General features: G+C 37.1%; 1 protein-coding gene across 2 annotated transcripts; it reads left to right on the forward strand.

The window, feature by feature from the left end:
- Positions 1-616: 616 nt before the first annotated feature.
- Positions 617-66,869, forward strand: CALCRL (calcitonin receptor like receptor). 2 transcript variants are annotated; one of them, XM_071562257.1, is made up of 13 exons: positions 617-843; positions 36,060-36,156; positions 37,132-37,276; positions 38,700-38,828; positions 39,764-39,876; positions 42,948-43,039; positions 48,535-48,661; positions 50,161-50,314; positions 51,519-51,579; positions 51,704-51,770; positions 56,487-56,705; positions 57,047-57,088; positions 63,086-66,869. In XM_071562257.1, the coding sequence occupies exons 2-13, from the start codon at positions 36,109-36,111 to the stop codon at positions 63,305-63,307; spliced, it is 1,419 nt and encodes a 472-aa protein (XP_071418358.1). In that variant the 5' UTR covers positions 617-843; positions 36,060-36,108; the 3' UTR covers positions 63,308-66,869. The 2 variants fall into 2 exon arrangements, with proteins under 2 accessions (XP_071418358.1, XP_071418359.1); XM_071562258.1 differs by having other exon boundaries at positions 38,718-38,828.
- Positions 66,870-144,179: the final 77,310 nt, after the last annotated feature.

The following is a 144,179-nucleotide window of genomic DNA, read 5'->3' on the forward strand; positions in this document are numbered from 1 at the left end:
GGACTTATTTATTTAAATATTTTTTTTCCTTGCCTGCAAAACAAAGGGGCACTTTAAATTATGTACTCGCTTGAACTTGGAAACTTTGATTCTGACCTTTGCCGCAGTTTTACATTGAGGAATAAAACTATTTCTCTGTAGAGCTTGTCAGCACTTACAGTATGGGATGTAATGGAGCCCCTGCAGTTGCTGGCAAAGGAGGATCATGTCAGTCATAGTGAAGAGGAATGTAGCTCTTGTTTATTGTCTTTCAATAAATGTCCAAACGAATTTATTTCTCTGGGTCTAGTTGGAGGAGGACGAATCTCACTGGCTCGATACGTGAAAGGACAGGTCCAGCGGTCTACTCTTTTCAACAAAGCAGCGAGCGAGTGTTTTGCGAGTGTTTTGCGAGTGGTTTCAGAGCACCAGCTTTCATTCGGGGTGCGGAGCTGCAGCCGCCCTGGGGCAAGGTGCGGGCAGAGCCGCCGCGGCGCTGTCAGGGAGCAGATGGCACGGGTCGGGCATCTCCCCGCTCCTGGACACGAATGCCAGAGGAGCCTGGCTTCCCCGGCACATGCCATTCGAAAAAGAAAAGTAACTTAACGCCGGCCGCAGGCGGGGTCGGGTGATGTAACAGGAAGCTCTGATGTTTCGCTGCTGCCGCCGCTCCGCTCTGCCAGCGGACACGCTCCCGGCGCTCCCGCGGCAGCGCTGCTCGCCGCTCCTGCGCTCCTCCGCCGCGGGCACTGGATTATACCCAGCGGCAGCACCAGCCTCCCGGCGCTCTCATTTGGCCGGCGAGGGAGTGAACGAGACATCTCACTGCTTTATCTGAAAGCATTCTCGTAAAACCTCAGAGTGGTGAGTACTGATCGAAATAGTTTCATTGTTTTACCCAGGAACAACAGTTTTGTGCCATCTGAATGCATTGATAGTTACGCGTGTGTGCAATGCTTTTACATTAACCTCGGCATGTGATACGGGATCTGCAGGGAGAGAAGGGTATGAGGAAAACCCTCGTTTATTTTTGTGAGCTAAGCATTGAGCTGATTTTATAACTGGTGTTGTTGTAGCTATCCTTCATAGGATATACAGGTAGAAAAGGAGATAAAATGCCCTAGTCAGCACTTGGACGATTCTGTCTCAAACCTCTAATATTAGCTAACCAAATTTCTGCCTTTGCATCTGGAGAGAATTAGAGACTCATTGGCTTGAAAAGGGTCCTTAAGACCAACTCAGTACAGCTGCAGCTCTTTCAAGAGAGGCTGAGGTGAGAAAGTGGTGTAGGTTTTCTTACTGATTATTTCCTTAATCTTATTGTGCCAGAAGAAGGTCATAATTCAGTTGTTTCATAATTAGGTTTTGTGTTGTAGTTACACAACTAAAAAAGGTAAAGCTTCTGTTTTGTTTGCACTTGCTGTTTGCTTGAGGAAAACTTAGGTTGGGTTTGAAGGCTGTACGCGTGCCAGGGTGTTATTGAGGTTTTTAACCGCAAACACTAAGCTGATTTATTGGCAGGTAATTGTCAGCTAGTTCCTTTTCTTGAGAAACTATTTAACAGTGGTAAGTGTGCGATTCTGTGCTTTCAAGTAACAGCTGATAGGCAGTAAAAAGTCTTGCCACTTCTTCAGCTTTCCAAAACAGATGAGATAGCCTCTGGTTTTACAAATACAGTTGCAATACTGAGATTGCTAATTCTAGTAATTTGCTCATGTGTGTAAGCAATGTATCTGTAGAATCAGAAAATACATCTTGTTAGGCTATAAATCACACTTGGTTTTGATCTACAGTGAATCATTTAGTTATCTATACAGTTTATAAGGGTCAAGAATGAAATAATAATTAAAAAAGAAAAAGAACAAATGCCAGATACCTTGGGGATGGACTTTGCTGCTCTTACAATTGCGCCAATGCAGAGTCTTTCCAGTCCTACTGTGCCTACTGGGGATCTTGTCATTCATTTGCAGTACTAATGCATATAACACTTTCAACCTGTTCAGATCAGTGATGTGCTTTGAATCTGAGGTCCTTTCAGTGGGTTGAAAGGAGATGCTCTAGATCTAGACAAGTATGAGTACGATCAGATCTGAATCTGCGTGTCTTCTTTCAAAGTGCACATGCTGTGGTACTATCTGCAATTCTCAATTAAAAATAATGATCCATATTTTCATAGTATTTTCTTCTGTGGTCTGTTCAAACTCTCAAACTGCTGCATATAGGAGCAATTCCAAAGCCTTTATCCAACTTTGAAAATCTTCCGCACAAAAGGCACTTGGTGATACTAAGTCTAAGAAGATGGTATTTCAGATAAAAGGTGTTCATGTTGTATAAATGATTAGTGCAGTAGGAACAACAGTCTTCAGAAGTATTTCAGCTAAATGATTTAGATTGTTATTTTTCATTCTTCCCAAGTAACTAGTGTAGGCTGTGGTGCCCACATAGGAAGTGCCAGGTGTACGCGTGTTTGCAGGTTTGACAGTGATGTAGAACAGTGTGGCTGCACTTTTTACAGGGCAAAACTAAGTACCTGAACATACAGCATTAACTGCAAGTTCAAGAATTGCATGATGAGTGTCCTGTCAACGTCAAGCATTACTGTACCCTAAATTTCTGATCAGTTGGTTTCTTTCTCTGTGTTAACAAATGTAGTGTTTGTCCCTTTGAGTAGACTTTTCTTAACACAACACTACTGTTGAAATCATGAGCCTCTGAGAGCCAGTGAGAATTTTTCCACTGACTGTCAAAGGGCAAGACATTCTGAAATGTGGGTATTTTTCTGTTGAAGGAATTATACATGTGTCACCCATCCAGGCACTTGTGTTCTGCAGTCAGTTGGCAGCTGCTTTTTGGTAACTCCTATAATTTTGGAGTGTTCTAGTTGAAAAGCACAGATCTGCATGTCTCATTCTGGATGAATAATGTAATACCTGGCTCAGTGAAGGGACCTACTCTGGGAGTGCAGGATTGCTCTGTGGGCTGTCTGGGTACTGCAGTTCAGATTTTAGACTAGGATAAAATTAAGAACAAAACCGAGGGAAGAAAGCACATTAATAAATTTCCTTTGCCACCAGTAGAATTACTAACTAGGTTCTCTATTCTGTACATTCGAGGTAATCAGCTGCTTCCAATAGTATTCCAGCACATAGAATTGGGTCCACAAGGCTCCACAAAGTCATGCAGCTGAAAGATTCAAACTGGACCACAGTTGTTTGGAAGAAACTATTGCTACTGATATGTTTTTAATAAAATTGTGTATACAGTGTATGCAGTGATACTTGAAAAGTGTATGTCTAGTCAATTCTGTGACAAATGCTGAACATAAGCTATTTATTAAAGAAGTTTAAGGAATTTCTCCAATGAGAAGTCCAAGTCTACAGTTAGGAAAACAAAGCGGATTTCTCCTTAAGAAGTTGTTCCCATCTGTTGCCAATGTGGTTATGGTGTTCTTGATTTGCTACCAAAATTCCTTCTAAGCTTCTGGTCAGCTGTCACTCCTGTGGAGCACACACACAATATTGGCGGTACCTCAGTGTCATGGTCACCTCTGTGCTGAAAGCTTGTGTAGCTCTGCCATTGAGTTTCATGTGCAGCACTTTCCTCAGTTAAGCTTTACACTTACTGAAAAGAGTCTCTTAGTTGCTTGTGTAGCTGTTCTGTTGCTGGGAAGTATTTTAAGTGTTTGGTGCAGCAAATGGTCCACACTCTGGAATTAGCTATATCCTTGATACTGCTGTGTCGAGCAGGAATCAATACTCCTATTACCAAAACTGTTGTGAGTTGACAAACAAATAACTTTTAGCTAGTAAAAGTAAGTGTGTTTATATATGTGCTTTTGTGTATTAGACCTATAAATATATATATATTATTTCTATGTACAATATTTGCAGGTTTGTATCATGCTGACATCTATTATTGCTAGTGTACAGAGAACATGTATGTTCCTAAAGAGACTTTCAAAGTAAATTAATCCTAAACCTCGTACTTTGTTTAGAAAACCATGAATATTAAGTGTTAATATTTTCAACTGAATACATTTGAATGTTGTTTCCTTTTAGTATTTAAAAAAAAATGGAGAAGGCTTTCTATTGGTGTGCACAACCCATTATTTTTATTTTTTTGTACTCATGGCAATTCTGATGTTTTGCTTGTGCAAAGAGACTCAGAAAATAGCCTATTTCTTGTCTGTTATATTAATGGAGACTTCTACAGTTATTGTGGTACAGTTGAAGATCTTATGAGGTTTAGTTCCATTAGAGCATTTCTTCTTAGCAATACTTTTTGTTCTATTTTAGAATCTGGGCAAAACTGAAAGGCTTAACTTACACATTTTCAAAGTTTTGTTTTCGCAGTCCTCTCTCATGCCTTAGTCTTCCAAGTTTGTTTATACTGTTTACATTTTCCCAGCAAAGTCATCCTTTGCCCTGGTTCTGTGCAAACACTTTCAATCATTTCTACAGTATACTGTGTCCAAAAGTGATTTCTTTTGAGTTGCTTTTCTTCAGAAAGATGCATTTAAAGTGCACTTAACTGACTGTAATGCATCAAAAAAAGACTTCCAAGAGAATGAAGAAACATCTAGAGAGAAGAAACATTCTCTCTTCAAGACAGAACAGATTCTCAGCTTGGGTAAATTTGCATGCGTCTCTGAAGCCGTCACCTTTTCTTTTTCTTCCCCCAATTACTTCAGAAGAGCTTGTACATGTACAGCTTTTTCTCTAGATAAGATCCCTCTTCTGAAAATAGCCTAGATGCCACTCAAGACTTTTCTGACAATTTTGGCCATTAATAAGCTAGCTGACCGTCAAGATACCAATTGAATTTTAGAAGATCAAACAGTGTTGTATTTCTCGGCTTATGAATGGGTCACACAGGCTTTATTTAAAAGGTATCCCCAAAAAAAATCAGTGATGGTTTTGGTTTAATGAAGCCCATACCATTGCCAGTAATACCATGGACAAGGAGTCAAACACGTCAATTAGTGATTTTTTTATCTTTATTTTTTATTACTATGTCCAAAGCACTTACCTCATATACTGTGATATACCATCAGTTGTGTTTAGGCTGAATATCTTTTTTGTTCCTAAAAACTGCACCATCTTTTCCACATATTCTTTGATAATTCCCAGCTTGAAAACTGTGTTACCTTGTTACATTTGTGGACATAAAGTCACTTCTTGAATTACCATTTAGTTTTCCCCCTCACTTTTTTTCTTCATCATTTCAGTGGTACAATCTTGCAAGTTAATTTTAATCAATTTTATATTGTTTTAATACTGATAATTCTGCTAGAGTTTCATTAAATTGAAATTTAAAAAAAATGTACTGAGAACATATTTGTTATACCAAAACTTGTGGGTTTTTAGGTTTTAAAAGTATTTTTTTCATATTAGTATTATCAGAAATTAATATAATTTGTCACCAAATGGTGTGTCTTTCCTAAATAGAAATATAAAAATATACTCTTCAGAAATCAGTAAAAGCTTTAGTTGATATACTTCTTCCTGTGTGGTTGCATCTATGTGTTTATTTACTGCCCTAAATGAAGGAAAAATATTATACTGTACAACCTTTTATTAAAATTGAACACTTTTGCAATTATTATCCTGATATATTCTGTATAATAGAAATATCTACTCTTTAGTTTCAGTTAGTGAAATCCAGCAGGTGTCACTCTGGGGATTAAATAAGGAATGTTATATAAAGAGAAAAACTTTTCTTGGGAGGATTTTGAATTATTTATTCTAGTACATTTCTCTGGGATTTTTTTTTCTTTTTGAGCATGCATACCCCTTTAACTCTGAAGTTTATTTTCTTTAGTTATATGCTCTAATGGGTGTATCCTTCTTTCTGTGTATCCCTTTGAACATGAAAAATGACAGAATCATTGGTACTGGATTTTGCGATCAGAAGTTTTACTCACAAGTAAATATAGGGTGCTGTGAATCAGTTGAATATTGCCTTTATGATATTAAAAACTGTTTTTGTCATCTTCTTCAGGGACCAAAATTATTCCTTTAGTCACTGGGCATTCTATTGCACAAGCAGCATGTTTCCAGATGTGATGAAGTTGAGGAGATTCTCTGTAGTAGGTTGCTGCAACTGATTTATTGCAACAATCTACCCATTGATGCTGTTTGACTTAGCTAAAATTGACATGTTAGGTGGCTAATCATCCAAAGGTTCCAAAGTCTGGAGAACAGAAACCTTTCCATGTTGCACCAAGTTTCTAGTAGAAATCAGTGATGCCTTTTTGGTGGGGACAAAAATAGTGTCTTGTTTATTACTCGGTGTTTCATTAGGGAATGGTATAATTATGTGTTTCTTATATTGGGGTGGATTTTTACATGAGTGTGTAACTCCATATTCTGAGAGTTCCCCATTGTGTTGAGTAGAAACATGGTTGTTAAAAATGTATGAGTTTCTAGAGGAGATTCTTGTGTATTTTCCACACCGTGTTAATGCCACATCAAACTGAAACAAACACCTCAGCAGGCAGCTTTGGGAGACAACCCAGAAATAAAAGTTCCTCTTCAAATAGAAAGAAGCTGGGGTTGGTAAATACTTGCATACATATATATATATTTTATATATGCATGCATGTGTATATATTTTTAAATGTATATTTATTTTATATATTTATTTAAAGAATAATCTCATTCTAGAACTTGTAACCTCAGTCTGCTTTAAACAATCCAGTTTCCTTTCTCGCACTTCTTTCTCCTGTTTAAGCCCCCATCCTGTTCCGTTTTTTGATTCTATTCAACTTCCTTTCCTGTGATGACTCTGAATGAGTCACTTTGCCAGGCATTAAGAATGTGGCTTGACAATATTTCCAAAAAGCTTATCCTATACTGGCTCATGCAGATGAAATTAACCTCTGCCTTATCCTTCCTCTCAAAGAAATGTCTGTCTTCACACGTCCAGATTCTTGGAAGGGGAAAGTAGGGGTGGGAACCCTTTCTATAAATGACTATATATTGAACTTCACAATCACCTTCCTTGAAGAGGAACAGCAGCTGTGTGTACTCTAACAAAGTAGGTAACCTGTACGAAGCTGATTTAGTATGTAGGAGAGGAAAAGTTAGTTTAAACAAGTTCAGGAAAGCTGAATTAAGGCTCTTTCCTGAGTGCTTATGCAAGTACTCTCTGCATGGCCACCATTCTTCATTCTTTATCCTTTATTAAATGTGCTGTTTATTGCATCATAATGCATTGAAGGCCACCAAGACTGTGCTGTTTCTGTGTGCAGCGAGCGGCACTTGGAGAAAAGCCCTCAGACACTAAACTGAATGGTAGCCTTTGGTGTGGTTATGGGGGTGCCAGCTTAGTGTGCAGCTTGGGGGGAGGGTTTGGTTTTCCTTTGTTTTGGTTTGGATTTTTTCTCTCAGTTTTGGAAGAAATGGAAAAATAGGGATTTTTGGTTTTTAATGCTTCTAATCTGTTAATTGTGTATTTGCACCAGGAAATGAAAGCCTTTCTGCTGAAAACAAACAGGGAAAATTATAGTCCTACAAAAGAATAACTTTAGAAACCAATGTAAATGAGAGTAAGAATTCCCATCAAATTAAACGGTGCTATTGCAGTGGCCTCCTTGCCTTAACAGAGCTGCGGAATCTCTTCCTCCATCAATTTTCACTGAGAGAGATCTGAAAGATTTTATCACTTCTATAATTTTCTGAGTGTTATGTCATAAGTGTAGTTAATATCGTCACAAATTACACACCAGCGAACAAAGTGGAAATAGGAATTTTTTTTATATCTGTTTGCTGTCACAATGTAGGTTTTGTCAAAACAAGAGTAGTGGTTGTGATTGGAACCTTAAACAGTTCTGTCTGGAGTACATCCATTTTATAAATTTAAAATTTGGTTTCTTTTCTCATTCTGGAAGTTCATAGTTTCTGACTAAAGGAGGTGATTTGATCAGTCTTCAACTCTTGACATTATCATCATTGAACTGATTGTGGAAGTCACAGCATGGTCTCACAGGAGCCTGTTGTACCCCCAGTCCTACATGCTGAATGCACTGTATCAGCATTTTGAGACTACTTAGGAAAATAGGTAGGAAAATATCATTCAGATATTTTTAACCTCTTAGCATGATCCACTGGGATAGCTGCTGGGCTTTGGTTTTCCACCCTACACACACACACACACCTACATCCCCACCCCACCCACCCCCACCCCCTGCCTGATTTCAGAGGAGCTTGTAAAAGTAGAACTTTTTCTCTAGATAAGATCTCTCTTCTGAAAACTGCACACACAATCCAGGGGAAGAAGTCAGCCAGTGTGGTTCATCTGGACACTTTTTATTTAGAGCCACAGAGATAAAATAGTCTGCTGACATGCTAAGCTTTTCCTAGAGTCACATTACAGACCAGTGAAGGACATGGCAGTAATTCAGGGTTTGCTGGAAGGATGGCAAAATACTTGTGCTGGCTCTGTGGGGGCACTGGGGCACCAGAGCATGGCAGTGTATCCTGCCATCTCTTAAGGTGTGCAGCCAGGGTGAAGTCAGCACCAAAAGAGTCCAGGTTCAAAGCAGACTTCAGGGACCAACAGCTTTCTAAGTCACATTAGGCAAGTGAAGAAAAGTTAATGCAGAAATACATCTTGTCCAACGAGGACAGACTGGCACGATAAACCTGGGATAACTCAGCTTCCTCAGGGAATGCACATTAGCCAAACCAAAGACATGTTCAAAAATAGAACTATACCATAAAGGAAAGTGGAAATTCTTAACCCAGAGGTTTGGTTTGATCTATTTAATTTTTGCAATTTGTTTACCCTTATGTTTCATAGAGTTCTGAGCTTTCATATTTTTAAACATTTACAGCTTTTAAACAGGACAGTTGTCCAACTTTTCCTTCCTTGAGCATTAATTAACAATAAAAAAAATGAAGCTTGGTAGCAAGGAAGACAAAGTGTTGGAAGGAATGACAAAAGCATAAAGGAAAAAATCTGAATCTTAAAGTATTGTTTGCATAGGAAAGTACTGTGAACAAACCAGTAAATAGAACAATGTTGCCTTTAGCATGATTTGTTGCAGAGGCAAAGCTGAATCAGGTGTTCTGTGGTCAGTCAAACTTTGATAGAGAGATTCCTTTAAATGGTGAGAAATCTGTGTTTGCAGTTATGTGCATGACATGAATTCACAGTACAGTTAGTAAATTCTTTGTCTACTCAGTATTTCAATTTGGCAACAAAAACAGGTGCTGGGTTTCAGTACATGATCTAGTTAAGGATGCTGGTAACCGTGGTGATGAGTTAACTCATCTTTTCCCATACAGAGAGAAGGTGAAACATACAGTTGCCACACATGGGAAATACTTATTGCCACATCTCCTCTTCAGCTATACAATGGAAGGATTCTTCCTATTTCTCTGCCATGTTAACTTCAAATGTATTAACTATAACACTCTGTGATCTCTCAGAATTTAAATCGATGATTTTCCTTTATTAATTCTTGTTCTTGTCATTTCCCCTTCATGGGTAAAATTATTCTGCTATCTTCTCGGTGTTTAAAAATGCCTATACTTACCTATATATGTCTCCAGGCATTAATAGGTAAATATTTTCATTTGTCTTATCAGAGTTATGCAAAGATGTGGGGTTGTTTTGTAAATCTCCATATCCACTCACGCCTCCCCTGTGTGCCAGGGTCATCTACTCATGTCCAGCATGGGGCAGGATTTGTGCACATGCAGTGCCATGTTGCGTGGGTTTCTTTGCTGCCATGCATCCGCTATTAAAAAAAAATTGCTGAATAACAGTAATAGAGAGGAACAATGGGCCATTACAGGATGTTCAGACAGGGTCATTACAGTATATTTTCTTGTGCAATCTTGTTATGAACAAGCTCCATATTTACCAGCTTGTTTCATTTGTCAGCACTCTATTATTAATTAGTGTTGTATGGCTATGAACTGCCTGTTTGCTAACAAAGGTCAATTGGATGAAATAAAAATCTTACCTAACAGCTCTGGGGAAAGCTGCTTTTCAATATTTATAATAAATTTATAGATTTTTGTAAGCACTCAGTATTTATTTATCATCATTGGAAATTTTTTTGCACTATCAAACTGCAAATTAGCTTTAGTTTACTTAGCAAAATGAAATCACAGAAACTTGGGATGGGCTGCTGTATTTGAAAGTTTAGATAGATCACTTAAAAGAAAACACATTTTGCTTTCGGATTTTGAAAAGAAAGCAGCTTATTCACAGTGTTGCGTTTTGACATGCAGGGTATTTTCTGTAATTTCCAACACTTGGCACCCAAACATTCAGTTTGATAAAAAAGGTGAAGATAAGAAATAGCACCTACTTGAAGGTCCTGTTTCTGTGATGTGTGATTAAATTAGCAATTCTGTAACTGAAGGACACCCACTAATGGGCACAGTTGCAAACATTTGAGAAGGTTTCCAGCTAATGTGAGAAAAGGAGTTGAAGCAAGCGAGTATTCAGTCAAATTTGGGAAGACATGAATTTGGGATTTGTATCCAGGGATTTGTAGAATAGGCTGGAAGCCAGTCGACAAGGATTTGGAATGCTGATGGAAAGTGCATTTGTTTTCAGCGTTGTATGAAAATGTCTCAATTTTTAGTAAAGACACATCATTTTCTTAGATGTGAAAACGGTCATCTTTGTGTTCTTGGAATAAACACAGCCCATTTTGGAATACTGGGCTATATTTGTGTAACAGAGCCTAGGGAATGGAAAACTGAGGGCACTGTGGGTCAGTATTGAGGTTAGCAGAGCTGCGAGGGGGAAGTCTGGCAGCCCAATATCCAGAGACTGCCTTGTTGCTGCTGTCCTTCGCATGCGAGTGCAGGACGGGTGGGAAGTTGCCACAGCAGGGCTATGCATGTGAGTGAGGTTCTTGCAGAGTATAAAACATATTAACTGACACGAAATGTCAGTGAGTGAGATCTGAACCAATGCTACTCATCGAAAGCTTTTCCAAGCTGTACAGCTTTTATCCAGTTTGACAAATGGCTCATTAGAGACATATCCTCAGCTCTCCGACTAATTTGGCTTTTGAGTCTTCAATCCTACAAACCCCTTGAAGTCACAAGTAGCACACTTACACAGTCTGCATACTTACACAGTCCGCATACAGAGTGAAATTCCACAGATGACATTCAGAGCACAAAATAAGGCCAAAGGTTTGCAAATCCAGCAACAATTTAAAGGGAGTTATAAATGAGGGGAAAAGAAATGTAGTGACCAGGAGGAAAATATTGAAGAGTACATATGTGTTGGAGGAAATGTCTTTTGTCCACTGTGTCCACACTACTACTCCTTTTGAAATGCGAGACATAGAGGGTGCTCAGTAGTTATTTGCCACACGTAATGTTATTTGTATCTTGTTAACAAAACCTATTCATGTATCATATGATACAGGATAGGCAGTGTGCACGGTTTGGTGTAAAAATAAAACACCTAATAAGTGCCAATCAACAATAACTATGTCATAATTAACTGCAGCACAATAGCTAAGGTGTTTCTCCTAAAATACCACATGATCTTATCTGGATGAATGCAAGCAGTTTTTTAAACTTAAAAAGCTCCAAGAAATATATGTGGATTTACAGAATCCATTTTTAACTTTTTTAAGCAAACACTTACATACTTAGAGCATTGAACATGACAAAAGGATTACATGTGATGATTTTTTACATCAGCTGTGTTTTCTTAGTGGGTGACCAGTGACCATTTGAAAGAGTACTAGTTTCTTGGGTGTATGTCATGCCAGCAAAGGAATCTCAAATCTGGATAAAAATAATTTTGGGGGAGTTTCCAAAGGGATAACCTTCAGCTGATTGCTGAAAGTCTTTCTCTTGATTAGAGAGATTGTAAGCATACTTCAGTAGAAAATAAATTAGTTCCAAACCTGTGGTGGGGAATGAACTCAGTTTGTCACAGACACATAGTTGTTTCCTGACACTGGGCACTTGGTTAATAGCTTCCAGTGTTTGAAGATGTCATGGGTCCTATGGATTCTGTGTGTTTGGGGCCCATTGGGCTTAACAGGAAGGTCTCCAAGTTATCAAGCAACTGCTGTCTGTTTGAAAGGATTCAACGACCTTTCCTGCCCCAGTCTTGCAGAACCTCAGCTTTCAAAGACAAAACACTTCTGCTTCTGAGAATTTCCCAGTATCTACCTTGTTTTCTAACTAAAGCTATTTTTAAAAAAAAAAAAAAGGAAGTGTAATTATTTTCATTCTCCTTTCCTTTGTGTTCCACCTGATCCTATCAACTCTCTTTTCACCTACCACAATCTCTGCATAGTAACTAAATATGTCTTCACTCCATTCCTTTTCTTGTGCTCTGTCTCTTGGACTACTGCCTTTCCAAAGTTGTCCATGTCTCAAAATCTTTCGGAGAAGGATTTCCACTTCTCTGCAACCCTCTGGAAGAACTTACTGTTCTCTCCCCATATAATGTAAAGGTATAAACTGTCATAGAACAAAGCATAGATGAATCCTTGCTCAGCAAACCTATATGGATAATACAAAGGGTGGTTGAGCCAAGAACCTTCTTCCCTCAGTAAACCTTTTAACGTACTTTATCTTGACTCATTGAGAGCATGGATATCAGAACACCTGTTTCTAAGCTGCATCATTGGCAAAGAAGTGCAAGATACACATGTGGAGATTCTAGCTGTATCTTCACTTGCAGGAACGTAACTGCCTCTATTTTGTAGCCAACATTAAGGAGTAACAGAAAATCAATTGTTGCATTGCTTTTTTTATCCCTTCCAAAATGTAGCAAGTATGCTATTATTGTTACTGATGGAAGATCCCTTTTCACAGTCTTCCAATTACTTAAGTATTTCCCTTGTTTTGTGTCAGGAAGGTAACCTTTGTAACATCCTGTTTTATTTACCAGCCATATCTGCAAGTTGCAGGAATCCTGTGCGCGAAGTCACAACACAGTGCTCAAGACAGACAGAAATCCTTGATCTTTATTAGAAAAGCATTTGGTAACAAACTGAATAAAGCTGCAAATCCTGTCAGGTGTTTGTTTTAAATAGCACTGATTAATACTTTTTTCAAAACTAGAAAAGGGTGAACTCATTCAAATTAAATCAGAATTCTCTTGTGTCTTCCCCAAAATTCAGGCTATAGTGAGGAATGAGGAAAGAGAGTTTTGTTGCTGATCCCTCTCTAAGTTCATACACCTCTACAATTTCTCTGGAATTGCTGGAACTGGAATCCAAATACAAAAATACTATGGAGAAAGGCTGCTCTTGCATTATGTCTGGCAGACTTAGAACCTGAGAGTAACTAAAATACGATCAGAAAGCCTGTTCTTGTGAGATTCCTGCCCAGATTTTCAATAAATCTAGAACATTATCCTAGGAAGTGTAGAAACTTATACAATCACTCAATTACAGCAGAGCTCATGATTGAGTTTTTTGATGTAGTGTGGTTTTGTTGTTTTGGTTGGGTTTGGTTTTTTTTTATTTTGGGGGTTTTTGTTGGGTTTTTTGTGTGTGTGCTTTGGGGTTGAAGGGGTTTTTTTTTGGTTGCTAGTCTTCCTTTGTCACTCTGTATAAAAAGAGTTTTGCACATTTTTAGCTTCTTTCTTTTTTCCCTTGCCTTGTTAATGTTTTTTCATTTGGTTGGTTTGGTTTGTTGGTTGTTTGTTTGTTTTAATTTGGATTGCTCATCCTCCATTCTCTTAGAAATAAGTGTCACTTTTTTATGAACAGAAGTCTGTTGAACTGAAGGGTGATGACAGTTTTACAGATTGAACTGTAAAACCAGTTCATACTAATTTTCTGATTATAGCTGGATCACTAATGAAGATTAAATCAAATCAGTGGGTGGATATTTTTTAACAAAAAGATTTTTATTTGTTTAGTTTTAAGAAGGTTCAGTACAGAGTTTCATGTTACTGCTATATCAAATTGTCTTTACCCTCAAAGCTTTGAGAGATGCAAGTGTTTCATAGCTTTAGAAGCAGTCCACTCCTTAGTTCTTAGTTCAAATACTACTCCACCAGTACAATACATACAGCAACAATTTGGGCAAAGCTCTGCATCAAAGCAGTGAGCACCAGGAGCAAACAGCTTGTCTGCTAGACTTTATAGGTGAAGCAATGTTCAGTGCTATTGCTGTGTTAGTATTCATCAGCAATTAACTCCATGGGCTGGACAAGAGCGCTCAGAGACCATGTTATCATTCTAGCAGCGTCCTGCCAAGCAGCTGCTGCTGGGTCTTGTTTTTTTCTCAGGGTAGTAGGATTGAGCTCACTGGAAATGTTTCTCATCTCTCACTGATAGAAATCAGTAAACATAATCATTCAAAGAAAAACATACATTACCTATATGGACCAATATATATATTCCAGTGGTCTCTTTTGTTTGTGGTTCCTTCTTTCTTTAATATGTAAACTAATAAAATATGTGTGGCTTAAGTTTTATTTATGACATTAGAATGCATATTTCCCTAAAACAAATTTTGATAATGAGATTAGTTTAAATTAATTAGCCGTTTAGGAGGAAAATCTCTTTATCTATGTAATGAATGTGAGGGGGAAAAAGCATTGGTCAGCACAACTCGGAACAGAATGTATTAGGGTGAGCTTTTAAAGTTTATTATTACTTAGTTACAGGTGTTTTCGTATGCTCCTTTAGCACCTATCTATAGCTACAGCTGCTCCAAGGAAATATTTGCATATAAAAATTATGTTCATAAGTTTGCTATAAATAGGTGAGAGACTCAAGAAAATATATTCCCTGAGGAGGAAAATCCAGCTCTTGGTAGACTGTTAATGTTTTTAGCACTGAGAAAACCTGTGATAATGTCTTTATTAACCTTAATTCAGCAAACATGGTAAGTTTAGTTTCAACACTACATCTAGTAGATAGATTATTGTGCTTCTGTACACTCTGTTATTAGTATGGAGCAACTTGCTTGTATGTGGAAGAACATTAAGAGGGCTACGTGACTTATCCAACTATGCAGCTACTTACTTGGTGAACTGAATTTGTTCATCAATTCCCAGTCTGGGCTGCAGCCTCAGCAACATCCCACCCCAACTACTATAAATTTGTACCTAATTTTTCTGTCCACTTAGTGTTCAGATCTGTGGGAGCAAAAACAGCATAATGGAAACCATGTGTCTCCAAAACAAATCAGGTCAGAGAGGACTTGCTACCAATAGTCCATTGAAGTCAAAAGTGGCTTGGTATGTACTTACATTTGCTGATAAACTGATTGTGTTTTCCTTTTCTCCTTTTCAACTTATGAGTTGGCTCCTGGCTATTGCATCTAACTGAGTAGCTTAGTTTTTACAAATTTTAAGTGGTTATCAAGTAGTTTTTGTAACACAAGGACCAGTTTGAAAATGCTGGTGGTATGTATATGATCATACTGTACGTTCATGCCATGTTCTATATATATTTGTACCTTGCAACTGTAGCTACAACTTGAGAATGTTGTAAAACTGACAAACATGCCAAGTCTCCAGCAAACTAAAGAAAATGGCCAAGTTTGTTTACACATCCTGGGACTGAGCTCTCTTTTTTCCCACTGTAACCTTCTCTTTCATCCTGATGTTTTGGTTTTTTCCTTAAGTTTTTAAAAGTTTGGCTTCACAACAAATGGGTCATAAGACAATTAATGTTGTGGAAACAGATGATTTTGATCTGTTAGCAGTGACATGTTGTTTTCAGAGATCAGAATATTTCAGGAATCAGGATATTATATTTTCAGTGTAATTCATGCTTTTGTTTTAAAGTACTTAAAATGGCTGTTTCAGGTGTAACTGAACTGGAAACTTTATACTCAATGTGGAGGATTTCCCATCTTGAATCAGATCTAGGCCAGTGAGCTTTAATATCCTCTTTCTGACTTCTGTATATACCCTGTGCATGGTGTTTCCAGAAATGAAAAGAAAAAAAAAAGTATGCATCACCTTAAGAAACTACTTTTTTTTTCCACTGATTTGCATAAAGACAAAAAAATCTCCTTGATTGCCTTGGGAATTCCTTAGTACTCTGAAACTCATAGAGCTTTATCTAACTACAAATTTAGCTAACAAAGATAGTATAATATTATCCAGACTTGAGAAAAAGCCAGTGACTGAAAGTAGTTGAATGAAAGATGTTTAGTGTTTATGCAAGCTATATGCTGTGCTATATAAAGTAACAGTGTTTTTATAATAATCAGCCATTAATTGTGTTGACTTCCTCCTTCTCCCAGAATTAGCACAGAAAGGAAGGCACGCTTGTGTTTTGTTTAAAGCCCTGATCAACAACAAAAACTCCTTAACTTTCTTTTTTACTTTACTAAAATTTACTTGCTCATAAGTGGTGTTTGTCATAGTGAGAAGTCATGTTTGTCAGCTAGGCATTATGCTTGCTAAAGGTACAGCTTCAGTTCTCCAGGAATGGCAGTGAAATGTGTACAGAGACCACCTGAATATCTCGATTATTGAGGGCAGGATTGGTCTTCACCAGCTACTCTAACCTGGCTCCTCCCTACATCAACATTACTAGATAATTGGGTTAATAATGTGAGCACTAGGTATTCTACATTTTAAGAATTTTTGATGCCCTCAACATGGGAGTTACATTTCAATGACTTTCCTCAGGATGGTGTAATGGCTATTGGAGCATGGAAACAAAAAGAAATACAGTCACAGTTCCTGTGATGAAGAAGCTTCTCAGGGAAGAGAAGTGATCACACTCAGACTTCTGGGCCGAGAGAGCTGACAAGCCACACAGCACTTAAAGGGACTGAGACTGCAGGAATGGCACTGAGCAGTTGATTCTCAATGAGTAATCAGGTTGTGAGAAATAGCACAGGGAGAATGATGACTGTGTGAAGACTTGCATTGTAGTTGCCTCAACAAGTCTGTCTCTGCAAGTAAATTGAAAGACCCCAATTCAAATTAACTGTTGAATGTACCAAAAAATGGGAGAACTTACAAACGGATATTCACAGTTATAGACAGTTCATACCTCTTTAACAGTTGCATGGGACTATGGGAATTGATTCACAATATCTAGAATGGAGAAAGGCCTGCCAGAAATGTATTTGTGAAGAAAATCAACAAGCCACTGATAATGCTTTAATGTTTTTAATGTTGTTTGAATGTACACAATGTCTGGTGAAATGTCTTTTTGCAAAGTCACTGCTTCTTCTTCCCAGAATACCCTGTTACCTCAGGGCTCTGGAGGAAGGTTGTGACATGCTGTCTCCTATTGAATGTAAATCCCCTTACTCCCATTGGCCCAGAGCCAAATCCCCTCTTGTTTCTTATTGGTCGATTTGAATCCCTCCAAAGTCCATATAAACCCCTGACCACGAATAAACTTCCTCTTTGTTCTTTTCCCTCTCCAGATGGTCTCTGTGTGTCCTTCTCAGGGGCTCCCAGGCACCATTGTGGTCAGGGAAGGCAGGGAACACATTTTCTCCTAGGTAATGGACTAAACTCCAGGAGCAGGAGATCCATCCATACCATTGCAGATTGCATCCCTACAACACACAGCACCAATGAGGCAGAAAGAACCCCCAAAAGGGACATGGGACATAAATTATCTTGAGTGTTAAGATTTGCCTTTACAAATTGTACATTTTTATAACAAGCAGTTCTGCTTTCTTACTTTCATGGGTTTTAGTATAAATGAGAAATACTGTTCAATAATAGTGAAAGTTATTGAAGCATTGCATCCTTTGGACATAAATACAGCTAATGTCATAAAAGCACAGCTCTGAAAAACAGAATTCTGGAATCCACAACTCAGATAATACCTTTCTGCAATAATTCCTATGTTATCCCTTTGAGGTGTAGGTACAGCTAGGACAAGGAATGCTAACAAACCTTAGGATGTAGCAGCAAGTATGTCATAACAACTTCTTACCAAGAAACTTCTCCAGTCCCACAGTGAACATCTCCATCTATGTCACAGTCCTGGAGGAGAGAAAGCATGTTGCTGAGAGAAATGCATTTCAGCCAATTTATGGTAGTGGAGAGAGAGATTTTCAATGAGAATTTAATATAAAGAAGGTGGGGATCTTTGTAATTTTGATTTGCTTTTGGATTTTTTTTTTTACCCTGAAGCCCTAGAACAGGTTATCATAAAGAAAATTTCAAATTACACTGGCCACATGTGAAATACAAATGCAAGTGAAGTTAGGAATATACTTTTCACAGCTCAATTTTTCCCCCCCAGGAAATGTATTAAAATTACACAGTGTACCTTTCAGAGCTCACTCCCTCAATATATTGAGAAATAAAATATAATTAAAAAGCATGGTTTGATTTTTATAAAGCAGGAACCTATTACTTAAAGAGTAGCATCTTTTATAAATAGAACGTTTTTCGTAGTTAAAATGCAATTATAAGGCGGCTCCATTAGGACACACACAGAGCAGTAATGAGTGATGTTCCTAACTCAATTCACACAGTTTTGGCTGTTGGAAGCTGCATTGTTAGGCTGCTGGCTGGGACGCAGGATATCCCTTACTGCTTTCAAAAAAATCTCTTGGGTCCTTAATTTCCAGCTGAACAGTCACCAAAGGTCTATGGAAGAGACCTTGAGCGAAACTTAGACCAGCACAGCAATGCGGATGCATTTTATTTTTATTTTTAGTGCTAGTTCTGTTTAGCCTTTTCAACTCTTACTGATGTGGTGAAAATACTTCATTTGAGAGAACTTACTAATTGTTCAAGGGACTATCTGGATTCACAGCCTAGTCTCATTTCAGTGAAGAATGATATTTCTCCTTGAAATATATAAATTTCTTCATGAAATATCATCTCTGCAAAAATATATTTCTTTTGAGCTCTTCCAGGAAGCAGAGAAAGGCACTTGTGGACTGCTTTTATAATATTGCACTTTCAGAGCTGCCATTTTTAGAACTGTTTGGCAAAGCTCAGCAGTGTCCATCACAACCACAGAAGCAAGAGTCTAAGCTCAACAGCTAATGATGTTTAAGTAAAAATGATCTTTGGTGTGAAAGAAGACACCCTTTCCTCCACTGCTCTCTGTACTACAAGAAGGCTTGAATCTTTTGGTCACTGATAGTCTGGGAGACACTGTTTCCTGCACAAAGATCTGTGCAAACAGGGCAATTGAGAGGCAGTCCCCAGTGCTCCTCTGCCCCAGTGACGATAAGAAGCTGTGGTTGCTGGAAAACTGCCTGAGTTGCCTTTGGAACGTTCCTCTAGCTGTCTTCTGGATGTGGCAACCATGCTGCAGTGAGGTTTCAGCTCTTTCATGGGATCTCACCCCACATTTTCATAATGTTCTTCTGGCTGCTGTTGGGGGTTCTCTGAAAATTTTTCTCTACCAAATTTTACTCTGAAATTTTACTCTAAATTTTACTCTGAAAATTTGCCCTCTCTTTGGGGTCCTTGGAAGTGGTCCAGTCTGTGACACCCTTTTCACATGACCTTTGTTTCTGAGTTGTTTGATTCTGCTCCGTGCATGTCATGACCTACTGACTTCAGTGAAACTGATAGGAAACCCAGAATACAAATGTGTTATTTTTTGTTCTTCATCAAATTTTGAATTTTTTTACATGTTATGTGGGTTTAGGTTTTGGGTTTGTTTTTTGTTTCTTTGTTCTTTTATTTGGCTTTGTTGTTTTTTTGGTTTTTTTTTTTTATTTTATTTTTTCCTGCTCCTGCTGCTCAGCTGTTTATAGGAAAGCCATTAATAGGGGAAGGATTTATACTGTTCATGTTTGGGGTGGAATGTGATTACCTATCACTCTGGGAAGTCCACTAGGCCTGGCTGTGTCCATGGAGGGCACCTCAGAGACATCAGGGCCAGGTTTGGGAAGTGACTTTTACCCCCTCAGGGCATCTCAAAGGGAGCCCATGAGAGGGCCAATGGGCTTGACCTTTGGTCTTGATCTCTCTCCTTACCTATGGAGGTGAGAAGAAGAATTGGCAAGATGCAGGATGTGCGTAGTAACAGCGGGTTGCAACCATGGTATGGACTGACTGTGCTACTAGCAGTTTGTAAAAAAACCAAAATGAGAGCCAGTGGTTGTAATTTCTGATGGTTTTGTACTTTCTGCAATATTCATATGTGTTGTTCACCTTTTGATACCGTAAAGGACGAATTAAAAATAAAAAGGATGATCATGAAATCATGATGAGCTAGGCAGGTCCATTTCCACTGCACAAGCACGCATTGTGGACATCCCCAGGGTATTTTTTGAAGAGTAAAATAGTTAATGGTGCTGGTACTTAAAAAGCTATAATTAATTTCTGAAGTTAACACCCTTTTAGTTCTATTGTTTTAAGTGCTGAGATTTGAGAATTCCTTGGTGTACTGCAACCACTATGAATAAATTTCCCCAACTAAAAGGACTGTAAAGTTGTTCAAAATCACTGCTAGTCTGAGCACTTCAAAATCCAAATGAAGGCTTGAATCTTATGTCTGCAGGTTTTTTAAACTAATGCTCAGTAATGATAGTTATCAGGTACTAGTTTTTGAATCCACTGTGTTGTAACGTGGAAATCTAGCTCTAACATAAATTATACAAGCTCTTTTAATGCAAGTCATATTCTATTTTACACTGTAATATTTTTCACATTTTAATCTAGGAATACATTGTTTGTCAAGCAACTGTCTCATGGTTCCTTTCCTTTCTTAACATTCTTGTCCTCTGGCACATGTTTAACAGGTCAGACTACTTATTTGCTGTAGTTCATTTGACACCCTGGTTGTGTAAATTATAATACTAATAATGAGACAATGATTTTGGCGGTTCTCACCAGGTAATCACCTTGGAAATCAAGAAGTATTCAAAACCTAATATATTTCAGATGCCTTTATTTTGTCTGGGGTGCAGTAGAGGTGCATTCAGGATTCTTATCTGTCATGATGGCTTGATTAAGAGCTGTGATTCCTTTATTGGGGAAATGAAGGAATCAGAAAACTCAATATGACTGATTGCCAGATTATTAAAATCAGATATTTCAGTCACCTCTGTTAACACCTGTCTATTTGAGGTGACTGTCACCTGATAGAATGTAGCACTGGTAATCTTCAGACATCAGTTAAAAACTGCAAATCGGACGCAATGTGAAGATGTATCTCTTTGGTTATTGGGGCATAGTGTGTAAGTCATTATTTGGATGGCTGATAAACTGCCATCCAGTGTTGCTGTAAGCAATTCAGTCTGTAGGGTGAGTGCTTGAAATGGGCAGCAAGAGATTAGAATGGGACAGAGCTGGATGCAGGTCACTGTAGGTAATGATTATACCTTCACTGCATGGAAGTGTCACAGGAAGAATCTACTTCATATTTCTTAGGTGCAAAGAGAATATTTGGGTAGATGACTCTTAACAGTGGGAATTTCTTCTGGGAGATGTTCCTTTAAACTCAGCATCTGAGGTGTCCCTAGTGAGGGACATTAATGGCCAAATCACAGGCTGAGAATGGATTTTTGTTCTGGGCCCATTTTACAGACAAGTGAGTACAATTACAAGTGAAAGACTGGTATAGATAATAAATGACTGATTTCTTATTAGCAGAAATATTTGTTTATGTTTTCCAGACTTTTAATTTGTTTGTCTTTTCTCCTACTTTACCCAAGATTTTTTACTCTCTGTTTGCAGTCCCTTTGATGACAATCCCTACAGAAATGGATCATAAATCCATTGCTATTTGCTGAATGGGTATTTAAACCTCAGTTGTGATGCAACGTGCAAAGTGGTGGTGGGCAAATCTCTTAAATTCCTTCATTTGGGATTTTTTTTTTCATCCAGCACATTAGGTGGTTGATTCTTTATGGCCTTCAAAATTTGTCTGCTAGTTTTTGTAGGTTTCTCAAACTGTAAAAGTCTAAGTAGATTGATTCTAAACCCTACATTTTTCATCAGTATTCTCTCCTACAGAGAAGGAAAATTTTATCTGTAGTAGGAATTGAAAGAAATTTAGATTCCAAGGACTGACTGCGAGACAGGAAGCTGGTTAAAATACCTCCCACAATAGATTTGTCTCTTAGAATTCTTTCACAAAATCCTTACTGAATATATCAACTGACTCTCAGCTCTTTGATTTGAGATTAGTATATTTAATTCTTTTACTCTCGTATTCCATTTCTATTCTTTTTTTTGGTGTTTCTCTGTGACCTTAGAGGAAAAACTACATCCAAGGGCTAATTTTCATTTGTTTCTTCATTGTAGAAATGAACCCATTTTCTTCATAGGGTATTGATTTTATATTTCATAGCATTATATGCTTTCAGTAGCTGACTTGGCTCACACATTTGGATTAGTCTGAATTTCCCATCAACTTGGTAGTCTGATTTTCAACAGATGCTTTAAGGTCATATTCCCTGTAATGTCTGACCCTCAGAGATCACCAGCCAAGTGTGGTTCAGAGTGCAATCTCTGGGTGATGGCCACTTCAGATTTAAAGTTCTCTTATTCTCAAAGACAATCATCAGATATTTGTTTCTTTTCTCCTAAGAGAATGTTGTAAAATGTTGTAAAAACCATCCTGAGGATCCATAATTACTTCAAAGTTAGAAGTTGTCTGATAGCAGTGACATGAGAGTGGATTTACTTTGATGGTTGAAAATTATGCTTACTGGTATCTCAACATCTTACTGAATCAATATTTAGGAAATTATTTCTTTTAGAGTCAGAAAACCAAATTACGTAAAGTTGTGAGTGTCCCTCTTGACCAGGGCCTGTACCTAGCCTGTTTTATGCTTTGCTTAGACAAAGGAAAAAGTACTTTGTTTCCTGGTCTATAAAACATTTATATTATATCTAGAATAATTAATGCCATCATTAAAATGCTACTAATTCTGGAATGATGTGCAACAACTGTTTGGCAGTACAGAGTCAGCGAAGACTTGGGATGTTGCAAAAGAAAGCGAAGAATAAAATACAATTTTCTGATTTTTGTACATTATACTCATCACTGAGCAGTAATAAAATATACTTGTGCAGTAGTTGTTTTCTAATACTCTCTTGAGAAAGGGAAATCTGTTTACTGGTTGGGAAGGAAACCAACCACGTTTTATTCCTGCAAGTTTTTGTTTCTTTTGGAAGCCTGGGGAAGTTAGGGCAATGAGAAGTTAGCTCTTGAAATGTCATCTCTTCTCTGCATGGTGTAGGCCTGTAGCAGTAGCCAAGCATTTTTATTTCTATAAAATTACTGACAGGGTCAGTAAGACATGTACCTGTTTATGGGATTTATCACCCAGCAAGGCTTGCATCCAGTTAAGATTTAGTACAGAAATTATTTTGTGTCTGTTCTTGGCCCAGTTATGTATGTTACCTTGATAGCTCCTGTGGAAAAAACAAATATAGTTGTTCTCACAGCTTCAGAAGAGAACAGAATTCTCTCTCCAGCATATATGCTGATTAATTCAGAATATCACATTCACTACCTGCTTATTTCAGCAAATATCCTGTTCTATCAACAGCAGGAGGAAGCCAATGTAGGAGAAACCTGGACTTCACCAAAGGAAGCTTGGCATAAGTTACCACGATAGAAATAAATGCAGATTTTTTTTTGTTTGTTTCTGAATGGTTCCCTCGCATGGAATCAGTTGGGTGATGTCGTTTCCGTTGGCTCCAGCAATGTCAAGGCCATTGATGATGAAAGTTTTGTACTGTTTTTCCCCATTGCTTGGAAAATTTTCTCTCCCCTCCTCCCTCCCCCCCTCAACCAAATCTCTGCCAAGCAAGCAGCTGTGAGCAAAATTTCCCAGCAAGATGAATTTGAATTTTCACATGCTCTGTGGAACAGAAGCATGCTTTGCCAGGGTAACACTTGAGGGCTGCAAGTACAGACTCTCTGAATAAAATGAAAAGGATGAGCCTTTTAAGGTGTCTTATTGAGTTAAAGGGTGCAGGAAAAAATGCAAAAATGCATGCAAAGGTGGGTGTTTTTTCATAGTGACTTTTAGTACCTCAGTCTGAGGTGATGGCTGGCAGTCTGATGTCCAGGCTGTGTCTCAAAGTCAGTCAGCCAAACTAATGAATGTGAGCACTGCACTTGTATCTGAGACACTGGCAGACCAGTGGCAGGATCTGGAGAATTATGAACGCAATTGAATGTGTTTTAACTTATTTTTTGTAGAAATCCTTATAAAAGCTTCCCATCAAATTCAATGCATTTTTTTTCAACCAAGGATTTTTTTTTTCTGGAGTGTGGAATCAGTGTGAGACTTCTGTGGGTTTTATTTTTCTCAAAGAAAATAAATGCGGGATATGAGTGTGCAGAAAATATGGGCACCTGTATTAAAGCCATCTAATATTTTCCATACCTCTGGTGGAATTTTTCACTTGCTTGCAATTTTGACAAACTTTAACTAAGGTTTTTCCATTACATTTTCTGCCTTTTTATTATTATTATTATTAGTAGTAGTAGTAGTAGTATTAGTATTAGTATTGTTGTTGTTATTGTTGTTGTTGTTGTTGTTTTGTTGTTGTAGTTGTTGTTATTATTATTATAATTATTATTATATTTGAAGGGGAGATAATCTGCTGAAATTTGTAAGTTACATGTAAATAAAATTTATATGTTTTTCATGAGCAGAAGAGCTGTGCTTGATGCTCATTCTCCTGCTCTTGGTATAATGTGTGTAATGCTTGACTACATTTGATATGTAATATCTTCTCTTCATGAAGTATTTTGTCCAAGTGAGACTTGAGTTTATCAAGGCAATGATTTTTGTGTCAAATTTATATAATACTTTAATGTTCATAGTATTTTGTTCTGGTTTTCATTCAGGTAAGGGAGGGTGAAATACTGCAAAAGGATATGGAAAAGTCTGTTTGTAATTAAAGGAACACTAATTGGACTTCAGGGACTGTGTGTAAGATACACTAGTCTTTCCCACGGCCACACCCTGAGCATATGATCTTCAACTGAATTCATGGAAACATTCACACTGCTTCCTACAGATTGCAGCTGGCACTGTCTATAAAATCTCTGCTTCACAAAGAGCAGAGGGGTTTATGTGATAATGTGCAATGCCACATTTCACTCTGCTGCAGTGTCACTGTCCAGCGATGTGAAGCAGATGGAATGTGTTGTAAAAAGACAGTACTATGCAGTGGAATGATGCAATAGTGCTGAGAGCCCGGCAGTGGCCTTGCAGTCCTGTCCCGAGGATGGGGAGTGGTGCAGTGCGTGACAGTGAGGTCTGTGTGTGGCTGGCAGACTGAATGCCGGCTGAATTGTCACATCACCCACCAACTGCTTCTGCTATTGCAAACTTTTCACATCTTTCCCTGGCAGCAGAAGCTCTGCAAGTAGAATTTTTCTGTGGTAAACAATCCCTGTTCTATTAAAAGCATCGAAATGGAATCAAATAGGATGTCAACTGAAACAGCTAGACCTGTGCTTGCCCAGCTCTCAGCAGTTGTTAGCCTATGGTGTTTCAGAAAAGAAATAAGACTTTACAAGAGACAAATGATGGACAGATTTGAAACTTAGCAAAGGGTTAGCTTCCTAATTTCCAGTAAGGACTGATGTATGCAATTTCAGGTGGAAAAAATTTTACCTAAGTGATATTTCAGAAAAGATACAGAAATTTACTGTTTCAGTTAGTACTAAAGATTTCTACTTTGATGTTCTTATTCAGACTAGAAGACTGCGCTTATGTAAAAGAGAAATTATTCTTTTGAAAATAAGTGCCCTTCGTCAAAGATACTTGATAAAGATCAGCACTCAGATTTGTTCTAGGTAGTTGAAAGCAGCTTTAGCTGTCCAAACTGTCATCAGTGCCTTTTGAGGGATTGTGTGTAACACGAGTTGAGACTGTCATGTTTATACCGCCAGCTGTTTTGTGTCCTCTATGTACACCTTCAGATCAGAATGAGAAATGCACAGGGCAAACGCTGTGAGAGGTCACAGTAATCACTGGGTAGCAGTTTGCTTCCGTTCAAAGGATCTCACTTCTCATTTTGCTAAGCTGGTTAGTTTATTGCTTTGATCATCTAATTAACTTTTAAACTGAGTACATCTTTAGCAAAACAAGTGTTTCTTTACTTCTGGATGCTTTAGTCTGTGTCACAGTTGTGCGTATGTCAATATTCCTGTGGGTGTGCAGGGTGTGGATGAAGCTGAAGGGAATCCCCTTTAGAAGACGTTGAAACACTGATGGATACTTTCCTCAATTTGTCAACACTGATGTTAACTGAGATTGACAGAAATATCATTTGCTATAGTCATATCTCAGTACATATCCTAATTACAAGGAAATACAGGTAGAGAACAGAAAAATCTTTTATCGCTCTGCCTACTTTGTGGCTGCCTTAGGATGATTTCTGCAGCTAGTCTGCTAGGAGAAGAACAGGAGAAATGTATAAAAAGGAAAGCTCTGGTTATAGGTGTAAAGACAGAAGCTTTGGAATTTTTGTGTTCTTAATTTGTCCTTTGAGTAAATGTATCCATTCTTTCACAAGCCTTTGCCCTTCTTCACTCTCCTAAGTGTAAGCCTGTGGCAGCCTTGGAAGTCAAGACCTGTGTCTGTGTGAGTCCCAAGATGATGTTCATATACCAGTATGCTGTTATAGACTTTGGAAATGTATGGAAGGTAATTTCTTCCCATAGTGTTGAGCTTAACTCCCTCTGGTTTCACTTTCCTGAGCCTCCCAAACTCCTTTATGCCTAGCATACTCTGTGTGAGTCCAGCTTAAACAATTTGCTATTTAAATGCCATTTTAGGAATACAACAGATGAAAAAACATGGGAAAGCTGGGAAATATCTGTAGCTAATTAAAGCAAAGGAGGCAAGCTGCTGATCACTAGAATTCAAAAGGTTGTTTTTGGCTGCTGCTTGGTTTTGGCTTCTTTACAGGATGGATTAGTAATTTTGATAATTTTGCACAGTTGAACATTTATTGTCTAATATTCAAAGAGTGAAATATTCCAGAGCTTGCACTTTTGACTTCTGGCATGTGAAATTCTAAATTTGAGAGGAAATGTTCTGAACTGTGGTGACTTGGGTTGGCCTGGCAAAGGCTTTGAAGTAGCTGGTGGTTTATTTTGTTTTGAGTAAGTATATCAAGCTGAATATTTCTAAAGCTGCCTTAAATTTACCTGAACATTTTTGGAATAGTAAATGCATCAGAAATATCCCAGGAGAGAAAAAGTTAACATGAGCTTCCCATCAGAAATTTCACCTTAGCCAGACGAAAGCTGTTGCCAAAGAATACTGCTTTGGGGATATTTGAGTTCTCTGTATTATGTTCTAGGTTTTTGTTGGGGTTGGTTTGTTTGTTCATTTGTTGATGGGGTTTTGTTTGTTTGTTTGTTTTTAAGTAAAAGAAGAAATACAACAGAAAATCAGGACACCATAGTGCTTCTGACATTTCCATGGAGAGTTTATATATATTTGATTCATCAGTTCAGTTCAAGTCATTGACCAATGGTGAACCCAAAGTTAGAACATTGATTCTGATGCAGTGGCTGCAGCAGCACTGTGTTTATGCTGGCATAAACAGTTGCCTTTCCTGGCCATCTGCTCCCTCCCCATCCTGCTCTGAGCTGCTGGTGAGGCATGATTCACCTAAAAAAAGTAGTAATTTCTTTTAAAAACCCCATATCTTAAAACTCTATTTATGACTGAATGAGAATATATTTATGTAATTTTTGTGCAAATATTTGCATATCTAAATGGGAATCTAGAGGAACCTGCTGTAAAACCTGTAAGATTCATAGACGCTTTGCTGCCAAACTGAGTAGGGGCCAGGGAGAAAAAGCCTGAGTGGTAACCTCTGAAAAAAACACAAAAGGCCTGGTATCCTTTGCTTATCCCATTCTCCCATTCCCATTGCCTTGTTTGGACCTTGAGAAAAGTCTTTGAACTGTTGGAAATACTGTTCTTGTAAAATTAGCATGTGTCAATGAAGAAATAACAAAAAACTTTTAAAACTCAGCCAGTTGAGAAAATGACTTCATGCCGTAAACATTTTCACAAAGAACCCTTTGGATCTCTTTTGGGTCCTTACTTGGTAAACAGCATCAGACAGAGTCATTCAAATAAAAAACACTGACCGAAAGGGGTACACAGAGCAACAGTTCACTCTACAGCTTGTAAACAGCAGTGTCTGGGAAAAAACCCTACTTCAGACATCTGAACAAGGGGTTTATACAATTGTTTGGGTCTATTTGTTGAATTCATAAATTCAAAGCAAATAATTTTGCTCGGAGGGAGAGAAGTTTTCTTTGGAAGAATATACTATACTTTTGACATATATCATACTATGTCTGAATTTGAAAGGGACTAAGGCTCATTGAATCCATCTCACTGCTCCATCCATATGCAACTGTATCTAACTATTAACTATGTATTATTTTTTTCTTAGGTTACATTTTTGTTATCACTATCAGCAGGTGCATGCAAGATGGAAAACATTTTTGTTCTCTCTAAATCAGGTCATGTGCTTAGTGGCTTCTCTTCTCCCTCTTAAAGACACAGCAAAGAAATCAATGTCCGCTCTCAGTCAAGGGCTGTTCTCACACCCTTCAGATGCCTGGAGGCCTCTCCTAAAATCTCTAAGATATCCACTAATCTTAATATGAATCTGGAATGAGATAATAGAATTTGGATTCAGGCAGGAAGATGCAGTAGTTCCAGTGGCATCCATGTGATGCTTTGCTGTGCTGTGTCATTGGGTTTGAAGTCACACCAGTAACGCATCCTAATGGATTTCAGGATTTAGCCCAAGAAGTTTTGCTCCATATGTCTGTGACTATCTTACTCCCATTTCAGTTACAGGGCATTTTTTTTGGTTGAACACATGCAGAATATAGAACGTGAGAGGTCTCCAATGTATTCATAGCATGAAATCCATGGAAAAGAATGAATGTCAAGAGCAATCCCCTGTTATTCAAAATAATGTTAATTGGAACATCCTTGTCACAGCATAGCAGTTGTTTTTCAGGAAGTAAAATTTAAAGAAAGGTTACTGAATTTGTTTTAACTAATTTTTTAAAAATTATTGTAGCCTGAAGTTAATACAGTTGAAATAAAGAAAAAAAATATAATTATCATCAGTAATCATCTTGATCCATCAGCTATTAGAATTTAATCATTCATTAGTTTGCCACCACCTTCATTTCTGTTACCATTGTTTTCTGGGATGTTTGATAGTGGCCATTGTAGCATTTTTACAGATAACTTTGTTTGGCAGGTCAGCCAGATCAGTTTCTTTGTGCTTGAATGACTGCTGTGGAATTTAAATGCCATTGAACTGAGTCTGGTCAGTTATGCCTAATAATATCAACTCTGTTGATGGATTTTAGACATCAAGATACAATTTAGGTTAGGGCTATGGGGTGAAAAGGTTTACGTTTGTAAAAGAAGTAACAGTGTGCTTACACAATGGTAGTCACATAGCACTCACTAAAAAATCTGGAGGCATTAATAACTATAAACTGTAAATTGGAAATCACAACTGAATCTCAGAGAAAAGCCCTGTCAGTCTGTTGGTAAAGATTTTACTTTGCCAGATTCTCCATTGCTTTCATTTAACAACTAGTTCCTCAAGAGGGATAAACACTTGCTTTGCTTTGATATTTTTAACATTCATATGATGCATTTATTTGGCATGGTTCGATATCCTGCCAACTTCTAACTACAACCCTAATTGAATCTTTGCTTATCTTCCACGTGCCATTGCAGCATTTGCTACTGCTTTCATACGTCCTTAAGGCAATTGAAAGTTCCCCACACTGGAGAAGGAGGGGAGGGGTAGAGTCTTCATAATTTATAGGAAGAGCATGGAAAGCAAAGAGGCCAAGAGAAGAGCTGTCTGTGTAAAAGCCAGGAGGACATAGTCTTGCCTTTTTTTGTCAGTGGAAATCTTGTTTTAAAGAGTGAAAATTGGTGTGATGAACAAAACCAGAGAAACATCTTAGCTCTGCAGTCTGCTGTGTGGAGATGAGTAATGTTGCCCAAGAGCAGAAATTGCAGAATATTCCATGAGAAGAACCTTGTGGACATTTCCTCCTCCAGACCCTCATTTGGAGAGTTTTGTGTGGTGGTTTTTTTTTTCTGTTGCTTTTTTTTTGTTGTTGTTGTTTGGTTTGGATTTTAGCTGGACCTCCATAGCCCATGTTTCTCCTCAGGGTAGTTTACAATGTCATCCAAACCCATGAACTGAACATAAGAAGAAAAGTGTTAGGAAATAGAGGGTTTCCTCTACCCAGAAATAAAACTAGCACCACCATCACTCTGTGATAGGTTCTTAGAATTTTAGTTATTATTGGAACTGGCTGTGAGTGTTGTCAATTGCTGCTAGTAATTTCTCTTGGATGCAGGTGACAAAACTTGTCTGAGTGGTAGCCAAAAGCTATTAATGGGAAGAGGTACACAGGAGTAATTTAATCTGTGTCATTTTATATGCAGAAGGTTCTGCAATATCTGCAAGGCCTCTGGCAAGCAACTAGAGTGATGCAAAAAAACAAAAGCAAAAAGCATGGTAATGGAGAGAATAAAAGACCTGAAACATTTTGGACTAGTCCTAATTTTCTACTTGCATAAGCACAGGCCTTGAGACCAGGGTAGCACCTGGCCCAAGAATTAAACAGTAAGCACTTTCTCCTGTTGAGCTAGACTACCACCTGCATGACAAAGTTGTTATAAAATAATTGAATGGTAAAATTGAGATATGCCACTCTGTTGATTCTTTATTTCAGTTAATCCTCAAGAATACAGTAAATGCTATTGTGTCACAACTGCTTCCTAGGAAAAACTCCTGGAAAGAAAGGTAGAAGGAGGGACTTTTCAGTGTAGCATTTTTATATCTCCACACATGTGAGCAATGCTCCGTGTTCAGAGGATGAGATGACTAAAGAAATTCGGTTCTTTTTTAAACTTGGCCTTTATTTCCTATGTTCTACTTATTTCCTACTTTTCATAGGGATTATATGAGTATTGCAAATTACTGATTCATTTATGGAGGTCTTCATATGCCCTGTAATATCTTTGTTCTGCAGTGCAAGAGGAGATGTCAGTTTTACCCTTTGTAAACCACTGCACTTCTGGGACAAGCTCTTCACAGCGTCCTGTACATACAGTGACCTACCACAGTATTTCTAAAGAGTCAGAAATAGTTAGGAGTATTTTTTATTCTTGTTCCATTTTTCCTGATTTGGAGAGATCACACAGCAGGGGGTTGAATGGATAATGGCTGCGAGGATGGGAATGCTTCTTAGAGCTGTTGCATAAGAATAGCAATTGTGTTGTATCAGCATTGTAAAGTACTATAGTAAGTTAAATTCTGTTTATTGTGAAATGCAAAAACATACACATCTGACATATTTGGGTAACATGCCAGTTTTTTTCAAGTGAAGGAGAATACCTTTGGAAAAACAAAATTTGACGCAAACAGAATGAAGTCATGAAATGTGTTGGAAGCTGTGAAGAGTTTATATTTCTGAAATGTAAAAATTGTCTCAGGGAAGATCAAAGTCTTTTTGATCTGTCTTACCTGTTTTAGGAGTCTGTAACAGCTGATGCCTGGGCCTTAATTCAGAGTGGTGGTGAGTAGGGAATTCTAGTGCCATGGAACTGTACTATGCAGAGGTCTTGAGATTTTTTCCTTAACTATTATTTTCTTAGCCCCATAATTATTTGGAGGATGGAGTAATTCCAACAAATAAAGTTGTGAGCTCTTGTGGAACACCATTAGAGCAGTTTGATCAAATGCTGGCAGAAGTGGTTCCCTCAGAAATAAAGGAATTTTACCAAATAGGAAGATTTCCAAACTGCCCTGCATTGTTCTTTAAGATGTGTTTAGATTTCATAGTCCACTTTTAGGACTCAGTGAATCAGGTGTGCCTTAATGTTTGACTGGTACTGTCTACTTGCAAAGCCTTTTAGTCAGAGAAGTATTTCCCAGAAAGTTTATGTGAGTGGAGATATAATTCCATTTGAGGCTAATGGGTTTGGTTTGGGTTTTGGGGTTTTTTTCTTTGTTTGTTTTTATGGTTTTTGTTTGTTTGTTGGGGTTTTTTTATAATACTGTACTAGAACAATTTCAAATTAGGCAAAAGCAGAGGGCATTTTCCAGCTTGCTGCTTTTGCCTTTATCTTGGGCAGAAACAACCAAACATTGCTTGGGGTTTTAAATACTTTGAGTTGTAAGTCCCTCTCTAAAAAGAATCAGAAGTAGCAAAGGAGCTTGTATAGTCAGGGACTGATAGAACAACAATAATGGGGTAGAGGTGGTCAAGAAAATATCCATTCTGGCCCCACTTTCAATCAGAGTGAAAGAATATACATCATTTATATCCAAACATGTTTAATTTTGGGGTTACAAGGTTGTAGCACACCACAAGCAAGGTATGTCATTTTTACTGAAAATGTTTTGTGTTTTTAGTGGTGTCGTTGGGATTACTTTTTTTTTGTGTGTTTGCCTTCTTTTTCCTGGGCAAATAAAAGATTCCCAATTAGTGAAAAACGTTTCTGTGTGTGTATGAAAGTACCTGCAAAGACACAAGTAGGGTCTCCCTCCTATCCCACTCCCACAGAGTTGCATTCTGACTTGTATTCAGACTTGAGGGCAAGGTAGAAGCTGTCTGTGGTTTTGATTTTGTACTAAATGTGGTTTTCAAGTTCAAAAAAGTGTTTTTCTTGCTGACTACTTTTTTTTAACCCTTTCACTGTATCATTGAAATGGGAAATGTCTGGAGCTCAGCAAGGATGCCCTTTATTCTTGGGAGGAAGGGGAAAGGTTAAAAGTAGAAACAGCTGATTAGGCAGGATGGCTCTGTAGAGAAAGCAGGAGGAAGAGAAATGTGAACATCTGTTAAAGCTGTACCAGTGACTGTTTGGCTAAGTTCAGCTTGCAGTTCCTTTTGAATTCCTCCTTCTTCAGTAGATGTCACTGCTATCAGTGACAAACACAATGTTGGCCTCTGGAGTATCATTAGTGTGGGTAACAGAGAACGTAATAAAGAAGAAAATCAGGAAGTTCCTTTTTTCTTTTTTTAAGTTATTCCAGTCTTCACTGTCTTATACTTTGAAGGTCGGGGTTACTATTGCAATTCCTCATTCTCTTTCCTCTGAAGATCCCTTTTACTGGGAAAATAAAGCCAGAGCACTGTTAGTAGATGTAGTGTTGTGTCTACACCACTTACAGTTTCGTTGAATACCTGTCATGTAAATCATGGTCCTGCTGGCTGTTGTGCAGGTTCCTGTTGTCACAGAGTGGAGTCCAGGGATTCTGTCTAAGCTTCCACTATCTTCTCCCTCAAGCTAACATTCAAGACACTCAGATTAATCTCAGTCCATACAGTTATCTTCTCTTCCCCGCAGTCAAATTGTCAGAACAGCAGAACAACTTGGGAAGCATTATTATTTAAAGAAACCTTATGTGACTAATCCCTCCCGGCTTTGAGAGGGAAAAAACTTTCTGAGAATTATGTTTGGTTTGTATCTCATCAGAAGAGATGATTAATAAAAGCAGCCTGACTTTTTCAGCAGTACTGGCTTGCTGCCTCAGTCAAGGGGCTATAATATTGCTGTACATCCCCCAGAAAGTTCTTAATCTTCCTTGCAAAGTTCTTGTCTAGACAAATTGGAATACTGAGTGAATGAATTCATGTAATGATGCAAGAAATGCTTTCCTGAAGTCCAAACAGGCATCTGAATGACTTTCATCCTGCATTTTGTAATTTACTTCATAAGCAGTGATGTTTGGAAAAAGGATTTTTGAAGTTAGCAACTAAGAGAAATGAGTGGAAAGCACAGAGTGAGTTATAGGCTTGACTTAACATTTTATCTCCTGGGAAGACTTAATAATTTAACAGTGGATACTGGAACAGTTGATAGGAAATGTCTACAAAACCACTAGATATTAAAAGATTTGGACCATTAAAGGAACTGACCTAAGGGATGACTTTCTGTATTGTGAAACAGAAATAAACTTGGACTGTGAAACAAAGCAGATGATTTCTGCCTTTGTATGATATTGCATCTTTTAGATCAATTGTATATCTTTTAAATAAAATAAAAAGCCTAGATAAGCAAGGGTGAAGGCAATATATGAATATGCATTTTAAATTTTCCATCCAACATTTGTTTTAGCATAAGAACTGCTGGAACTATTGTGGAGAAAATTGCTTTGAACTCTTGTGTACATGTATAGAAGAACATACACAAATTATGTTTGCTATTTTCTACTTGATTGATCTCTTGGCTTGTCCTGTGCACATCATTTGTGGATTTTAACCCTGCACAGATGTGCTTGATCATACTTTGGAGAGAAAAGATTATTGACTTACTTTACAGTTGAATTATTAATTCCAATTTTCTTAGAAGGTCAGTTTTCCCCCCTCCTATGAAAACAGCCACAGCTGTGCTGTAAATGAAGGAAACTTGTGATAGATTTTAATTAATCACCTTCACCCCCAGTTGTCATGCAGAATTGAAATAATATTGCCCTTTTGCTAACTTAGATATCTGATTTAGATATATAGATATGTAGATATTTGGGTTTGGTCAACCATTATATGTATATATTTAGACTTTAGTTAACAGATCAGAATCATTACAATTATCTATCTACTTTAGTTCTCATCAGATACGGATTTTCCAGATAAATATTTGCTCTAACTAAGGATATATTTCATGGATGCTAATTGGTCTTTCTGTACGTGTTTTAGAGCCTTCAGAACAGTGTGTTTAAATTGGAGTGTCTCACAGAATTACCTGTGCAATTTGCAGCAATCAGTGTTACAGGATTGTGTGTCGCTGGCAAAAATAGAATGCAGATTATGGATACAGTTTTAGTCTGGGAGAAACAGGCACAGCAGAAACTGTGCAATGTAAATGATTTTACAACACATTTCTTGTATCTGCATGAGGCTGTAGGTTAACAGCAGAATCTTATATGTTGTGGTTAGTATATCCTATGCATTTTGTGACTAAGACAGGGATTTTTAAAAAAGAATAAGCTTCTTGTACAATTACCTCTGTGTGCCACCCGTTGTTTGTCATCCATCAGTCTCTCATAGGACAGGAATTGCTGAATAGGAGACACTTCCAAAGACAACAGCGAGTGTGATCTGAGTTCAGGATGCAGGTTTGGGTGTACTCAGCACCCAACATCCCTCTTGATTTGGTGGCAGTGGGATCTTTGAGCTGGATGTATGAGGGACCTTTCGGGTATGCAAGGTTTGGGTCCTTAACCAGTGTAAGATTTCTTGTGAATTAATCTGTGCAAGGGAACTAAACTCAAACGTATGTTATCACCTTTGTTTTAGCTGAAAATAGCTTCATTAATGCTACTGCAGAGAGTTACTTAGATTTCTGACATGTAGTTTAATTGTAATGACTTGAACTAAATATGGAAAGGTCTTTTTCCTCAATGCAAGCAGAAGAAAAGCTCTTATCTCAGTTTCAGGCCCAGCTCTGTGATCTTTCCAGGATACTTCAGGACACAGTGAAATATTGCACTACAAATCTCTTAGACATATCCCTTCCTTTTGAGGCAGTTGTCACAGCAGGTTTACCCTGGATAGATGGTTTTGCATTTAATAAATAATTTTGTATATTTTATGCATTAGGTGCATTTCACACTTCAAGAATCAATTCCAAGAATAGTCTGCACTGTAGGGCAACCACAGATGGTTTGGATAGTTGTACTTTCTTCAAATGACAGATAAAGAAACTATCTTACAGCTACTGCAGACACAGAAGCTATTTTACAGCTCGCAATTAATTCTTGCATTGCTGTTATATGCCTTGCAAAGTTGTAACTTCAGGATAAAGTGGCTACTTACTACATCAGTTATTCCAAAAATAGCAAAACTAATATCAGCTAGTATGAAGAAAATGGGAAATAACTCTGTGTGTGTGTTTGTGAAAGTCTGAGGCTGCTTTAAGGACACTGAACTGCAATGTGCTGTGGCTGCCCAAGGGCAGTGATGTCAAGGAGTCCACTCATATCTTGGGGCTAATTGCTGTTAGAGTAGGTACCGTGTCCAAGGCTGAGACAAACCCTGGGAAGGTGTTGGTTGAGGCACTGGAGGCTGCAGTGCAGGAGAAAACAGAAAGAAAGTTTTTTATCATTTTGGCTTTCATTAATTGCTAAATTTCTTCCTATATTTTTTTCCACTGCAGTTTGAATTCATTCAACTACAGCATAAAATTCACTGCACTGGCTACAAAAATGAGAAAAAGCTGGATCACATTTTTGCTCTTCTTATCAGTTACTATGGTGAGTCTTATGAATTTTTTAAATTACTTCCAGTTTTAACCAGCATATACAGAATGACATAGGAATTGTTAAAAAAGAAATGCAGAAAAAATTAATCTTGTGTTCAAACATAGTTTCTGCACAACAGGATCTTTATCTACCTTCTGTTCTCCTTCATATTCCTGTGTTAAAGGAACAGAAATAGTATTTACCTCTGCTGAATCCTTTGCTGGCTGAGAACAGGAACAGTTGATAAGTGACATATTAGCAGTACTCTGCAAACCCCAGGAAGACTGGAGGAGACATCTGAGATTCTGACATTCTCAGAACTTTTAATTTAATCCCTTTTACGACAGTGGTACAGTGTTCAAATCTACAGCTTTGTTTTTTCATGAAATTAACTGGCTTCCAATAAAATATTTAATTACTATTAAAATGTACTTTAAAAGTTTATGTTTTGATCTAGAATCCTGATTTTTTTAAAAATTTTAATAACTATAAAAATGTATGTTTTGCCTTCTGAAAACCCTCTGGTATTATGAGAGTTGACTTTATGGTTCACCAGACCAGAGAAACCAAATAGCTCTGGACAAACCAAACGCTTCAGTGAATAAAATAGATGGAAACTCATTTTTCATAAAGGATCATTTTGGGCCAGATTGAAATGCCTTTTAGACTAAACTTTGATATATGTCTCTGGATTTTGCAAAGGCTGTTCATATACTTCTGACTCTCTCAGTGCTTTAAGCATGTTGCCGTTATTATTTACAAATCTTGCTAGTTACTCATCCAGGCTCATTCAGGAGATATTTGTCAAGATTCAGTAGTAAAAATTGATAAATTAACCAGAAAAACACAAAATCATACTGTCAGTAATAATATTTGAAGATCATTTTCCTTCAGTAAAATAATATTTAAAATATAAAAGGTAGACATTGAAGAAGTTTGTGTTGGAGCTTTTACATGATTTGCTAAAAGAAGTTTTTCTCTTCTTAGTTTTTTGCCACTGCTGTACCATCTGAAGGACATCAGAACATGACAGAGGAATTCATGCAACTGAGTGTCACACGGAATAAAATTATGACAGCACAGTATGAATGCTACCAGAAAATCATGCAAGATCCAATCCACAGAAAAGAAGGTAGAAATTATTTTTTATGAAGTCTTACTAAGGCAAATGGTCAACAGATATAATTTCACTAATTCAGGATCCCTTAGTCATATTAAATTCCTGTCTTGCTAGCAAGTGTTATTCAGGTTGTAACAATATTTGTACAGTTTTTTAGAAATATAACTTTGGGATGCATGAGGATAAAGTAATATGTGATATTACCTGCTTCTTATAGAACACAAAGCTTTTATTTCTGCTTAGAAAGAGTTGATTTAAATATATATATTTAAAAATTGGCTAATTCATCTTGCCACTTTATTTCATTTCATGTTCCTATGATGCCTCTGTCTGCCTGGTCATATCTGCCTTTAAAAATTGAAAGTGTCCCCACTCTGAGGGCTGTATTAGTGTCATTATTGCTTTTTCTGATAACTCAGAGATAACCTCAGTGACTCTGCCTCTCACTGTATTCGCTGATTCTGACTTGGTAATCTCTGGAAACATTGAATGGCTTTTGAGACAAGAAAAAGTAATTATGTTCTTATAGAAAGAGATTTTTTCCTTCTGAAATGATTCTTTGGAGGAACTGAATGCCTGGAGGTCAGAAATGAGTACAAGTCTGACAGTGTAATCTTATGCCCAACTTCAGAAAGCTCTGGACAAATTTGAAAATCTTCAGATGAGGAGAAATTACAAGATGTTTGAAAACTGCCTTTGAGGTGGGGGAATTATTAAGTCTTTAAAAGAAAACTGTAGCAAGGTGCTAAAAACATCTTCAAATTAGTAGCATTGGTCAGCCATTCTGTGTGCCTTTTGGGAAAGAATTTGTTTATAAAACTGCAGCTCATTCTCAAGGGAAGTTTATTTTAGATGTTGAAATTTCTGTGAGTGCAGTGAGGCATTGGAATGGGCTCTTGAGGGACACTGTGGATTCCCTGTTCCTGGAGCACTTAGAGAAGTTTCTGTCCAGGGATTGCTGCAGGCTCAGCTCGGCCTGAGGCAGAGGAGCTGTGGCTGCCTCCCAGCCAGTTTTCTCATGGCTTCTAGAATACCACTGTACCACTGTGTTTTCAGTGGGCTAGCAAACAAATGGATAGGCTTGGTATACACCCAAAATATATATAAATTTGATAAAATGGTCTTTGGAAACATAAGACTCTTTGCTAAGATGCGTCATTGACTATGAATTGATTTAGGGTTTTTGGCCCACTGTGGTCTGGGTCGGAAGTTTGTAAATTGCAGATGTAGAATGAGAATGAATTTCAAAATGTGTTTGAAGAAATATATGTACAAGGAACTATCTCTGTTAGGTGGAGTTTTAATCAATTATCTCTAAATCTTCGTTTTCTATTTCCTTTTGTTTTTCCTCATTGCTGCAAACTTACCTTACCCAGTCTTACATCTTACTTTTGGAAGTCTATTATGAAAAGAGGGGTCGTTATTTTATTGCCAGGTCTCTACATGTTTGCAGGTCCCTACTGTAACAGGACATGGGATGGCTGGTTGTGCTGGAGTGATGTTGCTGCCGGAACTGTGTCAGTGCAGCGTTGTCCTGACTACTTCCAGGATTTCAACCCATCGGGTAAGAGTGCATTAACTTCTACATCAGCCTATTTCTTAATGAAATGGGTGTTTGAGTGCTTGAAGTCTCTTGTTTGTCCCATTCAAGTCATTAGTGCTCCAGAATTTCAGAAACTTAAGACCATTATTAGCATTTTCCTTTTATCACACAGAAAACTGACAAGTTACTTATTTTCTTCTCTGATCTATGCCCTTGAGGGATTTCATAGGTTAGAGAGTAGGAACTGAAATTAGGTAATACTTTTTTCGTCTTGGATATGAGCTTTTTTCTCTTACAGACAAACAGAAATATGACTTTTACCTCAATTTTGCATTTGAAGTTGACAAAGATTTTCTCCCACTTTGAATCGTTTCCTCTTTCTGTGGGTTAACTCTGTGAGCATGTGAAAAATATAACAAACGTATAGTCATTCTCTTTCTGCTCACTTTGTATTTCCCAGGATCCTTTCATGCCTCTTTCCATTTGATGATAGAAATTGTTGTGGTTCCAGAAGCTTTCGGCTTTGGTTCTTGAGCAGTTTTTCTATTGCTATTTTCATGCCCGTCCAATCCTAATTTATAGTAGTAGGATGTCAAACTTCAGTTTAGATCTTGGATGCTAAACAAGCCATTTAAATGTACTTGCCACTTCATCTGGTAGTTTTCTAACAGTTTGTTCAATATATTTTGATACTTACTGCATTGGAGGAGGAAAATCTATTTGTTTTCTTAAGGAAAATCACATCATAGTCTGCTCTTGCCAAGCAAAAGCAACGACCTCTGGTTTCTCAGAATTCATAGTAACAAGCAAAGTCTCTCTAGTCATATTAATAAAGCTGTCATTTGTTTGCCAATCTTTATTAAATACTTGGCATCAGGAAATAGAACTTTAGTGCTGACTATTGTATTTTTCTTTCATTTTTCTTTTGTTTTTTGTTCCGTCAACTTTGATTGCAGAAAAAGTTACGAAGATCTGTGATCCAAATGGGAATTGGTTTAGACACCCCGAAAGCAACAGGACATGGACAAACTATACTCAGTGTAATAGCTACACACATGAAAAAGTAAAGGTAGGAAAGGAATGAGTGCGTGTTACCAGTGTCGAGAAACTGATCTGAAAGATTTCCCAGGTTTCAAAACTCAAACGGCTGCAGAGTTGATGCAGCTTCAAATAACAAAATGAAGAATGTTGAACAACAATGGCGAATTGTGCAAAACAGACTCAAAAAAAACCCCAAAGAACTCAAAACCTGATTTGTCTTTTACAGCTGATTTCAACTGCTTGAATAATATGATCCTTTTCTTTTGTTTATGAGTCTTGTAAATGTGTAGGTACTTGTACTTGTCTAGCTCATCCAGAGTCATCTACTGGTAAGCGAAGTGTATGTCTTGCAAGGGGAGACCTTTATGTTTTGCTCTGGAATCTTGAAGTGGGGTCCAAGTTCAGCAGAACTGCAGGAGGTTTTTCTGTCTCTGGAGGATGTGCTGAGTACATGGGTTTATCCAGTTAACTCACAGTGACAGATTCTCAGCAGGTCCATAGGCAGAGTTTTTCCTTGGGATTAACACATCTTCAAGGCAGCTTTCAGTAGAGTTTGGATGTTTGGGGGTTAGGTTTTTCTCCTCAGTGTGAAAAGCAGACCTAATCTGTCTTGTTACAAAAGTGTAGTCAAGGTGTAACTGAGTAGATTCACCACAGGATCTTTGGAGACCAAAGGGAACTAAATGAAGAGAACTGCTGGATAGTGTCTGTCTTAGCCTGTGATCCTTTTCCTTTGTTTATCTTGTGTCCTGACTCCCAAATGCCTCTTTCAGTTTCTGAGATATGAAGCTGCTCACATGAATAGAAAACCTATACTTTGAGTTGATTTATGTGAAACTTTGCAAGCATACCAAATATCTCAAAGTCAGGCAGCAAAATGCTTTATTTTCTGTATATCAAAAGTAGACTCTATGCACACACATACCCATGTGGGAATATGTAGAGACCTCAGCTGATCTTCAAGATGCCCATTGGTTGAAAAATTTAGACAAAATAAAAATCTAAATGACCTCTCTGAACTACTCTGTATATGTGATATGATGGGCAAATTTACTTATTTGCCTCCCCCAACTGTATTTTCACTATTATACTTTATGAAACAGTTGGTCATGGGAAGAAGCATTAAATTGAAAGTAATTTCAAGAACTAGGAATATAAAATGCAGATCAGGATAGGCTGAAAATTAATTTGGATCTCATGGAAAAGGGCTCAATAACAGCAGATTGTATCAAAAACTCTGATATGTAAAAGAGATGGCAACTTCTGACATCGTTGCCTTTGAATGCTTTAGGGTATTTTGCTGGAAATCACATTGAGCAAAAGGTGGTAACAGATGATAATGAGGCACTTTTTTATTGCTTTGCCTCAAATCATGAGACCCTGAGTTCATTAAAGGCAATTTAATTCTAGTAGCAGAATTGCTATATTCATTGATTCCTGCTAATATTTGGCTGAGAACTGAGGATATTATTCAGACACGAGCAGATCCATGAAGGTCCTTCTTTATGAATAATGAGGTAGTTTCCCTCAGGCTGTTTCGCCTGCATATTTCAACTCTGTCACACACCAGAAGCTGTTCCTGAAGTGCAGTAATAGGTCTGAAGAAAACCTTGCTGCTTTCTGCACTTCAATCAGTGTGGGTTTTTATTAAGCAGCATGATCCCCTCTCTCACTAGAAGATGAGTGAGATATTGCACAATAAATCTGACTGTTGTGCATTGTTCAAGTCTTGTTGTTCCCACCCTCAGTAGCAGTCCCTGCCTTTTGGGCCAGTTCTAAATTGTACAGAACTCTTATAAATCCTTAACATGCACATTTGCCTAAATGGGTCACTGAATGGCATAGTAATATGGGATATGAACCTGTCAGAAAAAGGCTGTTGTCATTTACACATCCCAAATGTTAGCATGTCAGGGTAACACATGTTTTTTTCTTTTCCAATTTTTTATGAATTTTTCACTAACACATTTTATATTGCTTTTTTTCTTTTTTTTATTAACAAAGCTATCTCATTTTTAAAAGTAATGATAATTTAAAAATTTCTAGCATATTTAAAGAGGTACCTTTTAGTCATCTTACAACCTACTTAAACCTTTACCCTGGAATCTTTTGTATTATTTCTAAAGTTAATATGTATATCAAGCTGCAGTTTATCTGTCTTAAATTGGAATAATAAATTCAGGAGATACATAGAGTTTGCTGTATCTGAACATTCTATGCATGCTCTAATTCTCTCTATGGAATCCAGATAGTTATGCTTACTGTAAGAGTGTAAAATTTAATATAAAAATCTTCATTTCCTTATGTGCTAAATGATAGTCTTAAATTTAATGCAAGAGAAATTTTGTGAGACAGATTTCATAACTGAAAGCAAAAAGGTTTTACTTTTTTAATATGTTATGAATTAAAATATTAATTAGCTCAATTTATATATTAAATAATTAATTGTAATATCAACATATTAATTTACCTTTTTTTTTTTACCTTTTGTATCTATCCAGATTTTCATAATTTTATAATTTGGCTGGAGACTTATTTAACAAGACTATTTAGTCTTCACTGTTCTTGAGTCATTAACTTTTTTCATGCCCTTCCTTAAATGTTGAATCATAACTGAATTTCCAGTATCATAGTCCCAGCTTGCTTTCAAGACAGTATCTGTAAATGATAAAGAAAAAGCCTTCTGTGAAGAAAAAATAAGTAAATTCCTGTAGGGAGCACGTTTTACTTAGGAATTGGGTTACTTGAAGAACCAAACCTCAGACAGCAGGGCACCCAGTACAGTAGCTCAAATAGACAGATTTATGTAAACATTCACAAAAAAGCCCATGGAAGAATATCTTAGAAGCCCTGATGTTTTAATTGGTAAGAGGTACATTCTAGTGATGATCTCAAATAATCTGTTTTGTTTCCTGCAAAGAGAGGTTTAAGTAAGATGTTGTTTTGCATGATCCTGGGTTTGTCTTATCATTATCTGAAATGTTTTTCTTTTGTTAGTATTGTTATAGTCATTTTATATGCAGGAGAGATGTATAAGTATGTGTTTCAACAATAGTTCTGTATGAGTCACAGGTGCTTGGCTTTGTTCTTGTATTGCAGACTGCTCTGAATTTGTATTACTTGGCCATCATCGGACACGGTCTTTCAATTGCATCACTTCTGATTTCTCTTGGCATATTCTTTTATTTTAAGTAAGTATATTTAAGATCCTTTATCAAATATCAGTGGCTGCCACAACCCTAGTTTCAGTGCTTTGAAATGCCAGCCATCCAAATGAAATTAGATTGAGCAAGAAGCTGAAGAAAGCCAGTATATTGATTTGGCATTGAACATTGTGTTGTAATAAATGTTTAGGATTATTTTCTCAGGAACCTAAAATCAAAAATCTGCAAGCCAAAGGCTGTAGAATACATTGAAAATGGGAAATGGGAGAATGTCTGATTTAGTTTTGTGATGTTTGGGTTATTTTAGTGATAAAATTACAGTATGGATTTTAGGAACTGGACTCAGTGATCCTTGTGGGTCCCTTCCAACTCATATTCTATGATTCTATGTTATGCCAAACATGAGCCAGACTCAAGAGCAAGTGGAGACCAAAATACTGATGACATATGATACGTACAGTAACATTCCAAAGTAGGTACTCACAAAACATGACAAGGCTAAGAGCTTCAGTAGAAATGTAAATAATAAAAACAATCCTTTTTCTATTCACTATATTATGTGCCTGACAGGCATGTCATCCTCTGACTAACAGTTATTATGTTACCTCCTTGAGAGAAACTTTGAGCAGTGTATCACCCTGTCACAACAGCTCATAATATAATGTCTTTTAAAATTAGTGTCATTACATCATATTTTATGAACTTTTATTCCCTGTGAAAGACTCCTGTTCTTTGTTTTTCCTTTATTCCCCCTACCAACTGCTGCACTGCACGGCATGGCCTTCCCTTGTTAACTGGCTCCAGTTTAATCATTTCTCCATCATTTCTCACTGGATAACACACATCTGCTCTTTGGACTTACCTATTTCTTACCACTATGCCCTGCTGTCTCACTCCATCTCTAATTTCTTCCTAATGTGAATATGAATAGTACATACAGTGGCCACTGATTCTGCTTTTCTCATGCTGTGGACTTTGACTAGGCGGGAGTAGCTGATATCTGATTAAAATAAAAGTTATCCTTTTTAGTCACATCTGGCTGAAAAAAAGTGTTTCGGGTTTAGCTACACATTATTTCCCCAGGTCTCCACAACATTTCCACAACCCCCCAACAAACTAGAATGTTTCAACTTCACAGAATCACGGAATATTCTGGGTTGGAAGGGACCCAAAAGGATTGTTGGGTCCAGCTCTCAAGCAAATGGCACATGTGGGATCAAACCCACATGGTTACTAGCACCATGCTCTAACCAGCTGAGCTAATCTCAGGGTCTTTGTAGCCTCTCTATGAAGTCCAGTATGCAAGATGATTCTTCAGCTTTTTCTGATCTCCTTTCATGAGGGAATCCTGAATATTTGGGTTTTAATGAATTCATTTGCATATGACCTGTTAGAACAATGCTTACCATTTCCAAATTCACTTTCCTTCTGCAAAATCAACATGTGAAATGACTGAGTCCATATAAGAAGCTTAATTTTGCATAAAAAAGGTCTATACTGTTGCAATAAGTGTCACACAAAGTTTAGCAGACTAAATATGTAATGTGGCAGGAAAAATACTTTGACAGATTTCTTAGTGGAAAGCAAAAAATTAGGGATAGTATATGATTTTATAATATTGGAGACAGCCAAGTATGATTTTTCTGTACTATATTATGAAGTCTGAGACAATTTCCTCTTGGTTTGTGGCACTTACTGCAAAAGCAGGTGATCTACTCTGCTACCATGCTATGACATGCTATGTCATATTTCTCTAACCATCTAGAGATCTTTTCTCCCTGTGGCAGAGGGATCATCTTCCTTCAGAGAACCAATGGAATTAATCCAGGCCCACAAACCACATTTTCTACACTGTGGTTATGTTTGGATATAAAAGGAAATTACAAAATTTAAAGGAAGCTAAAGAAAGTCTTCTACAAGCTGTTCTCCTGGGATGTACAGTTCCTCTAAAGTATTTTTAGTACCATAAGGGTATTTAAGGACCTAGATTAATACCAGGATGTATTATGTATCAGCTAAAGCTTGCATAATTATTCATAGCTTTAACAGGTGGGCTTTTTTTTTTTTTTGCTATTGGGGAGGATGCCTTTGAATTTGTCGTTTCCAAAAAATTTATTCTATTGGTGACTGACAGTTTCCACACAACCTTTGCTAGATTGATGACCATTAGAATATCTTTGGGCTTCACTAGAAATTTAGCACTTTTCTCCATAAGAATTTTTTTTTTTGCAAGTATCAATTATTTGTGTTTTGAATTATCTTCTTTAGGATTAAAATTTTTCTGCATTTTCTGCTTGCACTTGAAATTTTCATTTTTCTTTGGAAAATTGCCTCACTGGAAATATTTGTCCCGTGTGTAACTTGTGTCCTCCAAGTGCAATTTAATAGCATGAAATGGGCCATAAACTTGGAACTATAATCTTTTTCTCTACAAATTCACCTATGAGACAGAAAAGTAACTTCTTGCAGTGCCTGTGCTTTTTCAATTTATTGCATACTCTAGATCATACATGGGTTTGTAATAAATCTTCTGATAAAATAATTATATTGTTTTCTTAAAGAGAAACAAGACAAAAGAAACTTAAAGAAGCAGTGATTGAGGAGAAAGGGGAGCTATAATTTGAAAGATGCCCCCCTCACCAAGCCAAACAAAATCCAATGGAATAAAAAGACCCAAGTGTTATGTCAAATCCTGTGACAGCTCTCATAGAGGAAAGCAACACGGTGCTTAAAGATGGGCAAGCCACTGATAGACTGTTAGGGATAGAGGAGGTTCCTAACTCACTTTAGTTACATCTGAATGGTTCATTTCCCTCCACAGAATGTGTGTATCTCACTGGTTGAATCTTGCAGTATTTGAATACCTAAAAAACTTAGATCTCAAAAACTTTTGAAAATGTCACCGTTTTTCTTTTGGAAAAGTATTGGATAAATCAATTTTTTCCTAATGCCCTAGTTATGCAGGAGTCAAAACAGGAAGGGAAATAGGTAATTTAGCAGCAGGTCTGTTTCTATTTTACTACATATGGTTTAATCTAGGGGTTGGTCATTCAAATTTTCTTAGATCATAAATACAAGAATTAAGTGATTAAAGGGTATTACATCATTAACAAAAACAGTCAGAAAAAAGAATATAGGAAGGATAACAGAAGAGGGAGGGTGGGGAGGCTTAGGAAAAATCCTTTTATTACCAAAAACAGTCTTGGTTTTTAAATGTCATCAGTCTTGCTTTCTTGTTTCATGTCCGGTGATCCTTTCAATCCTTTTATGCATGGGTGGAGGTGGGTGTGGATGGGTGTGTTTGAATATTCAACAGGAACAGCTGCTGGATGACCCGAGAGATGGCCCCATTAGCTGTACGTGCTCTTCCTTGCCTGTGCCTTGAATCTTAACAATAAGCAGACAGAATTCCAGAGTTCTTCAGGGCTTGTTTACTTACACAAAGCCCTTTGCTAGAATCTAGCATTGTCTCTCTTCATACATAAACCATATAGGATAAAAATATGAAAACATGTTTGCAAAGAACATAAAATACTGCATGTTAGAATAGTCAAAGCTTATGCATCGATGGCATTAAAAGAATAAAATAAAATCTTAATAAGCCGAATGAAATACATTTTATCCCTTTATATTCGTGTGCAAATCTCTGTTCTGTATTTTGGACACTTTTGTATTTTCTTCAGCTAAATAACACGTGGCAAACAGAGTTCATGCAGTTCATGTGCTGGCAGCACTGCTTTCTAAGGGGGTCTCCTGTTCCTGTGTTTGGTGAGGTGGACTCAGCATGTCTCAGGGTTCCAGGGCCTGACTTGAAGAAGCTGCCTGATTTATGGTACTGCATCATGTTTCTGAACCTGCCAGCTTAGTCCATGGATCCGTGGGTGCTTCACGTGCTGCTCTTGGGAGAGTTGCACAGGATGCAGCCACCATGCTGACTCCTCTGAAGCCACTGTTCCTCTTCTCATTTGGGTCATCTTCGTTGTTTCATGTTTTCCTTTTACTCTTCCTGCCTTTGTGGCTATTCCATATCTGCATTTTTCTGTTGAATTAAAAATTCTACTCCCTCCTACTCTCCCAAATGAAGAATGAATCACCAATATCCTTACTTTATCTTTTCTTTCAGGCATGATATTAGAAAGGGTAGAAAACTTGATTTTTTTTCCCTTGTGTGACAGTTTAGACTTGTCCCCTGCTGGCAAGTCAATGTATTTCTGATTTTTCTAGCAGTGAGCAGCAGTGGCATGTGTAAGTGGTAGATGTTCCCCTCCAGTCAGTCATTTCAGTGTGCCAATCAGCTACACTCCATGTCTCTGTACTAAATGGAGGCAGGTAGGTGTGGCTGCAGAGCACACACTCTTCACAGCAGAGGCTTCAGTCGATGCTTTCTGTGGAGCAACCAAAGAGCATTTCCTGAGCATGACTCTGGCACTACAGTCTTCATCACTTCTCTGTGTGGGGTGGAGAGGTTTCTCTGACCATTTTACACTGTGACACTGCTCTGGGCTCTTGACTGCTGGTGCTGGTGTACTGATGTGTGACTCTGGTCGAGTTGCTTTGCTTGTATGTGCTGCACCCCCTCTTAAACATAAAGAGTTCATTTGTACCCAGATCTGTAGACTTACCATCTGCTTTCATAACATAAGGAATGTTATTTGCTCCTTTGGGGGTTGGGAGAATTAAAAGTTAAAGCTTTCTATCTTCTTTTGGGTTTGTCTGTAAAGCTGAATTTCATTTGAAAACCTTGTATGAGAAGCAGTCCTGTTTCTTGGAATAGCACAGAGTTAGACCTGCTTCCTCTATAAAGACAGACATACAGAAATTTGCTGCCACAATTTCTAGTACTGTTTAGTATTGCTGAACCTCTGTTTAAAAAAATAAAAGGGTCCTCCCAAAGATATTTTCTCTTTAATTTTACTGCAAGTTTAAAAGCAAATCTTGAAAATTAACACAATTAAGTGCAGTTATATAGTGATTTTTATAATTGTATCCTATATACTGTTTATAACTTAGTTATACACAAAAGTCAGGATGATGAGATTTGTGTTATTTTTCTTATTTGGATATTTCTCTAACTATAGGATTCAGGAAGCAAAAATGACAAGAATATGAGTAAAAGGGAATTATCCTCAAAAAATTAAATAGATAAATGGAAATGTAGGGTAAAACAGCTTCTTCATGTTCAGATGTGATAGTTAATTGGGAAATTCTTCAGGTACTAGCAGAAAAAAAAAGGTGTAAATCTGAAAATTGTGATAGTGTTCAATTCTTTTTTAGCTGGCCACTACAAAGCAGGTCCTTCACTGTAAACTTATGGAACTAAGTGTACTTACTTTCCTCTGATCAGTGTTTAAGGAAAGGTGGTACCTTTCACACAGTTGTATTAAATTTGGTCCAGACCTGAAGAAAGGCTTGATGTAATCCTTATTAATAAAGAGCTCCAGCATTTCAAAATGCCAGAGTTGTCCCCAAGCACACACAGTTGACATCTCATGTATTCAATTGCTCATGTTTCTCTTTTCTAGGAGCTTGAGTTGCCAAAGGATTACCCTGCACAAAAATCTGTTTTTCTCTTTTGTTTGCAACTCTGTTGTAACAATAATTTCACTGACAGCGGTTGCCAACAATCAGGAGTTGGTTGCAACTAATCCGGTAAGTATATTTGATGCCTTGTTTATTTATATGTGAATAATTTCAGCAGCACAGAAGAGATGAGACCTGAGCAGTTGCTCAAATGCTGTATGTGGTGAGCTGAAAACGTTCAGTAACTCTGTGTCCATGTGACGTGGTACAACAGATGTCTAACAGAGATTTGGGCATTTCATATGGAAGGTTGTGAAATAGTAAAAATGCTCTAAGAAGCTGAGCACACTGAGCTCCTTTTCCCAGCTCCCCAGAACTGCTTTTGCACTGAAACATCTGCAAGAAAGGAGCTTGTTCTAGATGATGTCAGTGAGGCTGACAATTGAAATCACCAAGGAAGGGCAGTAAAAATTGCTTTACAAGGTATTTTGGATCTGTCAGCTACCTTCCTATGAGTTTAATTTGGCCATCTTCAGTTGAAATGAGACCAATTAAAATGTTTTGGTGAAAGGAGTTAAAGATGACCCTTATATTCCAAAAGTAAAAAGCAAAATAAAAAAAATCCATCCATTTGGGTCTGATTTTTCTGACTCTCATTTCCCAACAATACTGGGGTGAGTGAATCAGTAGCCTCTCCCAAAAGGTTAGGAGCTATAGCAACAGGAGAGCCTGAAGATGAAATACAGAAACAAACAAATCCCTAGCTCTGGCTTTATTTTGGTTTAGAGCTGTAAGATAAATTTAAATTCTGTGAAAGTTAGGGCAAAACTCCAGAAGCTGTCATCAATGTGCTGGAAAACATACTTGAGATAGCTGCTAATCAAGTGAGTTAGGTAGCAGAAAATGGTAAAACAATATTGATTTTTGCTTTGTTTTAATCCAAGTGTCAGAAATAGAACAATCAAACAGGCAAGAATTTCAGAAGAAGGAAAAAAAGGGATCTACTGTGACCAAATCTGCAACTGTTGCTCCTTTTTCACAACCTCACATTTTAGACTTCACAATAAATTGTATTAAAGCATTTAAATTGTAGAATAAGTTTTAAAAGAAGATAAATACAAATAAATACCAGGTTATTCAGAACCTTCTATGCAAGTTCTCAAAAGGGTCTAAATACGGTTATGAGTAGGTTAAAATTGGAAGTATTATAAGCATCTTAAAACCATAAATTGCTCTCTGAAGTAGTTATTTGTTGTGATTTGTAAAACTGAGAGGGCATTACCCACATCAAAGTACATTTTCTTCTGTGGTTACCATCAGAAAATTTAAGGAGTTGGAATGTTCAAGTGTGGCAAGGTTTTCAATAAGGAAAAATATCATTGCAGTTTTCTGCTGTGCTTGAGGATCTCAAGGTCCTCATGTATGAATAATAAAAAAAACTGGCTCAGTTACTAAGTTTTCCTTCACCATAAAATATGGAATTTTAATTTCATAAAGTATCTATTTTAAAGAGTAAATAAACCTGTAATTGTAGTGGAAAACAGAATAAACAGCTTTTGACTCGACTGGTATTTTTTCCACTTTGCAAATGATGAGATTTTTTTACAATTTACAAATTTTTTCTGCAGGTTAGTTGCAAAGTGTCACAGTTCATCTATCTGTATCTGATGGGTTGCAACTACTTTTGGATGCTGTGTGAAGGCATTTACCTGCATACTCTTATTGTGGTAGCTGTTTTTGCTGAGAAGCAGCACTTGATGTGGTATTACCTTCTTGGCTGGGGTATGTAATTTCACCCTCTGTATTTTCAGGCCAATGCAGTGTCTTCCTCCTTTGAACATCTGTACCTTTTCTTCTCTGAGCTGGTGGCTTTGAATGATGATGACACACCCTCCTCTTTGTAATGTTTTAACAAGCTTAGAAATATTAACGTAGGAAGTTGAATGTACTTCTGTCTTTGCTGAAAGAGAGATTATACATTTCTGGAGTCAGGAAGTGACTCCTCCTTTTGTATAGAGGAAAAAGTCTCCTATTATAAAAAAGACATTAAGAAGTAATTATTCATTGTTCCTCATCTTGAAGATGTTTATTCAGGAATGAATGTTTGTTTTCAGAGAAGTCTCGCCATGTCTAGGGTGGAGGGTCAGAACTAAGTTAGAGATGGCCAAGGATTTATTTTTTCAGCAGTTCCATTTGACCTGTATTGTTCACTAAGCAAACACAGAATAGGTGTAGTCGAAGATCTCAATTGGTGTCGATACCAAAACTAACACGGCAAACCTGGTCATTTCAGATAGTGCACAACTGCTTATTCACAAAGTGCAAGGGAGGACTCTCTCCTCAGCCCCAGGGTATTGGCACCCTCGGCTATAACCTGGTACCTGGTCACTGCTGTCCCACTGAGGAACAGCTGAGATGTGGCTGAAAGGTCAGAGGTGCTCAGCAGCTCCTGAAGATTAGGTACCACCCCAGTGTTAAGGGCCCCAGATAAATAATTTGCTTATTCTTTTTAATTTTTCAATTCAGCCTGATTTCCTGAGTCAAATTTCAGATTTGTTTTCTGAACACCCAGCAAGGTGTGGGATCATGTGAGGACATGATGGACATTGTTAACCATGCTGTTAAAACTATGGCCTTATATACATTTAATATTACCCACCTATTTGGCATTATTGAAGGCTGCAGCCTGAAAAGTCTCTATGTTAATGAAGATCAATTGTTACATTCTAAGAAATTATAATTTGATTTGTGTTTTCTTTCTGTGTGTTGATGTGGATTTCCTGGCAAGTCAGTGTGAATAAAGTTTTGTACACCCCTCAGAAAGAAATCTGAGAAAAGCAAAATTAAATTGGTCCCTGTTAGTTTATTTGTTCTGCAGGTTTATAGTTTGGATCAGGTGAAAATACAGAAGATTCCTACAAGATACACAAGTTTATTTACTTAAAAGCCAAGTTTTCTTATGAAGAAAATGCTGTTTTCTTTACAGGCTTCCCATTGATCCCTGCCTGCATACATGCTGTTGCTAGAACTTTATATTATAATGACAAGTAAGTAGCATTTCAACTTCTTTTGCAAAACTTTTATATTTTCTTTAAGGGAGGGGGGGGAAAAAAGGAAGGAATACAAAGATAATAAGTGGCATTTTTTTCTTTTCCTGTTTGTTTTCTCTAGTTGTTGGATCAGCTCTGATACTCATCTGCTGTACATCATCCATGGCCCTATTTGTGCTGCTCTGTTGGTAAGCATTTTTCAGATAATACTTTGTTCTCCTTTTTTGTTTTTGGTTTTTTTTTTTAGCTGCTCTTGATGAACTTATAAAGTTGATAAAAGCCTGAGGCTAACATTTAGAGGTCACTGTCATTCTTGGGTCTCCCATTTAACCCAATAGGTGCCTTGAACAGAGAAGGTACAAGAAGTCTTGACCTTATTAAGGAGCTGTACCTCTGGTCCTTTGGGAAACTGAGGTTTTGCAACGTTTATTGTCATTCCACTTAAATGCTGGTGATAAGGAAGGACTAAATATTACCTGGAGTACAATAGAACACTTTCAATTTTTCCTTTAGCTGAGAATGTTTTCTGTGTGGGAAGCCAGAGGCAGTCCCCAAGACATTATTGAGATCTGTTGTCCTTGGGGTGAGAATTAATGCTGATAATCTCTTCTGTGAGTCAGGTCTGCCGTATATCTTAATGTAAGGACACTAAATAATCTGCTGTGCTCTTATCTGTAAACTTAAACCCAGTTCTAAATACTTCCTTTTTTTTTTTCTCCCTGTTTTACACAGAAGATGAAACCCTTTTTTCACAAAAAGGTATAGGGGGTTTTTGTGTGTTGTCACTTCTATTGTTCAGGTATCTCTTCACAGATATACTACTTAAGTAAACCTCTTTAAAGATGAACTATAATTTGTATTAGTCAGAACTTGCTTTATATAACAAGATAAAAAGTGGTGTAAAAGCTATACTTCCATGAAGTGACCTCATTTTAGGATGAAAGATACTTTTATCCTTCCAAGCAGTGGCCTCCACAAAATCACACGTAAGTGGCGAGGATCCTACAGGCTTCAAATGCACTGGATCTGTCCCAAATGATCAAGTCTTCTTTTCATTCAAGGCAACACTAGGAATGTTCTTTCATTTTACTGGAGGCATAATAATCATTTCCGTAGAGTTGGTTTGGGCAGAGCCTCTGTCCATTCTCTTTAGATTTTCCAACTATGAGCACCTTTGATATTTCTGTATTGCCATGAGCTAACTGAAGGTGTTTCTCTTGTATTCTTCTTGCCTCAGTACCATCAGTAAATTTATTTTAAAATCATGTAGGAATAACAGAGATTAAACACAACTGCGCATATTGTCCGTGATGCAAAAGTACTTTAAAGGAGTTGCTTTCCTTTATGGAAACAAAAAAAAAAGTTGTAATATGTCAATTCAGAAAAGACAAGCCAGGGATAAAGATGTTAGATTAAATGCATGTGTTTAGGCTTTGTGAACAGAACACTCATTTGCTTAAGCAGCTTGCTTGCCAGATACAATTTCCACACTTTACTAAGCATGACCTGCTTTAGTAGACACTTAAGCAACAATATTAAACTGCAAATTAGATAATGAGGGACAAGACACTGTTTCTATTTGCAGGAGCAAGATCTCAAAGAACATGAAAGGAACTGCCAAGTGGGTGCCAGGGAGAATTGGCAGAAGCCAATGGGAATTTAACTCTTGCACATCACTGAAAATCCTACAATTACATAAAGTTAACAACAACGCTGCTTTTATGGTCCCTGTTATTACATAACTGTGGTCAAATCCCTGCCAAAGAAACAGGAAATGGGAGCAGACATAGGTTGCACATTGATTGGAATTGTCTTCAGTTGACCATTAAATTACAACTGTTTGTTCAAGCAATCACAATTAAAGAAACAGCATGGGAATGAAACATTAGATGGTGATGCCAGTTTTCACACCAAAATTGAGGGCAGGAATGAAAAAGGAATGGGTTTGCATTGTAGCTCAAGTAATAGTGATTTCAGTGTAGACTTCAGATGTGCCAGTGCACTAGTGATTTCATTTGCATTGGTGCCACTGAAAGGGATTTGTAATCTGCTATGCCATTATTTATATAAATAATGATACAGGGATGTTTACTTCTCCCTAGAATAATGCTATGTATTGTTGTCTTAGTCTGACAGGCCTTTATAGGTGCAAGGTTTTTTAGCAAGTTCTGAGTGAACATGTGCTAGAAGGAAGTTCAGGAGGTTCTAGCTTTGTCTTTAATGTCCTTATATTTAATGACTCTAAGCTGGACTCAGTGCAAGGCTTAGGAATTTAGTAGTTGAATCCTCAGCACTCTTACCTGGCCTTGGGAATGTCCCCAGGCCAGCTGTAAGATGTGTCTTCCTGAACACATACAGCTGTTGCTCCCAAGCACATTAGCCTTGAGCAGAAGCAGCACAACTGTATTAAAGCCAAGCACTATCTAAAAACATCTGAGTGTCTTGAGCTGAGAATGATCTGTTTATATCATACTAGGGAGGAATTTAAACAGAATTTAAACCCCTCTGTGCTAATAAGGATTGTCATACTGCTTAGTGCAAACTCAACATGGAGAGAAGTAGAAATATCAGGAGCATATATGAGGAGAGTTCATTTCAAGAACTGCAGCACCTATTGACTTAGAAGCTCAACTAAGTTCACAGCCACTCTTAAGGAAGAACCTAAATGCTACTAAATTTCCAGCATAGGCACCAACATCTCTTTTTAGCTGGGATTGCCTTCTCTGCCTTTGTTTCCATTTTTGTTTGCTCACCCGGTTCAGTTTTCAGGTCACTGTGGAGCTATCGCTGTGTTGCTCTGAGCTCGTGCTGCAGCCAACACAACAGGGCTCCTTTGGGATTTCCCAAACCAGCACAGGCAATTTGATGATGACATGCTTGTGAGTAGCTACACTGGCCTACTTTTGCTTAAGGGTAAAAATCTCCTCACTACCTTGCTAGAATCAGGACCTGTTTTCATCACTTTTAATTAAGAATTCAGTTCATCCCAATCTCACTCTATTTTGTGACAGAAGAGATATTCATCAACAGTACTGGGGCTTCATACTTCTACTGACACTTAACGCTGTTCTTCTCAGCTCTGTTCTCTGCTTTGCCTCATCCAGCCTTCTGTTTGCCCTGTTAGCTATTTGCAAACTTTGCATGCTTAATTTTGTGCTTTTTCGGTTTGAGGGGTAAGTGAAACAAATAGAAAAATTCTGTGCATGATGTAAAAGAAACAGCTTGTTGTGTGGTATTTCATGCCTGGTTGCTGCAACTTTCATCTTCAGTTAGCATTCAAAGACAGTGTTAGAGGAACTGGACATGCTTCCAAAACACGAGAGAGCTGAAAATTCAGTGTTTGAGTCACATCGATGTTGAACAAGTAGATTTGAAAAGGATTAAATTTAGAAATGGAGGAAGAACTTATTGTCTATGTGTACTATAGGAAGTTAAATGGGGATGATGAGAACATAAAATCTAAATAAATCCATTGAGAAAGAGTCAGAAGACCTTGGTTGTGTAAACAAAGCTTAAAGGTAGCTGGAGGCTTCCAGAAGAAATTCATGCAGTAGTTTCCCATGTAAAACAATTTCCTTTGAAATTATTTAAATAGCATGTAAGTAGAATATAAATAACATCCCAAATCTGTCACAGACCATGTTGCTATAACAATAGACAGCTGTTTATTCTGAAAACCTGAACTGACACAAAGAATTCTGCTGGGACTGTGGAAGCATCATGACACACATGGTCGGAAATGGCTTCCCTGCTTGCACTTGTCCTACAACAAGACAGAGGCCAGGAATCCCAAAGCTTTTTAGAAAGGAGTTGTCTGTCTATCTGCTGCCTTTTTGCCCAGCCCTCTTCTTTGTTGTTGACAAGGACAGACAGTCCTGTGGAAGCTGAGATAGGACTGGTTCTGTGTCTCTCCCTTCCACAGTGGGTCCCCTAAACAGCGCTGTCCTGCATCAGAGTCTTTGGGCAGGGTGATGGGCTGACTGAGCTCTCAAGGTCTTTTCCAGCTGCAGCTTCTATCAGAGGCTGCCAGCATTGCACAGGAGATGAAAGTGGGTTGTAACCATCCCTTGTTGCTGCTGTTGCTCTGGCTATTCTCATCCTTGGGCCAGGGTATGTGTCTATACATGTGTGTGTGTTTTAGTTTTGTGGTTGCTTACAGTGAATACTCACATGTTGAAAGATCTAGTCTGCACAGCTGTGATTTCAGTTTGGGACTATTGTTTTGGTCAGACTGAAGGAGCAGGGATACACCACCTCTAACAAGAAAAGCCCTAGTAGCTATGGAAATAATCAAGTTCAGTAGTGCATGAGAATGATGTAGGGCATCACCTCAGTGCTTGCCCCATTTCCAGCTCTGCTGAATGAATAAAAGTTCCAACCACTGGCCACTGTGACAATGTGAAATCCACTGTTTGTCTAGAGGAGTATACACTTCCTTGTAGAAACATGTGTTCTTATATTTATTTTTTTATTTTGATTTTTTTCTTCTCTATAAATTTGTCAAGTACATGTTTGAAAGATAAAAATTAGCTTTTTGAAGAACCATATTTAAATGCAGAGAGGGAAAAGTGTCACCTTCTTTCTAGACCAACCTGAAAAGAAACAGTCCTTCAGAAAAAAACCTAATCCTTCACTGTTGCTGAGAGATTGTTAACACTGGCAGATGGTGGTCATCTGGGTGCAGCCTTGTTTAGTGAGTTAGAGGAATGGATGTGGATACCACTAGAGGCACATCTCAGTTATGTAAAAGGTGTTTTCAAAGAGCTTTAAATGATGTTTCTTGTACAATCACAGTGCCTGCCATGTAATTTGAGTTTTCTTGCGTTGTCTGGTTTTTAGTCTCCCAGATGGGTGTGTGAGATTACTTTTCAGACTGCCTTCAGTGACATTTCATTTTCCAACAGGTGAACCTTTTCTTCCTGCTAAATATTGTCCGTGTTCTCATAACCAAGCTGAAAGACACCCACAGGGCCGAATCCAACCTGTACATGAAAGCAGTGAGAGCTACCCTGATTCTTGTTCCACTCCTTGGCATTGAGTTTGTCCTGTTTCCATGGCGACCAGAGGGCCGGATCGCCGAGGAAGTCTATGACTATGTGATGCACATCCTTATGCATTACCAGGTAGGAAGTGTTACAGTTCTCACTCACCTGAGCTCGAAAGCAGTTGGCGTGTGAAGCAAATAAAAGAGGATTAATGGTGTTATTTTAATTTTTAAATACCTTCATGCAATATTCCTGTAAATGACTTTGACTTTCTCATCATGCTGAATTTTCATTTCTTAAAGGACAGATGCATCACAGTAGATGATGGTCCTATATTTTCAGAAATAAACCACCACATTTAGATTTGTCCTACATTTTCTTTGCTAACTATACCTGAATTTTATCAGAAACTGCAATTATCTCACATCTGAAATACCCCATATGTATGTGTAATAAAGAAGAATATTTTTATTTTACAGGGTCTACTGGTGGCTACAATTTTCTGCTTCTTTAATGGTGAGGTAGGTAACAACATAATAATTTTCCTTTTTACATAGTTTTGTTTTAGCAATTAAGATGAATACTTTTTTAATTTTGTGTGTAAATTAAAAACAAAAAAGAAAGCAAAGCATCAGGATGCCAAAAGCAGAGCTTGGTAAGGACTGTGCCATCATTCATGGTGCATCATTAAATGCATTAGAACTGACTCTTCAGTGCTGAGCAATATACATTTGTCTTGATTAAGTAAGAAATTGAAGGCACTTGTCACTTGGATATAAATTCTCAATAAATACCATAAAAGGAAAATGCAGTTCAATACTCAGAAGGCATATTTGTCTGTGTTAGAAGCTTTATGGGATGCTATTTTGGACGATCACTGGTCTTTCTGCAGCAGGAATAGAGCACACTGTACACGTTACTGGGCTGAGGTACAGTTTTACCCCATGACAGAGAGTTGGAAGCAGATGGTCTTTAAGGTCCCTTCCAACCCAAATTATTCCACCGTTCTCTGATTCTGTTGTGATGACTCTTTGGGAAAATTTTAGGCTGAGGTTTGGAAAACTGTTTTTAGCACAGATGAAAATTGTCATTCAAAAATCAGACCTTAAGAGGTTGGTGTGCTTAGGTCAGAAACTTGTGTTGGATAAGTGCACCTCTAAGAAACCATCATCAGTTAATTCCAAGGACAATCTTCTTTATTCTTACATTAGAGGCTTGTTCCATAGTTCAGTAATAGAGGGTACTGATCCCATTGGAGCTAATAAACTTTGCTATTATCTTGAATAGAGCAAGGTCCTGTACCCCTGGAGTGCACATGGTGACTTACATGTAGAAACCCTCACCCCAAGCTGTAGAAGATACACTTATAGAGGCTTACAGTGTCAGAGGTCAAAGTAGTAAAAAGGTTAAAAAATATAAATAAAATTGTTAATATTGCCCTTACTTGCAAAAAATCTCAGCAACCCCCAAAAAACATAAAAACCCTAACTGGCATTTTTCCAGCACTTTTGGCAGAGGAACAATTACAATCCTACACTTATGCCTACACATCTGTTTGTTCTTTTGTTCTACATTTAGTGTGCTTACAGCATGTGGCTGTAAGCAGATGTGTGGGAGTAACCAGATGTTTTCATGTGACTGAACTCTTAGTTTATCAGATGCTGTAAAATTGTGTCAGTGTGCTTATACAATGTTATTGGACAGTAACATACTTACAGGCAATTATTTGGCTAATACTGGATTTGATTCACGTAGATTGCCATTCTCTTCCAAAGTCCAAAGCTGACTAGATAGCAATGAAACTACCATGGGGTTTGAAGGTTCAGTTTTGTGTCATTGTGTGTGTCCCCACCCAAATGTATGAGTCTCACTTCTTCCATTTTTTTCCTTACCAAAGGGGCAGAAAAGATGAATATGGGCTTTCTCACGGTTCAGTGGGTGTGGGGCAGTGGATCTGATCTATTTTTGCCATAAAGGAGATTTATGTTTAAGTCCCAGGTTCACATACTCTCCCTTCTAGACTGTATAGTTCAGAATATCTTCTAACAACCAGTGGGAAAAAATCAAAGTTTGTTCTGCTCCAGTGCAAAATACATGAGGAGGGATGGGAAACCTTGAAATCTCTGCAGTTTTTATGCAACAACATTGCCCTCTGCTCAGTGCTATCTTTTAATCCCTGTGAGTCTCGAGGCTGTTTTTAAGTTATGATTAATTTTAAAATAATATGATCCTGTATCTGTTAACATTTCATTGCTATGAACTCATATTTTTTTACATATTCTCTTCTGCTATGTAAAAAAAGCACACCTGAGACATCCCCCCAGTTCAATATCCTAAATTCACCATGGCTGATCAGTGATAAAAGATGAGCCCTTCCACAATTCCTACAAATGGTAACAGGTGAATCAGTGCTTGAACTTCTGCTGGCAGGATAGTGCTAAAAGTATTTAGGCATTTTAACATTTATTAATTTAGATTTAATTTTTAGATCATAGGCCTTGACTTTTTTAGTTAAACACACTGTATTTGCTCTCTACAGAGTGGCAATTTATCCCTTTTAAACCACTTTTGGGTTCAGTGGTTCAAAGACTTTTTCAGTACATCTTGTTCAGGAAGGGACTTGGTACAGTATGGAAACCCAGGGAGAGAATGACAGTGTAGGTAAGGAAAAATGTCTGCACAGAAAAAAGGTGTTTCCTTTGTGTACTACAAGATTATGCCTCTGGCAGGAGAGCCTACAGGCACACTTGTGTCCTGTGTCCATCGTACTCCATTGCTGTCACACCAGTGCCTGAACATGGCTTGGAACTGCAGCTTGGCTGGTGACTAAAGTTGCTGCTTTCTCATCACCTGTCACGGTCACACCTCAGTAGAGACTGTGGCTAATGAGGGGCATCAGGGAGTGGTGTCAGTGCTCCCCTGAAGCACCCCTGTGGTTTAAAGGTGAATGCTGATGTTGGAATTGATGCCTGGAGGGACAACGGGGCAAACATTTTTGAGTGGCTTATTAGCAATTAAAAATGCTAAAAGCACTAATTTTTTGCTGTCTGCATCTTAGTTACTGTACATTTTAGTGTCTTCTGTACCAAATACCAGGATCCAAATCCTATTCAAGCAGACACCTCTGGCCAAAAGTTGAATAAAAGCAATCTGCTAGCAGAAAAGTCTAGTGAAAATAAACCAAGAAATGTAAGAAAAACAGTTGATATGTCCTTCTGACTGTAGCCAAGGAACTTCTTTATCTTCCTGAGCAGTGCAGCCAGGGATGGCCTGTCCAACCCAGTTCTAACAGGCAGCTGCTTGTCACAAGCCTCCCACAGACCGGGGCATATGTGCAAGCCTTTCAGCTTGATCTGCTGTGGCAGAACTTCCCTAAGGATTCACATTCTGCTCATGGCCCAGCATCCTGCACAGTAAGATGCTTCCCAACTACCTCATCATGTTTTCTATTCTGAGATGGCCTAGACTGGTCTCTGGGGTAATAGAAGCTGTGGTCAGAGAAGCTTGTCCCAGGTCTCTGATAGATCAGTAGAAAGATTCCTACAGTGTTACTGTTCCAAGCCTCATGAATAACAACCTATGTGATCCATGTAAGGTTTGTTTGGGTTTTTTTCTTTCATTTCATTGGTCTGTAGAAATGTTGTCATGAAGATCACAGTCTCGGGTTTACAAGGTTATATAATCTTTTTAATAATAGATGAGATAGATGAGGATGTGTTGTGGGATTTTTGTTTGATTTTTTCTCCTCTTTGGTTACTGAGCTGTTTAATTTGTGTGATATTGATATTGTGTTAAAGGGCTAATTGGAAGGAGCTCTTCATGAAAACTCATCAAAAAGAACCATTATTAACTAATAAGGTGATGAGGAAGCAAGAGTATTCCAGTTGAAACTAGCATCTCTGTAAATGACTGAGAAATAGAATTGTATTTTTGCATTACTTTTTTCATTAAATGCATTGTTTATTATCTTTCCTTGTAAGAAAGTCACAAAGTTCTACCAGTCCTGAGCTGAATTTACAGCTCAGTGCAACTGCTCAAAGTTGAGGACAGTTGTAAAAGTTCTGTTCTCACTTCATGGGTAGACATGCATAATAGAGCATAATTAGTGGTGAAGATTAGTTGTCTCAATGATTTTTCCCATTTTCTTCCATAAATGATTGATTTGAAAGTTAGAGAAGACTGAAAGGTGGCAATAAAAACTGAAAGGTGTTAACACCCTGCAAGAACAGACATGTAGCAGGACAGAGGTGAAACCCTAATTCAGTAGGAACAGAGAGGCTTTGGGAATAGTGCCAGAATATGTGGCTTAGTTGGAAATGCACAGAGAGAGCGTGATGGGCACTGGGGTGGGCAGAGAGGAAATCCTGTTTGCCCTTACAGGAAACTGTTTACAGCACCTGGCAGGTGCCTGGCAGGGAGCAGCTGCACTGCTCTCCCCTCTGGGCTGCTCTCTCCCTGGCAGTAGATCGCAGGCACTTACCTAGCTGGGATGCTGGTGGCTCTCATGACCCATGGGACTGGTATTCTTTAGCACTGCTTTACAAAAATGAGCAAGTGAAAACAAGATGAACAAACAAGTGTTACTGAAGGGACCAGGAGAAGTGTGGGAGAGGACTGGAGTGTGTGAGGCCTTTTGCAATTTGGAAAGTTTAGTTTATTTCCCAGCTCAGCCAAGACAATTCTTTGACCTTGGTTAAGCCATTTAGTTGCAGTTGCTGGTATTTTCCCACCTCAGGCTTGTTCTCATAAAAAGTGAAAATTGCCCAATACGTAATTTTTTGCATGTATGTCTGCAATAAAACTCTAATCTTATTGAGGTAGTTGACAACAGCAAGGAGAAAAAGTAGAACTTAGCTTAATGATAGACACAGATTCATTGATGTGATTTCAAACTAAATTCCAAGCTTCTTTCTTGGAAAAGATGAAATTTTGACTACACTTTTTCTCTTGGCTTTATGGTAGATTACTAAAGGTTCAATATTGCTATGCAGTGCACATATTAATCCAAACTTCCCATGCTGAAACATGAACTCTGCCTTTAGACTCAGAAAGAATATGGAATTTTGATATGAAAAGCAGTAGAAGCTGATTCTCAGAAATATTGAGATACTTGATTTTTCTCCTCAGTGTTTGGAGATTTTTGCTTAGATGTTTAGAGTGGATTAGAAAGGTTTTATGAACAGTAAGAGAGCATCTCCTTTGCCCCAAATAATTTCTTATGTTAATTAGTTGATATTTCTTTCCTTAACCTTTGACATTTCCTTTATAAAGGTTTTGAGAAATATGAAGTTCTCCTTTAAACAGCAGTTTCTGATACCAGACTGCAGGAAGTCTAAAAATTACATCCCTTTTCTTCTATTTATTTTTGTTTTTCATAATTAAAGCCAGAGTAAAATTAGACAGAAAAGCCTTTGTGTAAGGGAAATTAAAAACAAACACAGAAGAAACCATGAAGACATATAGAAAATCCTAAAAATGTTTACCCACAATATCAACAGTTAACTGGGGCAGTCACTGTTTGCTGATTGGTTCTTTGGTATGTGAGAAAGTGAAATGAAGGTCATGTTTTTTAATGGCACCTGTGATTTGGGGGTCACTGCTGGATACATGTGGGCCCCAGTGCTCCCCAGCATTTCCTGGGTCAGCTGCTGGCCAGTCAATGCAGGAGTACTTTCTGTAGGAAGGTTGGCTGAAGAGGAAATTAACTATTCATAACCTGTGGGCAGATTTTTTAACATAACAACAACATCTCTTGAAAAATAAACAGGAGTGATTACCATTCTTGGCATTCCTCACTTGGCATCTTCACTGAAAGACAAATTCCGTGTGAATTTCATGAATGTGACACTTCATCCTGCCAATATGCACAGGTGTTTAACCATACTGTAGGAGAGGAAGGCTGTGACAAACATCACATCCTTTCAGTGGAGACATGGAAACCCAGCTGGGCCTTCAGCTATTTTACCAGCTTTATTTTTAACTGTGGTAGAAACACAGAGTTCGGGAAATTGTCCTTCTAGTCATTGGCTTAATATATGGTCAGAAATTAGGAGAGACTGACTTGTGCCAGAACCATAGCAAATTTAAATTATGGTTTGTTGAGAGTAAATGAATTTACGGCTGCTGAGGATGTGGCCTTTTGAACATAGGGGTGAACAGAAATTACCTTTTTCTACCTCTAAATCTGATCTGACCACACTGGACTGGAGTTGATGGGGGAGTAAGCAGAGAATTATGTTGCTGCTGTTCCTCTTGTAATCCGTGCTGCTTCTGAACAACAAGTACACTGCAATTGTAAAATATCATTATATCACACCAAATTTGCTGGAAAATAATGTTCACTTATATTACAAGTCTTTTGGAACAACCCAAGTGGCAAATGACATTTCCAAGATTACTGTACCTTGCTACCTAATATGCTGAGACACCTTTATCGTGGCCCTCATGCATCAAATAATGAAGTCCAATGAGATTTCTCCAAGCAGTTCACACGCATTTCTTTTTGTCTGCTGGCATAGGTCCAAGCTGTTTTGAGAAGACACTGGAACCAGTACAGAATCCAGTTTGAGCACAGCTTCAGCCACTCGGACGCCATGCGCACGGCGTCCTACACCGTATCGACCATCAGCGACGTGCCCGGCTACAGCTACAGCCACGACTGCACCAGCGAGCACTTAAATGGCAAGGGCTACCACGACATGGACAGCGTTGTTTTGAAAACTGAGAAGCTCTATGGGTGACTGCCCGGGGCTCGCCCTGGGAACTCCAAGCCCAATTTAGTGACTTCATGGCCAGAAGAATTTACCTAACTTGGGATATATTCTTTTCCTGAATAATGCAAACTAAGCCAACATGTTTTTCGTATGTATATATGTGTATATAAATATATATGCATACATACATATGTTTGTGTTTCTGAGTATCTATACAGTATGGACATCTGTACATATATATCTATATATGTATGTGCATTTATATAAGGATACAAACTTTGCCTCTTCAGTTTCTACTATGTAGACAAAGTTGGCAATTTTTTGTAAAAAGGGAATCAATGAAGGATTTCTTATTTTCTTGGAAGTTTGTATAAGACTGTGCTGTGTTGAAGCCACTTGCCTATAGAATCTTAGAGTATAGATACCAGACTCTATTGTCTTAATTCAACCTAAAATAGGACAAAGCAAAATCGTTAAAGTAGGTACCATAATAACAATAGGTTTATCCAGGTTATTTTTGGTGTCCAGCATTTATTTGGCTGTCAAAAAAGCCTGACAAGTAGTCTGAGATAACAGATGTTGATGATTTGGTTAAAGATATTGATGTTTGGTTTTGTCAAGGATACTGACAGTTTGGCCAGTGTGGGGTTTTTCCTGCTCTTTTACATTAAGCATAGAGACACCAGTTCAAGTCTGGGTCTCTACTTACTTCTCTATTACAAGGTAATATCTTGCAGCAAGCTTTGAGCAATTTTATTTAAGCTGTTTGGGCATATTCATAAGTGCCTCCTCCCGAAGTGTATGGAAGTTTCTTCCTGGCTTTAACACAGACAAGATTGATGAGAACTCACTGCCAGAAAGAAAAGGAGTAACCTGAAAATAACTGTAAACCCTTTCAGACACTAATATGTAATTGCAGCTGATGTGTGCTGAAGGAATTTACTCAACCTGGAGAAGACCATGTACAGGATTTGTTGTAGCATTGTTCTCAATTTATTTTTAAATATTTCTTAGGCCATGTGCTTGATAACTTATTCCTTCATTTTTGGGCAAGGTTTTGATTAATTTTGTGGCTTTTTTTCTTGTGTAAGATAAGCATGCAAGACTGAACACAGTGCATGGGACATACTACCTTTAAAGCCAGTGTATGAGGTTCAGATTAATCAAGCAAGCTACTTTTAGTAATTGTCATTGTTTGGAAAATTCAATATAAGGTTTGTTTTATAAAGATTCAAAACATTATGTATTGAATTTTTTAGTACTATTTTGCATAGCTTGATTCTGAATCTCTGTCTCAGATACTCAGCTTAGAACAGTATTTTATATGTTGTTTCTTTGGTTCCACTGGTGCAGAAAGGTCTCGCTGAAACCAAGGAGGGGTTGTCAGGAAGTTCTTGAGGAAACGTGTCTTTATAGAAATTTATGTTTTTATTAAATTTTTATGCTCTAACAAAATAGTAATGTTGTTAAGCAAAATTGCAAAAATGCTCAAGAATGAGGGTGTGAAATGAGGTGAGTTCAGAAAATGCCTACAGAAGATTACAAAAGTAAGAAAAATTTTTATACATTTAATTTGCAGATAAGTCTACTTTAGGAGGGGAAAAAAAGATTGAGTGGAAGAAAAAGTAGATGCTGGAGCTGACAGATTAATACACCAATTAATGTATATCTGGTACATGTAAATCAGTGAAAAAATGAAAGTTCTTTCTGAGACCACTTCAGTTTCAAATAATTTTGTATACAACACCTTGACTTTAAAATTTAAACATTTTTGTCAGTAGCTTTTCTGCAAGCTTCACTAGCATCTAGGCTGTCACAGTGTTTATTAGTTTGTGACTTCATAAGTCTTTATCTTTTGTATTTAGAAGGAAAACATTAAGAGAATGTGGTAAGCTCACCCACTTGCACCTTTCCATATGTTTTTACAGTTCTTATGTGGGGAGTTTGAATTTAGAAACTGTCTTATTAATTATTTAGTTTCACAATCTAGAATCTCAGCTAGGATGCACAAATCCTTTCTTCTGCAAGGCTATCTGATTAGCTGATGGGAATGATTTGAAAAATCTGTTGGATTCTGTGCTGTAGGGTGGTATGAATCTGGCAATCAGATGTCACAGTCTCCGAAACTGTAAGAATACAGTAATGATGTCTGCTGCAACATGATTACAGGTTGCTTACAACTCTGCTTGCTGATTATGTAGTGTTGCTTAAAATTTGTGCAATGTTCAAAATATATTAGTGGTGCAGAAAATCCCTCCTCTAGTGCAGCAACTTTATATTTGTGGGACCAGATGATCTACTGGTATAAATCTGTCTTGAGTTTCATTTGCAGAATCAACTGGTACCAGCTGAGAATCAAAGCCCAGGCAGGTATCTGTCCATTTTAAAGTCCTTTAAGTTCCTTCCTTTATGGCTTATTATTAGACAATTATTTCATGGTACCTGGGTTGTTGTAATTAAAACATACATGATGGTTTAGAGTGTGACACAATATTAGACTTTAATTTTAATTTAATTCTCAGCTAGGCAGTTAAAATTTAATAGCCTACAGATTTTTATCATTTAATGCAAAATACTAATTGCTAATTGCTCTCTATTAGAGAAACTTGTAATAGTAATTTAGGAGGGCAAATTCTTTTCCTATAGAAATTATTCTGCTTCTGGGTAGACAATCAGAGCATGCTTCTAGGCACACATCTGTCTTCATTATGGCAAAGAAACATTCATCCTGTTGGATGTGCAAGAAAATGTTTGTGGCTGTGGAGAGCTGTACTTCCCCTCTCCTCATGAGGTTAGACACCCTATTTTCTAATTTGCATTGGAAAATACCAACTCCTATTTTGTCTTCCTACCTCACCTTTTCCATTGCTACATAACTAAGACAAAGAACTGCTTCTTAGTATGTTTTTCTGTAACCATGAACTAAAATCAAATCCTTATGCTGATTTTTCATGGCTGATTTTCTGCATTGCAGAATATTGTAGATTGTATCTGTATTCTCTGGGATGGAAGTAAACTGTTTTGCTGGGACTGTGAGATTCCTTTGAACACACAGATAGTTAACTGTTATTATGTCCTCTTTCTTATTTTCCTTTTTTTAATTAATGAGGATTTATTGTATCAATCTACAGGGCCTGAAGAAATAGTTGTTTTATATTTGTTATCGGTAACACCAGCATGTTAGGATTCTATGAGAGAAAATGTTTATTTTTAATGCTACTCTCTTCAATTAATAAAATGCTCCATTGCAGTGGTTTGTTTAATGGTAGCACTTATGCTGTGTAGTTTTTCATGGTGAAGACCTACTCGACTATTTGGCTGTAGAAATGCTGCAACACATACTCCTTTTCATGTCAGGAAACATTTGGGCTGGAAACCAGGCAACATTCACGTATTGTACTATGTAAATAAGATTAATAGAAGTTATAGCATTGTATTTATTGCTTACACTAAGAATGAAATGGAAAAAATGTGAAGTTATTTTTTGGTTGTGCTTTATTTTCACCTTGTTCATATGACTCATCATGCATTTTAATTGCTGAAAGAAGTATCGTTTGTGATCAATAAAATATTACTCCATTTATTCATATCTCTTGTTCTGTAATATAGAAATAACAAACTTGATCTGAACTAGCCTTTCACAGATGTCTTAAATATGTGGTAATTAAATATTAACACAGGGAGAGAGTAATTACATAGTTACTAACAATTATTGTGCTTTTAAGTGTTTATTTAATACTTACATTTTTAATACATAGCAGAGTGCTGCATTCTGGAGGAAGTTTGCATAAGTAACATAAGATGACAGGACTTAAGATTATTTATTCAAAAGTTTCGTATTCCTATTTCTTGTCTTCTGAATCCACCTTTTAATAAAAAGTTATTAATACTTACTTACATTAAGCCAAATTTTCTGTTTCATCACAAGCTAGTGGCAGAATAGAGTGTAAATTAAGCCTATCTTCTTCATTCCATCAGTCTAGGTGGAGGTAGATAAGCAAATCTGAACTCAAGAAAACTAGACAGCCTTCTTTTCTTTTTAAGTCAGACTATTTAAACACACAAGGGGATCTTAAATACTGAGTCTTATTACTACTATCTGCATGTTATCCATATTTAAAGTGCATTAATATCCAATCAAAATTGCACAATCTCCTGACTTTTGAGCAGGAGCTTATAGTTCCAGGTTATTTTGTTGAACTTTAGTACCTAGGACCAAATGTCAGTCAGTGGAATTTGTTACAGACTCTACTCCTACTGTCATGTCTATTCCTCCAGCTAAGGGTATGGTTTACTGGTTTCTATCAATACCTACTAATACTACCACTTACTGATTGTCTGTATGTACAGAGTTCAAAAACTCTTGCATTTAACAATTATTTTATACTGTTATGTAAGTATCTATGGCATAAAAAGAAGTAAATCCAATTCCCCAAATCTAAATGTTGCTACTTAACAACATTTTGCACTCATGCCCAGCAGAAAAATGTAACACAATTTATAGCTACAGTAGCATTTGCAATTGGAGTATATGTGCCAAAAAGCAATTAAACACAGTATTTTGATCTGGAAAGAAAAATTATACATAGCATTCATAACCTCTGGAGGTAAAAGTAAACAGTGGTTCTTATACTTTCTATGTAGTTTTAAAAGAGGAAATGCTCTTACAGCACAAGTAGCCTTGCAATATTTAAAAATGCCAACAAATACATGAGAAAATAGAGAAAACAAGACTATCAATATCCTACCACCTATTGTCAAAGGATACCATTCCACTCTTTGCAAGACACAAAGATTACTGCCTTTGAAAATATTCCAAGTGCTCTAATAGTATATCTTGAGCATTCTTGTCGTGGCAGTCACCAGCAAAGTTCTAATCAAAAGTGTTAGCACTTCTTAGTTATCTGATTCTAAAAACCTATGTGCCAAGAAGATGCAAACTTCACTTTGAACTAGTGGACGAGAACATACCAAAGTGAGTAATTCCCATTGTTAACATTCCACCTGCAAACTGATCTACTACACATTGAAGATAATTCAGCAGAATTAAAGTAACAGCATAAAAATTAAGGCCCCAGTGACCATGAGTAAGCTGCTTTGGAGTTAGTGCTGCACTACAGCATGGGATCTTGGTGCATTGAGAGTCATCAGTAACATTTGGAGGAAGGACAAGCCAATCTAAGCGTGAAACTGCATCATACCATGTTTTGTTCAGCACAACAATTTGTGTTCAAAGCCATCCTAGAAACCGGAGCAGGAGCGTGGGGGACGAGGGCAGCAGGTGGCTGTGCCAACACACGCGGCCCAAGACCTCAGGAATGTGGCTGCTGTGAGGATCATGTGGCACTGCCACCCTGCTATGGACCAGGTCAGAAGGGAGGAGTAAAGGGTTTAGGAATCCCTTGGGAACTGAGGCTAAACACTTACTTATAATTGAAAGAGCAAGAACACACAAAATGACTCCAACATAGAAGCAAATACCGATCTGAACACAAAAACCTCAGGGGTAAAACCCCAATCATCCTTTTCAAATCTCACACAAAAGCCTGAGTAACATCTGGCTTCACATGACCTACTGCTATAAATAATCATCAATGAACAAAGCAAACGGTTTTTCCTTGTCATTTCATCTTTACACACTGTGCATTTTCTCTTTTTTCCAAGAGCCCACTCTTAAACTGTAACAAGAGCCTGACTGGAAGGTCAGAGGTGACAGGTTCCTGTTTATAATTAGAATTGTTATCTATCAGTCACCCTACAGCTGTATGTATTTAATACCTTTTCAAACATACTGCCCAAAGGAACAATTTTGATCCATCCACATGGAGTTCATGCTTCATTTGAGACAAATGACATACAGGATTGCTTTTTAAATTAAACTCAGTTTTATCACTACACCAAAAATAAAAGTGTGCACCCTAAAATGTGAAGATATTTGCACCTACAGCTCCTAAAAATTATGTCAAAGGGTTTTTTCCTTCAACAAGCTTTGCCACTTTCTGAATGAAAACTTACAAGGGAAAAATATCATGTGATTAGTGCTAACTCACAGAAAGCTTAATTCATTGTTCTAGACAAATTTAACAGAACACAAATACAGAGTAATCTGAAAAGGTGCTCACACATTGCCATTAATTCCTGATTTAAGATGAACAAGCTTGCCTGGACATTCAGATTTTGCAAACAGTATCAAATGAAGAAGAGTGAACACAGGTGCAGGGTTCCCTGCTGCTGTCTGGTTAAACCAGGTTTTAATGGTGGATGCAGGACTCAGAGTTTTTTACTGTGAAGGAACTAGAGGTAAGCAGAAACAGAAACCTTCTGCTTCCTGGTGTAAGGTAATAACACTCCCTTCCCTCTGACCTACAGAGCATATTCTTTCACATAGAGAAATGGTTTGAAGTTGCTGGTGAGTTCATGGCCAGTGTTTGGGGCTGAGCTTAGGAATGAATCCTAAAGTTCTGCAACAAATACATATGCTTAAAGCCTGCACAAATTATCAAAGGAGAAAATAGGCTTGAATACAAGTATATACTTCCTTAATTCCTTACCTTCATATTTGCAAATGAAATGTGGCACATGTGCCTGGAGCAGGGAAAGTTCTTCCAACTTCTCCATGCTTTGTATAGGGGTTGCTCTCAAACGTGGTGTCTTCGGCACAGGGCAGTGAAGTCCATGGTCACCACGTCTACTCCTCCTAAGGAAGGGGAGTCACAGATGGCTGCTTCATATTGTGATAGTCCATTGTACCTGCAATAGCTTTGCATACAAATATTGAAGAAAACAAAATTCTGAATTAGTAGGGAACAACACTTAGACGATACAAAAAGTATATTGCACTGAACAGAAATAGCTATTTTTGATATTTTTAACACAATAAAGATGTTAATAAAACTTTGCTGGATATGATGGAATTAAAGAGGGGAAAGTGGAGAATAAACTGCCTAGTTTGTTCTGCTTTTGTTTGTTTTCATGTGCTATAGAAAGGATTAAAGTCAGAGTTTTGTTACCTTTCATACCCCAAACTTACAGACTTAGACAAATTATCGTGGCTCTGTCCCTTAAGTTCCCTTACACCTCAGAGAAAAGCTAGGAACACAAGCACTCAATCACATTTCCTTAGCTAACCTTGAATACGAGCCCAATACGTGCATTTAACAGAGAGCTCAAAAGCACATTTGGCTGGGTTTCCAAGAAGCATCTGCAGCCACATATTACACAGAACAATGTCCATTGCAAAATTTGTTTCTGCTCCTCAGAAGGAACTCTCACCTTATGACTCCTGATGGACTCCAGGAGCTGTCTTCAAGCACTGGCTCCTCCTGTCCCATTTTGGGCAGACAATGACAGTAGTAGTTTCCTTACGCAAGGGTTTCTTTCAATGCTCAGTGGGTATGTGGCCACCAGGGATACTTCAGAAACTGCAACAAGAACCAAGTTCACAACAAAAGATCTCAGTCTGTGCATTATAACACTGTACAGTGATACTACCTTGTTCTGCATATTCATATTCTTCATACTCACAACTCTCCTACAAAAAGGATCTCCATTTAACATAACTATGATACTCTTCATCCAGATAAGGCAATGGACTTACTAGAAGAATTTAGAAAGTTAGAATATCAACTCCTCCAAAATCTTAATAGCACATACCTGTGGTAAACCTAGGCCAATTTCAAGTATTTCAAAGCGTGGACTGTGAACCAAACAGGGTTTGCATTTGTTATGAGACATAGAAATTGTTCCACTTTCTGTCAGTGGAAAATGATAATAACTAATTTTTATTTTCATTTAAAGCTGATCACCTCTTGTTTTTCCCCACATGGACTTATTTACAACAGTCAGGAGTGCTGTAAATAGACTGCTCTAGCTGTAATTAAAAAGCTAATTAGAATGATCTGTAGCTGAAGTGTAAAAAATTCTCACAGAAGACAGTTGTATCAAGAAGCTTTCACAGAAATAAGAAAATTACCAAGAGTAAAATAGACATATGCTTGCATCACAACTCTGTTGCAGACAACAACAGTGTGACTTACACTTCTGTTCTTTCATTATATAATGAAAAAAGATTTTTTTTTTTCTTTTAAGCGGGTGGTGGTGGTTTAGAAATACAAGCACTTGAAGTGGCAAAATACATAAAAACTTTACACTTGTAAGTTCTAGCAAAATCCTTTGAGTTTTAGACCTTACTGGCTTTCCCATCACTTCAGACCTTAGTGCTTCCCTAGCACTGGAATGATTTTTTAACTATTTCAAGTAAAATCTTCTTCTCGTTCCTTCGTATTCACCAAAGATCAGCAGCCAGCAGTTATCCACATTCCTACAAGATACTTTTCTTTCCACCAGCTATCTCCAAAGGTCTTGAAAACTGGATGCTCCAGCCTAACATCTTTTCCCAGCTGTACCAGGACCACAGGAGGAGTGCAGTAGGACAGTCATTACCACTCACTGGTCTCAGTAGAGGTGCACTTGGCACAGGAATGGAGGAGCTGAAGCCTCAGAGACTCCTTAACTCACAACAGTTTCATTAGCAAAGTTGTTCTGGCACATGGGAATAACTGGCATTGCTCCTTCCAGCAAGGAAGAATGCACTGAGCTGGTTTTCTGGCTGTACTCTCGCTGTGCTGTGGAATCTCTGGCCTTCTCCTCAATCACTCCTCGTTTATGCTTTTTTAATGCTGTTGAAACAACTGAAGGGAGCAGCAATCCCCATCAGTTTCTACATGAAGTGACAGCTGCAAGTTGAAAGCCAGACTAAGAATTCATGATATTTCTAATCCAGCACAAGCAAAAAACAAATAAAACATGTAATTACTGAACATACATAAACGGTATGAACACATTGAAAGTAAATAATACCAAGATTGAGTGTTTAATCTCTCTATGGGCCATTCACTTAAGAATTGGACTTGATGATCCTCGTGTGTACCTACAACTCAGAACATTCTGTGATTATGATCCAAGACAATGTTAACACGCAAAGCCTATAGAGTGGTATTCTGAAAAAAACCCCAAAACACCAAAGAGAAAAATGAGCAAAAATGGTACTTGTACAGATACAGATTGTCACTGATTTAACTCCCAGAAGAGTTTCTCTCATTGCAAAATAATTGTTCTTTAGAATAAAGAAAAATTGCATATTCCTCTATTTACAGTCATTCTCCACTGTTTTTTCAGACACCCCATGAGTGATGATAAGTGTATCCTTTAATCAAGGACATGATAGATGCACATTCTGATGGGCAGGCTGTGTGTTTAGCAAGGTACACTTACAGTATCACAATTTTCTTCATGTCGCAAAAATAATTGACTCTACCGGAGAATGTGAGCCGCCAACAAGAGAGAGAATATGCTCCAAGGTACATTAAAATACATAAAGAAAAATCAAATTAGTGGTGCTTTCAGAAAACTGACCCAAAAAATTATCTTTTTGAGGCCTATTTTATTGTGTTTTCAGGTCCAGGATGAACTGATAGATGTGATATGATGAAATCACTATATGTACATCTGGCTACTTACCACAGCTAGAAAGAAGAGAGGGGTACCTGGTAAAAATGGGTTCCTTCATTGCTAAGATTAGAGGATTTTTTATCGCTGCTGTCTCAATGCAATCATCATCAGGATACTGCAGTGAGTCTCCTTTTCTGCACCCCATGAGATTTTGAGCAGCACAGATAATGCACTGGCTTGATAATTACAGGTCCAAGATTACACTTCATTGCATAAGAGAGATGATTAAATTTAAAGGACAATCCTGGCAGATATCACTGTATCATCATCTTCATACTCTATTTTTCAAACAATGCAGCTCAAGGGACATACTAAACATAGATGAAATATGATCCAGTATGTTCTTTTGAGTGCATACGAATGCCAGCAGGCTTTTCCTCAAGTACAGTATAAATAACTGTTTTAAAACTGAGAATACAAGATGCCCTCAGTGACAAATAGATGGTGAAAGGAGCATGTTCTTATTTTGGTGATGACAGAAAGCACAATTCAGCAAAAAAAAACTTTGCTTTTCCCCATTTGCTTTGAACTTGTCATTATATTTTTGCAAGCTCTCTTCATCATCTGTAAATGCTTAGCATGGGCATGTGATAGGGAATTACAATATTATAGCCCCTCCAACTATGTGTCATTGAAATTATTCTACTCTGCTTTAAGACTCAAAATGAATTCATCTGCAGGTTGGTTTAAGTGCCTCTGAAGTCTGCAAGGACATGAAGCTGTGAGCCTCAGACATACTAAGCCTTGCTGTGCGAGAGCAACAGAGGGACACCTGTCCTGCCAGAGCTCCAAAAGCCGTAGGCAAGACCTGAACTCTTAAAGATAAATACTTATGACAAGATCCATTTTTACCTGTCAGTTCAGAGAAGGTCTCTGACCACCCAGCCATCCTGACAGTAAACTAGTTCAGGAATGCTTTTTGGTTGACGCTGTCTGACACTGGATTATTCTCTTTTTTTCCTGTAAGCCATTTAGGAACATCTGCAAGAGAAAAGCTCCTTGAGGCTTCCACCTCTCATGTGAATTTGAACTCTGTTCTAAGAGCCAAGATGTTCTTTTCAACAGCTAATATCTTTAAATTTTTTGTAAGTGTGCTACAGCACCCATCAACAAGGGCTTCCTTCATACACTGGCAGTTACCACAATAGCTAGTCCAGACTAATTATTTCAGAACTCCCATTGTGAATACTGTTCCTCCAGAATAAAAAAGGGTTGTGTTTTTTTATTCTTAAATTGCTTTATTTATGTTGGAAGAAAAGATGTTAAACCATAAATTATTTTTTCTGGAATATCTCCTCTGGCAGATTTCCAACTACATTTGTCCCATCAGTAGCTAATGGGGAAGCAAAACAAAGCTCTCTAGGACTGCAGAGCATATTTTGAATCTATAAATCAACATCCCTTAGTATTAGGTCCTTGAAGAATCTTTGTTTAATTAATTTTGTGCTAAAAGTTACTCTTCTTGTACAGTTGCCAGGTGACTCCGTATCTTGTAACAATTGTTACAGTAAAAATATACTGCACTAGGTTATCATTTTCCTAGACAAAGTGAAGATATCTGAGTTTCTTGTAATACAGAATGAAAAAGAATACTGCAGATACTTTATTAGCTTTTAGGAACCGTGTCACTAAAAATCTATGTGGGGGGGAATGTGTATTTTACAAATACACGAAAGCACAGGCAGTGCAACCAGTGCTTGCAAGAGCATTAAAGGCTGAACACTGCAGCCAATTCCCCATAACTTTGGCTTGGGTCCATGTAACTCCTCGGAACTCAGTATACTTCAGTGTATCTGACATCAGAATCCTCACCCCCGAAGCAGCCTTCTTGCAGACAAAGAAACAAACCCAGTCTTTCTCAGTTTAGGCCACACTCATTCAATATGATTTTCTGTAAAAGCAGCTGAATGTGCTAACCAATCAGCTTTCATTCAGCAAAAAGCTCTAAGGAATCAAATCCATAGGAAGTTTCAAGACTGCCCTACCTGTGCAAGCTCCTGGTATACGGTACTTTGTAGCTTGCCATGCTACATCCAACTGAGAGAAATATGTCATATAAGTCTAAAAGAAATATGTCAGACCTGCATTCTTTGGTGGAAATCAGTGATCTTCATATGGGACAGAACATAGAATCGCTTCTCTTTGTTCATTTGCTGCTGGCGTCTCCATCAGAGATGGCTTGTTAGTATATGAAAGATCAGGTTCTAAATGGAATGGCAATAAAACAAATGTTACAGACTAAACTCCATTTCCATCACTTAAAAAAAATACAGTAACTAAACTCCGCTTTAAGATATCAAAGAGCTAAAGTGGTTTTGTGGGTTTTTTTTTATAGTTATTTACTAAATTGTTGTTTCCAAGTATGAAGGAAATAGTGAAGGAAAAAATTGTTTACTTTTAGAACAAATTGAATTTATTCATTAAAAATCATTTTACTGGGAGTAAAGTTCATTATTTTTAAGAGGCTGTGATAAAAATATAGAACACAAAATCAAAATACTTAGCACATCAAAAACATAAAACACAAAAAGTAAAATCCTGAAATGCTAAAATTTCCCATATTCTCTTCTCTCTGGTCTTTTGTCTTTAAAGCAGACATACTGTGGGTTTATTTTTCCCTAACATTGCCCTGTTATTAGCATGTAACATCATTTCAAACCAGTAAATTAAAGCTATTCTCATCACCAATTCTTTAATTGCTGTTGCAGATTCCAGGTTTTAAATCTCCAACTTGCAGTGTATGTCTATCTTATAAACAACACGCTCCTATCAAGCATTCAGATCTGCTCTAAACACAAACTCCAACTTCCTACCAACTGCCTTCTTCAGGTTCCAGAGCCATCTTTCAAAGGTTCTGCCAAGAGTTGTTCTTAACTTCCTTCGAACACACTGCTTAAATTTTTTTGGCGAGCCTGTAACAGCGGTGTTGAATAAACTCTAAAGACTTACACCCCAGTAGCTCATGTCACTGCCCACAGCCCCAGCTGCCCTCACAAACCGCCCATCCTCCTGCAGCACTGGAACCACGTTATCCATACTGTCCATTTACATACCGGATATAACAAGGCACATCTGCTGTGTAGGCTAACCCATCCTACTGGGTATCCTAGTAGGTATCCTTCATAATATTTCTCATGCATTTTAGCATTATGCAGCACACAGACTTGAAATTAAGCAGATTATTTAAATGTATCTAATTTCAGGACCTAGGGATGATGCACACCTCATCAAAGGCTTTAAACAAACCACTCCTCCAGTTTATTACTCTTAATGTGATAACAATTGACATATAATGTTAGGCATGTAACACATGGAACCACAGAATGGCCTGGTCTTATAGATCATCTCGTTCTGACCCCTCTGCCACAGGTAGGGACACCTTCCACAATCCCAGGCTGCTCAAAGCCCTGCCCAATCTGCCTTTGAACACTTCAAAGGATGGAGTAGCTACAACTTCTCTGGGCAACCTGTTCCAGTGCCTCACCATCCTCACAGTAAAGAATTTCTTCCTAATATTTAATCTAAACTTGCCCTCTTTCAGTTTGAACACTCTTTGAGAGATACCAACACACTGTCTTAATGTCTTTAATAACATTTTGGATCTTCTTACCTTGAACAATCATTAATATAGCATTCATATTTTAGGCAAAAGAAGAAAAGTGAGTTTGTTTCATGTTTTCTGTCACTTAAAGCCAAGAGATGCTTTAGGCTTTGTCCTTTTGGCCAGTGCACTCAAACCCTTAAACCATTCCAGGTTTATACTCAATTTGCAAATCATGCTTTTATATCTAAAACACTCATCTGTCTACTCTTGGAAAGAGAAGAATTTGCCAGGATAATTTTTGCAATAGAATTTTTTTCCTTTCAGACAGTTTCAAACAGTGTGGCCTGTCTGTGATGCCAAACTTTTTCTTTCCCCAGCCCAACCCAATTAAATTACAAACATTCTTCTTCATCTGATCACAATAGCACTAAGATATGTTAGTGTCTGTGATGCACAAGCTGAAAAAGTCCAGTTTTGCTTATGACTGGACTGCGCCAGTACTCTTGGAAAGGTCTCCAAACAGCTGAAGTTTACCCTTGTTGTCCCAGTAACATAACTACTCAGACTACTCACTAAGACGTCGGTGCAGCTCCCATCCCACTGCAAAGCAGCAGTGTCTGCTCGCTGATTCATGCAGCTATGGTAGGCAAAAACATCCCCATAAAGGCACCTTTCCAAGGGAATCGATACACTCCAGCAGCTGAGGCAGGCAGGACACTCAATTTGACCTACTTATAAATCTGTGTGTTCACCAATTTCCCAAGGTTGTTATACCCAGTATCATGAATTACATTACCCTTGAGCCACAGGGTGACATTCTTGTGTCTTTTCAATGTTCTGAGCCTCTGTGATGATCTTCTGTTTCCTTTTTCAGTTTTCTAACTAAATCCCTATAGTATTATGTTGCTGAACACAGGGCAAATGTATGTGAAGTGCTGAGAAGTTGGCAAATTGTAGCCTGCTGTAAGGGAGAGTCTGAAAGGCCACAAGTTTGTATTCTACTTGTTTATTTCATTTAGAATAGGAAAATACCTACTGTTGCGAAAATATCTAACATAGCTATCTTTCAAGTAATATTTTCATTTTTTTTCTTATTTAATTATTTTGGGGCTGTTCATACAACACAGCCCCTTGGATGAATTCGTTCTTTCCTACAACAACTGCCCATTCCTGTTTCTCTGTATTTCTCCCCAGAATGATAAATATCCAGTTGTGGACACAGGAGTGTTAGCCTCTTCTTGCTGCTTTCTTCATGTTACCTGCAGAATGGATACTTAACAAATCTTTCTGACCCATAGTTGAGCACACATGTCAAGCAGATTGGAGAGGATAAGTATTCCTAGTCACAACCCCCTCCCCCAGATGGTCACTCTACTTTAAACTGCTACTAACTTTCATAATATATATGATGGGCTTGGTCAGAGAGTTGTGTGTTGAAGCCATTCATAATACTCAAAGCAGAGTGAAGATGTCTTGTCTACCAAAATAAAAATGCAGATGAATTTTTCATTCAACTTCTAGTACAAATAGTTATTTTTTGTGATTTTATTTTTGTGAAATAAAGACAATAAAAAGTGGCAAAAAATTACCCACAGACAACAGAAGTTTTTCCCAAAGCTAGATTTTCTCTTAAGAAAGATACTTCCACTGTCTGTCATGTCATTTTGTGTATTTTCTTTTATATGGCTTTTTTCCTTCTCACTGACAGCAAGAGAACGTAAACTTCGAACAGTGACTGTGAAATCTTCAAAATACTCTCAAATTGTTATAATTATTTCAGTTTTTAAAAATGTATTAGCAGTAACATTCAGAGGATACTTTGCAATTTTCAGCAATCCAAATTCAGTTATTCACAACAAGCAAGAGGCACCCTGGACAGAACATGGTTCCCAAGCTAGAGATCTTTTAATTGCTTGTCTCAAGACGGAACAAAGGGTACAAGGCACAGAGGCTGAAGGAATTTCCTCCAGAGAGATAACTGAGCTGTTTCTCTTGGAAACAATATTACTTGCCTACAATTTAATGATATATTTTAGGTGGTGTTCGATTTTTTCATTCTTCTTTCTGCTTCTCTCATGACAGATAAACCATCTGGGTGAATCATGCTGTATGTAACATGATGAGTTATTGAAGACAAGAAGCTGCAAATAAATGTTTTTCTTACATTGAGTTCATATACATTTTGTGGGAAGGGTTAGAAAAGGAGTGCTTGATAGCTGAATTACTGTTTTTCCTTACTGAAGTCACTTCCTGATAAATAGCCAAACTAATTCGCTAAAATACATGAGAGTCACAACTGGTTCAGTGTTATTCTGGGTAAGACAATCTAGGTTATTTACTTCTAAACAATATATAAAAGGCAAATAAAAACATTATGAATGTTTTGTAGTATTCAGATTTCTACATTCAAATAGGTAAAAGCATGTACAAGAAACTACTGTCAAATATCTTCACTATCTTCAATTGTAACCTTTGTTTTTATTTTCTTTCTCAAAGTCCTCACCTCAGCAGGTTTGGCAAGTAATAAACTACATTTTCATAAAACATGTTTAAAACACATGTACATGTAAAAAACCCCAAGGAACCACAACTTCCACCTGAAACTCACAATGAAATAAGTGTAAGCTTATTCCCTCAGCTAAGAAGCGCTGAATATATTAGCAGAACATTTAATATACCCGAAATCAAAGAGACTAAATATCCCAAAAAACTTTTCTGGAAGTTCTTTTAAAGCCATTCCTGCTGGTTTTTTGGAAGTAGTTCTCATTCTCGGTAAAGTTCCTTCATGTTCTGCCATCATGTCAATGACCTTTTGTAGTCAAACTTTGTCTTCCATAAGGAACCAAGCCAGAGGAAGTACTTTCTTTTTTTCCACTTTTCTAGTAACTACTTTTTCACTGTTATGACCTTAACCCAGAACACTTGTTGCATTTTAAAAAAGCTCATTCAATTTAGAGCAATAAGCTTGACGACCTTCCCAGAAGTTCTGCTGTCTAGAAAGTGTTCTGTTTCTGCATATTAGACTGCTTTGATACACAATTAGGACTGATAATAAAACTAACACTTAAAAGCTATCAATCCTTTATGGGAGCACCCTTAAATTATTTTAAAAACCTCTGTGCTACTGGAGTTTATGGACTCCAAGATTAAGATTTCCAAATGTTCAAGATTTCCAAATGTTCTTTACCAAATTTACCACTCTTGACCCCTCTCCTACTGAAGACAGACAAAATGGCCTTTCTGGGCTTTCCCTCAGTCACTATGGCACACAGTCTGAGTGTGGATATACAGCTAAAAGTACTTTAAATTTACCTTTGTCGAACAAGTACCAGATTTTGTAATGAAGTGCTTAAAGAGAAGGGCCTTTTTAATGAGAATACAAAGCTTACAGAGACCCATCCACAGCATCAGGGACAGCGATCAGGCTGCCGTGAAGACAAATAGAGGTCATTGGTCACCAAAGCCTCCAACTGACTGTGACTCAAGCAAATGGTAAAACAGTTTTTATAGAAACTATTTCCTACTAAAAACGTGTTTCCCTGAACTAAAAAACTGATACTCTGTGAAGGAGCTGGTTTACTACTATCAAAAATTTTAGGCAGAAAACTATTTTTAAACCTAAAATATTCATGCTATTTGGTATAGTGGACTCAATACCAAACTGTGCATGGCAATAAACACAGACACCAAGTTTGGTACTGGAACTGAACTGTGAAAGAGGCAGCAGTATCCAGAGTCAAATTTGTTAAGCCTTATCTTAAAATAGCACTTAATTTGAGTGATTACTTTGAAACATCGAAAGGCTGTGTTTGTTCTTGGGCTGTATCCTGAGCCTGACCCGTTCTGTGCTGCAAGGAGGAGGCTTCAGATATAGAAATATCTCCACCATTAGCACCAATTTGAGGTTGTTCCCAGTTGACTTGTACTGGATGTGCCTCAGTGGTTATGATGAAGGCCTCTGGGAAGTTTGTAATGGTTGGAGGAATAGTGTGAGTGCAGTTTCAGAGTCAGGCTGAGCATGTCAGGATGCTGCAAAGTAGCAAAGCATATTTCAGAGACCTTAACGTAATGAACAAAACTACCAAGAAATTTAATGTACAAATTTCTATAGAAAATATTTCCTACCTAACCACATTCAGGAGTGTTAGTGATTTCACTGGGTGAGAAACAGGGTGATATTGCCAGTTATACAACAGGATGTAGAAAAACCAAGCAGTGAATACCAACAGCCTGCATTAATGGCAGTCAAGATGTATAAGGAATTCTGGAATATTAAAAGCTAAAATATTCTGCAGCTAAGTTCATTCTTTAAAGATGAGCAATTAACATGACTGCACAGCAAAGTGATTATTCTTAAATGCATTCCTTTCTCACCTAAACTTTAGACCACACTAAGGCACCTTCACAAACTGTGTGAATTTAATTTATTAGACTTCAAAGTAGAAGATTTAAAAAGATAAAAAGTGCAGACTCTTTACTGTAAATTTTAAATTACTTTTCAGTTCAGTTGGAAGTACAGGGTGCAAATTTCTGTTTATAAAATGTAGTTTAATCTATGACATCACTAATAGTCTGGTGACCACTCTGTCACTCTGTGTACCATGACTAAGAAAAAGGAACCAACCCAACAACTATACAAATATTCAGTGGCAGTTTGCAAAATTACACCCACCTGCTGTATCTGCATAACTCTGAGACTATTTCTATACACATGTGCCTCAGAGAAACAATAACTGCAAGGTAATGCTGTGCAATGAGTAATAATTACTAAATGTTTCTTCTACTTTCTCCTCTTTCCTTTATCCTCTTGCTTCCTAGGGCAAAAGTTCACAAACACAGAACTGTCCCATCTGTTTGCAGGATGACTGTTACCACTTATGATGTCAGCAACTTCAGTGTACAAATATTTGGCTGGACTAAGAGATGATGTGCTTTATTGTTATTTTTTTTTCCACAAAGGCTGAACTCTCACACAAAATTGTTATTAACTCCACCTTAATAATGATAACTGGTGCTTACATTAGTAGATTATTATTTAATATAGTGATTTATTTTTGTTCTGAAATATTCAAAACTCCATAAAGGATCAGAACTAAACACTGTAGCAATGTGGAGTGACACTGCATTTACAATGGAGGGTTTACAGTTTTATCAGAAAACAAAGTGACCCCAAATGCCACTCCTTCCAAACAAACAAACAAACCCAAACAAAAAAACAAAACTACCCCAAATGCCACTCCTTCCAAACAAACTAAAAACCCCCAACACATAAAAAAGAAAAGAAAACAAAAAACCCAAGCAAAGTCATAAAAGCCTAAAAAAACAACAACAACCCAAAACTCTGCAAAAAAATTAAGCTAATGTAAAAATAATAATGAAAATCTGAAAAACTCTACCCAATAATAATGTAACTCCCTTTTGTTACTGTATTTGAGTTAATAGTAGTTAGTTGCTATCCTACCTTTGGGGAAAAGCCTTCAGGCATGTAGCCAAATACATGGAAAACCAAGATCATTTGAGAGGTTAGAGAGGAAACAGTCAGGAGGAGGATACTGTCTACCTGATGGGCATAGCAAATGATCCTACTGGAGATATTCTGCCCACCTTGCACTGGGGAAGCCCAGGCAGGCAGAGTAACCTATCCACAAGTTTGTGTGGCCAATGCCTCATAAAGGATGAACCCACAGAGCTGCATAAAGTAGCAGCACTGTGTGATGGGGAGATGCTCTAACCAGAGAGTCATGAAAGACTGTTTCAGGATGGGGAATACTCAGTGACAGAATTCCAAGATGGAACACGAGGACATGCAAGAACATACATTATTCATTTCTTACACATTTAGTGGAAACATCACTCGGTGCAGAAATTATCACAAATACCAGGATATGAAACATACAAAAATAGCCTCTTTGGTACACAATATCAGTGCAAAAATAGGTTGCTTCAGAATGTTCAGGAAAGTGTCTTTAAACAGTTTGGATCAAATGTTCTGAGCAGCTGATCTTACTGACTGCACTGTAAAAGGCCAGAGTCTGTCCCATTACAGTAACTCTTTTATATTTGTGTGGTGATTCCAAAGGATTTGATTTAAAATATCTCTTTAAATATATGTAGTGCTCAATATATCAGACTCAAAATAAGCATGGACTATTTCTATCAACAAAATGTACACATAACTCTGAACATCAGGCTCAAAACTATGTCCCTTGCTATAATCTTACTGTGAACAGAAATACTGAACATTCACAGGCTCTTTGTGACTTTGTGGGAAACTCACCAAGTTACCCAATGTCAAAATAGGGCTTGACATGCCATATAAAGCTCTCAGCCCATTTTTTTTTGGCAAAAGGCATTAGAGTTTGCTAAATGGACATTTTAACAACTGAATTCCACATATTCAGAGACCAAGTATATTATGTGAATTTTTCCCCAGACATAGGTCTAATTGAACAAAAGACAATTTTCATTTACTATCATAATGAAACCAGAAAAGATATAATTAATGTCTTTGAAAATTTAACCTGAAACATTTTGGTATGCTAATGTAATGCTGCTCTATCAACCAGTCAGACCCAAGGGGTTTTGTCCTTTATTGAGGGCATTCGAGACTGATCTTCCATCATCCGACAATTCCCAGTAATTCTTCAGAACTCATTTAGAAATATGGTTGATTTCAAATACTTAACCAACTGGAAGCCAGCTGTAAAGAAAACAAGAAGCCAGGAAGGCTGTGAAAAAAACATTATCTCTAAACTATCTTTTCACAACTTCCTGTAAGAGCAGAATTGTTATATTAAAAACATGCACTTCTCAAACATTGCAATTTAACTTTGGGACTAATTTTTCTTTGTTGAAAGTATTTTCATTTTGTCCAAATTTTGCCTGTTTGCTGAAGAAGAAATTTGTAAGATCTCAAGAATTTTTCCAGGAACTAGATGACACTTATGTTTTTGGAAATTCAAAACTGTCCAAGTTATTCTAAGGAAAAATGTTCTCTTCATTGATTCTCCTGAGTATTCTCCTGCTTATTTCAAGCAATAAGTTCCCAAGATTGAATATTTTTTCTGATAATAATTAAAGAAGAATTTATCAAGCCATGTAATCCATTTATATGTCTAATTTACTGTAGAACTAATTGCCATAGTTGTGGGGACAATAGCACTCAGATGAGTAATCTGAGTGCTGGGGTAGCTGATGAAAATGGCTTAAAATGCTGGAAGAAAATATGGGGCCTGATCAGAACAGCCCAGATTGACAAATAAGATTGTTCTGATAGTTGGGTAAGAGCTGTGCTCCCAAATGCACCAAAAAAATGTACAATGGGTTATGTCTTGTATTGCTCTGCTTTTCCTACCCATTGTCAGGCATATTGACATATTAGAATGAGAAATATGCTCACATTAGCTCTAAAAATCTGCAATTTATTCAATGATTGGTGTTTTTAATTATAGGCACAACAATTTCCTTTGAATTTTTCATCAAAAAATCTGGAAATTCTATGACAAAATAAAATGATAACAGTTCAACTTCTGCCATTTTTCACCTTTTATTTAGTAAGTAAGTTTATTCCTTTTTTATTTTTTCATATTATGAGATCATGGGATCATTTCCAAAACTTAAAATAACCTGGCCATTCTACAAATATTTTTTTGAATTCTTAACATTTCCTTGTTTACTTATTATATGCATTAGGTTTTTGAGCAGTGGTTTCCTGGCAAAATATTAAAAGCAAGCAGAGATCTTTAAAGGAAAGATTAGAGAAAGCCCTCGTTACACACAGTCCAATCTGCAGGGCTCAATTTTGGAGCACCTCATTGAGCACATCCTTAAAAAAATTAATCCTGTTGACTCCAGCCACAAAATTTTTCTCAAGTGATGGCTCATTGTGTGTGGAAAAGATTATAAAATTGGGTCCAAAATGTTTAAGATCAAAAAAATGTGAACTGCTAATAGGATAACTGTAAAAGGTGAAATTCAATCAGATTAAGCCTCATTCATCTGATTATTTACATAGTTATTAAACTTTCATGTCTGTGAAATATTGCCAATACATGCATCAAAATTGCTTTTTAAAAAAATGCAAATGTACTCATTTACTTCTTTTTTCTTACTCTTTAATTTGCAATACATTTAAGTTTTTAAATCTTTTCCCTACAATCCTGACATTTACATCAACTGTTACAACAGATTCATAATAAAACTTTGGTAAAGCAGCTCAGAGACTTAAGTTCTTCACAGCTAAAACTCACCAGTTAGCCTTTGATTTATAAAATTAAGACCAGGAATGCTTGGAAGCCAGGATTTAATTTATGGAAATCATTAAAAGCTTTACAGCTGGTTTGGGTCACTGTAGCTCCATTGCAGTTATTTGATATAAATCAAATTAAGAACTTAATTTTTAAAAAAGTGATTAGAAATATCAACAGACTGCAATTCAATCCTTGTCAGTATAAGAGCATTTACCTGGCTGCTGTGATTTCTTCAGATCTTGAACTTTAAAAGCAGCAGCTCGAAGTCCCACTGCATGAGTTGTGTATATGCCAAGAAATTTCTCCATGTCATCTGCAAGAAAAGTTAAAATTTTAAAATTACTGCAAAATTCATAGGAATTTATATGCTGCTGAGAACAAGAAAATTGTTGAAAATTAAAAAAAACCCCAAACCAACAACAAAAAACCCTTCACAGGTGACTCTTCATGCTCTTGTTAGAAAGAAGTATATACATAAGAGATGAATATAACTTGGAACAGCAGATTTTAACCCTTAAGTTTTGATCACCCTTGCCATAAATATAGAACTTGAAGATAGTTCTTACTATTTTTTACCATTTTAAGGTCATATAAATGAACATCAGGGTTTAGTGAGCAATCCTAAACAATGACAACACCTATTCTTGAATAAGAGTGAAAGTCTCTTTGAGAAAGAGCTGCTGGGACAGGGAAGAAATTGGACTAACAGCAACTTCATCAAAATTCAGCTACTGCAAATAGGTTCCTAATGTGGTCTCATTTCTATACAGTCTGCATACATGAGGGAGGACTCCTGACTAACAGCTCTCTGGCTCATGCCATTAGTAAGACAAGAGAGAGCAGTTTGCAAAATATTCTTTACATCTGTTTTTCAAAGAGCTATCCCACATTCTCCCTCTTCAGTTGTTCTGATTCAGCAACCGGGCCCACTGTGTGGGTGTGACCAAAGCTGTGTATTCTACACCCTCTACATAATTTCTCATGAACTGTTTAACAAAGCATCGTTCTGCAGCAGCTGCCCAGGGCACACCTCACCCCTTAGGATGTAACCTGGGTGTTAAGCCTGTGAGATAAGAGCTGTGATAACTCTCCTTTGGGGAGTCATTAGCACCTTCACACCCAGCCTGCTAAATTCCAAAAATACCCCATGACTCACAGAGTCAGATCACCCACTGTGTAACTCCCAGCCCTGGAGGAGGTACTGGTTGCTCCCATCTGAAACTGAGCATATATTATCTTGGGGGTTGGGGATTTCTGGTACCATTTGTGGGATCCAGAGGAGGACCAAAACCTTAACAGGACTCCGACCATCATCTGCACCAACAGTTTTTCCCTTCCTTTTACTTTGGACTCAGAGGAACCACGTGGGTCTCAGCACAGGGGGCAACAAACACCATTGTTTTTGTGCCCCAGGGTGCTGGGTTGTACTTCTGGGTTTTGTGTGTTAAACCAATTTCTCTTTGTGCCATTGCATTTATTGTAATATTGTTATTTGATTGTAACCCTGACTTATAATCTCTTTCGTGTTGGGTTCGTTTCTCCTGATGGTTTACCTTTAAACCAGCACATCAGTGCATAAGGACAAACTGGCCAGCACATCAAGGATGCAGCTTTAACAACTTGATTGTCTTCTCCCTCCTGTTAGCTGGTTGAGAATCTTATTTTTCCTATTGGTTCCACAACCAAGTATCCAACTGAGCACTGCCACAGGATCCCCTCTCAGGGCCAGCCAGCACCATGAGATGGCCAGAAGTATATTTGAAGTAGATTGTTTCATTGCATTAACATTAAATCACACAGAAAATTCCCTCATCTCTTCATTATCCTCATGAGGTAAATAAAACCTTTACAGTCATATTTAAACTCCATTTATAATGCTCAAAGCTGTACCCACCTGCATTTGCACATACAAAGTTCTGACAGCAGTGCTTTGTTGAGAGCATTTGATGAATCAGATTTCTTAAAAAAAAATAAAAAAAGAATAGAACATTCAAAACCAGGTTTTTCACAGGGATTGTAGCCCTTACATATCCCGGTATGTTAAATAATCAGTTTACTACCCATAGGCTTGTTACACTTAGACATTAAACTAATGACATTAAGCCTGACTTTCTCAAACTTATTTGTTTTGATGTGGGACATTTTTTGTAAAGACATGAAGAACTACATAATTAGAATGTAGTTCCAATACTATATTAAACATTGAATTCTTTGCATTACACAAATATGGTCATAGAAAGCCAGGCTAGAAGCCAGGTTGATGAAATTCATTTATTTTATATCATGTAAACTATAAACTGAACTCTTTTCCCTGACTTATTTCAAAACCAGACTACAAAACTATGGGGGATGTTCTTGTTTTTAAACGAAAAAAATTCTAGAGTTGTTCTAATTTTAAACATTCTGAAAGATACGGCTTTTCTACGAAGAGGTAGAAATCCATGATCAGATATTACCTATTCACATCACTTATAATAAGGGCTCCTTCTGCTAAAATGTTTCAAAATAAGGAATTCAATTTTTTCTCTACAAGATTGACATAAAATCATACAAAATCAAGACTAGCTAAATTCAGGTTCCATATCGGTAGAAATTCTAACCTTCAGTTCATAATGCTTTGGCACAAACTGCAGGAAGGAAGCAGACAGGTTTTGTGAACTTTTTTACAATTAAACATTTTCACATGAAAATGGGGACAAAACCCTATTTCATCGTAAGTTGCTTTACAATGCTGGGTCACTCTCACATATCTGCTAAAATGGGAATTAGAGGCAACTGAAAACAAACTCAGGATTTAACCCAGGAAAAACTATCCAAATGAATGAACAGAGAGGTAACCCTCTGCACAAAGCTAAGTTTTGGGTGACAGGTGTCCTAGCAGCAAATATGGAAAGTTCCTGAACTCACCAGTAGCAGAAAGAAGGAATTTTTCTGTTTTGGTACAGTCTCCTTGAAATTATATATTAGTTTCATACACCTCATAGTCTGCCAGTGAATTACTCTTGTTCCCCATTTTTGTTGCTGCAGTGCTCCAGAACTTTGCTACCATTAGTGCTGTGCAAACACAAAACAAAAGGAAAGCTCCTGCCCCAAAAGGTTTAGTTATCATGCTGATGGAGTCTCTGTTGGAAGACAGTAAGCCTTAGGAAAAATGATTTATAATCCTTCAAAACCAGGATCATTTCCCTCCTTTAAAAAACTGCATTTCCCTTCTCTTCCACTACCTCCTCCCCAAAGCTGTTACATATCTCTGAAAATTCATCTCTCTGTCCCGATTTTAACAATTTAAAGCTCTGCTACTTCATGTGGAATAACCATATAAACTGCTTCTAAATTAAGAACTTTAATTATCTTATTGCTAGCTGCATATAAGTAGCATTTAAATTAATGAGAACTGCATTCATTACAGATAGCTTAGGGATATGTCTGGGAATACATAATGTTCAAACTCCAACTTTTATCATAGTTGTACTAAGTAAAGGATGTTCCACTTTAATTCCAACTTCTACATACTGTACAATTCACCTTTCTATACACTTTCTATGGAAATGAGATATTTCTTCTCTTCTGTGAGTTCCAGCTTGTTCTAAATGTTGTTTAGCTTAATTTTGGGTTTTGTTTGTTTGTTTCTGCCTAGAACATACCTTCCTTACGATCAGTGGAAAGGGACAGCACGACAGGCAGGTTTTACCAAGTTTGGTATCTCTCAGGCCAAAGTCTACCCAATTCAGCTCTCAGCAGAGCTGCAATTCTAATTCCCTGTTGGAGAATGTATTTTTATAGAGGTAAATTATAAGAACATTTTCTTAGGACATAAAAACATGACTGGTTTTACAGGATGAGCTTTCTGCAGCACACACGAAATAATACTAAGCCAAAAAAAAAAAAAAAGGATTTTTGCATCTGTGTTTTAAACCATTTTACAGGTGACAGATCTATTTTCAGTTCTTCAGGGTTAAGCCGTGTGTCTCAGGGGTAAATGTTAACAAGAGCTACAAGAAAGAACACCCTGTGATGCATTTTCTGGTGTTCGTTCCCTGAAAAATAAACAGCAGTGTTTTTTGAGATGATACAGTCACTTTGATTAGGAAGAAATACCATTCTAGCAGTGACACATTGAACTTATAAATTATTTATCATTAGTGAGTTAAAATATTGATTATTTCAGAAAATACTGTTGCCATGATAAAGCACAATTCTTTCAGTAAAATATACAGTGCATGTTTGATCAAATGCAGGCTTTTGAACAGGTAGCCCTCACTTATTTTTCATGGAAGAGAGAAGAGAAATTTGTTCTTAATGCTCTGCCTGAGGAGTCAGGCAGTCTGGATTTTATTCCCTGCTCAGCCCAAAACCATTAGGTAAGTCACTTCATTGCTCTGCTCTTCATCCCACATTCTTAAATAAGATAATAACATTTCTGTTACTATTTGGTTCCTTCAAAATATAAAATCTCCATGGCAGAATCACTTTCTTACTATACATGTTTAACTCCCCTGTAGCTTGAATTTTGTTTGGGCTTTCAAATGGTTCTTTTTTTACAAATAGCAACGGGAACGTTCATCATAGGATTTACTTTTTAAGTCTAAAACCTACAATACAGTTCCTAAGACTGCCTAAATAGGGGAGAAGTAGAGGCCCATGTTAAAGGTAAGCAAAGAAGGAGGGAATTCAAAATTAGAGAAAAATTATGCTCTCATCATCAAAATTTGTCACTTTCAGTTGCAACTTGGTAGTTAGAAGTATCAAAGAGGAGGGGAGTAAATTAATGTAAATTATATTCTTGTCCTTCAGAACACTAAGGAAACAGATTTACTTTTAAAATTTAAAATGTTTAAATAAACTTTCTTTTCTTTTTCCAAGTTCTGCACCTGCTTACCCTTTGCTTCTTTGTTTTGGTTCTTCAATTGTTTTTTCCTATTCTGCAGTGAGTTTTGCTTTTGCTAACAATAGCTCTCATTCAGGGACTCTTTTTTATCCCTTGATGTTTACACATATTACAAACAAACACTAAGTCATATTCACTCAAGAACACATTCTCAGAATTGTCTTCATCATCTGGTTTTCTTCAGAGCATGTCTACTTTTGCTTCATGTGAACCCTAGTATGACCTCCCTGCCTACACAATGAACATGTAATGGATTATGGACTCTCCAGATTTGCTATAGATGCATGGGAATCCTGCTTGCTTTTAATATATTTCCATTATGGATCCTGTCAGTAACCTTAAGAAACATCAGACTGAGTGAACTAAAAGTACTAGTGTTTTCATGGGTAAATACTCCCAGTGGGAAATCCCATTAAAATTAATGGGATTCCCAATTAATGCATTTAATTAATTCCTTGGTCAGGGCATTACTAGAGATGTCTGCATCAGCTTTTTTTTTACAGATGACATACTATACCCAACAGAAGCCAAAGCAGTGGAGTAGCACTGTGTTCTGGGACAGAGAGTCCCAGTAGGGATTACCCTTGCAAGGCTTCAGCACAAAGCCACTTCTCCCTCAAAAGTACTGTGTCTTTCATGCAGGAAAAATGGCTCATGTTGGTCCCTCTGCGCCAACAGAACATTGACCCACCTTCTCAGACCACATGAGCACATAGGCAAGAGTTTTCCATTTGTAGCTCATGCAGAGCCAAAAAAAATGGGGTCAATCCACATTCACACATGGGATCCTCAGGTTGCAGTTAAACTGACTGACCTTTGAGTAAATCTTCCTGCTTGCTTTGCTGTCCTGCTGACCCAGCTGCTTTCTCACCTGCACTTCTGTGACCTAGCAAGGCTCTGGCATCACAGGGCACGAGCTGCTTCTCTTTAGAGACCACAGCTTCGAGTAGGGAAGGTTTCACTTGTGTCCTTCTGTGGAAAATAAAGTACTGTCAATGCAACTTCATTGCTATGTGTAAAACAGTGAATAGAAATCTATGTGAGATCAGCACATAAAATTATAAAATGCAGCCCAATGCAGGAACAAATGAACTGTCCTGCTAGAAACTGATTTTAAACATAAGCACAACAAATCTTCTTTGTCCAATATTGAACTAGGAGAATGGGGGTTTTGCCTACAAAGCAGTGTTTCCTAACAGGATACTGTGTTTATCCCTTACTACCCCTGCCTTTCCCTGGGATTTGCAGTCATATATATACAATTAGACTGAATAATATGTTTCCCTCCCACTGAAAAAATTCAGTGACAAAGGAAAACATTACAAAAGCTAAAAACAGCCACATAAAACCCAAAGATGATTGCTGCATAAAAGTTGTTGCAGTATGTTTTCTATAGCAATGCAGTTCTCTTCCAAAACTTAGAATACAAACACAAAAATATAAAGAGAGTACACTAAATACTACAAAAAACAGATATATTTCTGAGAAAAGAAATCCACATTACCTAAAGCAATAAAGATTTTGAGACTGGTGCATTTTCTAATGAACAGCCATACCTCAAGGTAGCTTGGGGGAACTTTAGCACAGATTCCAAATTTAATGTAGCTTTTAGACATGTTGGTCTGATCTCCATCTCCTGAATGAGGAAATGGAGGCATGAAAAGATGGAACCGTTCTTCCAACAGAATAAATTCTGTTTCTACAGTTACAGAGAAGGTTTATCCCTCACCCCAACCTTTGTGTTGTCTTTTCACCTGCCCCACAATTAGAGGGAAATAAAGAGGAAGAAGCATCATATTTGCATAAATGCATACAATATTTTAAAAATGAGAGTAGTGAGAGTGAAGATATTAATGAAACTTGATCTGTTCTACTTCGGATGTTTCAGGCAATATGTAAAGATTGCTTTAGTGTGCAACATCACTCACTCCCCACAATTAATAACTCTGACATTTCATTCCAGTTCCAGTTCAAAAGGATAAGTGCATAATCATCATAGAAAAGTGCAATATTTTTTAAAAAAATATTTTTACAATATTATTTGAATTTAAACCTTGATTATAAATTCTAACTTTCTCAACCTTCCTATTGAAGAGAAAGTTGTATTTTTATACATATATGCTATTTTAATGGAAAATTCGTGTGTCAATATGAAAACATGTAATTTTACTTTTAAGGCTGTAAGACAAGTAAAATATATTTGTTTCACTGACAGTAAACCACTGTAATAGGAAGTTCTGACCGAAACAAATTTTCCTTTGCCTTAACCACAAATCAGACTAAAACTGCTTCCTCTGAAAGCTTTATTTACTTTGAGTAAATTCATTAATATCAAGAAATTTTGCTCAGATAGTAAGTTTTTCACAACAGGAAAAAAAAACCAAAAAGCAAAATTGCTATAATTTCCACATACTACCTTGCCATAGTATTTGGTTAGCCATGGTTTTATCCTAATCTTCAATATCACAAGTGCCTTAGAAATGACACAAATACTAAAATTAAGTTCTAATAAGCCTATGAAAAATTTACATTGCTAATATATAACTCAGAAAAATGGAAAAAAAAAGATTTTTCTGAAACAAGAGTTTAAAGTAATTCTCTACAGTCAACAATGTTTCATGGAGGAAATATTTCTTGTCTTGTTTTTAGCACAGGCTCTATACCTACTTTGGGCAATCTCAAAATTTTTCTTTGACAATAATTTATGCTAAAAGAACTATATTCCTTTTTCTGTATCAATTACAGAAATTTTAAAAAGCAGTTTAAGAAGAGAAAGATACATATAAGAAGGTGTGAGTGGAGAGAGAGCATGGGGCAAGAGTGTGGAAGAACCGTGCTGGAGAAGTAAGTTTTGATTAGATGAGCTCACTGAATTTTTAAAGCTCATGCAGTTGAGGTTAAAGTGAATTTAAGCCCAGATGCAACAATTCTAGAAACAGAGGAATACAAAATAGCAGAATATGATTATGGAGAATCCCAATGGTGTACACCCCATAGACATGGAGAATTGCTAATACCACTGCCAAAAGACTGTGTAACTCAGACTTCAGGGAAAGGAACTGGCAAAGGAGGAAAATAAATCAAAGGCTAAACAAAACCCTTACATAAAAATAAAAAAAGAAATGAATCTAGAAGCTGTCAAGGAACTGGGAGAGCATAATGTACTGAATGAGGCAATGCCACAAGGAAACAAATGTGGAAAGAGATAAGAAAAGTGATGAAAACGCAGTAGGAAAAGCGTCAGAGTGACATAACTGATGAAGTAAAGAAAGAAAACATAGGCAATAGGATGAGACATATGACAATTGTGAGATCATCAGTAAATACTGCTGATACTTCAATATCTAGAAGGAACCTGGCAGAATAAAGGTGCAAAACTCTATAATCACAAACAAAGAACATTTCCATTGCTTCAGTCTGAGTGTTAGTCACATGTATTGTATCCATCTGACAAAATAGGTGCTCCTCAATTATAACATCTTAATTGAAGTCTCTGCATTCTGAATAAATGATTAGTTAATGTCAATCAGAAATACCCAGGGGTAAGGAAGTTTTAGGATCTGATTTGTGATGAAGGGGTGATACTGATATTTTATAAAGCCAGGAACAAACTAAATAACAATCGAGAACATAAGAGTTTATTTGCTATTTAAAAATAACCCTTTGAGCTCTACAGGCTGATGTAGAGATGAGAAGGCTTGCTTTTGCAGGTTTTACTTCCAGTAAGATTAATTTTCATGTGCATATGCATATCCATAATCCTGTGGAATACAGCTTGAGATTGAGCCTGGAGTTTTCTTAACTCATACATGAAATACACTGATGTTTTGGTAGTATTGGCTCTTGTTTAAAAGTTGCAAGTAACACCAGACAATTGCAATTCTCTTTAAAGTAAGGAGAGTTCCCTCAGACAAAAGAGTAATGAATAGTGAACAAAAAAGATGGTGGAACTGAAAGTAAAAATGGTAGAGTAATGAAAAACATATGTAATTTGCACACCACAAAATTATTTCAAGACACAGAAAACTTTTTTTCCATGATTAGTATTTTATACATTAAGCATAAAAATGGTAGGCTAAATTGAATCCAGTAAAGCACTATACTTCTTTTTCTTTTTTCTTTTTCTTAGCTCCATGGAACTGTGCCTTGAAATTGTCTCAACAACATGTGTGTATGATATCTATATTCAAGCTGCCTGGTCTACTGGTGAAAACAACACAACCCATGACTTCAATGCTGAAAGCACCATAACATCTGAGGTTCCAGCTGTATGCAGTCTTACTTGTTTTGGCATTAGTAAAGATGCTGAAGATAAAATCCTTTCTCCTACAAACACACACACATATTCCTGGTGTGGTCTGTCTATCCGGTGACTTGCCAACAGTGTAGATTTCAAAAAAAAAAAACCCAAAAAACCAGCAAAACCTCAAAAACAACTATCAGCTAAAATTTGGCACTGGAATGAGATATGCTGGATCAAATGTCACATTTGCTCCATCTTCAATTACCTTGGGTATACATGACACACATTGATCATCTAGGGATGAAACCAAGGAAGAGCCACGACCCAGGCAAAGGCTTAATTACCTTGTCTGTGTAGCATCACTACTTTACACAGGCCCACAGTGAAGAAGGGGTAAATCTGAAGAGTCAAGATGTCAAGTATTTTAAAAATATACTTATTCTCTGGTCTTCAAGGCTTGTGGTAGAAGCTCCTCATGTTAGATCACCAGATGGTACCATCTTATATAGTTCCACTGATTTACACTAGCAGAGAATCTGTTACATAGACATTAAAGCACGGGCATAAAATTGTCACATAAAAATGCTTTTATTTGACAGGTGTATTCTCTGTCCTTTGAATAGAACATGTCTTTACCAACTATTAAATGAAAGAAAAAAAACCAATCCACCACACAAGTATTTTACATTTATGCCACAGAATAAATACTTATACAGGAGAACATGATACTGGTGAAGAGAAAATTAAAGATGAAAATTCTTAGTAGATATTTTCAGCAAAGGAGCTTGAACACTTCACATCCACAGACTCATTTAAATGACAGGATAATTTGCACCATGTTTATTGTACAATTTAATGTACAAAATAAATATGATGGGAAAGTTGTTGAATAACAGTAGACATAAAAAGTGAAAGTAATATCCTCATATTTTCTCCCACACACTTTACATAGAAACTGAGCTGAAATAACATTAAAAAAACCATGTTATATTTTCAAACTGAATCATACAGATGTAATTGTATTACAATGGGTATAATAAATAAAATCCACATATTATCTAATTTCCTGGTAAGCTTCAGTATGCAATAATAAAATAAAATGGAAAGATAGCCAAAGGAATCTGTAAATCCAGTTCCAAGATTCCCATTAGCAATTTGAGGACCTTTCTTCAGTTTGTTGTCTCAGCAAGAATGACTATTCCTATAAGAGTAGCTCTAATCCATGTACTGGATAAGTTACAAAGTGTATTGTTCTATATGCCTTTTCTATCCTCAAGATGTTTATTTGTTAAACTGACCCAATGCATCATTTGCAAACTTAAGGACACCAGTGGAATATCTGACACTGTATATTAAGGAGACCATCTTTGCTTTAAACTGCAGGGACCACAGAATCACACAGAATCATCAAGGTTGGAAGAGACCTTCAAGATCATCCAGTCCAACCATGAACCTTACCCAGCTCCACCACAATCACCCCAAACCACTCCCAAGTGCCACATCCAAAAGCCTCTTGAACACTTCCAGAGACAATTAGTTCACCTGAGCAACTGAGTCCAATGCCTTACCACTCTTGCAGGGAATTTTTTCTAATATTTACACCATTTATTTTGGAATCAAATAACCAGGGCATACACATTATTCTAACTAGATCTAAAGTAACTTGGAACAAGGAAAGGTTTAAAAAAAAAGTATTACCTACAAGAAACTTGAGGGACATATTTTCCTGTAATGCATACCATAATAGCTACATTTGCCTTTAGTTTAGTTAAACAATTAATTACCTTTGATCTCAAATAGCACTTAATGAACTGTCTCTGCATTTTTTAGGAAACATTACCGAATTTTGAATATCAGGTCAATTTTCTTCATTAACAATGTATTGCAATTAGTATCAGATCATTTAGGATTCTCTTTTTGTCCATACACCAGAACCTCTAAATGTGTCTTCCAACAAATAACAGGATACCTAATAATGGTATTATATGAACCATTTTGGTGATTCTAAGATTAAAGACAAGGCTATCAGTACCTCTGAGTTTTAGACCATATAACATTATGTTTTTCAGCAGAAATATAATTTAGAAGTTTAGTTAGAAAGAAATATGGCTGTATGTCCTGAATGGGAACTCGTTGCAGAAAAAATCTGCAATTTCATCTTCACTTCAAAAAAATTAATATTTACTAGGTGTGTCCCACAGGGAAAACAGAGCAATACCATTTTTCATATCATTGGGTTTATAGCTGAAAAAATAAAAATGTTCTGGTATTCATTGTCCCATTGTATCTCTACTAGATCAGATAAAGTGGGTGTGTTCTTACTGTCTTTGAAGTCCTTTCACTCACTTCAGCAATAGCAGGATTTGAGCTGTGTGTTTAAACAGCACCTAAACAAAAAGCTTAAAAGGCATTGTATGTAGTTTATGCAGTAATATCCACCCTTCATTCAGAAGCACAAGATATCTCGTTCTGTTAGGAAAGTACGTGAATTCTTAGACTGGTCAGTGGACAGCTCACTATCAAAAGATCTTTACCATTAAACTACATTGTTTCTTATCTGTAGGTTTTTTTTCCTGTCCCATGGGAACATTGTTTAAATTTAAACAACTAACCATTGAATAACAGTAGAGGGGTTTTATGATATGTTAGAATTCCTATTCTTCCTAAATAGATTAAAATATTGCTGAAACACAGCACCCTGGAAAAACAAAACTGATTTATTCTCTTAAAGAAAAGGCAAAGTGGCTCAGTGAGTTATCTAACCCTGGTATCAACTGATTCTGAAGGGTACTTAAAATCATGAGTCTGACCAAAATTAATGTGTGGGAACTCACTCATTTCATGAATATAAGGAAATTATCTACTTCACTACACACTTCCTACAGTTCTCCCTTTCTTTCTTTCTTGGTCCCATTTGTCTCCACCTCCTGCATCACCATTTAACATGACTTTCCTATCTCTGCACATGCTGAAAATTCAGTGATGGAAAAATTCCAGAGCTCACCTGTCAGGATGTGCAAAAAAATTATTGCACATCCAGGTGAATAGAAATGGGGGAACTGATCCTTGACTAAAGCAAACTCAGATATTCTGTGAAATCTGCTTCTGAACAATACAAAGAGTCTTGGTGTATGCAAAGTGATCTCACAAAATCCTCACCGAGTTCCAATTTTATTCAGTAAAAATTTAAGTGAAAGTTCTGAGTATTTAGAATTTCCTTGTTGTCTAAATTTCACTTTAGGATTTCTTGTATTTAAAAAAACCTCAGACACACTTTAGCAGCCTGATGTCTTGCAACAGGTTCTGTAACCTAATTTTATCCCATGTAAATAAGCATTAGGTGAAAAGCCATTGCCTGAGTATTCTTACAGTATTCAAGGAATCCCTTGCTTTGAGGTATTAACAAGCAAAACTGTTCTCAAATATGAACAGAAAATGTGATCTCTAAAGCACACAGGTCAGAAGGCAGCATTCAGGACACATTTTCATTGCTTCTTGTGCATTCCAGGATATACCCTGCTGGTCTCACCCATTGCAGTTCTAAGCCTAAAGGGTCTTTGAGTTCTGATTTTGTCCCTGAGCTGTGAATAGGACATCTGTGATGGCCTGTTTGTGTCACTATGTAGCGACAGTGAATATAGAGTTGGGTCTCTGTACCAGCTTTTCATGATACACTTTGTATGTTATTTTTATTTCTTGTCACCTTTCGCAGTTTTACGTGGAGTACAAGCATAACAACCCACTCCACCCGAGCCAGGTATTTCCTGATAATTAATTAATGGCAGTTAAGGGATTTTAGATTTGTTGTTGGCACTCAACTCAGTGAATTGTCAACCATCAGGAAATACCCTCCCTACTTGTCCTATCTGCCAAATTACTAATTAAGCATCTAATACCGAAAAGCAAACAACATTTTTATGTTCTTAATTTCATCCATTTCAATTTAATTAATCAATTAAATCTTCTAGTGCCTGAAATCTGAACAACAGGCAATTTGCATTGTATAGCAGTGACCACTTTTATTGATGGAAATAGACCATAAAATAACAATGAAATACATAAATGAAGTAATAAAAGAGAGGAAACTCTGCCTACAAACACTGTTCTTATTAAATCAATATAACTATTGAGGATGTGTATATATAACGTACTCCAAAATGCTGCTTATATCCAGCTTCTCATGATAATTTCACAACTGATACAAATGCTGAAAAGAGAAAATTAACTGACAATATTCAGGTATTTCATCTGTATTTGTTAAAGACAAAGAAAATGAAGGAACTAAAGAAAGGAAGAAAGAAAGGGGGAGGAAACAAAAGAGGGAGCAGGAGGAAAATGTTGAAATGGGTCACATTTTGAGAGATTAAATTCACAAAATCATTTTAAAAAATGGAAGCAAAGTATTGGTGTGTACCTTCCACCTTACAGTTCAGAGGACAAATGGCACAGCCTGGCTATTTGGGACTTCAGGTCAATGCTTCTTAGTGCATGAGTCAGGCAAATATTTCACTAACATAATCCTCCCCCTCTCTTGGTCTTCTCCAGAAGATTCTTAAACTCTGGAGTATATGCTTTAAAAAGGGAAAGACCTTTTACAGAAATTATTCTATTTTACACAAAATGCAAAAGCATTAGTTGCAACAAAGGATGAAAGCACGAGTACTGCTGCAGACGCTGAATCTCAGGCACACCACCTGTCCACACACACACTTTTATCCAATGGTGTGGACAGAAAGGAGCACTCCTGACTGCTTGGATCTGAGCAGCCTCTTCAATTTTATTGCAGCTTGATGAAACAGGAATTTTAAAAATATACTAGTTGAACAAAATATGAACATTTTGTGGAAAATAAATTTACTTATGCTACATACTAAAGTAATTTGTTTTCATAAAAATGAAATCAGTCTGACTGATTTACTTTATTACTTTACTCAGAGCTGAGTAAATAAATCATATTCATACAGCTCAATCACTTAAAGGAAATTACTCTTAGGTTTCACTGTTATAAATGTCCAACCCACTCTACTTCAGCTGCGTATTTATGTCTTCTGCAGAGAGCAAACACAGTTTTAATTCTTAAAAGGGATTGCCCAGGAGATGTGCTCAGCCATGCTAGGGATTGGGTAAGAACATGCTCAAAACTTCTTTTGACTTTCTTATTACCTTTCAGTTTCTTTCATAAATGTGGGACTCCTGGAAACAATTGGCATGAAAAGCATTAGTACCAGTTATTACCTTACATCATCAGAAACAGGCAAAGCAAAAACAATGGGAGCTGTTTCCAGGAATGGTGAGGAAGGCTTTGTTTGGATTATCCCTTGGTGCAGTGATTACCATTGCGTAGCATCTTAAGCGGTAGGTAATTACTCATTTTTAGCCTCTGTTTCTACAATGTCATTATAAGAAATGAAGCTTTTATCTCCCTAGAACAAACACTGGCTCGTGCTTCAGCATGAACTCAACTTACGCCAAACAATGTGTTTTAAGAGAAACTAAAGAAAGAAGTGTATTTCTCACTTTTTTTTCCAAAATGAAAAAGAATGAGATTTATCAAACATTACTTAATTCCCTTAGTTACACAGCACTACAAAAAGTGAGATATCCTGCTAGAAAAATTAGACATTTACATTAGATGGCTTTAATTAACTGCAAAAACCACTTTCTAAGCACAACTCACATGTTCTTTACATGCTTAATTAGTAGGAGCCTGCAGCAGTGCCTAAAAGTAAATGATAGACCTTGAACTGACAGCACTTAACTAACTGAAGATTTTGTTGTTGTTAATCAACTTTATTATGTTTTTCAAGTTGCAAAAGAAGAAATGAAGGGCTGACAGAAAATACAATTTCATTTCTTCAAAATAGTTTTCTTTTCATCTTTTCAGAGAGATTTTCAAAAGCTGTTGACAAGGGACTCGATACATTTCATTTGAAATAGAAGAAAAACTTCCCTTTGACTTCAGTAGCAGTGTATTTTTATTAACCCTAAGCTCCCTTCAAAATTCTTCCTGTAATTTTATATTTGTGTTTTAGCTGTAAGTTAGACAATGTCTTACAGCTGCTGTAACAAAACTTCTGAGTCAGTGGAATTGGATCTTCTGAGTCCAGCAGGTACTTAGCACATGTACTGTAATAAGAGCCAATATGATGTCAGGAAACAAAGCTGATACATATGACATACCAAAATTTAGCAATTCTGCACTGTAAAGGCTAACAAGCATACAAGTGAGGTTGCACTGCAGTTACCCTGTTAAAATGAATCCTTGGAGAAACTTAAAAATCATGTTTCATTTCAGAGTAACTGGAGTCACTGAGTGCTCATTTCAGCACTATTTATTAGTGTCAAAAGTCTGCAGCCTAGTGTGCTTTTTTTCTTTTTAAAGAAGAAACATATCCTTATAGATAAGAAGTTTCACCTTTGCAGCCACCACATGAAGGTGAAGCTAAAATTAACAGAAGCAAAGCTTTAAATTGTCCTACAACTTTACATGCTTCTAAATGAAAGTTCTGACTTTCAAATATGCTTGAATTAATTTTGGGGAAAAGAAAAGCCTACAGTTTTTATGCACAATGAGCAGCAATGCTTTATTCAAAGCAATTTTACAATTAGGTACTCCACTATTCATGTTATTATGAATCCAAGTGTTGCTGTGATTAGAAAGTGGAGCCACACAGAATAAAACAAGTGACTGCATTACTCTGTCATATGACAACTGTCCTACTTCAATCCCAAGACTATTCAGATTTACAGCAGAAATCAATGGCTCCAAAGAACTGAAACTGCACAGAAAGGGGATGAAACATCCTGGCCACTTTCCTTCTGCAGATGAGCTAGGCAAACAAGAAGAGATATGGAAAGGAATTACCACTGGTGATGTACGAACGAGTGCAATTTGCCTCTGAGGCGTGGATACCAAAAGAAGAGGGCATTTACCTCCAAGAACTGTCTCATTTACATCAAGGTTGCATCTGCCTCTGCATTAATACAGGATTTTGTAAAAAAAAAAATACCTCAGCAACAGAACTGACAGACTTAAATACTTATATTAAGGCAACATAAATCCAAGTGTAGGCACGTGGATGAATCCAGGTTATCTTTTGTCTCTCCTGGCTTTTGGGAGAGCTGTCAGAACTGGCACACCCAAGCCCCAGACACCTAAAGGTTATACCTCACACATTATGCCCATACATTAAATACTGTGACCTAAAGACAATGCTTTCACAAGGCTTATGCTGTCTGCACACTGCATGCTCCTTCCTCAGCCCCTGTCAGGGAGCATCGAGTGCATGCTGACAGGGCTGGGATGGATGATTGTGCATCCGCCCCACCCGGCTCTCCGGGGCTGAGCCAGCTCCCATCCGGAAGACAATGCTCCAGTATTAATTGGATGCTGAGAGGCTCAGTACCACACAAAGGAGGTTACACAACTCCTGGCCAGAAGTGCCTCACATCCGGCCCACTTTGAATCCAGGGACAACACATCTATAACAATATGTTCTTGTACCCTTACAGGTAGACATGCTTCATGTTTTCTCAAAACACTGAGTACAACTTCCACATCTCTCTTTTTTGGCCCTAAACCTGATGGGAAGATGGTTCAGACAGGAAGGAAGTCATTTTAATGAGCAACATTCCATTTCATCATCAATAAAGGATCACAGCACTTGATAAACTACTTGAGGACCAACTGGAACTTGTGAATCAAACATTAAACAAACTCAGCAATTAAAATATAACACCTATTCAAGGGTATTTAAATGTAGTAAAGCACATCAAAATTCATGCATGTATATTTTCAGTTCAGTTTATCACCCACGGCATAAGTCCAACACATGATCTAATTTGTGGCTGTAATAAACAGGTGTAAGTTCAAAGCCACTAAAACTGCATGGCTTTTATAGAGGCAGAAACACACAAAGCCAATATAGAAATAAGCAGCAAAGCAGTGGGACTGAAAAACCATGAAATCAAGACAGTATTAGTTGCTTATCTGCTTTTTATAAGTAGACCAAATGTAAAACATTTGTCAAGAAGAATTATTCAAAACCAGAATTCATGAAGGCACGAGCGGGCTGCAAAAACAGTCTACCAGCAGTGAGCCAAATAGTATATGATCAAAAATAAAAGCTACAAACACACATAAACTTCTTTGCAGAAAAATGTCCTCATGTTTCCAGCCTTTTCAGGAGCTAACTTAAAAACACAGTCTCAGATCTTTTGGACTGGCCTGGAGGACTCCAAGGTCAGAGAAACAAGCTGCAATAGAAAAGGGTGTAATGAGGTAAGGTCGTGAAAAATGAATAGGAACGTGACCCAGGACTGCAAAGCAATGAGGTACAAAAACAAACGGGATGGGAAGGCGCCAGCCAGCACACTTTCCTATCTAATCAGCTGTAGCTCTGATAAAGGAGGAAATAAGCTAAGGGAGGGAGTCTTCAGCACTTAAAACAATCCCCAAGACTCCATTTCTGCTCTGGTAATGTAGTGTCTTTAGGATGCAGGCCAAGAGAATAACTAAAAGGAAGCTTAGCAGTCACTAATTGTCAGCTCCATATTTGTTTATGGATAATAATGACCTGTTTGAACTAGGACAGCATAAACTGCTTTTCACAAATTATTAGCACTGCCAACACAGTGGGATGTATTGCAGCCTTACTAAACATGATACACATTTCCACCATGGCAAGGCTGTGTGGGTGCATTAGAGTGCCCAGTCCTGTCCTGGCTTTCACACTTCAGTTTTCCTTAAATATTTCAATGACACTTCAAGCACACTGTTCTAATTCCTCCCTTTTGGTAACAATAACACAGTCACTGTTCTAGGAGAAATCTGACTGAATCTTGGGTTTTGAAGAAGTAATATTTCTTCAGGTTTCTGCAAACAATGTGAAGAGATTTCATATTTCACTTCAGAATTCTGATTCATGATGTTATGGGTTCACCACACATGAACATAATTTATTGCAGCCATGAAGGTTAACTAAGACCTGCCATGCACTCTGCATGAGGATGCACAGGCAACAGAGGCCTCCAAGAACCATTTGCTATTCTCTATGGACTAGCACTTAAGGCAAATTGATCAGTAACATAATTCCATGGTTGACTACTGTGCAGTTTTACTTTTGTAACAAGAAAACATGAATTCAGACAGAAAAAAACCCAGCAAGTCTTTAACTGCAGAGACAAGGGAATGAAGAAATCATTTATATCATAAGGTATTTCATTGTCTTATGCTGTTCCTAATTTGCATTTAATTTCACTATTAATTTTTCCCTTGTCAGGTACCAGATGTAGAGTTTTGCTATACCTTTTTTCCATTATTTTAGAGTATCTTTACTCTCCTGTGTTCCAGACAATCCATGATTTATTACTTTAATACTGTAATCCAGGATACTTTCTTTTGCCTTCAGTGGGCTTTTAGCTGTAAGCACAATAAATAATGTTCAAAGGATGGAAAAGGTGTTCAAGATAACTTCTTATGCCAATTATAATGTCATAAACAGCGTGATCTACCTAAGCCTGCCTATGTGCAAGTGAGAAGCAGTTCCTTGTAAAAAAGAAGGAGCACTGAATGACTGAACAAATCTGGATATTTCAGACTGAATCCTCCTTGCTTATGAATATCTTTGTTCTTTCGTTATAAGACTTGTTTTCATATTAATTGTCTCTGTCAATTTTGCTTATAAATCTGAAAATTTGTGAAGTAATTGCACACATTGTTGCTGTTTGTTAGTCTTTGAACTATCAGTGCGCTGTGGGAGGTTGACTTCTGTTCTCAGGGTGTAAGTTGTTTCATTTCTTGAATGGAGAGGCATAGCTTTCCATTGCTGTAGAAATTAAACATGATTAAATAAAATGCCACTCAACAGGTAGTTGAGCTAGAAACTCATGAGAAAAGAAGTGAACAAGTATGTTCTATCTGTGCCCTCAACCTTCTCTTCCTGTCATTTTAAAGATTGATATTTGCTGTGGTCATGTGGATATTCGTTTGAAGAGCATCACTATTGAATTATTTTCCACCTCTCACAGTGATGTTCTCCTGCCAAAGATGTCTGAATTCAACACCTAAGGTAATTTTACCTCAACTGTTGCAGTTTGGCTCTGCATCCCACCCAAGGAGACAAAATCATTACATGAAATAGGCAGCAGGAACATTTCTAGCTGCATAGACCTTCAGGATCTCCGCCTCAAGAAAGTAAAGGTGACCACTAAAGAAAGAAGGGAGCTTGCAAATAAACACAGTTCTGTCCAAATGACCCTATGCCTATAGAATTCTCCAGGCAGGCTCCACATTTATTTTCTTTTTTTTTTTTTTTGAGAATTCATTCATAAGTACATTTCAGTGCTTCGCTGCATTGATTTTGAACAGCACTCCAGAGCAGAACTGCAACATATTTGAAACAATTGCTTTGCCTTTGATTCAGTAATTACTTTAATGAGAAAAGTGTGCTGTTTATATTAAGATATCTTGCTTATACAAGACAGGTTGCTTCAGCACAGCCAGAATTCACTAGTTATTATTAAAACCTGTATACAGAAAATCACAGGCTCCACCTTCCTGGGATTAGATAGTCTTAAAAGGTTTTAAAGCAAAGTAGCTCATTCATTTACATGCAAAGCAAACAACATGTTCATGATCACTGATTTGAAAAAGGCTAATGTATTTGTCTCTTCACAATGTTAAAGCAAAAGTGATTGAAAAGAAGCATTTAAATACTACGAAATTAGTGAGAATTGTTTTTCAACTGAATATTCCACTAAATTCCATATTATGTTCACATCCCAATAAATGTCTCCTGTTGCAGTCTGGACAAAAATGTTCCGAGTTCTATGGTTTGCTCCGTTCCATGGGACCAATCATTATCATTTTATAGTCAAGAGTAAGATATCTGGTTTGAAAAACAACCAACCTAAACTTTTCCACACTTCAAAATTACTAAAATATGCTAGAACAACAACAAAAGCAAAATCTAGATGAAAAAGACTTCAAAATTTTATGAAATAATAAATTAAAAAGTTGGGGAAAGAGTTAAATAAATAATTTTATTTTTAAGTTATTTCTAAATTTCAATATGAATTTTGAGAGGACTTATTTTAAATGTTTACTTAAAGTAAGCATTAAGGCAAATTTCACACATTATTAGGCTGCATTTGTGATTGCTTAGCCCAGCATTTCTTTCTCTGAATAAATGAGCCTCTTTGTTAACAGAGAGGATTATGATCTGGGAATTATCTTGGGAAAGACTTGATCATATGTTTTTATTTGTTGTTACAGTCACTTTTATTTACTCTTCTTTGCCTTCCCAGCCAAGCAAATGACGGCCTTCATGTTCTCTGAACTGTTCACAGCTTAGAACATCTCAATATACTTCAACAGCACCACTTATTTTTCCTTTCTTCACATTCTAGGGAAAGTAGAAGCCCTAATACTCCTTAGAAACAAAAGTTTCACAGCTTAGAAGAGGAAATTTCAGACTGCAATGACATGTCTATACACATAAGGTTTTGAACAAGCAAAAGTCTCAACTGCCCTCATTCTGATGCCATTATTTCAAATATGATGAAAATCTCACAAGAAATAACTACGTCTTTCTATGAAACGAGATTCGTGGAAAGTGAAGATCAGGCAGGGAAGAATAGTTCAGCTATAACTCCCAGACTTCAAACACATGCCATACATAAGCCCACATTCAGGAAAGCCTCTCCACTCTGCTTGGGCAAGGAGAAGGATAGGGAGAAGGATGGAAATTAGTCACAAAGTAGGAAACAAACTTGTCCTCTGCTTCTCACAGGATCAGAGGGTGGGGTTAAACTTTCGTCGGAAAATGTGTGGATTGTCAGGCACATCCTCACGTGTAAGTAATTCATAAAATCACTTGACCAAAGAGGGAAGCAAAAGAGTTAAGTCTGCTTTTACAGCTGCTGGCTGTAAAAGGAAAACAAACCCAGACCAAAGAAACAAAGCAGCCTGAATTACTAACTGAGGGACTGATGTTACAGAAACTTTTTCACTGTCTCCCATTTACTGGAGCACCTCTTTTACCAGTTCCCACTTCCCCAGAAGCGGCAGAGACCCACTTCATTCCAATAAGGTTTTCAGAGTTTCACTTTTAGTTTGTTATTTTTAACCAGATTAATTCATATTTACAAATCAACTTTTCACTAAATTATGGCTTGCCCTAAAAAAGTACATTTTTAGAAAATATGAATCAGCCTTTTGAGTAGTAGAAACTGGTTTGATTCTACAGTCTGCTTCTGAATTCCTTCCTTGATGATTTTTTCCTAGTTTGAAACTTATTATCACTATAGAAAGAGTTGTATTAATTCCAAATGGCAGAAATAATGGCAGCTCTTGGGATTATAATCTTCAGAAATTGTGCTCAGTAACTGGAGTTTTGATGCTTGCCATCAACACATAATCATGCAAGCATTTCCAAGTACATGCAATTTTTGGAAAAGAAACAAAAACTACTGTCACTTGAGTTACTGCTTCCTTTGATAACCCTTTGTCTATATAGTTAATCACTCATGGAATATAACCACAGACTCCAAATAATGTGAGGCATATAATGCTCCAAGCATATAAGTCACTTTTCTAATAGTAAGTTGTAACTTGGTATGGTTTTTTTGGGTTTTATGAATTAGGATGAAACAAAAATAGGTGCTTTACCTGCCAGCCAAGAAACCATTAAATCCTTGATTAAACAAGCAAAGATGCAGCTGGTTATTTGCTCTTTACATATGTCAAAACAAATTAGCAAAATAATTTATTAAATAACAATTGTTTTGTGAGTCTTTTCTTCATTTTTTCCACATGTGCCTTACATATGATTCCAAAATGAAACTTTTCTCATCAAGAGTACATGTGCTCCAGGGGCCTATTTCTCAACCAAAATAACAGCCCACTATATGTAGTATCAAAGTTAATTACTATGTAAATGATTCAGTTATGACAAATATTATTTTATGAGGGGAATAAGTTGTTCTGTAATTGTTTCTTTGTAAACAAATGCTACTTGTATTCAACCAAACATAAAAATAAGGATCTGAATACCAAATTTTGATTTCACATCTAAGATTTGTGCTTGTTGTTGGTTGTTCTCCATCTGACTTAGATCCTTTAGGGATGACAGGCACAGGGATGCTCTTCCAACTGAAAATGATGTGCAAATGGGTTTTCAAGGTTTTTTAAAAGCTGCAACATCTTTTTGCATTTTGATTACTTAATATTGAAAGTGTGCATTGGCAATTACTAGCACAGAAGAATGGGCACATTTCAGAAATTCAGAAGTTTGTCTACATATAGTAAATTAAACTGAAACACTGGCGGGGGGGGGGCACAGCTTTTTAATGAAACACCCAACCCACCCTCCCCATTAGATTTTTTTTAAATTTGGATAGTAGCAATATGAATAAGGAGACCTTTTTTCTTCATTTTTTTGGCTTTGTAATTCCCACAAATTGAATCAGAGTTGGATTGTGAATAGGTATATTCAGTTTAAAGTAAAATCAAAACACATATCAAAAGCTCTCCTAAATATACACAGGCTAAAACATAAAGTTTCAGGTTGGATGAATATGTAGGATTTTATGTTATTGATCAAGCTGGAAATAGAGTCAGTTATTCTATTGAGACCCTTCTTAGGTCATTAAACACAGTGTAATGACTTGTGATTATAAAAATACAAGGCTAAGGGTCAGATCCTAATAAAATGTTCTTGAACCATCATAACAGAAAGGTCATCAAGGACTCACAGTCCTGAGGGTCTGAACTGTTCCTTCTCCTGCCCACTAGTCATTTTAATAGATCCTTTTGTCTTTCTCATGTGTAATTGCAGACTGACATCATATACAACCACATTATTAGCTGTGTTGACTATTGCCATTCAAGGATTTTCCTCAGAGAAAGAAAAGTTCAGATTGCTCATATATGTGACTTCTGGAATTCCTGCACTGCCAGGATGGTACAAACAACTTGAAAATCCCAGCTTGGCCTTACAACCTTAACAACACATTTGTAACCACAAAATAGAACAGGTATTTTTCATTGTATCACAAATCACTCCAAACTAATTTTCAGCATATCTATCATCTGCAGCAAGGAGGCACTTAAATTTAATCATCTCCCACTTTGGTGTGACTAATCTATTTGCAAGTGCCTTTTTCAGATTCACTTACGCTGAAAAAAAACAAACCAACCAAACAACAAACCTCCTCAGTCATTGACTTGTATATTTGCAAAGATGGGGCTTTGCAAATCTGATCTCATAGTGGCATAATTGCAATATTGGTTTCATGACTCATTCAGTGATTACATGCTAACTGCTAACTGGCCACTCCTTGTCACTCACTATTTGCCAATATAGTGTTTATCTAAACCAGAGTATGCTGACCAAAAAGTACATGCTGTTAAAAATGCACTTAAATTGAATCATGAAGTTTTGCTTTTTCTTTATTTTTTTTTAAACATCACTGTGCAATTTTTTTGCACGTGTAATATAAACACTGAAGTTGTGCATCTCTGAAATTGTAAAATCAAAACTTTGGTTTAGTTTCAATTATTCTCAGTTATATTATAGCCAGATTTAAGAACAATGACTCAAATGCCTTTAGATGTGCTTTGACTTTGGAGCAATATGTTCTTAAGCCTATGCCTGGAGTGTGTTACCACCAAACCGACCATGAAGGGTGAGTTGCTCCCTAGAACTGACATAAAGCTCCACACACTTCTCGTTATACTCCTGAAGGAGAACAGGGGAATGAGAGGGGAGGCAGAGTCTGTGGCCCTTATCAAAACACACCACCCCTGCTCCGCCAGGTTTCTCCGCACTCCACGCCCAGTCCCCACAGGGTGGTGACCTGGGTTTTCTTCTCAGACGTGTGCTTTTTCACCAGGTTGTACCAGGAGAGTTAAAACACACATTAGCAATTCCACGCTGCGCCTTCAACAACACACAGATTGCTCAACCTTTTCTTGAACAACAGAACCTCACAAAGCTGTCCCAGGCCAAGGCCCTCCCTGGGGTGTTTCAGCCTCCCTTCTGTATGAGGCCCCACAAGTCAGCCCCGCAGCATTGCTCATTACAGAGACGTAATGCTCTAGCATAGCAAGCCCAAAGTATTAAATCTTAAGAAAACCAGTTCTCATGATGTTTACAGTACAACTACGCAATCTCAAGATACTCGGAAAGCTCAGATAATGACATTAAGTACAAATAAACAGCAAAGTTGGGTGATTTGGGAAATTAAATTCAACTTCCTGCAACTAATAAATCTAGACCAAGCTGGAGAGGGAAGAAAAATTAAGAAAACACTACAAATATTGTTTTAACTATACTTAAATACTGAACTTAATTACCATTGCTGCAAATAGGGCAAAATGGCTGCTTAAAAAACACAAGCCAATCTACTGGTTGTACACAGTTGCCATACACACTCGGATCTGCATAGTAGTGTACAACTGCAAAGCAAACAAACTTTGCTACAAATATTCTTTCTCAAAAGATTCAGAGATAGTAGACCAACTTCCAGTATTTTATTTAGGTTTAGTTCCTTCCAGTCTAACACTGTGAGAGTGGTTCAACAGGTTGCCCAGAAGGTTTGTAGTTTCCATCATTGGAGTCAGTCAAAACCGAGATGGCCGTGGACAACCTGATCTAGTTGATGCTGCTTTGAGTAAGGGCACTTAACTAGGTAATCTCAACAAGTGCCTTGCAATGTCAACCACTTTTAGGATTGCTCCTAAAAGAAGAGCTCTTAGATACCAAATCCTGGGACAACAGAGACTTCTGTGTTTCACTGAATTCTAAAGTTGCTGTCAAAGAAATAACCTGGGTTTTTTTCTTCTTCTTTTTTTTCCATTTCCCTTTGATTCTTCCACAACCAGAACTTCTGGGAATAACCAAAATCACCGTAGCAAGACCAACCTGTATGTCTGAGGTGCCTACTGTAATGACATTTTTAACTTTGTTTATGACCTTAAAATGAGTCTGACCTCCTGTATATTTGAAAATAATAATTAAAATAATAATAATTTAAAAAGCTGCATGTTGGGAATAAAAATGTGAGGGAAGTGCTTCCTCTTACATTTCCAATTTTAGCACTAAGCTTGATATGACCTTGAATTTCCCATGATTTAATCAGACAGAAATAAGCACATTTACGGATGAGATTTTACTGATTACTGGGGAGGACAGCTCATGTACCTTTGTACTCTGATCATACCCTTACAGTTTTCTGGAGGTGTTTTTTTATAAACAAAATCCTCAAAATTTCATACTTAAAAATACTCCACACTTAAAAGTACTCCATAGATAGATAGATAGATAGATGTAGATATAGATATTCAATCTGGATTATATCTAAAATATTAAGGTTCATTTTGGTACAAAATGCATTGCAGTGGAAATAGTAACCTACAGAGGACACATGACATGACAGTGCACTAAATGGAGGGACTGTCACTCTGACAAAAATATTTCACAGCATATGTAACCTCTGATTTTTGTTTTTCTTTAGTACATCAGGCAAAAAATGAAGCAAACATTCTTCTCTCTAGTGAGGTTTTCTCATGCTGAAGGGGTAAACACAGAATTATAGCTTAAGAATATTTATTATTCAAGAAAATTAAAACAAAAGGAACATTTACCTATGACACAGTAAGCAAAGCAAAATAGTTGCCTGTAGATATTGGCAAAATTCTGGAACTCTGAAAGAACATTTTTATTTTCACCCCTTAAACTGATAGCTGAGCTGACTAAGACTCCAGTTCCCTATCATTCAGTTTAGCCATAGGCATTCCTGAGCTTTTATGTAAATAACCAATACAAGGTAAAAACTTAAAGGTTCAAAATGCAAACAACCCCCTGATTCTTCTCCATTGTAAATATCACCCATGTGTGACTTAGCTGTAAAAGTCATTAAATTTTTATCTGATCTAAAAATGTCTTTTAAGAGTCCATGGAAAGCTCTATTGCCCAGCACTGCTCACCAATAAGCAAAGGTCATTGTACTAAAGAACAGCTAATCAACCAAAAGTCAAAAGCAGTGCCAAGTAGTTACAAGTAGTAAGAAGCATTTAGGGATTCTCTTCAAATATTTTTAAACTCAAGCATCTCAAGTGCAAGCAGCTCTTGGATGAGCAATTCAGAGCTCAGTTTAGCAGCTGATACTCTACATTTATTAATATGACCCTAACCTTTCTTGACACACTTATAGGAAATAATCTACAGCTTTCTGCCTCTGTTGTTGTGTGTTCAGCTTTAGATACTAAAAAAATTGAAGTATGGCTCTTAGTAAGAGAGGCTAGTTTTGCAAACTAGGAGATAATTGCACAACTAACAAATTACTCAAAGCAGAAAACCAGTACATGCAAGTAAGTGTGAATTGCTATGACTCTATACAACAAAACCCTTTTTAAGTTCCTTCTTCAGTCACTCTTATTGCCCAGTAAGACCCTCTGCACTATCATTGAACACAATGTGAAGTACAGACCTACTAGTTCTAAGGACTATCACGAAGGAAATGAGATAGGCAATAAAAATGTTCTATTAATGGAGACTGTCTGTGTGTAGGAAGCTTATTCATGTGCAAGAAGAACAAAACACTTCTGGTACTGTCAAAAATAAGATACTAGGAGAATAGAATGTAATATTTTGAACATCTCTCTAGGGATATTCACTTTCATTTGGACAATTCATATGGAAGCAGAAAACAAAGATTGAGATTATTCCTCAAAGTGTATGTATTTCTGCTCCAGGTTTCTGTTCTGCAGCCATTGGATATGTTGCATAATTCATGCCTTCCTCATTTGCCCACAGTCTCTAATATACTAGAAAAAGGGAAAGAGGTAGGATAAGCGTATTTGAAAACTGACTTATCACTCCTAAAGAACAGAAAGACAACAAAGTGAAGCCTCAAGCTGTCAGCCATTCCATTTTCCTTGCACTTAATGGCATGTAAGAAACCAACTGTCTGTTAATTTTTATTTCACAATTCTTGTCAGGTTTCAACAATTGGTATCAAGCACAGAGGAACCCAACCCATCCAGCAATACACCTCTCTGTAACACCTTCCCTCCAAGTATCTTCATTTGCCTCATTCTCCTCACTGTATAATAAGGATACCAAGAAGATGCACTCAGAGCTCCAGGCTCCAATGGGGGGACTCTGATGCTCTAAGATGTTGCTGTTAGAGATATTGCAGGAATAACTTGCCTTTTCCCCACTCTTTAACTTTTGCCTCCTGCCACTGTGCTGCTGTTGGCACCATCTAACCTGTCCCTGAGCAAAGCCTGGGCATTCCCTGGCAGACCTTCCCGGACAAAGGTCTGAGCTTTATCTGTTGCAACAGGCTGGAAATTCTGTAGTAACTTTATTTCAATATATCTCCAGGTTTCACAGTTTATCAGCCATTCTGACAAAAATGTAACTAAAATTTCAGACACCGCTGAAAGAGAGAAGAAAGTTATCTCTTCCCAACTTTTGTATTTCAACACCCTAGACTTTTCTCATTCTAATTAGTAGAGACTTTTCTAACCTTTTGCCTCACCAGCTGGGTCCATGATTGTGGAAACTTAAGCTTAGCCCAGAAACATCTTTTTTATCTAAGAACCAGTGCAAATCCTCACACTTGAGCAGTGCAAACCTCTCACACAAAACCCAACCAAGAAACCCATGCCAGACCGAGAAGCAAGACAGTTACATTAAGCATTAATCCTGAAACTCAAGGCATCGAAAATTAATTTAAAATACATCCAAATAGACTATTTTTCTTGCCTCTTGAATGCTGCTATAAGCTCCCTTTTAGTCCTCAATCTCATACTGAAGATAATAAAGTTTGGAATGGGGGACTTTTAACATCAGAAAAAAAAATAAAACAAAATAAAAATCCACAAGAGCATTAAATAGTTATTTTTTATTTCAATTACACTTCTAGAAGTGGAAACATGAAAGTTACTTAAAATGTAGTTTAAAATCAATTCAGGCAAGCACTGTTCAAAAAACATCATAACTACTATAATTTTTTTAAAGTGTAATAGGTTTTAAAAGACTAGAACTCAATATGAGAAACTGTCTTGAATTATAACTTTTGGAAATTATTGCAACAAGAAAACACTGTCAGAACTATTATCCTTTATACTTGAATTTACCAGACAGGTTGCAAGCCTAACTTTTAATGCCCATTTAATTGATACATACTGTTAAAGTGAACTTTAACTAAGGAGAGTATTTAAAACAGCTGGAGAAAGAAGAAAGAAGGATATCCCAAGGGTAAAAATTACACCTGTGGCCCAACAGACTTACACTGTGGAGGAATCTTAAAAAGATTGTGATTAGTGACTACCCACAATCTGTAATTTTCCTGTTTAAATTGTGTTTTTACAGGTCGTGCAGCTTCCATGGAGACATTTATCCAACTCACAAGGTAACTGTCAAACACGCAATGACAGAAATCCTCAAGAGAAAGAAAAAAGGACTGACATTAAGACCTCACATTAAAACTTCATATTCAGATGACTTAAACACTTGGGTTCTATTCCATAAATTGCATGTATCAACCTTTTTGGTTACACTCCCTCTGGTTTTAGCATTAAATAATGAACAAAATTACATCAATTATGAAAAAAACCCTCCCACCACTAGCATACTTTTGCTTTCCTAACCATTACCAAAAAACACATCCATTACTGTAATTTCCAAGGTAATTTCTACAGGCTCTCCTAACAACTGTGGGGGTTTTTGTACAATGGTTATGCTTTTAGGGCAGCATTTTAGGTTCAAGGCTGATTATGTTAAAATAGGGTGTATGTACACAGGTGTTGTGGCCTTCATGCAAATATGACTCTATTAAACAGTCTATAATGTGTGTATGACAAAAGTCACTGTGAGAGCATAACTTCATCTTAAAAATCTTGTACTTTGAAAACCTGCAAAGGTAAAGGAGTAGGAGAGTAAAATATAATCATGTTTTACTAATGATCTACATCCCTTTTTGCTTCTCTTTCTTCACGCCATTTCCTTTATGCATAACATCAGATACTAGACTGCAAAGATCATATATATATTCTCACATGATCCCATGCCAGGGAAAATAATAATTCGATTATACAGAAGAAAAAATCACCTATGCTTAGAATGGTTGACACTGAAGGGACCTCAAGAGGTTTTTCAGTCCAAATGTTCTCTCCAGCAACTAAAATGATTGTGCAGAGCTTTGTCCAGTCAGGTTTTGACTATCTCCAGGTTGCACACTCTACAGATTGAAGCTTTGCCTTACTCAGCTAAACTCACCTGAACTTGACATAAATTTAGATTCAAGTTTCTTATAATCAGCATTTTACTCAGAGAAGTTCAAAGTTACAACAACAATACAGATTCACAACCACGGTCTGGGGAGAAAGTACTGAAGATAAAAAGGAAATTCCTGTTACTGCAGCTACTATATCCTTCAGTTAAAGCACAAATTATGTGAGTGTACAGGTCCACATGTCTTTGCTATGAGGACTCGGTCTGAGGCAAGAGTATTTGTACAGGTTATCAAATTAAAGTGAATATCTTCGAGTCGCTTCGAGGTTATCGAGCAATCAAATGCTCTGAACAAGCCCAAATGGTTTAAGAAGAGTCATAAGTAATACTTTATTTTTTGGTTATCATGCAGAGAGTTTTCTTTTTTGTTTGTTTGTTTTCTGCAATTGAGACATTACATATGGGAATAGGATCTGCTCTTAGCAACAGTTCCCACAAATACAGAAAGTAGTTGTGTCATCTCAGTGTTCTGTCCCTACTCATTGGGTGGGAAATTTGGAAAACAAATCTCTTGAACCTGAATAATCAGTGCACTGGGTGGAGCACTTACTTTGCAGCACTGAATATTCACCTCTGGAACTGAGTTCAAATACAAGTCAAACTGATGTAACAGAAAATTCTCCACACAGAGCATTAATAACAAAACTTCTTATCAGAAATCAGCTTCAGAAAGATAATACCTATGACAATGTTGTTTTAACATTTTTATTAGCTGTTGAACCTTATGGTCAAGGGTATTATAGAGCTGTAGTCTGAAAGATAAATCCTTAATACTTTGTTTTTCTAGATTGAAACTGTTAAATTAGATGCTAAGTTCTTTGAAACTTTAGATCTTTGTTTAGATCCCTGAAGGATTTATCAACTGCAAATTCGAGTTCACAGAGAAAAGAGCCAAGCCAAGAGGCCTGAGAAGAAATACTCAAGCTGAATTCCCATAAGAATAAGTTTTTGGGGCACAGGAAAAACACATCTGTATCTCATCCTTTTCTGACCCTAATCGTTTTTTGTATCTTTTGAAAGCAGTTCTGTGTGAGACAGAACTTCCAAAAGTCAGAAAGGTAAGGAGATGATGCTGATTGCTACTTGACTGTATTTTTCCCACTTACTTCATCAAAACAGTGTCACCAGTGCAATGTCTTGAGAGAGGTGGAGTTCTGTGCATGTTTAACTTTGTCAGAAAAAAGAAATTCAAGAAATCCTACTAAATTCCCAACCAGATCTACACAACCACAGGTTCTTAAGAGAGAACAGGTAGTTGTACTCCTGAATGTTAAGCTGTAATTAAATATAAGCCAGTTACTTCAGTGTAGCAGGTAACACAAGGTGTATTTACAAACACCCAGTCAGAATGGGAATAAAAGAAGAAGCCTTAATCCCCACAATTAACACCTGATAGAGGAGAAAGTTTTCTTGTACAGCACCTAAGCATGTTCCAAGCCCTTCCAACTTGCTGACTCAACCTTTCTGGATGCAGTCGCCTCCTCATTTGCATTGGTTCAACACTTGGTGCAGCTTCTAATTAATTAATTATAGTTACTTAAATTCATTATATTTGTTAAAGATGTAATGGGAAAAGCAAACTTACAACTGAGAAAAGAATCACTGTTGAAAATGTATCAGCCAAGATTTCCAGTGTCAATCACATCTATGAATAATTGACAAAACTTTATAACACTTCAAGAATACCTTTACTATTCATATTTCACAAAAATAGCACTGAAGACTCTATATGATTTAGTCTTATTTCAAAAGAAATACATCAAGAAAAATAGCTGGACTTACAGGAACTTGGGTCCAGAAAATATGATCAACTATGGCTAGCTGTTTTTAACATATGCCATTTCCACAACCCACTCCCAACAGAGATAAATATTATATGAACAAATTAAAAAACTTCATTTCTACAATAATTTCTGCCAAGAATCCTTTCTACACAAGAAATAGATTTGGGGGGAGAATTTAAAGAGCCACCTAGAAAAGACATGTAACATTTAAACTAAAAATTACATGTGTGTATCTTTGTAATTAAGAGCTATTTCACAGCAGAACAATTTACATTTCAAAATAGACAGAAGGAGTGGTAACAGTTAAAAAAATACAACCAGAGTATTTTATTACAAAATTAACACAACATTTGCCTGCTCAAAGCTGATTACTGAAACATCAACAACAGGTTTAGAGTATTTAAAACTTCCTTTGAAACTCAAATATCACACAGACTGGATGGATAGGAAGAAAATAAATATGTTATGTGAATCCTCTCCAAAAAAAAAAAAATACCTCAGAGCACATCTCTCATCATACTTTCACAAACAACAGATTTTAGCACAGCCACTGATTTACAGAAGAATTTCCCAAGTAAGGCAAAACATCAAGCCGGTGATTCATGACAATCGTAAGAAGTGGACTGAGAGCTGGGGCTGTTCCCAGAATTTTTGCAAGTATAGCACAAAAAAGTCTCTTTGATACAATTTACTTATATGGATGAGTATATGATAAATACAGCATTCCCTGGCTCGTTGGGAAGACAGCAAAAAGTGGACTTAATCAAACATTTAAAAACTTTTATAAAGATTCATTAAATACTTAAAGTATGCCAAATAACAAGAGTAGCTAACATTTCAATCAGAAACTAAACAATTCTTCATTGCCATCTGTTTCTGCCAGGGATTCATCTCTTGGATTAAAATTTCTGTTTTTCATTTTTCATGCTTTCCGTGGTAAATGTAATTAGCTCAGCTCTCCTATGACTAAAAACTCCTTATATTAATACCCAGAACCTCCCTTTCTTTTTGCAAATCACAAAAGAAAACAATCCTTTGGGTAAAGTTGGAAGCTTTGAAAGACAACATTCAGCTGATATCTGGATCTTCCTAACTGCTCTTACTGTTGATCCTGAGATCACAACATCCAACATTTCTTAAGATCAGGGCCATAGTGATTGCACAGGAACTGAAACCTACTTGTTATTATTAAAACCCAACATTCAAGTATGAAAGAGAAATTAAACAGAAAGGATACCACAAACAGTGACAATTCAGTTTCCAGTAGGTTGAAGTCTGTACTAGAAGAGGGGTAATTTTGGCACATACTGCAAACACGAGGTACTGCAGATAAGGTCAGGAGGAATTCTCTGGGGAGAGAGGCCATCCTTTTATTCTGTGTTTACACTGAATGTCAAAGTGAATATGCAGTACCCATTCACAGATACAGGTGTTGCTATAATAAAACAAAAAAGCAGCAGTGGCAATAAAAGTTTTAACATATTTTTGAAAGATTTTTTAGGATGACTAATTGCAAAGAATATTGCAGAGAGCACATAGGATTAGTAAGGTATGTAAGAACATCCACTCTTACATCTGGTATTTAACAGAACACTTGTTCAGTTTTTGGTTGACAGTGAGGGTTTCTTCCCCCAGGATTCAGAGAGATATCATCACCCATCAGCCAAAAGATGGATCAGAACTGTTTTAATGAAATTTACTTTCTTCAAGAAAGAAGTTTACAACTGAAAGACGCAGTTCACAACTCCCTTTCAGGAAAGAAGAAGCAGTAATAACATTTAATTAATTTAATTTTGATATCAAGTTGTGTAAGAGTTTTGTAATGAAATAATACAGAAGAAATCTACTCTTTAAATTAAGATAAAATCTATTACTTGACAGGTTATAGAGGATTTTAAAAAGGCATCACAGAAATATGACATTATTCTTTCTAATGAACAGTCCCAACACAAATTAGGTAATTAACTTCAGAGAGCACAGACAACTAAAAAATGTTATAAATGCTGCTAATGAAATTTATGTATTCAAGAAATCCTCTGGCTCATTGATTGTTCTAACCCCAAGGTGATTTTTCAAATCAATTACAGTAGTGAATTCTTTATTTTTGTGTCACACATTAATTTAAAGCAACGTGCTGAAAGTAAATCAGCAGCACTGTAACATCTGAATGCTATTGTCTGTCAATGGCCAAAAGGCAACATATGGGCCCCATCAGAGGCAGTTAAATCATTGAGTCTTTACCAGCAGTGGAGGGTAAAATTTTGGGATATTTTGTGATATAGAGGATATTTTAGCAAAAAACAGATTTACTGAACAGAGTCTTGGTCTGGGAAGCCCATTATGTGGGGCAGAGCAAAGGCAAGGAAGTGCTGCCCCACCACCTGCTTTCTGTGACGTATTATTGGCCAGCTGAGGCACCAAGATGCCTTATGCTTCCAAAACTGATGCTTTAGCAGACAAGAACAAAAACAAAAGGGGGAAAGGCAAAAGACCAGTCAGATGTTTTCCAATTATTTTTAAATCACTTGGTAATTATTGCTTTCTTTCTGAGCCAAAACACTTAAGTCAGGAAGGGATTGTTTAGAGGTGTCAGAGTCAAGGCAAACACAGCCTCCTTAGTGCAAAATGCCCTCAACAAGGGACTGGTCTCTACACAGAGAAACAATTTAGACTTTCATAGGCTTCTTATATAGGCAAAGGAAAAAGAGTACTACTACTAGGAGTGAGTACTGCTAAAAGTTTTATATTTCCTTAATAAAATCCTCTTTACAAAAATTGTTTCCCTGAAAATAAACAACAAACGATATTTATTACTGAATGTTCACACCACTTTTCCAGCCTATGAATTACCTGAAAAGCTGCCAGCTTTTCCACGAAAACAGAGCATGGTGTCTCTCTGCTATTTTCTTTGAATATGCTCTTGGTTTTCCCAGTAAAAAAACATGTACCTCTCCAGCAAAACATTCTGAGCCATTTGCTGCAACTTTGGCTGTGACTTTGGCAGACTTCCAGGAATATCTACTCAGCAAGTTTCAAAGCAACCCAGAATCATCAGGCTATTTGAAGAGTTCTCAGCCCCTCCTTGGGCTCACACATGGGTCTCAAAATGGTTATACAAATGTAAACACAATAGCAATTTTTCCAGGGTGCTTCTGGAGCATGTTTTCCATTTTAATTTTGTTCATTAGGAGTTGGCTGCTCTGCAATACAAGTCATTGCACAGTAAGGGGGAACGAGTCAGAGATTCACTTCAAAACTGCATTCCTGATCTAAAGCAAAAACCCAGTGAAGGTGCACTTTCTATCTTATTACAGAGATCTGAATATTTATACCAAGTTTTCCCATTAGAGTTGAGATTATATCTGGATTATAGACTAGAATATTCAGCAAAAATTAAAATCACCAAAGATGTGGGCTATCATCCAGTCCAAAGTCTGGCCAGTCAGTCAGTTTAAACCATTTTCAGGAGAAAGCCCTTCAAAGAAATCTCCATCACATGCCTAAGTCAGGGACACCCTCACTGCAGAAAGGGAGAAGAGCAGGGTGGCAGCTAGTCAAAGAAAGCCATGATTTAAAACTAGAGATATAGCCAGATATAAGTAACACCCTACCTTTCCACAATAAATTTTCCCTTAATTGTTTTGAAGTACAATGTTTTCTCCTCTTTCTTGAGTACAGTTTTATATTTGTAGGCAGTTGTGAAACTCCCATCAACTGAAAAAATACCAAGATTCTATTTTTTTACAATTAACAACTGTCTATTATAATAGTGAGCTATGTTTGTGATAGTGACCACAAAAAGAAGCTGCAAAGTATGCTCTCTTGATATTTCAGAGACCTGGTGATATTTAAATATCAGTAAATATTTTTGTGGCTGTTTTTTCTGACTAATTAGCAATAAAACTGCATAGATGCACTTTAGCAAGACTTAGGTAGATTTCTCATCATTAAATCAAAGATTCCACACCTCATTCTCCAGTCTTTTACATGAGGATAAGTTAGTAAGAAACCTCATTCCTTAAAAACACAACTTAAACAGACCTTTAAGCCATTTAAAGCATTGTTTATGTTAAGATTTCACATTTTATGTTCTTCTTAAATCTACTAAATTTCTAAATTGCTGCCATTAAAATTCCCATGGCCAGGATAAAAATCCTTTTATCCATGGGAAGAAAACAATCTGCCACCTAAAGAAATATGCATTCATTTTAAAGTTAAGAACTCCCAAACACAAACAAACATTCAAATCCTGTCATCGCCTCCAACCGTACTGTGTTTTCATGTGCTGGGAAAGCTTTCTCTCCTTCTGTCAGCATATACCAACATTTGTTTTTCTGCAGTGCGACCTCTTCTTATTGTTTCTCTTCTGCATAAGGAAATTATTATTTTGTTTCCTGGACATGGAGTTTCTATGTAATCTTAAGGAATACAGCAACCAATCTATTTTAAAATTAAGCATGTTCAACTCTGTTTCTAACAACCATCTGAGTTTTAGCTAATTTCATCGTTAGCGCAATAAATCAAAACTTGGTAAGGGAAAGGTTGTGTCCTGACTGAAAAGACTTCTTGGGTTACTTCGACTGTGTTCACAGTTTTCTCAAAGGCTTTGCATCATGCATCTCACATGCTGAGACTTTTTTTTTTCTTCCTAGTTAAATTTGTTCCAAAAAACCTCAATTCACAAAAGATTGTAGCCAGTGTTGCAAGACTGAGCAATACAGATGAGGTTTCTTGAATAGAGCAGGTCATATGAAGAAGGACTTCTGGTTTTGTACTTGCCTTCAGGCACAAGTACACACATTTAATGAACAGATGCTGGATTGCCCAACCTCCCTTTCTCTGCAAGGACAAACACAGATTTATATTCATTTTTGCAGGTGCAGTACAATAATTTTCAGCCAAATGAAAATTCAGCTTTCATTCTCTTCAACACCAAACAAGGTTCTTCCAGCATTTTTATGCCTGTCATAAACTTAAAAATCAAAGTGACTACCATCTATAAAGTCAATAATTCTTGAAGCTCTTTGTGAAAATAAATGCTACATCACCAGTCTTTCCTTTAAACATTATACAATAAAAACTTTATGTGGCTTGGAAAAATCCTTATTTCAAAAATTCAGTTTTTATTCTAAAATTAACATAACAAAAATTTAAGTTGTTTGGTTTTCTGCTCTAAATGTACTGATTTTCCATTGAAGAGATATTCTGTTTGCAGTGCATTTTTAATCTTTAAACAAAAGATCAGCTCTGAAACACAAATGTTTTAGAAGTAAAAGCTAACCAGAATAATCCAGTTTTAATCCCTATGCTTAAATCCCATCCATTTTTAAAACTTATTGGTTAGGCTTTTTAAAACATATTTTAGGCTTTTAAAAACTTCATACTTAGGGCAGAAATTGTCTTTTCTTTTTAAATGACAGAAATTAGTCTTTTTTCAGAATTATAATTCATGATAGCAGCATTTGTGGAACTCAAGAGACACTTTCAAAACTGCTGTCCAGGATTTCACCACTTTGCTCTATAATTTATTTTACTGTAAGACATAGCAAATAAAAGAGGTACTTGGAGAATACTTGAATGGGGACACACACGTGCAATGACCTTCATCTGAACTTTTTAAGGAAATTTCTAATGAAACAGACATAAACAATGACAAAGGTGATGACGATAACATGTAATATAGATCTTCTTTCCTCTTCTTTTTTTTTTTTAATGAAAACTGAGATAGGGTCTTGATTCCTTGGCCCTCTTACAAGTGACACTGCCCTTCTCAGTTTATGCAATAAGGGCGTGAAAGTTGTGAAAGCTTCACCCCTGTCAGGCTGTGATACTGAGGTCACACTGTTAGGCTGAATCCACAGATTTCCCTTGAAAAATGTCTTGCAAACAACAGAACATGCAGTTTATGGGCCAGTTATTCCCTTCACACAGCAGAGCTAATGCACAAAGGTGAGAACTTCTGAAATTTCTGTGAATCACAGTCACATGAAGATTGTTTTAGGAAAAGTCCCGTTTCTGGCACACGCAGGTTCCCAACCAACAATAGTTCTAACTCTGGCCTTTTTACTTGTGTCTCAAAGCACTGCTGTATTAAATAAAAAAATAAAAGAGTGACACTAAACTGTCAGAAGAAGTGTTTTTGTGTCTGTTTGGGCCTGTGGTGGAATATAACACTTGTCTGGGCTCCACAGCCAATACAAATGCTGGCAAAACAGCTCCAAGTTTCCTAGCTGTAAGGCAGCACACATAAAACCCCTAACAGCTAAACAAAGGAGCTCTGCATCTTCTCACATAATTTCACTTTTTTTTTAGTATTGTTAATTTGTTTTCTCTGACTGAGGGAAAAAGCTTTTTTCTCCTTTCTGTCTGCCCAAAATGAACTACAGTAACCAAATAAAATTGGCCATCTTAAACCATCCCGCTTACCACACACATCCATCAAAGCAAGATCCAAATGTGAACTAATCCCATGCTGAATCAGGAGAAAAACAACCACAGATGTTTTTAGGACACACGACACAGTAAACAATTTGCCTGGATACCTGTCTAGTCTCAAATAAATTTGAAAGCATTCTGGAGCAAATGTGAACACATCACTGAACTCATGAGGCTCCACTGAGGAAGCTGCATTAATTCACAGCAATTGGGGATTTGTTCTCTTAAAGCATCCAAGTGCCTCCATGGAGTATTGATTGAGATATTAAACATTTCCTAGCCCTTCAGTGGCAATTTATCATGGAATTGCTCAAAGTGCTGCATCTGCATGTTTGAACTAAATAAAGACAAAACTAGAAAAAAACAAAGCCTCAAATAAACAATTCAGTCTTGATAATAAAGTTTTTATTGCTTATGTCTCTAAAACCATACTCTATGGTTATTTATTTTTAACTTCAGCTTTCCTAGATAACCCATTTAATTGTAAATATTATCTAGTTGGTGTAATACAAGTAAAATTTCAAACCTAAATGAAAATACATTCATCATGGTTAAGAGGGAGAAAAAGCTCTGCAGAAGTAGGAAATACTTGTCTACAGAGTAGAAGTAACAATTTGTGAAACATGATGGATTTTAAAAATAATTTTGTCCTTTCCATCCATTGTGCAGTGGAAAATTCTTACTATTTGGGTTGTTATAAGGCTATAAATCAAACAAAATAGGAAGTGTCTCCTCAAGCCCTCAACAAATAGAGTACAGCTGCAATAATAGTATTGTGGAATGAAAGGTTTGGTGTATTCATTTACAAAAAACCTTAAAACATTAACTGTCATTATTCTAATTATGTTTTATTATAAAATAATAAAATACTGCTCTACTTGGCAGCTCTCAAGTTTAAGTAGAGAATTATTCAATATATTTTAGTATTGTTTACATTTAATTTTAGACTAGCCAAGATTGGTCGTGTGACCCTAGTCCCAGGTCAAACAACAGACCTTCTACCATATTATGTGATTTAAAGAAAAGTCCCATCTGAGCTAAAATAAGGAAGCTGCAAAGGAAAGAGGAAGCAAGTTCAGGTACCCTCCAACACAACTGATTGTAATAAATCAGCTGAACAGAAAAGTGAAAAAAAATAAGATACAGGCAGGATGTTTGTCCAGTGTCACAAAATGATGCTCAGTTACTGCATGAGCAGTTCTACCCTTGTGCATATTAATTGTAATTTTTAATGGATTTACACTGAAAAAAACCAGCAAACAATTATATCTTTTCCATCAGTACTTGGAACTAAAGATCAAAGAGCAAGTGACATGCTTTTGTCATTTGAAACATGTCCCAGGAATCATCAGTGCTCAGATGCCACACAAGGAGAACAAAGTCTCTTCCCAAAGCCAAGCTAAGATTTCCTAGTGACTTAACTGGGGAAAGAACAAACAGTTATTTCCACAGAGATTTCACCTGGAATGGGGAATAAACAAATGAGAAAACTTGTGAAGAAAGAGGAGAGAGAGAAGAAAAAGGAGAAACAGATGCCAGCTGCTGTATAACTCTCATAGCCAAAGCTTTTATAATATCATTTTAAAAAGGCCTGGAGGCATGTTACTTGGGAGCTATTTTCCTTTTTCTTTTTTAACTTTCAAGTTTGTTTGTAATTTGCAATTCAAAACTTCTCTGTTCCAGAGAGGCTTCTCTCCACTTATAATTGTCAAGGCTGTGAACCAAAAATCCAGACATAGATTTCAAGTCCTGTTATCCCACTTCTCTTTTTGTCTCAAAATTAGATGAAGAACTTTAATACCAGCCCATCTTGAGTATCAGGCCACCACAATATTGTTTTATTTTCATAAGACTCATGAAATATCCTATAGAAGCTTTAGAAAATAACACAACTTTTCAACATAACATACAATTTAAAACAGAACGAACTGGTCCATGGGACACTGAAAAATACTAAAAAGAACAGAGTTACAAGTATATTGTGCCATGAAGCATACAAATTAATCAGCACCTTTTTCTGACACACTAATGACCATTTGCATCTACATCTGTGTCTCTAGCAATATTATATGTGTTCATTATTCCTAATGACACACCTCAAATTAGACAATATGGACAAAAAAATATCATGATGAAAAAAATGGTGGTACTTGAGAAGTTATTGAATCAAAAAATGTGTGTGAATAAACTATACTGAAAGAAAAGCAGTCCTTTAAAGCACAATTTTGGCTTTTATTACATGGCTCTAGAACATTCCAAATGTTCTGAAAAGCAAGAACCTTACATAAGTTACTGCCCAGGAAAGAGCTGTCAGGTGGGTGACATGTGCATTTATGTTTAAATGTCACAGACATCTCTGATTCTATAAATGCTGTACATCTCTACAGATTAGGTACATGTTTTTATGCTTAGAAGATTACTATCCCCTGGCTAGATACCCAAAGTAAATGCACATAGTATTCTCTTTATAAGTGGAATGATGGAATTAAAATTACGTTCACAAAGTCTGGGGATGACACCAAGGCAAAGAGAGATAGATCCAGCAGAGATGAGCCACCTTAGCAGGCTAGAAAGCTGGGCTAACAAGAAATGCATGAGGTTTAGCAAAAATAAATGTAAAGCTTAGCATGTGGGACAGAATAATCCCAAGCAGCAACCGAGGCTGGGATCTCACTGGCTGGAATGTGGCTTTGGAAGTGCTGGTGGTCACTGAGCTGAACACAAACCAGAAGTTGTCTCACTGCAACAATGAAGGCAAACCCTGTCCTGGGCTGTGTCAGTAACAGCATGTTCAGCAGATCAAGGGATGTCATGATTTCAGGCTGACACACCTGCAACAGTGTGTCCCAGTTGAGTTCCCCCATTTTCTGACAAACTGCAGAGGCACAAAAGAGGCCACCAAGATGATGATGGGGTTGGAGAACTTGAGGCATGAAGAGAGGCTGAAGGAATGGGGTTTGCTCTGCCAAAAGAAATGAAGGTTTAGGGGATCTAATCAGCCTTGCAATACTTAGCAGGTAGTTCTGGAGAAGGTAGAAAGAATCCATATAGGTATAAGAACAGAATTTCTCATTATGAAAAGAATTCAACATTGCAATAGATTGTACAGAAAAGTGGGGGAATCCCTTGAATTCAGGCTGCACCTTATAGAAAACCTTTATCTTACTCCAATTCCTGCTCTTACTGAAATTCTATATGCTTTTGGAAAATAAAATCACCATAATTTCCAAATATTACCTTAAAGATTTTGTGGCTACTTACACTTTTTGTGAGAACAGGATTTTTACTTAATTCTGTATTTATGTGTTTAAAATGTAACTTTCTTCCTATATGTGAACAAGTACTATACTGTTTGTTTGCATTAATTCTATGGAGATCTAAATCACAGCATTCAAGGATTATGCTAATAAACTTTCCAAAATAATTTCAATATGGAAGTTATGTGAAATTCTCTCAACAAAAGAGTTCAAACTCTAAACTGAAATTATTGTTTTTCCCCAACACACACTCCTAGGCCTTTCAGATGCTTACAAGCTATCCATGGGTTTTTTTGTTAATGAGAACTTATTTATGTGCTGGCAGAACTGAGGTATTTAAGCAGCCAGGCTCAGAAATTGAACTACATGTCATGAAGTACATCTCTTTTATCAGCATCCATTAAAATAACATTTATTTAAATCAGATAGCAGTGGCTTAACAAGCTGAAATAAATTAATGTTAGAGCAGAGCCAAACTCTGCTGGAAGCATTCCAAACACACTGTTTGGACAGACATGTACAGAGTCCCATTTGTACTGTGTGCTCTGGGAGTCCACTGGCCTGACCTAATGCTCAGTTAAATCAGTAGAAATCTATTTATTGACATCTTGGGCTTTGGACTAGTCCCTTGTGTATTTATTTACTGTAACAAACGCTGCAATTTCTCCCAAACTTAAAAATCATCTGGTAGTTAGTCAAAGAAATTATATTTAATGTAAAGAAATGCTCTGTTTCCAACATTTTCAAATGTTATCAAATCTGAGCAAGACTTTGCCTTTTTATGCAAACCAGCCCTCTAGCATGTTCTTTTACTCTATTAGAAACAACTTCTAAGCTCAAGAAATGTGAGTACTCACCTTGTGAATACTTTATTGTTCTAATTAGCATTATATTACTTAATGCTTTGATGTTGCTTTCCATATGTGCCTTTGAGAATTATCACACTATTCTTGACTTTAATATGCATAACAAAATCATTACTGGAGGCTGAAATTCTTCAAATTTCATTTAACCAGGCTTTGAACTTGCAATCATAACACGGAACAATTTTCCAATTCTTTATTTAGGTTTCCAGAAACTATTTTTGGACTGTCATATTCATGCCACATCCAAATTTAGTTTCTATCCTATACAAATATGAAAAAGATGAGCAGAAATACAGACTGAAAATAAAGGTGAAAAAAATAATTTTCAGGGGCTGACTTTGGATCAAAACACACCATTGAGTTAAATTGATACAATCTATCCACCCTCAGTCATTACTCTAATATTATTGATAAGCAGCATGAAAGATCAGAGTTAAAGCTCTGCATTAAACAAGATAGTGGCAGGGATTAAACGGATCCATCAGTCTTGTCTCATGTAAACAACCCTGAATATATCCGTGTTCACAAAGTATTCATGGTCCATCTTAAAGGCAAGTTGGGAGAGTTTCTCTCCACTAGTTAGATGATGGTTAGAAATCCTCTAATTTTTAGCCAATGTTTATGAATGACTAATATATTTATTTGACCACTACCACCATGTAGCTTAGTTTAGACAATACTGCTCTCAACACCTACATGAAGGGGGAGAGAGATGCAGAACAAGAGGGAAAGAGAAACCACTGTATACTTTTTTCTGGGTTAAGTTTTTAGGTCTCCCTTTGTAAGCTAAAATATAGCAGACACCATAAAAATGAACGCTTGAATAAATTTTTCAAACCCATTTAGAAATTAGTAATGCTTTCACGTGGTTTGAAGATACAAAAATACATGACCTAAAAACCTGAGTATCAACCTAAAGGATGGGAAACCCCAAAATCTCTTAGAGCAAAATGCAGCTCATTGAGGAAGAGTTTTCTCTAATAATTGTGGAAGACTCATTCCTCTGATGACAGAAGCAGTTCCAGCCACCAGAACATTTTTGCTGACAGAATATACATCCCAGATGTTTTACACCAGAAAAATTCAGACTCCTGTACACGGAAACAAGATGTTCAAGCCTGAGTTTCCTGAACTCCATAACACACAGTGATCCAATACTCCAGGATATCAATTAGGCAATTCTGGATCAACCAGTCTGAGGGCTAAGGTGAGTTCTGCTGGAAGAGAAAAGAGACCAAAAAACCCTAGTTTTGTGAAATTTCTAATACTGCTTTGCAAAGTGTTATTTGCATGGCCAGGGCACTAAACAGCATGGTGTGCTGAACAGGTTTGTTCTACTACAAATCGTCTAACAATTATAGAAACAGCGTTCCATAGATTAGAAGTCATACATTAAACTAAGCTAGACATTTCAGTAGGATGAAATGGTAAAGATCCAAGATTGTGTAGCATTAGAGCCAAGGTTTTACAAGTTTGACAAGTCATGTCACTGAACAAGGAAAAGGCAGAAGTCCAACAGTGATGAAGACATTTCAAGACCACCCGGAGGGATGAAGTCAAGAGACGACTACCCAAATTCAAAGCCAAAAAGAAAGCTCTGCCCAAGATTCTGCCTAGTCATTGATATGGAAATGAGAAGGTGTTAACTTTGAACTTAAGACTATAAATAGCTTATTTTACACAAACAAGTTAGACAAGATTTTGCCCGGTATGAACTGGCTTGCCTCCAACATTGTCAATAAATACCGTGCTGCTATTAAAATAAAAAACTTTCTCTTAGCAGTTATTTTTGCAGCCTTTTCGCTTATCATTTGCATCAAATATAGTCTAAGCAGCATGCAGAGACTTAACCAAAATTCACTGAAATTTTTAAGACTAACTGAAGTTATATTCTGCAAGAACTATACATGAAATAGTTGTGAATCTTTGGCTTGATGTAATCCCAGAAAGCCTGCTCTAAGGTCTCCATAATTTTGTGCCCTTTATCTTAAAAGCTTCTGAAAGCATAAGAAAACTACATAGAGCAATATAGGTTAATCCTATTTGTAATCTGCTACATTCTAAAGAAATTTATCTAAAGTTGGGGTTTTTTCAGTTTTATGGTAAATATTTCCTTATATTTTCCCCTGCTCTGAAGGTATGATATCACTGTGTATTGAATTCTACAGTGTGTCCAAAGGCAAACAAAACTCTGCTAAGGAGGCTTAAAATATTAGTACTAAACTCTGGGATTTCACAGGAAAAAACATTTTTTTTCTCATCTGCTGGGGATGCCAACACAACGGTTTGCAGTTAAGCTGCAAAATTAGCTTTAAACCTTACTGGTGAAACCACTGGACATCAAGCCTGCCCTTGAACACAGCACAAAACTAAAACATTCCTTCCCTGACCGCTCCCTCCTCCCCAAACCAGAAAAGCAACAGAAAAACCTACCAGATGCATCAGAGCTCCTCCCCAGGAATATAATGGCTCAGCTGAAGTAGAGGTGCAATCTTGCTTTCACCATCTTTGCAAATGGGAATGCTGGTCTGTCACAGCACTGATGAATCTGAACTGTTCTGATTCACCATTACCTTGGATCAGTGTAACCGTGAATCAAAAACTGTGTGACTTTGCATGTCAACAGTTCCAACAGATTTAAGGAGATTTTTAAAAAGTCTCTTATTCTGTCTCACCTTTGTCAGATTAAACTATAGTCCATTCATGAAAATTAATCTTTCATTGTGCAGATTTTTTCCTATGCCTTGCTTCCATGTCCAAACACACCTCTTTTCAAATCTTACCAGTGAGGTTTCTGGTTATGCTCTTTTTATTCCAGTGAGGAGCAGCAGACTAGGATTGAATGCCCAAGCAATCAGTAATGTCCTCCAGAGCAACATAGTCTTTCTGCTGAACAACATAGTCTTTCTGCTTCTTGCCAAAGAATCACTGCATATTAACTCTCAGATGTCCCTGCCAACTACAGTCGTCATTGCCATCACATGAGAAAAAAAAGGCTTCAATCCCAACAGTGCTGCATGTCCCATCTTTAAAATGTGAACACCAACCAGGACATAGTGACAGCACTGAGTAATGGTTGGAGTGCTATTTCCCTCAGAGGTGTACAGCCACAGTTCAGCAGCTCAAACATTCACCACCAAACATTCTGTCACAGAAAGATTGCAGGAATATAACAAAATATATGATCGGTCAGGAAACACAACCAGTCATGATTTTAGCTATTCACTTATCAGGGTTAAAAAGCTCCTCAACATTTGTATTCTGAAAAGAAAAATCACTTTCACTCAAGGAGCTCCTTGTGCCTGTACAAAACTGCAGGGGTACAGCAGGCCTTCCACTTGGGCACAGTCAGCTCTGGGGGATAAAATAAGACCTTGTGTGCTCCTTTGTTTTTGAAACCAGTTGATTCCTTTTGATAAAGCCACAAGACACAAGGCTCACGGGGTTTTTTGCTGTTTTCTCTTGTACTTGAATAAAATTTAAAGGAACATGTTGGTGTTTTGTATCATTGGGGACATCAAATTAATACCTTTAAGGAAAACTAATTCTACATTACATGATTCAGTGCTGAGTATGTTACTCTACAGAATAACAGTCAAGGCTTTTATAAGACATTAACTAGTGGTCAATTGAATTTTGGCTGTGCAGGCAGCTGGCTGACAGGGCAAAGACCTTTTCTGCTTCTAACTAGAGACAAAGATGTTTATAAAAAGTTTTGCTACAATATTAGCTCAGGGCTTCCCTTGCATGAGCAACTAACTCAACGAGAACAGAAATCTTCTGATTTGGTAACACAAGCATGTACTTATCTGCAAAATTTTATATATCAGATATTTAATTTACCAGGCAATATATTCTTTCTAGATGAAGTTTTTCAGGCCTTTTGAAAACAGCTCTTTTCTACAGAAAGCAAACACAGCCCCATGGCAAAAGTTGCAATTACTTCTAATGGTAGGGAACCATCAAAAAGTACCAGCTCCTTGCCATTGCCTTAAGTGAACAGAGACATATATTTCTCTTTTCTATCAACAATTTTCTGGCCTACAATCGATTCTTGTTACATTTTTTACCTTGAATTACATTGGGAACATCATACATTTTTCACTTTACTTAAACCATTTCAAATCAAAATATGTTAATCTGTTATGCTTGATCTGTTTTTTAAAACCTACAGAACACCATAAAAACACACTCTAATTTTACAAATACTTATGCACTTTAATTTTTGTCTTCTGTTTCAGGGACTGCTATTATACTCTAGAAACCCAGACAGCTATTCAGATGAGACAAATAAGGTCCATTTCCTTTACATTTGGAAATACTGCCTTTTGTTACATTTAAATGCAATTTCAGACAACACAATAATAAATAGCGAATAATAAAAGTGAATAAATCTTTCAGAAAGTGACAAATGCATTTTCATTTTTAAAACCAAGTGCTTTGCGGTGGACATCTGGCACATCTGTTTAAATTGTCTTTCAAGGCAATAATAATAATAATGCATCTGTGTTTGCTAATAGGAATCTTACAATTCCTTCCTGCTATTGTAAGATGTTTCTGTTAATTTTTCTCTACAAGAGCTCTACTGACAATTTCAAAGGTCTCAGCATAATCTGTGGGCAAAAATCAAGGCTAAGACAAGCAGACCCAGCTACAGGAACTTATTGGGGCCTGTTTCCATTTACACTATGAACAAAATTTATCCTGCTTATCCAGAGAATCAAGAGAAAACACTGAGGTGTAACTTTATACAGTATAACAGAAGGATTCCTGGATGTTACAGTCTGGCTTTATATTCACAAAGATGAAGGTTTCAGGCTACCATGCACGAGATTTGTTGTTCTTGCTGGAATTTCACACCCTTTTCACTCCAGTGATCCATTTGCAATGCACTTCTCTTATTCCTCTACTTTTGTCACTTCCCACCACTATTCCTCTGAGGTTGCAGAGATCCATTTCTGCTCTGGCAAGTGAAAATCACACCCATTGGTCCCACACACATTCATTTGTTCAAGTTTTCCATTTCAACAGCCCTTCTCAGCTCACCCATCATCACCATTATTCTTTTGCAAGCTGCTCCTTCTGCCGTGTCTTACCTAAGTAATAACCTCTTAATTGAGCTAATTGCCACCACACACATGCATTCAAGTATCTCTGATATTTCATTATCCAAATAACTAACCACACCATCAAGTAAGCTCTAGATTCCAAATTAATGCACTAGACATTTTACCCAAAGCAGCTGGAAAGCAGCTTTGAGTTGAGTTTAAACTGTAATTAAACCTCTGGAGCTAAATGTGGAACTCCCATTTAAATTAACATCAGATACATGCAATGCAATGCCAAGAGTGGAGCCAATCTAGGGGAGTATCTTTTAAGTCAAACAGTAAAGATCAGTTATTTGGTACCAAGAAATTTATCACCCAGACTATTAAAATACCAAATTGCAAAAAGGAAATGTCATCATACCTAAATATTTCAAGATTTAACTCTGCTGACAATCTGTGGAAGAGACTGCATCCTTGCAAAAGAGAGCATAAAGCCTTGGCTTTTATTTGAATGAGAACACAAAATAACAAGTTTGTGCATCCTTCATATGAAAAGTTTGTTCTGTATTTTGACATCTGCAGAAGGATTAATGTGAAAAAGGTCTGCCTTTATTAACCTATATTTCTAAGGATTAAGGAGGTAGAAGAAACAGTATTTCAGTAGTAAGGTCATGATCTAACTATCACTATCACATCCAAAATAGAGGATCTGTTTTGTTATTACAAGGCAGAGTCAACAACCAAGAGACAGGAAGGTAATTAAAGATTTGGCTTAAGACCAAGCCTACAACAGTTTTAGGAACCTCAAGGTATTGTTTTCTTAAGATACTATTAAATAAATTAAAGCTACACACACATGACCAAGAAGATCCAAACTCAGGCTAATAATTTCTCAATCCTGCTCTAGTGTCTTCACACCATGGTCCTTCTGCTTTTGTGGCAGGGAAATCAAACAGTTCTCTCAGAAAAGGTATCCAGGTGAAGGAGCTGCAGTGTCATGGCTTTCCCCCACCTTTCTGGGAACCAATTAAATTCATCTGGAAGAGTTCACTAAGGTCTTCCTCCAGTGTTTATTCTTGAATCAGGAAAGCAGGTTGACCCACGTACTAATTGTCTGCATTGCAGCTGATCAAGTGGATATTTAGGGGAATATCTTATCAGGACTTAATTTGGCCTGAGACAGTGCTTATGTCTGCTCGGCTCCTCCCTGTCTGCTGCTTTCCAGGCAGAGGGGATCCCATCAGTATAGCAGCAGTGTTCGTTGTAAGGCAGGAAAAGGAAGAGGTGGAAGCACAAAAGCAAAATCCAAACAGCCCTAGAAAATTCCATCTCCCACAAATTCTCAGATTTTGATATTAGCATCTCTTTTCCTACTTCTGCTGTTTGCCACTGTCTTGAACAAAGAATCCAAGCAAAACTCTTCCATCCTTGGGATAGTCATCTGTAGATTTTAGAAAGGGGAATTTCCCTTGTTCCCTACTGTGACTTCTTTACAGAAAGGAATCAAACATGGGATTTAAAGGTTGTCATGAAAATAAGGGAATAGGAGGTTTAGCACTGATTGGAAAGGTGGGGGGGGAAATGACCAGAAAACAAAATACTGGCACAGGATAAACAGAAATAAAAAAGAGATGAGAGTGAAAATAAAAAAGCAAAGAACAGGCCAATACAAATATAGGAGAGTGATCAACAAGGAAAAATAATTGAAAGAAACAAAGAGAAGAATAAATAGGAAGAGAAAAACAAATGGATGCAGGAGATCTCATTGCTGTTACTACTTCCCTGTGAGGGGGAGAGGAGAGGCAGGCACTGATCTTTTCTCTGTGCTGACCAGTAAAGGGCCTGAGGGAATGGCCTGAAGTTGAGTCAGAGGAAGTTTAGGTTGGACATTTGAAAGAGTTTCTTCCCCCAGAGGGTGGTTGGGCAGTGGAACAGACTTCCCAGGGCAGTGGTCACAGCATCAAGCCTTACAGAGTTCAAGAAGCATTTGGATGATACTCTCAGGGGCACATGATGTGACTCTTGGGGATGGTCCTGTGCACGGCTAAGAGATGGATTTGATGGGTCCCTCCCAACTCAGCATATTCTGTGATTCTGTAAATGAAGTACCACATGTCCAGAGAAGGGACAGGGGAAACCCCTGTGTGCTCATCACCAAGGTGTGGTGTACAAACTAAATAATACATGCAACCTAAGTACCTAAATTTGAACCCTAAACTTCATATACTTCAAAAACTGCTGCTGTAATGTAGAAAAATAGTTATGTTCATACAAAACTGAATTTTTTTTTTTTCAGTTACTGCATTTTCCTTTCTGGTTTTATCATGTTCTTGTTTTCCAAGGAAAACTAAATACTCACTCACTGATGTGTTACAATATCATACATCTTCAAAACTGTCAAAATGAAATAGTCAAAATTACATAGCACTGAAAAAGACAACACAGCAGATACAAAAGTGAGGTCAAAGAAAAGAAGTAAGCAAACTGGGAGTGAGTATTTTTAGGTTTCTTTAACTATTACCCCAACTTTAGTCCTTTTATGGTATTTATATGTATTAAAGTAATAAGTTGATTTAATACCTGGGGATTAAAAACAATTTCAAATTTTCATTCTATAAATATTGCTGAAGGAATGAACCCCTGGGGAAAAAAAAAAAGAAGAAAATAAACATACTCAAGTCAAAATATGGACTTATTTTGCTGGAAAATTCTAATTCCGAATTAATGTCTGCTCCCCAATGTCATATTTTAACTAGGATTAAATCTATAAATAGGGAAACCTGGTTCAGATTTCACTGAAACTACTAGCAGCAGCTTGTCATTTATGCTTCAGTCCTACAAGCATTTACACCAGTGAGTAGCTGTTTTATTCAAGGAATCCCATTAGATCACACTTCAAAACAAACAAAATCATCAGCTCCTCCAGAGAGCTATGTAGGAGCAAACTTGTTAATAAAAAGTAATGCCATGTTAATTTTCAAAGAAATTGTTCTGTTCAGAATCTCCACCTGGTTCTGCTGAGGTATCAATATGGAATCTGCTTCTCATAGTGGTAATTTGTTTGTGAGGATGTCTGCTTCAAAGTGTTCAACAGACAAAAAGTGAGCCACGGTGCATCTGAAATTAATGCCAAGAAAGACACTGCTCCCTACTGGCTCATCTGCGTAAGGGCAGAGAGCATTTTCCTTTCATGTTTCTCAAAGTCACAAACTATTATTCCACAGATAAACCACAGTTTTCAACTATAAAACAAATCTTCTAAAACAGTAGCCAGACATTCACTTAAAAAGTTGATTAGATGAAGCACACAGTTTTCCAAAGGAAATTTAAGTGAGAAAAAATGCCAAAAACCTCCAAAGAAATTTTTCTTTATCTCTAAGCTTTATAAAGGACAAATAAATTTAAAAAAAACAAACAAACAAACAAAGAAAACAAGAAAACCCACAAAAAATTAAAAAAAAAAAAAGAAAAAGAAAAATGCCACCATACCCACACAAAAACTATAAAATAAACAAATTAGCTAACATACCATAATGATGTCTGTTCAAGAGTAAGGATACCTAAGTTCTTAGCACCAGCTAGAATTATTTTATTAATTTTTGAGCTGGCAGCTTTGTCTACATGTAACATTTTGCTACCCTCCCTAACTTCAACTGAGATCTGAAAGTGGAAAGCTGGAGTCCTGCCACTGCACATCAGCACTGATTTGACTGTGTTTCAAAGACATTGGATAGAAAAGCAACAACAACAACTTTGTGGACTTGACAGTCTGCAAAATCTAACAAGATCCGTACCTTGTTCCAGCACATCAAAACAATCTCATAGAAGGGCTTGCCCAGCCAGAGAAGTGCAAAACAAGCTGGACTGTCAATCTTAAACCTAAGAGCTATTCACTTCTAACTTCCCACAGGGTCACTCACTGAGAGGTAAATGGGTCATCATTTTGCAGTTCAAAACATTTCCAAAGGCACTGGCATTCAATCACATGAAAACACTTGCAACTGGTCTCTGCTAAAAAGCTAGCAAGAAATATCAGACTTTGATAAAAATTTTGTGCAGTTTTCTTATATGGACTCCACATTGATTTAAATTTTGGAAAGAAATCAGGACTTCTGTGCATTTTCCCAAAAAGTCTAGCTCATAAAGGCCTCTGACCTCTGGAACTCTGAGAAAGGCTTGATTTTTCCCTGTCTACACAGACAGAAGTGAAGGCATTTCTTTTTTTCTTCTGACTGTAGATCTTTAGTCTGGTTTGGGTTTGGTTTGATTTTTTTTTTTCAAAAATTCTATTCTGTGACTTCTGGGCTAAATTTTCACTGCAATCCAAAACCTGGGTTTAACTCTCTGCATTAGGGTTATACCATCAAGTTACTCTAAGCCATATAACATGCCCACTCAATTCTAAACTGTACTTTACACTAACAGAATAGTTACCTGGAGATACATTCTCCAAGGTAAAACACAATTGTTCCTTGCTATTTTAAATAGTGGGCAGCTGAAAGGGTTATGTTTCATTCCATGCAGTATGATAACAGATATTTCTCTTCCAGTATGCTTTGGACATACACAGAAGCTCCCAGCTGTGTTACAGTTCAGCAGGGTTTTCAGCCTGCTAAGCAGAACTGGGATAAGGCATGGCTGGACAACAGACACCAATCTTGACAAATTTTAATCATCCTGTGTGCCTGTCAAAGTAAAATTAACAGACTGGGTTTGCAGAACAATGGCAGTAAGACTCTGCTTTCTACACTTCTATGAATGGAGAGAGATATTCCAAGTCTCGTTGCTCAGTTGGCTGTCCAGTGTCTTATGCTGCTGTAAAATTCCACTATCAATGATGATGACACAGCTCAACATATTCCCCCTGTCTCTGGCAACAAGTCAGGTAACAAAGGCAATTAAGAGTTCCAGGATTCTGCCTTTTCCCAGCTATGCACATATCTTCTTCAGCTTAAGGTAGAACAATTGCAGGAAGTAGTGGAATTATAGCTTTTTTTTTTTCCTAGAAGGGGACTTTGAAACTTAGAAAAGAAATGCCTATCAGGGCTCTACTTACACAACCATGAATTGGAGGAAACTGGTTGCATCAAGTGGATTTAAGCTGACTGACATGACAGAGAACTAGATTGTCACTTCCTAAAAGGGATGGGCAAATACACTCCCCGGATGCACCTTCCTCTAACATTTCCTGTGATTTTTCCCATTAACCCACTCACTGTATTCCGCTAAAAACCTTAATATTTGAACAAGAAAAAAAGCACTCAAATGTCCTGTCCCTCCAAACACATTCTGTGTAACAGTTAACAGTTCTTGCATCAAAATGCTGTATATACAGGAAGAACAAACTTTGAACAGAGATAAGACATCCATTATGAAAATCAGCTGACTTATGACAAGCTCAGTGCCCAAGGATGCAAAGGTATTACCGAACACCCCAGTGTGGGACTAAGCCCTTTGGAGTTAATACAACCCCCAGCTTCACAAATCACATGTAACTGGGAGCTCACTAAGTTCTAAAAACAGTGGGGGGCAAATATTATACTTTATTTCAAGCCATTACTTCCCATGGAAAAGTAATTATTAACAAAAACCTAAGAGAGTTGAAACCTTAGCAAGAGAACTTTCAGAAGAGGAATAGTGATTGAAGCACAAGGCATTGCCTGGGGATTAATGACTGTCTGATGAGAGCTGACGGCACCTGGCTGAGCTTCAGCTGTCCCCAGCTGACCTCTAAGACCCAGGAAATGCCTTGAATCTCAATAATTATTGCTGTTGTAATATGACAATTAAATAGGTACAAGCATGCACACAGGTCCATAGTGTTTTTTAACATGGGACTTGCTGTTGGTATTCTCTGGGACATTGCTGCAGAATTAGAGCTCTGTAAATTAGCCAGCTTGAGTCATTTCTCAGCATGCCAGTCATCTTATAATAGATTACATATGGTATTGCCACTTGTCAGGCTACAGCATGGACATTTTGCATCTATTTCTACACAACTGCCTGTTTTAACTGTCTGTTGAAAGAAATAAGATCTCTGGTCAAAACTAGATTTCCTCCTTTAATCACATTCAGCCAGACATACCAGTTCTGAATTTAGCTTGAAAATTTAGCTGAATGTGTTTTACCTCTCGAATAGCTGTTTTAAATGCATACAAGTATCTCTTCTTCTTTCTTTTTACACTTACACTGGTCCAGAATAATGAATGCTTTCAATCTTAATATTTTGCCTTTTCAAACTACAGAGACTGAAGTTGTGGTGCACAAAACCTACTATGCCCACAATAAGTATTGTATATATCCCACTATGTCCACAATAAGCATTATGTATATCCTGAATGTGACTTAAGTACACCCTGACTGCAATGAACTAATCCAAACCCAGGAGCAATAAAGCAAACAGTGTTTCTTCAGCTGTCCCAGGCTCAGTGCTTGACACAGAGCAACCTAAGGGGGAAGTTCAGTGTTGCACAGCATTTTATCACACAGATTCCTCTACATCACAGCTTATGAGCAGCCCTGAGGGACACGGAGGACTGAAGGACACCCTTCCAACCTGATATGCTCAGCCTAGTTAAACAAGTCACTGCCTTAAATTTATACAGAAATGTTCTTCTAGAAACAACAACAGATAATCAAGATGGAATAATAGTCTTTCAACTCATTGATGATCTGTAAGAATCAGCAACAATACTTCTCCAAGGCTGTTCTGTGTGTTTTCTATAGCCCAGGCATGCTCTGCACCAAATGCACTGCTCAGTGTTTATGTGCTGCAGGGATTTAACACGTAAGCTCAGTTTTATTATTAACCTTGTGGAGTTTCTTTAAATCACAATTTCACTGGCATACTTGGCATATTTATTAATAAATTCACTTGGCATGTCACAAGTACTTTTGCATTGCAGTGTCAGGATGCACTGTTGGACACGGAGTAGCCCAGAGGAAATCTAATTTTTATGCTCATCATGAAGAATTTGAGGCTGACATGCAGAGATTAAGTCTCATACAAGGCCACACATTAAGAACTGGGAATAGAGATCACAGTTACGATTTTTAATCACCTTAGCCTAAATACACAGCTCCTTGAGATCAGCTAGTTCCACAGGAATTCTCTCAACATCAACCAAATATAAACTGCCTTGAAACTGAGATTCAAAATCTACTGGTTCATTATTAACATGTTAATAGTGTGGAACTGAAAAACTATAAAATGAAGATATTTTTGTGAGTTCATGGTTATATTTCACGACAAATATTACTCCCATGTAGTGAAAACTAAAATGTATCAATAATCCAGTTATTTTTTTCTCCTCTCTAATTTTTCACATCACACTAAACACTCTACTGATGGACTTCTTATATTTGTATTCCTGCACTGGGAAGAACCATCAGCTCCCCATACTCTTCTACATGGGCAGCACATTCCCCTCCAAGCCCATTAACACTGCTAAGGCACCTGTGGAATGTGGCTGCAGCTACTCCCCATTTCCCAAAATGCAGGCTGTTTCCTCCTCCAGCCAATCGGGTGGAGTTTTCCCCCTCTTGATAGCCATACACAGTGTAACTCCTGCAGCAGATGTGGCCCTGAATACTGAAAAACAAAATAAAATCTGCAGACAAAAATTATCTCCTTATGCCATTAACAATGGAGTGAAATTTTGCCTTTTTGCTCTCATGAGGAGAGCTCTGGGACTAATTCAATTGCAGATTTTCCCTTTTTCTTCTGCCTCATACAGATCCTGTTCTAATCTAATGACTAGTGCTCAGACCAGAAAAGGAACGTTTATCCCAGCAGAAACAAAACCTCAGGATGAAATGAAGGAGCTGTTTTCTACAATGCTATGCAACTAAGGAGTCAATTGGAAAAAAATCATATTATCATCAGTTACTTTATACAAAATAGTACTGTTTTGTGTCCTACAATACCTTATGACTGAATCTGAACAGAAGTTCCATATGAATCCTTGCTGCCAAGCTTCTTATCTGCTAGTAAATAACAAAATAAGGAAAAATAAAATTACAAATGTGAAATTTGGAAGATATTAGAAAAAATTCTCTAGCATTACACCAATTGTCTCTTCTTCAAAGACAAGCAATCAGACCAAACTGGGGATATTCTGATCCAGATTTGACCCATCTCAGTGGTAAATTCAAAACAGATCCAAACTTAAAAGGAACGAAGGTTCAGAGATGGAGCGCTATTGCTGTCGATGGATTAGTCCATGGTGTTATCCCACTCTCTCTGGTTTAAGAGACAGAAGTGAGACCATTTTGCTTCCAGAAACAGCAGCTGCCAAACCGAGAATAATGAAGTGCACTTTACAGAGAAGGTGATGGTTGCTGCCTGTTGTCTGCTGAGATATCAGATAATACAAAACCAGATAGAGTGGCGCCTCTGCAGTCTAAGTGGTAAAGGATGGTCAGAGCTGTCTGGGAAAAGAGCTGGGTGGTATTAGAGCACATTGTTTTCTGCTTCATCAGTAAGTCTTTGCACAGTCATTACTGCCTATTAATTCTTGGAGTAAAGTTTTCAATACTACAGCACCATGCTCTCTGTAAACACTAGGAATTTAAATACAAACACTTTAGCCGGAAGAATCGACTAAATTGCTATTAAGAGGGTAGAATATCCAGAAACTTCAGTGGATACAGACATCTACCACCTGGGTGGTAGCTACAGGTCTCTATGTGTCAACTATCAGCACGAAAATCTCTGAAACAATTGAAGGTAATTGTGTACACACTCACATCCAAGAAGTTTGAGTCACCACGATTTCTATTTAAGGGTTTATTGAGTGCTACACAGCCTTCCCAATTATTCAGAAAAAAATAATGAACAACAAAGTAGGTTGCTCTCTTGTGTGCTTTTTACGTTGCAGCCACATCCTTTGCCATTTACCAGCAACAGGTTTTTTCCATATAACTCTGCCGAAGTACCGCGAATTATGTTTTCTTTTACTCAGATAAATCTCTTTTCAGAGTTTAGATACTCAACTAAATCAGGACACCAAAGAAGAGAGTTAATCCATTTTATGGGGAGTGCAAGCAGCTGTTTAACGAATCCACCAACTACCTTTCATGAAGGGATATAAATAAACAGAGTGGATTCTATTTATAAGCCTCCAGTTCTGAGCCAATGTTCCTTTCCATTCCGCTGCCAGACTCAGAAAGGAGACACAAAAGTTGAACTGACAAGAGACAAAAGTTGACCTTTAGCAGTTGGGGGAAGTTGGGATGCAGGACTGAATTTGAATGCCAGAGCTTTGGGGATTTTTTTTTTATTCTTATGCACATTTTGCAGCTTGAGATCACTTCTCAGAATAACAAAGACCTTCAGGTAACAACCCATAACAGAGCTAGGATTTTTGAATACTAACAGAGATCTCTGAATATCCACTCCCATTTATGCTAAAGGATGGCAAACACATTGATGATTCTGTAAATATACTTTAGATCCTTTTCTGAAATGCAACATTGAGATATTATGTCTCCATGAAATTGCACTGATTTTAGCAAGTAGGGTATAAAGTCAGAACAGAAACTGAATCAGTTCTACAACTGATTTCTTAACACTGCAAATTTTGAATAATATTAAAAATAAAGCATTAATTTCCCTGGTCAGTCCATTCTTTGGCACAGGGAGGTACATTATGGAGAAAAAAAACCCCAAACCCTGAAATTGTAAACCATACACCAACAACAGTCACAGACTAAAAAAATCATTGTGTTTCTAAAGCAAGGTCTGCATTTACTGAAAATTAACCATGCTTCAAGTGAGGTATGTTATGGAGAGCAAATTGTGTACCTTTCCTAAAGAAACAGAAGACAGATAAAGTATACAAATTATGGAAGATAAAACAATGTTAAAAAAGCAGTTTGGACTATACAGAAAGAAAAAAATTACACCCTGTCTATCAGAAAAAAAAATTGTGCAAGAAAGAGAGGCTGTAGGACTTTTTTTTTAATTCTGTGCAAAAGAGACAAACTAAGCTCTAATGAAAAGCAGATAACCTGACTCTTATCACAAGCCTGAATGTCTGAAGAAACTAACTCTCTTGATATTTTTCTCCATTTATTATTAACTGCAGTGCTCTGAACAGCTGATGTTTTCTGAATCCAAAAGGCAGACACGTCAGCAGGACATGAACTACAGTACACCCAGTTATGTCAGTATTTTGCAGGGCCTTTATCACTGGGCGTGAACAGTAACTTCCAGCCATGTGAAACTCAGAATTAGATGCATTTCTCAGACACTCATGGTAACAAAAATTCTCCATATTTAAAAATTAACTTCTACATGGTGAATTATTGAGTGGCTTTTTGGTTTTTTTTAAGGAAATGCAAGATAAAAACCCAAGAATCTTTGTTAAGGAATTGTTTTGATGCTTACTTGCAGAATACAGAAATGTTTTACCATGTTGCTTGATGTGTTTTCAGGGAAATATTGCATGAGGAATTAACCTTGATTGTATTCCTTTGTAATGCTGAAGACATGTTACAGTCCAATGAAAATATATTTTCAAATTATGGCTTTCTGCAATTATTCATACTTTTACTAGAAATAAGGATTATAAACTAAAATTTGAATAACAAATAATCATGGTTCGAGATAGTTCTTATTTCATTTTTCATAAAATTGGTCTCCAAGTGAGAAGATTTGCATCTTTACGAAGGAATAGGCTTCATACTATGCACACAGCTTAACTAGGCTGTCCTTGGGCAACCTTAGCTACTCTCAAGAATTTGAATTACGGTCTCTGTGACAATGATTCCCAGATTTCTTTCCTTCTCACTCACTTCACTTTTGTTCACACTTGTAATTCAAACTGCTTCTACAGTATCTTCTCCGAATGTCCTTTTGCCAAGTGAAAATCAACATGTCAAACCCAGCTCCCTCCCTCCCCTCCAGTTTTGCTGTAGCTGTCAGCAATTCTACCAGTCCCCCTACCCCACAAGCCTTCAAGTGCTGGTATCCTTTTCAGCTCTTCTCCATTTTCAAAGTTCCACACACCCAAGCACATACTTAGTCAATTCTACTGCCTTCCATAAAATCTCTTTGCAGCAAAGGTTCAAAACAGGCATCATATAAACATCAAGTGCCACAGAGTGTTTGAATGAAAGGAGGATTTCCCAGCCACAGAAGGCATTGACTAAATCTGGCAGATAAGAAAATGAAAACCCTTTGTCCTGAAGAAAAGTCATATTTGCTTACTGGTAGCAGTTATTGATCTTCTGGTTCTTTACACACAGGTATAGAAAAATGAGAATTATATAGAATGTAAAATAGTTATTAGCAAGATAACAATCTTTTAGTCACTTCCTAAAAAAGGAAAATCCCATCTCTATTAAGCAAGGCTGACTACTGTGGAAGTATTAACACAGTATCTTACATAACTCCTATTTCAAAGTCTGGAGACAGTTAAGTCTTTATCATAGAACATATAACTGAACCAGCCACTATCACCAGACTTATTTAGTCCCTTACTCATCTTGGTTCTCTTTACTAGTCACAGAATTTTACTTCATTCATGGGATGATGGATGATGTGGCAATTGATTACCTTAATTACCACATTTAGCTCTAAACCTGTAATATAAGCAAGATGAGGAGTCCTCCTTTCAGCTATGATTTCAAGGTAATTTTGTCTTTTGAATGAGAGAAAATAAACTGCAACAGTATTTGTATTCCAGTTTAGAGTCCCTGGACTTCAGTGGCACCCTCTTGAAGCAAACATTTTCACAGGCAAGAGTAACACATACTCAGAACATGATAGGCTGAAACAATTCTATCACATGCAGCATGAAAGATAAGGGATTTAATCTTTGTTATTTCCTTATTCCATCTTAATTCAACACAAATATGTGAAAGATACTACCCTCTCTTGAGGTAACTTTATGATGTAAGAAATTCCCCAAATTAGGCAAGGCTGATATTCTGCATTGAAATGATGAAGTATTAAATTTGAAAGAGAAATATATTTATGAAAGCCAGGATAGGCTTGTTCAACTGCTGATCAGGATAAGGAAAACAACAACCCCACACCAAACTGTTAATATCTGGAATGTACTCCAAGCATTACTCTGATAGACAGCTATAGCTCATTTGATTTCAGATAAGAACCATCAAACTTATGCTGTGTTTGCCAAATTTCTGAGCTGTTTTTATGTAGAGCAATATGTTATTCACTGACTGTCAAAAGGGTTTGGATATGTTATAGATATTTAACACTTATCTAGTATAAATGGGCAAAATCTTGCCTAATCTCAGTATTTCTCAACCATTGAGCAATTCCCTCAGCACTGACTACAAAAAATATATTAATAAAAATATTTCCAACATACAGGATATGATTACTCCTGAATGATGGACTTGACTGGTGAATTTTGATTAAGAAAATAGTTTCCAGAAGTAGGATTCATATAAACCCCAGTTTTCATAGAATATAGCAGGGTTTGGGGGGTTTTTTTGAGTGGGGAAAAAACCAGTCTCAAGAAATTAAGTGTTGTTTCCATTGTCTATGAACTTATCATTTTCTAGTTAATGGACATTTTCACTCTCTGCTGCTCACATCTTTATCAGTACCATCTGAGTTTGTCATTTTGCATGTTGTCTTTCCCTCAGTGGTTCCATGATTTCTGTCTATCAGTTCAGCTCACAAACAGGGCAAACAAGCACAGAGCCATATGGGAATGTAAGTGCAATTACTGACTTGTTTAGTTTCAGCCAAACTTGGAGCTCATCCTAGTACTTTCTTCACATAAGCCATTAT

This window comes from Pithys albifrons, chromosome 8 (genome assembly GCF_047495875.1).
Source record: "Pithys albifrons albifrons isolate INPA30051 chromosome 8, PitAlb_v1, whole genome shotgun sequence".
Taxonomy (NCBI): Eukaryota; Metazoa; Chordata; class Aves; order Passeriformes; family Thamnophilidae; genus Pithys; species Pithys albifrons.

Excerpts from the sequence above, each read along its gene's own strand:
- CALCRL (XM_071562257.1), top strand. The coding sequence starts at position 36,109 with ATGAGAAAAAGCTGGATCACATTTTTGCTCTTCTTATCAGTTACTATG. Across the intron at positions 36,157-37,131 it reads TCTTCTTATCAGTTACTATG|TTTTTTGCCACTGCTGTACC; the intron begins GTGAGTCTTATG and ends TTCTCTTCTTAG. Across the intron at positions 51,771-56,486 it reads CTATTTGTGCTGCTCTGTTG|GTGAACCTTTTCTTCCTGCT; the intron begins GTAAGCATTTTT and ends ATTTTCCAACAG.